This window comes from Phascolarctos cinereus, unplaced genomic scaffold (genome assembly GCF_003287225.1).
Source record: "Phascolarctos cinereus isolate Bilbo 61053 unplaced genomic scaffold, phaCin_HiC Scaffold_1;HRSCAF=81, whole genome shotgun sequence".
Classification (NCBI taxonomy): domain Eukaryota; kingdom Metazoa; phylum Chordata; class Mammalia; order Diprotodontia; family Phascolarctidae; genus Phascolarctos; species Phascolarctos cinereus.
The window spans coordinates 229,061,840-229,171,176 of NW_027555514.1; the positions used below are offsets into that span (position 1 = coordinate 229,061,840).

At 38.4% G+C, this 109,337-nt stretch overlaps 2 protein-coding genes across 3 annotated transcripts; both read left to right on the forward strand.

Annotated features, from left to right (window-relative positions):
* Positions 1-1,014: 1,014 nt before the first annotated feature.
* Positions 1,015-53,319, forward strand: XPOT (exportin for tRNA). Of its 2 annotated transcripts, none has more exons than XM_078146127.1 (25): positions 1,015-1,106; positions 5,114-5,247; positions 9,017-9,099; positions 10,773-10,829; positions 14,061-14,130; positions 15,446-15,664; positions 17,765-17,949; positions 18,044-18,212; positions 20,215-20,451; positions 22,126-22,164; positions 22,316-22,378; positions 24,703-24,827; positions 26,024-26,168; positions 26,273-26,392; positions 26,714-26,808; positions 27,466-27,535; positions 29,520-29,758; positions 31,032-31,317; positions 33,132-33,321; positions 36,199-36,315; positions 36,500-36,615; positions 38,237-38,284; positions 39,216-39,287; positions 40,553-40,609; positions 53,049-53,319. In XM_078146127.1, the coding sequence occupies exons 2-25, from the start codon at positions 5,188-5,190 to the stop codon at positions 53,064-53,066; spliced, it is 2,880 nt and encodes a 959-aa protein (XP_078002253.1). In that variant the 5' UTR covers positions 1,015-1,106; positions 5,114-5,187; the 3' UTR covers positions 53,067-53,319. The 2 variants fall into 2 exon arrangements, with proteins under 2 accessions (XP_078002253.1, XP_020845844.1); XM_020990185.2 differs by lacking the exon at positions 53,049-53,319 and adding an exon at positions 43,016-43,661.
* Positions 53,320-55,707: 2,388 nt separating this feature from the next.
* On the forward strand, positions 55,708-108,103 carry TBK1 (TANK binding kinase 1). The gene is made up of 23 exons (XM_078146131.1): positions 55,708-55,854; positions 56,253-56,388; positions 58,909-59,026; positions 69,738-69,878; positions 75,529-75,658; positions 76,904-77,085; positions 79,196-79,356; positions 82,741-82,851; positions 86,189-86,368; positions 87,187-87,382; position 87,811; positions 88,159-88,217; positions 89,146-89,237; positions 92,589-92,690; positions 93,736-93,814; positions 94,827-94,948; positions 95,044-95,120; positions 95,366-95,405; positions 96,941-97,042; positions 97,134-97,230; positions 98,768-98,874; positions 99,073-99,144; positions 106,401-108,103. The coding sequence occupies exons 3-23, from the start codon at positions 58,940-58,942 to the stop codon at positions 106,450-106,452; spliced, it is 2,190 nt and encodes a 729-aa protein (XP_078002257.1). The 5' UTR covers positions 55,708-55,854; positions 56,253-56,388; positions 58,909-58,939; the 3' UTR covers positions 106,453-108,103.
* The last annotated feature ends 1,234 nt before the right edge of the window (positions 108,104-109,337 follow it).

Here is a 109,337-nt window from a genome sequence, read left to right on the forward strand (position 1 = left end):
AGTAGGCGTTATTTTAATGCTTATTGACTTGACTTGCAAATCAATCACACAGATTGCTTAATATATGTTTCAGCAAATGTCTAATGCATGTGCATCTAATTGAATTTCCAGGATATTTGTCCCTTCTGTATCCATCTCTGTGAATTTCCATGAAATCTTCATGGAGCCCAACAGTGCATCAGTGGCCACGGAACAGAAAGACGTGCGCTCAAACCAGTTACCGCGGCTTCATTATGAGTTTGTAAAAGTCAGCCAACTGTACGCAGGCATGCGCTCAGCAGAGCTTGGGGGGGGGGGGAGTACCACATTTCCCAGAAGGCACGGCAGGCATGCGTTTACGAACCCGGGAGATCTGGGGGCTTGGGGAGGGGGGCGGCGGGGGGAAAAATACTACATTTCCCAGAAGGTGCACTGCTAGCATGAGCTTATGAACTCAGGCGGTCCGGGTCCTGGGGGAAGGCGGTGGAGGAGAATACTACATTTCCCAGAAGGCATAGCTGGCATTCGCTCATAAACTCGGGCGGTCCGGGGCCTGCGGGGAGGCAAGGGAAAATACTGTATTTCCAGAAGGTGCATTGCTGGCGTGGGCTTATGAACGCAGGCGGTCTGAGGACTGGGAGAAGCGGTAGAGGCGAATACTACATTTCCCAGAAGGCATCGCTGCCACGTAGTCAGCCACAGAGGACAGACTGGTGCACTTTCCTTTCTCCGCCCTGCACCCGCCTTCCCGGGACAACCGTAGTCCTTCGCTGCGTGGCATGCTGGGAGTCGTAGGCTTCCTCCGCCCCGCGGGCCACGATCGGGCCGCCCATGAGGTTGCCAGCGTTTGCCCGACCTGGGTTTCCGCGAGAAGAGCTCCTCGGAGCGGGAGCTGAGGAGGAGGCGGCGGCGTGGGGGGCGGCGGCGGCGGCGTGGGTGCTCCGAGGCTCGCGCGGCGCGCTCTCTCACCTTCCTGCCGCGGCGGTGACCCCGCCCGCTCGTCGGGCGCCACGCAGTAGGAGACTCGGAGGAGCTGCGCCGCCTCCCTTCCTCCGCTGCTCCATGGTGGCGACCAGCTCCCGGGGCTGACCAAGGCGCGGAGGGGATGGAGTGACCGGCCGGGGAAGGTGGGCTCGCCTCGCGGGAGCGGTCGGGGAGGGCCGGGGCAGGGGGTTCCCCTCCCCCGCCGCCCCGGGGGTCGGGGCTGTCACCCCCGGCCCATTTCATCCAGGCAGTGGGGCCGGGGGCTACCTGGTGGGTGTCGGTGGGTCGCCTCCCCCTCCCACGCGAGCAGCACGTGGAGCTCCCTCTGCCCCACCCGAGACTTGGGGGACTGAATTCCTCCGCTCTTGGAAGGGATCCCCCGAGGACTGGAGGGAGGGCGCCCTGTAAACATTCCACGCAGGGTCCTGGCTCTCTCTTAATGCTTTTTTCTCTCCTTTTTCTAATTTTTTTTGGCGTTAAGTAAGATGCTCTCGTAACCAGAAAAACGAGTACTGGGCCTCCGAAAGTGCTCATTAGTCGCCTGGGGTGGGGGAGGGAGGGGGGGCAGGGAAGACAGGAACACGCGGTTTGTGGTAGTCGCATCCAGGCAATTATAAACTTATCATTCTCATAATGATGGGATGTTTAAAAAAAAAAACAGTCCAAGATGACTTTAAGAACCTTCACCGCAGTATTGAAGGATTTCTATTTTTTTCTTCCCAAGGGATTTGGTTATTGATTAATGGATGAGATGCCAGTGAGTTTTTTAAAAGTGTCAGGGCTTTGTGGGTTAAATCTTGTTCAATATTAGCAGACAACAGTTTATACTTTATTATTATCACCTGCAACTTGGAAGTGATGTAGTATTTTACTGTAGTAACCACGAGGATTTTCTTCACCTTCCCTTCTTTTACCGGCCCCTCCAAAAAAATCGAGGGGGCGTTGAGTTTACACTTCCTAAATTTTATACATTTTTGGTGTATTTTGAGCTCTTGATTAGCCTTGTCGGTGAATTATTTTCATCGTTTAGGCAGCCAGATGTTCCTTGGAGTCAGAAAGACCTGAATTCAGTTCCAGCCTCAGAACACTAGCTGTGTGTGACCCTGGACTAGTCACCTAATAAATGATGAATGTTGGTTGGCTGAGGGACTTGAGCTCACTTAAGTTTCATTCTGTGTACAATGGGGATCATAATAGCACCTAACTTGATAAGGTTGCTGTGAAGATCAGTCAGAATAAACAGGCAAAGGGCATTGCAGCCCTTAAAGCCTATGTAAATGTTAGCAATTATTGCCTTTCAGGTAAGCACTGGCACTTGGGTCAAGCTGTTTCTTCCCCCTTTTTTAGGGGTTTCTCTGTGCCTTTTATAAAAGGCTAAGTGTACATCATTCTACTCTTGCTGCCGAATTTCTGGGGCTGTGGAAAGAATACTGAACTTAGTCATGGAATTCCCTGGATCTTCCACTTGTTGCCTGTGTGAGTTTTGGCAAGTCACTTTTCTCCTCTCTGGGCCTCAGTTTTCTCAAAAATCTGTAAAATGACAGGATTATACCAAATGATCTCCAAAGCTCCTTCCAGCTCTAAATCTAGAACTGACATCCTGTAATCCTATAAATAGATTACAAGTCATTTTCCCAAGATCACAAAATAAATGCAGCAGAAATGAAATGAGAATTTCAGTTTGCAAGCATTTTGCTGGCTTTTTCTTCTCATGATCCCATCTTAGCTTTAGATATAGAAGGACCTTGGAAGGTCATCCGGTCCACTCCTATCATTTTTCAGACAAGGAAACTGAGGCCTAGACAAGTTAGGTGATTTACCCAAAATAAACACAGATTAATCAGAGCTGGGATCCAAAGCTTGGTTATCTGACTCCAAATCCAGCACTCTTAACACTGTGCCTATATGCTTTCATGAGGGATCTATATTTCCTTCCCCCATTTTAAAGATAGACTGAAACTTAGATTTGCAGCAAAACGGCTTGGCCAGCAGGGTGTTGTGGAGCTAAGGCTCCCTTCTTCCCGATAGATAGAAGCCAATGATTTTAGCTTCACATTGCTTATGCATATCTGGCCTATTGTGATAAAGACCTCTACATCCTTTATAGTTCAGTTAAAGACTCATGGAAGTGGCTAACATAGGAAAATTATCAAAGTAATGGAAGGAAATCGAACCTTAGAGGTCATTTGAAGCCTAAATTCCCTTTCCAGTGTTCCCAACGAGTGATAGAATAGCCTCTGCCTGACCCACCTCCAGTTAATAGATAATCTTTTAGTGAACTGAAAGGAGATTTGGTTACTTGAGACAAAACTTAAGGCACATGATCCCTATCTATCCATTGATTCCTTTTTTTAAGTTAATGAAATAGATGAATTGAAGATATTTCAGTTATTTAAAGTGAATTTGGACTTCAAAAATGGAAATACTAGGTTGTCTGTGGGGACTGCATTTTTGAGCTTTGCTACTACAGAGTAAATTCAGAGTGCTTCTCGGCTTTTAGCTGCAGACAGTTGATACTTTGCCAAAAACTGGCTGCAAAGAGTTGATAGGCTTTTCAACACATGCCTAGTTCTGTAGTCTGTTCACGTGTTAATAATCGAGAAGTGGAGAGAAGCCCTCACCCAAGGTTTGTCTTCTCCTTTGATTCTTGTCCAAATAGCTCATCAACTTTGTTTCTCTACATTATTGAAGTGCTAGTAAGTGTATTTTCTTAACATTGACGTTGCCCTTTAGCCTTGTCCTGTTCCTGTGCTAGAGGAAGATCTCATTTCTGTAACTGAGAAGTGTGTCAGTCTTCGTAATTGTGAAAAAAGAAGTGATTCAGTATTCAAACCTTTTGGATCTTCAAATTAGAGGCGCCATCTTAGTGACATAATTATTTTAATGTTGCACTTTTTTTTTTTGCTTTACCTCTAGATTACTGACTAGCCTTTCTAGTCACTCACTAAACTATTAAAATTGATGGTTAGAATTACCTAAGTGGTATTTTAATAAGGAACTAAAAGATATGCTAACTGTAAGTTTTAAGAATTCAGATTCTGTGTGTTTTGTAAGTTTTTGTAAGACTTATATGACCACACTGAATTGCATTTATAGTATTATCTGATGGAGGAAAAACCATGAACAATTTCCAGTAGAGTTTTCTAAGTAGAATTAATTCCCCATTATCCAGGGGTTCTCCTATTTCTTTTTGTTTGACTGCTCGTGAACATCTCTACCAGGAAATGAAATGCAACAGATCATGCTCACTCTTTGTCAACCACTCTGATTAAAAGGTTTGGGATTTGAGTGTCTGGTAGAGAAATATGTGGTTTTAACTCTTGAATTGCTCACAGGTTTAGAGCTGGGAGTCATCCAGCCCAGCCTCCCTCATTTTGCAAGGGAGGAAGCTGTGTTTTGGAGAGGTTAATTGTTGTCCTGCCCTCAGGTCAGACAGGTAGTGAGAAACCCTGGGACTCTCCAGCCAAGCCCTCTGCCTCCATATTCCTAGTTCAGGGATAGTGGGTGGCAGGGTTGTGTAATGATAGACACTTGATAGAGCCAGTTAGGGTTTACACAATTTAACATTTAATCCTTCCAATAACCAGATGAGGTGGTATAGGATATTGTCTCCATTTACAGGTGAAAAAGCTAAATCTCAGATTTAAATGACTTTCCCCAGCCATGCTGCTAATGTGTGGCAGGTCCAGGATTCAAATCTTCTGATTTGGAACCCTGAATTTTTTTCACTGTACTATAGTTTTTGTGAAAATATCAAGAATAAACTACCAGGTTACTGTAGTTATTGGGTGGAGTTATAGGAAATACCAGAGAGCTGCCATCTATAATGTGTTTACATTTCCTTATAACCTATCTTGGAAAAACAAAGCGATTTAGAATTATCTGTTGATTTTTATAAATTAAACCAAGAATTAGGGACTTCCTCTTAAAATTTGATTATTCTAGTTTAATGTAAACCTGCATCTTTGTTCGTAGAAACAAAGGACTCTTAATAAAAATTCCATGTATACGCTTTCATTTTCAAAGATTTTTTTGCACAATTTTTGACCACTATAAGTTACATTTAATTAATTTATAAAGCATTTAATTCCTTTGACGAGCATCTTTTTTGCATATAAATATTGTTTCAATTTTTTTTTATTGTCTGCAGATGTTTGTGAATTCTACTGTTCCACCAGAGGGCAAGCCTAATAAGATTTGGAAACTCGGAGTATAGCAGCAGGCATGGATGAACAGGCCCTCTTAGGGCTAAATCCCAATGCTGATTCAGATTACAGACAAAGGGTATGTTAAATTTGTCTGATTTTTTTCTTAACTAAGTGTTACAGTACAACATAATTGTGGATGCTGTTAGATAATTGAAGATTAGACTAATCTTTTATTATATAGTACTGTCTTATTCATGTAAATAATAATGAATATTTGTGCAGAAAACTCTTAATACTGACCAAGATGCTTTGACATCTGCTTCATTGGGAGTGCTGAAGTAAAACCATGACTTGTCCTTTTAAATGAATGCATAAAGATTTACATGAAGGTGTAGGAATTTAAACTTTACTGGAAGACAGGGCATTAATGATATTGCATCCTTTATTTTTTTCTGTTTAAGATTGCAACCTGTTAAATTGTTAAAGGTAGAAAGGGACCCTTCCATAGCTGAAGCGCTTTCTCTTCCATGTTTAACCAGGTCTATAGAATCACTTAATTGCTGCATATCTAATACATCTAATATTTTTGGTAAAGTTTATCTCATTAGTGTCCTTCAAATACAATCGATAAGATGATTTAAAATAAATACGTATCTTGGTATATCAGTATTCAACAGAAAGTAGAATTTGACATAAAGTAGTTTTGTCTTGGACTCTATCCTAAGAAACTTAGTTATTGAAGCACCTCAAAGGTGGTGTCAGCTGTAAAATGGTTCTTTGATGTGACTCCAAAGGGTAATATAATAATGAGGTGGTATTGTGTTAGGAAACTTAATCATCTAATAGAGTTGTTTTAAGTAATCCAAACTATAAGTTAATTGTGAATGCAAACATGATACAAAAAAGCCTTAAGAACAACTGTAATTAATTTTTTAAAGCCTTCAGGCCTTTTGAAGCTTAGGCTACGTGGGAGAAAAGAGGGACTTCTTTCCCACTCCTCCTCTCTTTTTCTTCTTTCTGTTTCCAGTTGGTATGGGTGGCACCATAAGCACAGGGTATTTAATAACTACAGCCAGCTAAGTAACACTAATTAATCTTATTCTGGTCACATTTTGGTCCTCTTCTTGAACAGATGTCTCTTTTTCCTTACTTTTTAAAATACAGCAGAGCTTGCATGTAAGCTGCCCAGTGAAATTTTCAATAGGCTAATTGGGGATTCCTCCACTGATGTCCTCGTTAAAGGCTCAAGTGGCCCTGGGTTTCTTAGTGGCTGTCCCAGCGAGTACAGGCTGTGGCAGTTCTTAACTAAGCTCGAGATGCTTGAGGCACAGACTAGCTAAATTGAGAGAGTTTCCTTATCAGAAGTTGATCACTGTTTTGTTTGGCCATAGCAGTGCTTGGAATCGGCGGGGTAGAAGAGTTGTGGTTTGCTTTAGAGAGAGTACCTACATTGGGGAAAGTGCAGATCATTTGAAAAGAAAGGAGATAGCAATTACTTTCCTGATCAGTGCTTCACAGGACTAGTTATCACTTAAGAATCACAGGAGATTAATAGAAATCCAAATTTAAAATGTCTTCTGGATCCCAGATTACACACTGTATGAAAACTCTTATTAAGAAATTGCATACAATTCTGTATTCTAGAATTAAATGGAAAAAGATGGAGAAGTAAAAGAGAGTTTCTGGTTGAAAATGATTACAAGATACTTGCAGTCTAGACCACAAAAGTCAGTGAAAGGAATTATAGAAACTCATTTCTTTACTTCAGTCTCATTGCAGTAATTTGTCATGTTCAACTTTTAGACCCTATTTAGGGTTTGGTTTTCTTTTTTTTTTCCCACTTAAGATTTATTTAATCTGCTTAATTAGATTTTTTTTTTATCATTGCATCAGTCAACTTATACCCACCCCCTGTCTATGTATGCCCCTTTAAAATGGTATAATAACAATATAGTTCTCAAGAGTTACAAATGTCATCTTCCCTTGTAGGGATGTGTAATATTTAGGGTTTCTTGGCAGAGATACTGGAGTGGTTTGTCATTTCCTTCTCCAGCTCATCTTGCATATGAGAAAACTGAGGCAAACAGGATTAAGTGATTTGCCCAGGGTCACACAGCTAGTAAATCTCTAAGGCCAGATTTGAACTCGGGAAGGTATCTTCATGACTCCAGTCTTAGTGCTCTGTGCACTTCAGCACCTAGCTGCCCAAGCCATCTCATTGTCTATTTCAGCATTTTTGAAGGGGAGAGGAGGAGGCAAGGGGTTACATACAGTAAATCATAGGGTTGTGAACTTAGAACTGAAAGAGAAGAAGGCCATTGAGTCCAAACTCCTCATTTTACAGATGAGTTGCTGGGGCCCACAGATTAAGTGACAACCTAAGGTGACAGGCCTGGAGTCAGAACAAGATCTTCTAACTACAGCGTGGTCCGCATTCCATACCTTGTCTGTCCAGATGACTTGAGTTTTCTCAAGAATGATAGTAATTGACCTGATTGAGCTGCCATGTAGGGAGAGTGAAGCAGTAAGGTATGGCTAGAAGAGAGCTCTGTGGGAAGTTTGTGACTTCACTGTGCCTCTCAAAAAAAAAAAAAAGAACATAAAGATAGGATTGGATGGTAAGAGCAAAGAAAAAGTCATAAGTTAAACAAGGAAATATTTTGTCAGATCACTTTAAGAAATTCTAGAATACCTTTTTGTGTTGCCTGTCTTATACATCATCATCTGGAAAGATGGCTGACAACTTCAGCTGTTTGAATTTTATGGCTCCAGAACAGCCAGATGATCGGAGTTTGCTAAGGTCTCTGCCTGTAATGAGTTAAAGGGTCATTTTATCAAGTAGCATTCATTGAGTCTCTTGCTTTCACATGATGCTTTGTGCTATAAATTGAATTGATGGTGGTGCTCTTTGAAAACAACAATATCACACAGTATATAAAATGATACCAACTCACATTTGTACAAGACAAAGATATTAGTGGCAAATCTTTGTTATGGTATTTTATTTTAATTATTCCAGAATTTCTTTCCCACAATCAGATTTTAAAATCATGTTTCTAGTCCCCTTTCCCAGCTGCTCTTTGGAGCAAGTGTCACAAAGTGTGAAACTTGTTGCCATGCACTCTGTCCATATGTTTGTGTGAAATGTGGTTGATTTAAAGCTCTGGCTTAGAGCATCCCAAGTTTTGCTCCTGAGTTATCAGAGGAGAAGGAATTCCTTTCTTGCAGCTTGAGAGTGGGAAAACAGACTTGGTTCTGGTGATCCATAGAGCTGGCATCAACAACATACCCAAGACCAGGCCCTGAACAACACTTCCATGTCCCAAGTCAGTGCCTGAAAGGACAGACTTTGCTCTTTAAAGATATTCTAAACTAAAGCTTTGATCATTGAAAGATAGTTGGCACTCAGTAGGAACACCTCCCAGATTCTGTATTTTCTAGAGTTTTAATTTTTTTTCTAGAGAGTTAACATGTTTTATTGACAAAATACATTTCCTCTTCTATCCTATGATAGCTCAGATGATACACTATAAGATATTTTATTCTCTCTTTAGTACTGATATCTTATTAACTTGATGTATTCTGTTCAAAACTCTTAGGTCACAAAAAGGGCTAAGATTTCAAACTGAAGCTTATTAGTGGTAAAGTTTAGGAGAGATATGACTGTTATTATTCTGAACACATCCATTTTTATTTTAAACTTGTGAATTATAAAATTAGGTATTTAGATTTTGATAAAATTGGGTAGCAAATTGGTGCCTGGGAAATTGTAATGAATGCTAATTCATTATTAATTAGGTAATGTTTGCTGAATTTTTGTTTTGAAACTAGTGGGACACTAATCTTGTTTAATTCTAAGTGAATTTTTCTTTTCTTTTCTTTTCTTTTTTTTTTTTTGGTTGTAGGCACTGGCCTATTTTGAACAGTTAAAGATTTCCCCAGATGGCTGGCAGGTGTGTGCAGAAGCTCTGGCCCAAAGGACATACAGGTAATTAAAACATAATAATTCTCAGAAGAATTTGAACTTTAACCTAACTAAATTTAAGAAGGTAATCAAATGACTTCATATGTAACCATTAAATAGGAACACTGAAGAACAAGTTAACAATCTGAAGACTCTTCCATATATAATTCCAAATTCTAGGGTGTGTTTTTTTTTTTACATGGAATAGACTGTAGGCATAGGTGGTGTTGCTCTTCAATTAAAAATCCTACGTTATTTCAGTTTTTGAGTTAGAAATATTGTAGGTCTTGCAGCAACTCATGGAAAAGGTTTAATTGATTCAGTTAAGGAGGGAAACACTAATATCTGATATTGGGAACAAATATTGGTTAACATTTTAAAATGTAATTAAAGTAGAATAATAGATTTAGAACTGTAGAGGATCTTATATTTCATCTAGTCAACTTCCCCCCCATTTTACAGGTGAGAGAAAATGAGTCATATAGATAGTAAATGTCAGAGCTGGGGTTTGAGACCTCTTCAGATCCAACACATATTTTCTACCATGTAGTGTATGTTTTTTGAAGAAGCATTTAAATAGTGATTTAGGGCACAACCACCTGGCATAAGGCTAGCTCCTGTGGTCACAAGAGAGCAGATGCTACTAAAAGAATCCTGCTGGAGCCAGATTACAGAGTAATTTGGGAACGCTTAACAAATTAAATACAGATACAATACAACCTAGATAATGTTAGTTTGTGGTTTTCTGCGTAGGTATGAATATAGCTGCTGCTGTGGAGCAAGGATTCTTAACTTTTGTCTGATGAAAACTGTCAACCCTATCTTAGGTTAATGTTTTTAAATGCATAAAGGAAACCAATCATATTGAAATATAGTTATCAGACTATTAAAACATTCATGCACACTGTCTTTAATATCAAATGCTCTTGTGCTAAAGGGAGGTCTCACATTTGACTCAGCTTTGGAGATTAAAATGTTCACGCCTACCTATATCCATAAACCCACCTGTCCTAGAAGTGCAAGCTGTCGGGAGAGGGCAGGAGCAGTCCTGACAGGAGGATGTGGTTGTCTCATCAGCTTATACCACTGCATTCTTTTGTTCCAGTTTTGTCACTTGACTTTATAAACGCAGCAATGTTTTGGGGACCATCACCCTCCTTGATTTTATTAGCAGCAGAATTTCATTTACTTAGTGAGGGCAGGGATGTGAGTAGGGAGGCTAGAGCTGCCACCAAGTGACTTAGCCTACCATCTCCAGGTTTCCCAGCGTAGAGCGCTCTACTTCTAGAGACCTAGTGGTTTTAGTATTTTAAGATAGTTCTTACTTGTCAAGGCCTTTTTGCTTATCAAATATAAGCTGAAACATGTTTTGATTGTTCCATGTTTATTAAACTAATAGGAGAAATTTTTTTGGGGGGGAGGGGTATGAGTAGTATTTTAGAATTCTGGTTAGCTTGTGTGATAAAATAAGTTAAATGTAAAACTAAAAGAATATTTTTAAAAGCCCAGTGTTTTTAACTGGTTAGTTGGTGATATTGGTGCCTCGTATTTTCTATTAATCCTTCTATTTACCAAATTCATTAATATCGTGAGAGTCAAGGGTAGGTTTTACTGTTAAATGTGGTGAGAATTTTGTTATTTTTTTTGTTTTGGTCCTTATTCTAATTCTTTTTTCTTTTTTCTTTTTTTTTTTCCAGTGATGATCACGTCAAGTTTTTCTGCTTTCAGGTTCTAGAACATCAAATAAAATTCAAGTGAGAAATTTTTCCTTCCTCCATCCCCCTTTAACATTAAGATCTACATGGGAAAATAGGTTTTATTTTTTATGTACCTTGTGATAAAATTTATCATTTGTTAGGTGTTCTTCAGAGAATTAGAACACAAATTGGCATAATTAGTGCAGTGACAAATTAGTTTTCTTTATTTTTAGTTTTCACCATTCACTTCCATAAGATTTTGAGTTTTAAATGTTCTCCTCCTTTCTCTTCCTCTCCCCCTCCCCAAGATGGTGTGCAGTCTGATATAGATTCTACTTATACATTCATATTAAGCATATTTTCACTTTAGTCGTGGTCCAAAGAAGAATTAGAGCTAATGGATCGAGGAATCATGAGAAAGAAGAAACAAAACAACAAAAGAAAAGGAGAACAAATAGTATGCTTTTATCTGCATTCAGACTCCGTAATTCTTTCTCTGGATATGGATAGCATTTTCCATCATGAGTCTTTTGGAGTTGTCTTAGATCCTTGTATTGCTGAAAAGAGCTAAGTCCATCAAAGTTAGTCATCTAGCACCGTGGCTGTTACTGTGTAAAATGTTCTCCTGATTCTGCTCATTTCACTCAGCATCAGTTCATAAAAGTCTTTTCAGTTTTTTCTAAATTCAGCCTGCTCATCATGTCTTATAGCACAACAGTATTCCATTACATTCGTATACCACAACTTGTTCAGCCATTCCTCAATTGATGGGCATACCCTCAATTTCCAATTCTTGGCCACCACAAAAAGAGCTGCTATAAATATTTTTGTATATGTGGGTCCTTTTCCCATTTGTATGATCTCTTTAGGTTATCTAAAAGACCTAGAAGTGGTATTGCTGGGTCAAAGGGTGTGCACAATTTTATAGCCCTTTGGACATAGTTCCAAATTGCTCTCCAGAATGGTTGGATCGGTTCACTACTCCACCAACAATGCATTAGTGTTCCAATTTTCCCACATCTCGAACGTTTGTCATTTTCCTGTTTGTTGTGTTAACCAATCTGATAGGTGTGATGTGCTATCAGAGTTGTTTTGATTTGCATTTCTCTAATCAATAGTGATTTAGAGTCTTTTTTCATGTGACTATAGATAGCTTTAATTTTTTTCCTCTGAAAACTGCCTGTTCCTATCCTTTGACCATTTATCAGTTGGGGAATGACTTGTATTCTTTTAAATTTGACTCAGTTCTCTAAATATTTTAAAAATGAGTCCTTTCTTTCAGAGACACTGGCTGTAAAAATAGTTTCCCAGCTTTGTGTTTCCCTTCTAATCTTGGTTGCATTGGCTTTGTTTGTACAAAAATTTTGATTTAATGTAATCAAAATCACATTAGTTTTCCTAGGGCCATGGCTTCTGATTTTGCTTCTGCCATGACTCCTCAGTTTTGAAGATGGTTCACCTAGTCTTTTAGTGAACTATAGATCTCCACGCAATCACATATATCTGATTTCTAGTTGCATAATAAGTTTAAAGGGACTCCTTAAAAGTTGCAAGAGGTGCCAATTTGAACTGTTATATCAGACATAAAATATCTTATGAGAGTCTTTAGTGTATTAAATTTGGTCAAAATCCATCAACTTCATATTCACAGGATCTAGATCTAGAAACCATTGTCCAACTCCCTAATTGAACAGAGGAGGAAATAGAAGCTTATAAAGGCACTTTGCTTATTTCTCTCACAGTGAAAGAGTCGGGATTCAAACCCAAGTCTTCTGACTCCCAGTCCAAGGCCATTTCGGAAATATGAGGATCCTCTTCCTACCCAGTCTTGGGAGTGGTGAAGAGAGCACTTTTGTAAACCTGTAGAACTGTGAACTGTGACTACCACTGAGTTAGGGAGCAAAATACCTTTTTAGTCAACTATAGACAAACCTCTCAAAGCAAAATATCTATTTCAGTGAGAAACAGGAGAAGGTGAATTCAAGAGTATCTTCAAAATATATTTTTAGAAACTAGAACAAGATATTGCCAATTTCCTGTTACAGAAACTAAATATACAGAGATAGTAAAGAGGATACATAGCAGTGCACGCACACGAAAGGGAAATGATGTCTGTGAATTACCATTGTTCATATTCAGTTCTTGCCTGCTTATCTCCCCTTTATATAAAGCATTTTAGACAACTTAGTGCTTTAGAACTATGTCACAAATTGAGCCTAAAGTCAAAGGCTTAAGGTCAAGTTAGATAATAATCAAATCCCATTAATTTATTTGATCACTGTCAGTTGCCTATTCGTGTTTACTTTGTAATTTAGCAAGGAGAGAAAGAATAGAAATTTTGGATTAAGAAAATATGTACTGGTCTATGCTTTTAAAACATTTAAGACTTCAGATAAATTAACAGAAGAGTTTTTAATGTTTTATACAGTTGACTAAATAGCTTAAGGTAAAGTTTTTCTTAAAATTTCTGGTTCCTTGAGTCTTGAGACATTTCATTGTTCTGGGGTTATTGCATATCTACTTAGATATGTAGTATCTAAGATATTTATGTATCTAGGATAAAGGGGATTCAAGAAATTAGCCTGAAAGAGAGAGGTGAGGAAAGATGATGATACACGTGCACTCCTGCCAAGGTGGTGGGGGGGGGTGGCGGCAGCAGGGGGATGGTGTGAAAGTTATTCTGGTATGACAGAAGTGAGAGGTGAAGGGTGATGGATGAGAAGGGCTAATAGGACAGAGTTGGGAGAAAGCCTGTGTGTATGTGTGAGAGAACAGGGACCAATGGGGGGGGGAGAAGGGATGGCATTTTGTTGTAAGGTAGATGCTAGAAGAAGGATTTTTTGTGACTAGGACAAAGGGAGAGGAGTCCAGGCCCACTGCTTTCACTGCACTGTGGCAGACCTGTGATCTGTTCAGATCTGAAGACACAGGGCTCCGCATAACATGTTGGCTTTATGAATTGTGAACTTTATATTGAATGACAAGCATTTTCTTGGAAATGAATTGCTTCACCAGTTATGGTAGAATAGCCCATTGAGCCTTTGAAGACTTGTTTAATAATGACTGATGTTTATAGAGAGCTTGCTTTATATTATTGGCTTTGATCTTCCCAACCACTCTAGTTATTTCCGTTGATAAATGAGAAAGGCCCAGAAGTTGCATGACTTGCCCATGGTCCTTAGCTACTAAGTGTCCGGGGCAGAATTCCAGGCCAGATCTCTTCTGGCTCCAAGATCCAGTGCTCTTTCTACTCCATCAGGTGCCTCACTTTTTATTCTTATGTTTCAGGTATTCAGAACTCACTGCAGCTCAACAACAGCTCATTAGGGAGACTCTTATAACTTGGCTACAAGCTCAGGTAAGGTAGTAACAGCAACAAGGGTTTCCCACCTTCATTCACAGCACAAACCACTAAATCTTTAGGCAGTTATGTGTTCTTGGAGTTGCATATTTTTCCATTGAGGACTGTTGGTAAAAGAACTGACTTTGATCTAAATGAATGTTCAGAAATGTTCAGTTCTTTTGAAAGAAGAGGGAAGATGGAAGAAAAAACCTCTATAACTACTTTTGAAATTTTATGGAAGATAAGATTTTCTACATTTTAATTTCAAATTAGACTCCTAGCCCATGTCCTCTAAATATCGTATGTCCCAACAATTCTTGCTTTTTCAACTGAAGCAGCCAGATGAGTGTCAGTGCTTGGAAGTTTCTACTTAAAGCGGTCCAGCTGTCCCCCAGGTTCCATGGGGCTTTGACGTACACGTTTTACTGCTTAAGTCCACAAAGACATTTACTAAAATTTTGTAGCATAGTTGAGATGTTGACAGCATGGTATGGGAAGACCTGAGCCAATGCTTATATTGATTGAAACTCAAGTGTGTTTTCAGGTTGGCAGTTTGAAGAGAAAGGGGAAAGAAATGAGGGGCTTTTTCACTGTAGTTTCTAGGTGGTTAAATGAATTTAAATAAACCATATTACACGATGTGAATGTGATCTAGCATTGGTCACATGCCAAGCTAAATGAGTAATTTGTAGTTTAGGTAAATTTAGAGGAGTTTTTGATAAGTTCATAAAAGTTGAGGCATCAGTATTTCTTTCCTAAAGTGTCTTATTCAGAGGACCTGAGAAGTAAAGCAAAAAAGGATCTCATATACATGGAGAGTTCTTTTTTGGCCTGTTTTAGGTAATCTCATATATTCAAAGCAGTTGTGTAAAGGGAAGACTTTGAGATGCTTATTTCAATTACCTAGTAATTAAGGAAAATTTTGAATATTTTCATAGGATAAAACCATAGAAACTATTTAGAATTCCTTTTGTGGCCCTTGCATAGCTGGAGGCAAGGCAGATAATAACTTCTTGCCCTGTTATTTCTACTTTCCCTTTGCCGTGCCCCCAAGTTTTGTTTTTTGACTAGCCCTTTAAACATCAGTACTAATTGTTAAGCACATTTCAACCTAGCAGCATGTTGATCTGGCCTATGTTTTGGGGATGATGCATGATTTTTTGTTGAATAAATTAATGTTCTCAGAGCGATTTACACATCAGATCCAGTGAAGAGTTAGATGAAGATGAAACAAGTTTTACATTCTTAAACTAGATAAATTATGGAAGCAGCTTATGCTGCAAACATTACTGAACTTGTATCATGCTCAGAATGTTTCTGCTTCTTTTAGATGCTAAATCCCCAGCCGGAGAAGACTTTCATTCGAAACAAAGCAGCACAAGTCTTCGCATTACTTTTTGTTACAGAGTATCTCACTAAATGGCCCAAGTATTTTTTTGATATTCTGTCAGTAGTGGACCTTAACCCAAGAGGAGTAGATTTATACCTCAGAATCCTCATGGCTATTGATGCAGAATTGGTGGATCGGGATGTAGTGCATACATCGGAGGCAAGTAACTTAACAACATTGATTTTTAGCTTTATATGGATTTTGTTTATAGTGAAATGGGCATAGCTTTATCTTGTTTACAGTGGAAGATAAGAAAAGATACAAAATTGCTGTTAAGTGTAGTCCATTTTTGACAAAGTAACATTTTAAAGTGTAGTCCTAAGTTTACTATATGCTTTTCTTTGTAAAGTGGTTTTTTAAAAAATCAGATAGTATGTAACTTGATGCTTTGAATGTTAACAGTCTAGATTATGAAATATATTGTGTTAGTTCAAATACAGAATCTGACTTTTTCTCCAAATATGTCTTGTACAAAACTTAATATGTGGCTTGTAGTCATGGTGTCAGTACTGAAGAGTCAGCTGTAGTAGCAGTAATGGCAACAGTTTCTCTCCCAGCATACACATATGCTGGAGAAATCTGTGTTTTGTACTCTTTCTGCTGATGTATCAAGGTAAGGTTGGAAGTTTCCTCTGGTTTGCATGTTTGGTGAGTGTCTGTTTCAACCCCAAGTTTCTTGAAGACATGGATCTCATGGCAAACTCTACTCCCTGTGCCTGTGTCATTCATTTAATATTTGAATATGTACACTATATTATGATAAGGCCTGTAACGCATACATAGAAGGATGAAATGACACCTGACCTCGTGAAATTTAAAATCTCAGCATAAATAAGGTATAAATATAATGTAAGATTGAATTGAATGGTTTCATAGAAGTGTGCTGGTAAGGTATAACATGAAATTAGATTTGAAATGGCATCCATCGTTGGGAAAGAAGTGTTTGTAGAGTATCTGCTGTGTGCCAGGTGCCATGCTTTACCATTATTCTCATTTGATCCTCAACAACCCTGTGAAGTAGGTTCTGGTATTATTCCCATTTTATAGATGAGGAAACTAGGGCACACAGATGAAGGGACTTGTCCAGGGTCACACAGCAAGTTAGTGCCAGAAACCACATTTAAACTGAAGACTTTGTGGGTTCAGGCCCTGAGCTCTTCTCTTAGCCTGGTCTTCCCACCTGTGGGCCAAGCACTTTGGGGTATACCAGACATTGTCATTGTAACCTTTATTCCCATCAAAGTATACAGCAACTATCGTCATGTGGGATATTTAGAAAAGGATCCTCCTCAAGGGGTTTGGGAAGCAGTGGTCACTGTTCTCCATTGAAATGGAAGGCGTGCTGGATTTTGATTTAGAGAATGTGAGTTTGTCACTTGTGTGGCCGAGGACAAGTCACTTAGGGACTCTGAACCGTGATTTGTTCAGTGTGGCGGTTGGCCCAGAGCAGAGGTATCACAGTCCTGAGTGCAGCCTGAACCTATAAATAAACAGACATTCAAACATAGATAATGTGAATGTGCACCCACGGGGATCCTGATGTATGGTGTAGTGATGCCTTCCCTCCTCCCCAATTCGTATTTGAATTTGACAGTGCTGGACTAGAGGACCTACAAGGTCCCTCCTAGCTCCAAGTCTAGGATCTCATGATTTCATAGGCTTTCCCCCCCTTTATTGTAAGTGCTATTATACAACAGAAAACCTTAGCCCAAATGTACAGGGTTAAAGTAATTTTAACTTGGTTTATTTACAGCTTTTCTGCTCTACAATCACACTTTGAGTTCTGAATGATGTATATTTATGGTTTATAGAGTCTGGCACTGAGAAATAGAAAGAAAGAGAATTAGAGCACCTGTGGCTAAACAGCTGATAAATAAGAAAAACAGTGCTGGGGAGTCTGTCAAAATAACTTCAAAGCCTTTTTTAAAAAAAATTTTTAACAGGGATTTTCGAAGCCTATTTTTCAAGAAATATATTTGTATTTTGTTAAATATTTCTCAATTACTTTTGAAAAGTTTAACATTTATTTTTTAAAAATTTTGTGGTCCAGATTCCCTCCCTCCCTCCCCCTTGTGATATCAGTTGTACATGAGAAGTTATGCAGAGCATATTTTCACATTAGCCATATTCAAAGCTTCATCTCAAAAGATAGAAAATTAACCAGAAAATATACGATGTAAATTTGAAATTTTATCGTATGAAGACATGAATAGATGTAGACAGTTTTATAACTTGATGGCTGAAATGTTTTTGTTCCAGGAGGCTCGTAGGAATACGTTAATAAAAGATACCATGAGGGAACAGTGCATTCCAAATCTGGTGGAATCATGGTACCAAATCTTACAAAATTATCAGTATACTAATTCAGAGGTAACATGCCAGTGCCTTGAAGTAGTTGGGGCCTATGTCTCGTGGATAGACTTGACCCTGATAGCCAATGATAGGTAAGTCATTTATTCTTTTTTTATATGCATGGTTTAAAAAATGGTTTTTGAGTCCTGAATTTGTGTGTGTCCTAACCATGTTATACTTCTTCAGGTTTATAAATATGCTGCTAGGTCATATGTCAGTGGAAGTTCTCCGTGAGGAAGCGTGTGACTGTTTGTTTGAAATTGTAAATAAGGGAATGGACCCAATTGATAAAATGAAGCTAGTGGAATCCTTATGTCAAGTGTTACAGTCTGCTGGGTTTTTCAGCATTGAACAGGTCAGTAAGATGACTTGAAACTTAATTGTAATGGGTGGGCCTGCTTGGGACAGGAATGAAATCTAGTGTTTGTAGCTGTAAAGAAATGCTGTGTCCAAAGGGTCCCAGTGACAGCTGCAGGCTCACCCTTGAGCCGTACCATCAATCCAACATGCATTTGACTTCCATACAGCCATAATTATAACTAGGAAACAAACTTACACGGATGTTGACAAAACAAATGCGCGGAACATCTAGAAACTCCATTTAATTGGAGCTATTTAGTCTCAGTCCTAACAAAGCAAGTGCTTTCTAAACAATTCCATTTTCCGAGGAAGTCTGTCTGTTCTTAAGCAGGTGCTTAAAAATCATCAAGAAACCTTGCCGATCTCTGTCATAGAAATAGAGGCTAGATGATTTTATTGGTGATAGGGAACTTCCAGGTGAGGAAACTCCCTCTGCCAGTGCATGTCAGCATCTCCTCGGCAACTCAAGGCCTGAGATCCCGAGAGAAGTGAAGTGTGACTGAAACCTGTTGTCCATTGTGTCATGCTGCCTTTCATGCTAGATGGTGTCAGGGTTATTGGAGGAGATGCTAGATTTTAAAATGTTCTTTTTTTTAAACATAAAATTTATATAAATTATAAAATATTTTATAAAATTTATGTAAAATTTTTTTATAAAATTATAATTTTATTTCATTTGTATATTTATTTCAGTATATAAATACCAGCTATTGTTATTGCTTTATCTGCTAATCCTATTCATTTTGTTTTATAAATTTAGAAACTTTTTGTTTTATACATTTAGAAACTTCTTTTTCTTTTTTTGGTTGGGGTTGGGGTTAAGTGACTTCCCCAGGGTCACACAGCTAGTAAGTGGCAAATGTCTGAGGTTGAATTTGAATTTGGGTCCTTCTCACTCCAAGGCCAGCGCACTCTATTGCACCACCTAGCTGCCCCTAAAACATTCTTTAATGCTTTAGATTTGACAAGCTGGAAAAACTTTTAATTCTGTGCTTATTGATAGATGCCTTGCTAAATGTAAAGAAGCCTTGGTTGCCAGATTGGCCACAAGGTCTTCTGACTATCTATCTGTTTGTTTATTTATGGCCACAGCAGCTAATAAACAGTTTTAGGTCGAGGGCTGTAATCCTCATTACTTGAGGGAGATTGTTGAATAACTGAAATACCAATTTTGTAAATCATAATTGTTAAGCTATTTTAATTTAGTTTTAAAGAGGTGGTGAAAAAATAACATTGTTTTTGGTGCTAAAAACAGTGGGCCTATTTCAAAGGGTATTTCTAAATCAAAAAATTTTTCAGCTCTATAATTTTACCTTTCCTTTCAGGCCTTCCTATTGTACTTGGAAAAGTGGTCTTAATTCACCTTTGGTGAATTGGTGGTTTGGTGTCATTTGTGTTGAAGGGATGAGTCTTTTCATTGCTTATAAGAAGTTGTAGAATTCTTATGCAAGTTTTCTAAATTGAAAATACTCATTAATGACAAAATATTAACTTTTTTAACTTTTAAAAGTTTTTCCCAGAGACATTAAGTTTTGTATATTAAGAGGCTTATAGGAGGTAAATAATGTTTAACAACATTTATAAAACATCCTAAATACTATAATAATGCTACAAAGTTATTTCTCATCCTTCTCATATTCATTGTTCCTCCTGGCACTTACTACTTCTGTTTTTACTAGTAACTGAATAGTTATTCTCTGATCATTAAAATGACCTAAAATGATGAAAATAGAACACTAATGGATAGAGAAAAATGTTTATAAGATAGCAGTTTTCCCAGAACATTTAGATTCATTTTTAATAAGATACAGAAACCAGAAACTTTAACTTATTAGTGATGCTTATGCTCTGAAAGAAATTTGTAGTTATTTTTTAAAGCAGTATGTTGCTGATGCTTTAGTTTTTAAAAATTGGTACTGTGTTTAGGATAACTTTTTTATTGGTGCTTTGAATTATATGTAATAAATTATGTTAATGATCTCATTAATTGCTTTCAGGAAGAAGATGTGGACTTCTTAGCCAGATTTTCTAAGCTAGTAAATGGAATGGGGCAGTCACTGATCGTCAGCTGGACTAAACTGGTTAAGAATGGGGACATGAAGAACGCTCAAGAGGCACTACAGGCTATTGAAACAAAAGTGGCTCTAATGTTACAGCTCCTAATTCATGAGGATGATGATATTTCTTCGAACATTATTGGATTTTGTTATGATTACCTTCACATTTTGAAACAAGTAAGATGATGCTGTTTCAAAAATAGTTCTGTGCCAACGTAATTATCACGTTTTAATTTTAGACTTTGAAATATTAGTGTCTCTTGTGATAGAGTCCTATCAAACATGGCTTATTTGGGGCAGCTAGGTGGTGCAATGGATAGACCACTGGTCTTGGAGTCTGGAGGACCTGAGTTCAAATCCAGCCTCATACACAACACTCACTAGCTGTGTGACTATGGGCAAGTCACTTAACTGCAATTGCCCCCCCCCCAAAACCAAACATGGCTTGTTTGAATGCCAATGAACAATAGGTTAGTTCTTCAATCTGTCTGTGATCTGATTGATGTGGTTTCTCACTCTAACAGTACAAATCTTAATGCATCTATTCCTTTCATTCTCTTTAACTTGTCTTTGTCCTCCCATAAATCATACGCATTGGGTCAGTTCCATATGCCCTGAAAAATAATTACTTTATGTAGCCTGAGGTTGCATGGTCTGTGAGGAATATTGTTAGTCCTAACATTCTAAAGTTTTGTAGGTCAAGTCAGTGAGCATTTATCAAGTGCTTACTATGTGCCAGGCATGGCACTAAGCACTGGGAACACAAAAACAGACAGTCCCTGCCCTGAAGAAGCTTACATTCTAAGGAGGAGGACAGCACATAGGGGAAGGAAAAGAGAATAACCTCAAGGGAGCATAGTAGTGAAGACACAGCACGGAGAGGAATGAAGACTTGTCTCGCTTGGGCATCCTCCTTGAAATGGAGATTCCTGGGATCAGTCAGCCAATCAGAGGAAGAGGTTCCTGGGTGGAGGGTTCTTCCAAGGGAAAGAGCTCCATTCATGGTAGAGAAAGTCCAGTAATCAGAGGAAGAGCTACTGGGGTAGACAGTTCTTCCAGTAGGAGAAGTCCAGGGTGAAGAGGTTTCAGTGGCATGTATGGTAGAGAAAGTCATAGAGAAAGGGTTCAGGATAGAGAGGAATGTAAACTTGGGTGTCTTGGGCATCTTCAGAGTGGACATTTTAGGAGAACCCAGACGATCAGAAACAGGCCTCAGGGTCTACAGGTACTTTCATTGTGAAAAGTCCAAGGTGAAGACATTTCCATGAGATGGGTGGTGGAGAAAGTCTGGAGAGACTTGAAGGCCGTTGTGTATTTTGATACAGTCATGGTGTTGAGAATCTTCCGGCCAAATGTTAGGTTATGTAACACTGTCTTGTTTAATGTAGTATTTATGCACATTAGACTTATTTCAAACTCTTTAACTAGTAGTACCTCGCTGAGGTGCATGGCCTAATCCTTTCTTAAAAGAGAAGCTGTTATAACTTAAGAGCTAGTAGGTTGTACCAAACTAGAAAGACTTCCAGTATGGCCTGGCAGTTGACTTGCCTATGTCAATGTTTTGAGGACCGGCCTTGCTAAATGTTAAGAAGCTCCTCACAGGAAGGGAAGAGCCACCATGTGAATTTAAGCCACAGAAATTCATAAAGATTGCTTACTAAGGTAGGAAGTGTTCAGTACCTTACTAAGGTAGGAAGGACTGTTTCATTGGAGGAAAATTCACCACATGAAGTCAGATGAAAGTGGAGTGAAAAATAAAAAACTAAAATTAGTAGCCAAATAAATTTCCTAAAAAAGTAGTATAACTGTCATAAATACAAGTTGGATTTACTACTTTTTTTTTTTTAATAGCTCACAGTGCTCTCTGATCAACAAAAAGCTAATGTAGAGGTAAGGCTGAGAACTTTCCTTTTTGTTGAGTATTTTTGTAAACTGATAATGGAGTGTTAATTATATAAAAGTCGGGAATCATGAAACATTTAATTTTAAATGTGTAAGTAATTGAACATGAGGCTTAAAGAAATTTCGTTTTTTATTATAGGCAATCATGTTGGCCGTTATGAAAAAATTGACCTATGATGAAGAATATAATTTTGAAAATGAGGTAAGTTTTTAAATATCTTTGGGGGAATAATTTGTGTAGGAACTTAGTTAACAATTTTATTTGCTTCATAATACCATAGATTAAGTTTTGTTAGTGTTTGAATTCTTAAAAAGGCATGTGAGAAATTTCAGTTTCACCTCTATTAACTTCAAGAAATTTAGGTAAAATTTAATATGAAACTTCTTAGTCATCAGATTTCATTTTCAGTATTTTTTAATGCATTAACATTTTGCATTGATGGTGATTAAAAAAAAACCTTGTTTTTAAACTTGGTGAAGCACTAAATTGATACCCTTCTGGGAGCTTAAATAATGTAATGTTTTGGCTGTCATATGTGCCAGAATAATGTCCTCAGCCTTGAGCAATTGCAGTGCAACTCCTAGCTGGCTCAGAAACTGATGGGCTGAGGGTCTGGATCCAAGAGGGAGGGGTGTGTCCATTGTAGTTTTCAGTCGTGTCGAATGTTCCACTCATAGGTCGTCCTAAGCAGGGTGAAGATCCCTTAAGTTTTTTCATCTTTGGAGTATTGTTCCTCTGATGAGATGATCTACTCATCAGACATTTGCTCCCCAGTAAGGTTCCCTGGTTGGTGGTTGCCCCTAGATGAACACTGGAATTCTGAATAAAGGGCAGAATTGATGTGCTTGACCAAGTTCCTTAGGTCCTGTAGTCATTTTAAATAAATTGAGATTTTTAGGACTTGTTGGGCCAGTAAGAGGAGGTAGTAGATATTTCTAACAAATAAAATTTTATGTAATTTTTAACCTCAGAGTAGTAGTTTCATAACCTTGAATTCATTCTTAACTTTTCATTCTTCCTCACTATATCTAACCAATTGTCAACTCCTGCCTCCATAATCTTTCATATTGATCCCCTTACCTCCCTTCAAATAGCCACCGACTTAGTTCAGGCTCTCATCACCTCTTGTCTGGAATACTGCAATGTTATTGGGCATAATTGGTTTACCTACTTCTCCTTTCTCCCATCTGTCCTCCAGTCAGCCACCAAAAGAATTCTTGTTAGGTACAGATCTGACCGTGCCATTTCTCCCTAAGTATTACTGGCTCTTTATTTCTTCTAGAGTAAAATACAAATAGCTTGACATTTAAGGACCACCGCAGTCTGGCTCCAGTCAACCTTTCCAGACTTCTTAGGGTTATTCCTTTCGCCCACTCTATATTCCATAGAAACTGGTCTGTTAGCTCTTTCTTAGGCTCAGGACTCCATCTGTCTCTCTGTACTCCACTGAACTGCCTCCCCTTCATAGTCATTGTCTCTTAAGGTGGCCCCCTAGCCAAGTCTTCTCTCATAGCAGTTTGGAACTATGCTCAAAGGGCTATAAAACTGTGCGTACCCTTTGATCCAGCAATACCACTACTGGGTCTGTATCCCAAAGAAATCATAAAAACAGGAAAAGGACCCACATGTACAAAAATATTTATAGCAGCTCTTTGTGGTGGGAAAGAATTGGAAATCCCATTAGTTGAGGAATGGCTGACCAAGGCGTGATGTATGAATGTAATGGAATACTATTGTGCTGTAAGAAATGATGAGCAAGCAGACTTGAGAAAAAACCTGGAAAGACTTACAGGAACTAATGCTGAGTGAAATGAGCAGAACTCAGGAGAACATGGTGCATTGTAAGAGCAACATTGTGCGATGATCAACTATGATAGACTTAGCTCTTCTCAACAATACAGTGATCCAAGACAGTTCCAAAAGACACATGATGGCAAATGGTATCCACATCCAGAGTCTGAATGCAGATGGTAGTATACTATTTTCACTTTTTTTTTTGTTCTTTTTCTTTCTCATGGTTTTTCTCTTAACATGGTTGTATGGGTATCGGATTGTTTGCTGTCTTAGGGAGGGTGAAAAATTGGGAGCTCAAAATTTAAAAAAAAAAAGAATGTGAAAACTATCTTCACATGTAATTAGGAAAAAAAATGGTATTAAATGTTTGTGGAGGGGGGCAGGTCTTCCCTCATTATTCAAACTCCCTGGCCACCTAAATTGTTAGTTTTTCCTACTGTAATTCGTCTTGCATTATACTTATTCATGTATCCATTCCCACTCACCCTTCCTGTAGAATGTAAGTTGCTTGGGAGCAAAATCTTTTTGTTTTTTCCCCTAGCACCTAGTATAATGCCATAGATGTGGTTATATATGGGGGGGTAGCCATATGTTTTGTGTATCTAGTAGTATATACTGGCAGCTCACGACTAGGACTTGTGCAGGACAATGTTTATTTTGTATGACTATGTTTTAGGATGTGTACCGTATTTTAGAAATCTACAGGTGTATAATTTTTAAAATTATTTCAGGGTGAAGATGAAGCCATGTTTGTGGAGTATAGAAAACAACTAAAGTTATTGCTGGATCGGCTTGCTCAGGTCTCACCAGAGTTGTTGCTGGCTTCTGTTCGTCGAGTTTTTAGCACTACACTACAGTAAGTGTCTTTTGTGACTTTAGCTTGAAAGCTTATGTGTGTTTAAACAGAAACAAGATTTGAAGTAGTAATTTTACTTACAGGCTAGGTTTGGGATTGACATATCAATTTAAGAACAGGAGGTAGAGGAAGTAGAGCCTGAGACACGAATAAGGAGGTGGTGGAAAGGGTCCTGCGTTTAGAGCCAGGTTTTGAGTTCCAGTTCCGCTGCCCGCTAGCTGACTACAAGCAAGTTAATGCATTACTATGGGCCTTCCTTCTCTCATCTGCTTTGAGTTCTGTTCCAGGATGTGAATTCTCCCAACCCTGACTGTCTATGCCAGTGTCCTGTGTTCTGTGCCAAACCCCTCACCACAGGGCTTACATCTCTTTCCTTGACTCTCCTAGTATTTTACTTTAGTGTGTTCCTTATTTCAAATGCTTATTACAACCTTCGTTGTTAACCCTGGAGGGGACTTTGTTCCTTGGAGGCCTCTATTTGGATGTGTAAAAGAGACAAACATTTCAAATGCTTTATATGTGTTGTAAGTGATGTAAATGATCAATTGGGAGAAATAAAATAGATAATTTAAAAATGCATATCAAATAGTCAGCATATAAGGGTATTATTTGATAAAGGAAGTAGCAGTGAATATTTTACCTGATTTTTACCTCAAATAAAAATTCTTCTCAAAAAAGCATTTCAAATTAAGGAGAGACATAATTGTGCATTGAATTATGATTTAGGTACTTAGCATTGTTCCTTTTAAACATGAACTTGAATACTTGGGTCAGGTTTTTTTGTTTGCTTCTTTCTTTATTCCAGATAAGTTGTTTTATTTTCCTGCTACTTGTTTAAAATAAATGGTCTCACTGTATATAGGATGCTTGTCAAAATTTCAAGATTAAATGTCTGGACAATAGAAATGAACATTTCTGTTCATTTATTTGACCCATCTGCCCACCACTCCCTCCATCTTGACATTTTTCTATGCACACAGTAAAATCAATAAAAATCTTTTAGATGAATGCATTTGCCTAGTATAACTTAATACTTTTCCTAGGTAAAACATTGAAGCTTCAAAGATTGCTTTAAATAGTCAGAAATGTATTTTATTACTACCTTATTATATTTATTAAGACATTGAGTATCTACAACTGTGAAACTCTAACTTGAGTATTTATGCAGATCACATTGACACCTTATCTTTTTTCAGGAATTGGCAAGCTACTAGGTTTATGGAAGTCGAAGTAGCAATAAGATTGCTGTATATGTTGGCAGAAGCTCTTCCAGTGTCTCATGGTGCCCACTTCTCAGGTGATGTTTCAAAAGCTACTGCTTTGCAGGATATGATACGGACTGTGAGTATTTGACTGAAGATGATAGAATTTCATTTTCTTAAAAAGTTATTTCCCTATGAACTAATGGAACTCTAACTCATTTCTCATTTTTTTCCCCACTGCAGTTGGTAACATCTGGTGTCAGTGCCTATCAGCATACATCAGTGACATTAGAGTTCTTTGAAACTGTAGTTCGATATGAAAAGTTTTTTGCCGTTGAACCTCAACACATTCCTTGTGTTCTAGTAAGTGCCATTAATTCTGTATTTGTTAGTTTTGTGTGTTGTGCTTTCTAGCTTCTCGCAGAGCTTTTTTCAGCTATTTTCAACTGTTTTGCACAGAGCTGATTTTTTCTTTGTAAGCTTTGAGTAAATTGTATTCTAATGACTAAGTCTACAAGTGCCTCCTTGTGTTTGGCTAGCTTTTGTATAAAAGAATTTGGGTAGACTTGGGCCCTAGTCTTCTAGGAACTTAAGATATTGTAATAAATCATAAGGACACAGATAACAGAATACATGTTGTGCAAAGGCATGGAAAGTATAAAAAGCACTGTTTTTCCCCTCTAGATGGCATTCTTAGACCAGAGAGGCCTGCGCCACTCTAGTCCAAAAGTACGGAGCAGAACAGCTTATCTCTTCTCCAGATTTGTAAAATCCCTCAAGTAAGTGGAAACTGTTTTCAACTGCTGCTGGTTTGGTTTTTTATTTTTTTTTTAACAGCACTTATTTGGAAGATTTTAATCAATGTAATAGAAGTTTGTCTGAAATAACTGCTTAAATTTTTTCCCAAGATTATAGGTTGGATCTTAGTTTTACCTGAACTTTTTCCATGAAACAAATATTTGCTGTTTATTGAATGAGATATCTCTTGTCATATCATTCTTCGTTTTATGTTCTTTCTTTTCTGCACAGTGGCTACTATAGTTTGTTTCCCTTTTTTAAATATCTTTTTGCGCATAGCTTCTGTTCCCATATCAACTGCTAGCCATTACTTAAATCAGCAGTCTCATTTACTGCTTTGGATCACGTGAGGTGTTTGTCCTGGGAGTCTAGTCTAGAGAAAGAACCGGTTTATTCAGCGTTCTGGGTGTTCTTGCTATTGGCTTCATATGATTATAGGTCCTATTTTGACAAAAGATTTTTAAGTGTAGCAAATAAAAATTGAAATTGAAGGTTTTTCCGCCCGTAAATCAGAACCATTTGTGAGTATGTATATTGTAGGAACTATGTTGTTCTGCTTCCAAAATTTATTTTCCTGGGCTTTTAAGCATTTTATTTAAAACCTTTATTTTCTTCTTCTTTTTTGACATTTTTTTCAGTAAACAAATGAATGCTTTCATTGAGGACATTTTGAACAGAATTCAAGACCTGTTGGAGCTTTCTCCACCTGTAAGTATCAGTTCTTTTGCTGACAAGGTTTTCACCATTACTTAATACTGAGGCTGCCCTTTAGGAGCACAGAAATGGCAAATAGAGAGACCCTAAAGCCTGTTGATACTGGTAGTTGCTGATTACTTTTCATCTCAATCCTTTCGTTGTTTGAAATATTAATGAGAGCAAGTAGTTTGGGAACCGCTGCTTTGTGCAGGGATCCCTAGCAGTCAATTTTTAGGGGGGCAGTCAAGGTTAAGTGACCTGCCCAAGGTCACACAGCTAGTAAGTATCAAGTGTTTGGTCTGAGGCCGGGTTTGAACTCAGGTCCTGCTGATTCTAGTGCTGGTGTTCTATCCACTGTGCCACCTAGCTGCCCCCCGCTGGCAGTCATTCTTAAGCGAGTACTGTGCTTGGCTCAAGATTAGGGTAGCTTCAGGGTGGGAAATTCAAGAACCATTCAATGCAGATTTTTTATAAGACTTGTTATAATTAATGACAATTTTAGGAGTCTTGGTTAACTGAAATCTTTTCCAGATGTATTCAGTCTTGCTGTGTACATTATTTCTTTTCTTGAACAATATCTGCCTTTCCTAGTTTATAAGTCAATTCCAGTCTTCTCCGGTGTAATAAAAATTGCAGTTTACAGCAAAGGCTCATTAGACACATATGAGCATCTTCTTGGCTCTCCCACTCAACCTCTTCAAGAAAAAACTAGTCAGCTGACAAATCCACCTGTTCTTTTTTCTACATTTGTCTCCTGTGATACACTGCACAATTTATTTCTGTTTCTTTGAAAAGTTCCTTGGCAGCTCTCACTGATTGCTCAGGGCTTTTGTGTGAAAGTAGATATACTGATAAGAGCTTTCCAGTAGAAAAGCTATTTATTTGATATGCATTTTTAGACAGATTTTAGATAAGTATAAATAATGATTTGTGTTTAGTTAAATAAGTCCTGACTCACAATTTCGTTTGTCTCAAGTTTGTTGATAGATTTTCCCAAATAATTTGTCATTTCATTTTATACAATAGGTATATTTCTGAAACTGACATATAAAATAGGGGTAGCTAAGTGGCACAGTGTAGATAGAGCACTGGCCCTGGAGTCAGGAGGACCAGAGTTCAAATCTGGCCTCTGACACTTGACGCTTACTAGCTGTGTGACCCTGGGCAAGTCACTTAACCCTGATTGCCTTGCAAAAAAATAAAATAGGTATATTTCATCATTTCAGGGTAGGCAAAGTAATTCTTTTTAAATATAAATAAATTATGCCTTTATCTCTTAGAGGACTGGACCTTCTAAGTGTTATCTTTTCTTAAAGTCTAGTGGTACTTGAAGATTTTTTTCGTATAGCTTCTGTGAAAAATGGCAATGCAAATCCAAAATAAATATAAATCAGCTAGTTAAAGTATCTATAAGTGAATATGTGTTAAAGTGATCTTGTGGAAAAACTTGCTCACAATTTAATTTACTTGATTTTGTTTGCAGTCTTTCAGAAATGCTTGTAACATAACTTTTCTGTTTTAATACTTTCAAACTAGTTCTGAAGACTAATTTTTAGTATTAGAGTAAGATTTTTTCCCCATGTACACTGAATTTGTGTTTTGCTTTTTCTGAGTACGCTAATATCCTATTTTTATCTTAACCTTATCAACCCTTTATAACATAGCTACAAAAATTTTTTTACAAATAAGAAACTGACACATATAAGTAATCTGGTCCAGGTTCCTGCTGCCATCCCACCCCAACTCCCTGCCTCTGCCTAAAAAAGTTTAGAATCAAGGATTTTTGATTTACAAGAGTTCATTTATACTTTGTATAATACAGCTGTTTAGAATGGCTATGCTTAAATGCACTTTAAATGTTTTCTGAATGAGTTATTTAGATCAGTTTTTTAAATAAATTGTTCTTTTGACTCATTCTGTGATTGTTGCTTATTTTATTTTTATGAGCAAATGGAATGAACTAGGACATCATTAAAGGACATAAATCTTGTTTTAGGAAAATGGTTACCAGTCTTTGCTGAGCAGTGATGATCAGCTTTTTATTTATGAGACCGCAGGAGTACTAATTGTTAACAGTGACTATCCAGCAGAAAGGAAGCAGGCTTTAATGAGGAATCTGTTGACTCCATTAATGGAAAAGTTTAAAATCTTGTTAGAAAAATTGATGCTGGCACAAGATGAAGAAAGGCAGGCAGCCCTAGCAGATTGTCTCAACCATGCTGTTGGGTTTGCCAGGTGAGTATAAATTTATAAATTTTTTTTAAATGAAGAGCTGCATCCATAAAACTTTCTTAAGAAATAAGCAGCCATTTGATCGTGTGAGAGTAGGTATAGCGAATAACAAAACTTTTAGTGGGATCCAAAAATGTGCTGATTATGTGAAGTGAATCCCATTTTATTCACAGTCCTTAAACTTTCTGATTGGGCTCTTAATATGTTAATCCTTTGGAGGTCACTAGAACCTGCAGGTTTGGAGACTTAAGAAAGTGTGTACTTCTGTGTAAATGCTGAATTTGGAACCTTATGCCTTTGCCTTAACACTTACAGATAGGGGGGTCCTGAGATTCTTACTTAAATACTTCAGCATGTTAAGTCATTCGGATTCTGGATCATTACTCAACCAAAAGCCTTTCACATCAGAACCTCTCTTCTTTTGCAAAAGATCAGTGCCCGCTACTAATTCAAGAAGCTATAAATACATACAAGTAACAGAATCGAAAAATGTGAGCAGCAAAAGAAACCTCTGTGACTATTCCATACCTGGTAGGAATCCCCATGATAACATACCTGCTAAGTGGATATGTGTCTGAGATTTGTTATCATGGATTTAATCTTCTTGATAAAAACCAGAGATCTAGATAGAAGCCACATATTAATGAAGCCGTATTGCAATTACATCTTTCGAGTAAAAAACCATACCATGTTGACCAGAAGGTTGCATTGGCACTTAAGCTCATCATTTCCAGGGAAATTGAGTGAGTTAGGTATTGAGCTACCTAGTACCTGTTAATCCATAGTTGTATTTTTTTTCTCTTTGGTCTGTAAACTCTGTTACCAATACTTTTAACATTTTTGCATCAAAAAGGACTATTTTGGAATATTATTATCATTTATTTATTACATTTCACATTTTCAGGTGTATTGCTAAAGAATGCAGCAAATCAATAGTGTCAAATTCAGATGGGAACAGGGACCTCTCTAAAGTACATGAGGATCCCTGCAGGCACATACTGACTTAGAGAACCATTGTCTACATTAATTTATGTTAATTCTAACAATTTTTAGTTTGTTGAATATTTGTCAGTTATATTTTCATCTAGTTGGTTGGGTAGTGTTCTTGTGTTTTGACACCTGCTAGAAATCACTGTGCTACCAAAATAGCCCATGTTTTTCTTGGTTTTAGTAGAGCAAATTATATTGACAACCTTTTCCATTTTCTAATCTGTGGATGCTAAGTAACATTACTAAAGAAGTTTCAATTAAGCTTTCAATTTTATTATTTACACAGCCGAACAAGTAAAGCTTTCAGCAACAAACAGACTGTGAAACAGTGTGGCTGTTCTGAGGTTTATTTGGACTGTTTACAGACATTTCTGCCAGCCCTCAGCTGTCCTTTACAGAAGGAGATTCTCAGAAGCGGTGTCCGTACTTTCCTTCATCGAATGATCATTTGTCTGGAGGAAGAAGTTCTTCCCTTCATCCCTTCAGCCTCAGAACACATGCTCAAAGACTGTGAAGCCAAGGACCTTCAGGAATTCATTCCTCTCATCAATCAGATTACGGCCAAGTTCAAGGTATGGATTCATCCAAGATCCTCTGGTCCAGGTGGGTGGGATGAGGTTATCTTTAGGCATGTTCTGGCTTGTGCTTTGTTTTGCTCAGTTTAAAAAAATGCCCCACACCCTTTTCTGCATTCTACCCTCCCTTCAGTATTGCAGCCAAGGAGAATTCTCTTATTGAAGAAGACTGGATGCCTCATATATGTTTAAATAGGGAACTTGGAGTAAAGTGGTATCCAGGTGGGCACAGATCCTGCTCTCTCCATGGTTTCTCCATAGGTGCACCCAGTTAGTGAAGCATGAGCTCTAGCAGTTCCTAGTAAGTTTGAAAGTCTTCATACATCCTTGGGGTGAATTGTGTCATTTGAAAACCAGCCTGTCACCTCCAGGGTGAACAGCCTATCATGCTGCTTGAGGCATCGAGAGGTTGCTGTCCCCTTTGGTGCAGGAGAAGTATCTACACCAATTACACCATATGTTCACCACAATTAATAGTATAACAAAAATACCAACCTCAAAGCATCAGTCTGTTCATGTAATATTATTAATAAATTGCCAGTAGAACCAGGTATTTAAAATTATTCTTAGATGTTATGATGAGACTTTGATTAGTTTGCCCAAAATAATAAATTTTGTTCGATAAATACTTTTCATAAGAATTCTAAAGTTTGTTTTCATTAGTCATTGTTATTCACAAAGATAAATTGCATCTTCGTAAAGGGTTGTTGCCGCATCTTTAATCCCTTCGTTTTATGTCTAGAAGCTGGATGCTGTTTCATAATCTAATATTTTGAATGTCATTTTTTGGCAAGCAAATGTATAACTGGACAGTGGAATTCCCTTAGCTGATTAAAAGGCCTAAATGCTTACTCAGCAAACCACGGAGAAATTGGTCGCTGTCAGCTAGCTGGCTCCGATAATTCAGCATGATTTTAGGTTCTGTTAAGTGGAGTGGAATTTGTTATTTTAAGATGGAAGTAAAGCTTTAGGGCATGCTTAGTGTGTGAAGTTGCATACAAACATTGCCTTTGACTGCCTGGTTCAGGGGTACTGTAGATCACTAGTTCCCCTGCAGAGATGAGTACCTTCCCTGGGGCCCTGTTTTATACTACTTGTGGGCCTAGCTCTTCTCATCAGCCCCTCTTCCCATCCCAGCAGGCTCCTTCTGGATTCATGAGGCCCTCTTCTTTCCAGCAGCCTTGCCATCAGGACCCTTTCACCCAATGCTATGTTGGAGCCAGCTCATAGGGGCTTAAGCTGATTGTTAAATTTTCCATGTGAGCATTTACATTTCAGAAATGAGTCAGTCCTACAAAACAGGGCTTGATTTTATTGTAATGTTGATTTTCTACTTCACTTTTTAAGTTTAGACAATATTAATAATGCAGATTAAACTTGAAAGTGTGTTATGTTTATACTTCCTCCTCCCCACCCAGAATCTTCCTTGGGGGCCCAGGCTGTTCTGAGGAGGGGCTGCTTTGTGTGACCCACTGGACCTGGCTTCTGGCCAGCCATTCCTCCAACTCTCTTGCCCCTCTCCCCTTCATACACCTCAATGTGCCAGCTCTGGATCACTGTTCCTAGAAGAGGAAATGTCCAAGTACCACCGCAATCCCCATATGGTGCCATCACTAGCCACACCTCCCCCCGAGAGTCCAGAACCTCCCACTTTGTTCTCCGTGTCCCTAGAGCTTTTCACATCACCTTGTCAGGTCCTTGTGTAATGAAGTCTGTTTCTTTTCATTCATTTGAGATTGTTAAGGTGAGGATCAGTCTTCCTGTTCATCGTTTGCTGTTTCAGAAACATGGATCTTTTTTTCTCTTCCCAGACGCAGGTGTCACCATTTTTACAGCAGATGTTCATGCCCTTACTTCATGCCATTTTTGAAGCATTGCTTCGCCCTGCGGAAGAAAATGACCAATCTGCCGCTTTGGAAAAGCAGATGTTGAGGAGGAGCTACTTTGCTTTCCTGCAGACAGTCACGGGAAGTGGCATGAGTGAAGTCATAGCCAATCAAGGTGAGAAAGCGCACACTGGCTTCCTTTTATTAACTACGTATAGTAAATTATCTTCTCAGCTTAGCACATTGCCATAGATATGTTTTTAATGGAGGAACTGGGTGTCTTAAATAGACACTGTTGGGATTAATATCGCCCAGCCTTATAAGAAAAACCACTGAGGCAGAGTTCTGAGCCAGCGGCACTTTACTAAAGGGTCCATGGTCCCGTCTAATGAAGTGGACCTCAGATCTTCCCTCACGATCTGAGATGGTCTCCTCCTTCCAGGGCCTTATTTTTATAAGGTTTGATACCTGAACATTCTGAAGAGGCTGTTCAAAGTACAGAATCCCATTGGTACTTTTCAGGCCGAAAAATGATGCATCAGCTAGAAATGGTATGTCAGTAGGGGGTTCTCAGGTTGGGCCAAGCATGAGGCATCTCCACTGACTAAAAGGTCATAAGATGGTCACCTGCTCATGTTGGACAGGAGAGAATGGTCTGGAGGCACAAAAATAAGTTGGGGGACTTTCCGTGTTGTTGAGTCACCTCCGCCACACTGGGCTTGGTCACCATAACAAGGAAAAACAAGGTTTGAGGGCCTTTAGTTGGCTTCCTCTGATTAAGCAAGTCAAGTGAATTTACAATCTGCAGCTCAGCTCTAGGGCCTAATATACAGAACTTATCATTACTGCCCCATGGAATCATAGCAAACCAATTAATACTGATTGGAATAGAGTAGAGGTCCAAATGAATTATTTCTCACAACTGTTTAATTTAGTTGATCAACAAATTCAATTCCATAAACATTTTTTAAGGACCTAATATGTGACAGACACTGTGTGCTAAGTCCTGGGGTTACAAAAAAGAGGCAAAAGATAGGCCTTGCCCTCAAGGAGCTTACAGTCTCACGGGGGAGACAATATGCAAACAAATATATACAAAGCAAGCTCTATACAGGATAAATAGGGAACGAGGGAAGGCCCTGGAATTAAGAGGGGTTGGGAAGGCTTCCTGTAGAAGAGAGATTTTAGTTCTGACTCAAAGGCAGCCAAGGAGGTCAGAGTAAGGAGAAGAGAGTGTTCTAGGCATGGGGGACAGCCAGAGAGAATGCCTGGAGCTGAGAGAAAGTCTCGTTTGTAGAACGGGCAGGAGGTCTGTGTCATTGGATCAAAGATGGATGTGTTAGGGAGTAGGAAGACTGGAGAGGGAGGAGGGGGCTGGTTAGGAAGGGTTTTGAATGCCAAACAGCATTTTGTATTTGATCTTAGAGGCAATAGGAAGTCACTGGAGTCTGTTAGGGGATGGGGGGTGGGGAGTGTTATGTGGTCAGACCTGCACTTCAGGAAAAATCACTTTGGTGGCTGAATGGAGGGTGGACTGAAGTGGGGGAGAGAGTGGAGGTTGGCTGACCCACTGGGAAGAAATTACAGTAATCCAGGTGGGAGGTGATGAGGGTCTGCACTAGACTGCTGAGAGGAGGGTATATTCAGCAGATGTTTCAAAAGTGAAATTGACAGGCTTTGTCAACAGCTTTGATATGGAAAAGGTGAGAGGTAGTGAGTCCATGATGACTTCTGGTTTATGAGCCTGGGGGACTGGAAGGGTGGTAGTTACCTACAGTAATAAGAAATGTAGGGGGGAGGAGTTCAGGGGGAAAGATAATGAGTTCTATTTTGGACATACTGAGTGTAAGTTGTCTACTGGACTTAAATTCAGGATGTCTAAAAGGCTGCTGGAGATGCAAGATTGGAGGTCAGCTGAGAGATTGGGGTAGGGATATTGGGGAGATGTTGTGAAGACTATCGATTAGCTACCACACACATGTCCTGGTGTGGGTGTACATAAAGAACAGCCATGATAAATTTGAGAGCACCTTTGTAGAATTCTTTGAACACTTTTTAGAGAATTAGAAATCTCCACTTTAGAGTCCCAGAGGGGTAATACTTACTTCCCCCCCCCCCCCCGCTTTGGTCCCATCATGGTTCTCTCAAAGTAGATTTTCTCTCTTCTTGCTAACAGAATTTCCTAAGATTGATATTATTACCTCTTTGCCCATCCTGAAAGCAGAATCTCACCTCCTCAGGCAGTGTTTTAAATAGGAAACCAATAAGGAAACTTAATTTTTTGAATTTAGCTTTGAAGGGAAAGAATATTAAGAAGTAACTAAATCTGGAAATTATGATGGTTGATGATTTTCATACTTTTACAGAAATCCAGCTGGGACAATGGATAGAGTACAGAGCCTGGAATCAGGAAGACCCAAGTATAAATCCAGCCTCAGTTACCAACTAGTTGTTTGACTCTGGGCGAGTTACTTCATATCTGTTTGCTTTAGTTTCTGCAGCTGTAAAATGGAGATCATAATAGCACCTGCCTCCCAAGTGGTTGTGATGCTCAAATGAGATAGTTGTGAAGCGCTTAGCACAGTGCCTGCAGGGCCTGTAGTAATCCCTGTATAAATGTTAGCTATTTTTAAATCCAGCCAATCAAATTATGATGATAATAAATTGAAGGGCACATGTATGTCTGTCTGTCTCTGTGTATATGGTGTCCCCAAAGTGTTAGTAGAGTTTAAAACTAAAACTTTGGAGATAACTTGTATAACTAAAAGGAAGGCCCTTCTGTGTAGGGGTGGTTGGGGGTATATGATGGTTAATACTCATGTGCCCATCTTATCGTGACTTCATATTTTTGGGTTAAAACCTTTTCAAAGCATGAACATCATATTACATAGTATTAATTTTTTTATCTTGAAGTAGGAGTTAAAAGTGTTTTCAACTTTGAGACTGGAATTTTTGAGGGGGTTTTGAGTCATGTCTGAAATAGGAGCTTTAAAACATCTTGGGTTGTAATTCTGTTGGAAGCACATTGAAGCATTTGTTTCTACCTGTTTAGGTGCAGAGAATGTTGAGAGAGTATTGGTGACTATCATTCAAGGAGCAGTAGAATATCCAGATCCTATTGCCCAGAAAACATGCTTTATCATCCTCTCAAAGCTTGTGGACCTCTGGGGTGAGTGAGCTGCTTCATTATCATCTAGTTTTTGTCTCCTGGTGTGAACTTCCCTCTCTTCCAACTTTTGGGGGTAAGAACCCTTTAGTCCTGGCATATACCATAAGTTGGCACTTAATTACCATTTTGATACATTCATAATTAATTTCTTTACACAAAATAAAAGTCAGTATTCTCTTCACAGGAGGCAAAGATGGACCAGTGGGATTTGCTGATTTTGTCTACAAACATATTGTTCCTGCATGTTTCTTAGCACCTTTAAAACAAACTTTTGACCTGGCAGATGCACAAACAGTTTTGGTAAGGACCTAGAAATTTTTGTTTAAATCATGTAAGTTGTTGTCTTTTACAAAGGCCAAGTTGGCTCTTAGAATTTTTTAATTCAATTTAGGTTCATTTTAAAAACATGTTAATTCACATTGACTCTAACTTTTGTGTTACTAAAAAAATTTCAGCAACTCATATGACTGGTTTTTGTGCTAATAAAAAGACCAATATAGTGTCCCTGAAACACCACCTCAAAACATTTAAACATTGACTGTAAACCTATTCACTTCTTCCAGTTACAGTTGTATACTTCTTTCTCAGCATCCCCTCACTGCAGTTTAACTTGTCTTCTTCATAAAGTCCTGTTTTCTTCATTTGCAGTTGTTTTTAAAATCCATTCTCTATAGAGAGGAGTTGGAGGTACAGTGGATAGGCCACTGGCCCTGGAGTCAGGAAGACCTGAGTTCAGGTCCAGCCTCACCTACTTCCTGGCTCTCTGGCCCAGGGCAAGTGACTTAATCTAAGGCAGTAACTCTGCCTCAGCTTCCTCAGCTATACAATGGGGATCATAATAGCAGCTCTACCTACTCGCAGGGTAGTTGTGAGGATCAGAGGATATATCTGGTAAAGTGATTCGCACTGTACCTGGTACGGAGTAAATGCTATCCGTAGATTCTTCCTCCCTTCCTAATGCTTGTCCACATAGCCCAAGTAACTCCAAATATTTTTCAGGCAATGTCCCTTTTCTCTGAAGACTGTATTTCTCATACATATCAGTATTTTGTGTATGAATTTATTTCCTGTATGTCTTTGATATCAATCCCTTAGAGATTTTTGGTGCACAGATTTTCCTAATTTGCAGCTCTTAATCTCATTGGGAAAGCTTTTCAATTTCACATAATCAAAATTGCTGCTTTTATCTTTTGCAATTGCCTCTCTTCCTGGTTTAGTTAAGTACTGTACACCCTAGTCATATCTAAGAGAGGTACCTGCTGACTTTTTAGGGTGTGACTCTTAATAATGAGGTCCCCCTGTAGTGTGTGGTATAATAGTAAGCCCAGTTCTTCCAAACGGCTTTCTCCCTTTCCTAGCAGCTTTTAACAAAAAGAGAATTTTTCTTAATAATTTATTGTCTCAGAGTCAGCAGTCGAACCCAGGTTTTGCTGGCTTCAAGGCCAGCTCTCTCTTCACTATGCAATGCTGTCTCTGTTGATCACAGTAACAGCCAAAAATCACAAAGATACATTCTCCTGATAATTGAAATTGGTGAATTTTCTGACAGGTACATTATTTCAGAAATCTCGGGATACCTTTTTTGTTTTGTATCAAGACTAGCAGCATGGATGTAGTTTAAAAAAAAACCAACTTCCTTACAATTTCTCTGCACATTTTTCCTTATTATAACATTGACTAGAGAGTTGTGAAAGGATGAACTTGCACTAGGAATAGACCATTCAAGTCTACCTCCTATCCTTGGACTACCATCCTTCTACTTCTGGCCTGTTACCTTTTTCATACTAAATTCATTTTGATCCATGTGAGAACAGTAAGAAAGACACAGAAAAGGGGAAGTATCTACAGATATTTGTCAGCCATTTGTCCAGTTTGAAAAGAAATAAGCATTAATTGACTATTAAGCTTTGTTTTTCCATAGGCTTTATCTGAGTGTGCAGTGACTCTAAAAACAATTCATCTCAAAAGGGTAAGTTTTGCATATGTTTTCTTGGGTATCATATTTAGATATTTGTCTGTATAAAGATAAGAACTTTAATCATATTGAATCTAATTTTTTTCTGTCCCAAATCCTTTTAAAGTGGTAATTGAGCAACTTCATGTTGCTCATTTCTAGGGAAAATGAAAGTAGCTGCAGATGAATGTGGCCCTCTTGTTATAAAACATAACCCAAAAAAGTAGGATGCTCCCTCATTATCTTGAGGAGGGATGCAGAAATCTCAACCAGCAGTCAACCACTTGGAATTTACTATTATCTTACTTTAGTGAACAGCAAGAGTGATCAGCAATGAGTTGAGAAAGTCAAATATTTTCATGAAGTGTGAGCAGGCCAAGTAGCTCATTGTCTTCATTTGTGAGTTGCTACTACATAGTTCAGGTATATGTGGGAGAAAAAAGTGCTTTGTAAATAACTAATTACATGTAAGTCCTCACTCTAGAACCAGCTAGTTGATTAACCATGGACAAAGTTACTTAATTTCTTTGGGCTTCAGTTTCTTTGGCTTTAACATGAAGATTTGGACTCAATGAGGTTCCATTTAGGTTTAAGATTCCATTTTTTCGTGATCACTCACTGATAGAGATGATAACGTGAAGAAGATGCCACTCTGGATGCTGGTGATGGTGTATTATTATTGTTGGCTTTCCTAGGAGTCTAGTCACTGCTGCTACCACTGATTAGCACAATAGCAGAGGCAGAATTAGTAAGATTTCAACAGCTTCTGCTTAGACATAAATCTTTTTTAAGAATTATTCTAGAGCAGTAAACTTGGGTTTTTCCCCCTAATTTGTAAAGGGGGAGTATGGGTTTTTTTCGTTTGTTTTTATTTTTTAAAATTCAAACTGCTATCTAAACAACAAAGTTGTAGTTTGGTTGTATTTACATTTGATTAAATTTTCAGGGCCCAGAATGTGTTCAGTATCTTCAGCGAGAATACCTCCCTTCTCTACAGGTAGCTCCTGAAATAATACAGGTGAAAATCTTATTTTTTAATTTAACTGTGGAAACAAAAATATTTGTATCAGTTAAGCCTTTGATTTAGAAAAGTGAAAATTAATATAAGCGTTTCACATTAGATTTCTAAAGGGTATGGCCTGGCTAGTTAGAGCAGTTAATTGAATGCCTAAGATGTAAAATTAAAAAACCATTTGTCAAGAAAAGTAGTCAAGATAACTCAGTTAGTCAACAGGAATTTATTAAGTGCCTGCTCATGCCATGCACTGGCAGAAAGACAAGAGACAAAAGTCTGTAGTATCTGTGAGCTTCTGTTTGTCTGAGGAGCCAAGAAATACCTAGAAGCATATATGTGATGTGTGGCAAGTCCATGCAAAATAAATACAAGCGGGGCAGCTAGGTGGCGCAGTGGATAGAGCACTGGCCCTGGAGTCAGGAGAGCCTGAGTTCAAATCCAGCCTCAGACACTAGCTGGATTAACCCCATTGCCTAGCAAAATACAAAAAAAAAAAAAAAACAAAGTAGGGAGGTTGAGTAATGTCATGTTTGTGATAACACTCAGTAAATACAGTATTTGATCTGTTGGTTTGCAGTTATCCAAATAAGTTGAATTTTTTTAATGTATCCATTTAAGTAAAAGTTGTGTGTATATCTACATTCTGCCATTTTTGAAATGGGTTTGGGGTTGGGCTTTTTTTGGTTTGTTTTTTAAATAGTAGTGAAACTATGATCTCATGCTTAGGACTACTTGTCATTGCAGAGAAGTGTGGACACATGTTATGGTATATCTGGAATTTGCCATTACTTTTTCATTCAGCCTTGACTTTTATACTCAAGCTTAATTTCCTTAGCCAAGTGTAAGTTTGACTAAGAAACAAAGTAGAGTCACAGTGACCCTTCTTTTATGCGTGCCAGAATATCCAGGTCAGGCTCCCCACCCTTTCCTACTCATTGTTCCTTTTTCCTGTCCTTTCTTGATGAGTCCCAGCAGGACTTGTCCTTGGAGTTGAATTGCTGCTTGTTTCTTGTCCCTGAGGGATAAGAGAAAAAAGCTTCAACAGTGCTTCCCTGCCCCCACCTCAAGTCAGTGAGGGGCACATCTTAACCATAAGAACTGTACTTTTAAGAATTTGTGAATGAATAAATTCAAGTGTTGCATAACATTTGGCACAGGTAACTGCTAGATTTCACTACATTTAGAGGTGAACTTGATCCTGGATGCAGTTCCTACAAATGACCTTGAATTTTATGATGATATTCACAGAGGTTCCATTTTCTCCTTAGGAGTTTTGTCAAGCCCTTCAGCAGCCCGATGCTAAAGTGTTTAAAAATTACTTAAAGGTAAGTTTTAAAAGCAGTTAACACTTTTATGTAACCTCATAATGAAACCATGTTTAAGAGTAAAAAGAAAAACAGTTTTAGGAGATAAAACTTTATTGTCGAAATGACCAGCCATCACTGAAATACTGACAGATAGGTTTTGAAGAACCTTGTTTTGTGATTCTTGTGGTAGGATGTCTTATACAGCTTTTGTTAAATGCTGTTTGCTTCCAATTTTAGCAGATATGGCAGAGGAAAGAAAGAAGACAAGTAGAATTTGTTTGTATATAAGAATAGTTTTTTCAAAAGATAATTCTGTTAAAGTGTAGTTTGGGTTAGCAGCTTTGTATTGACTGCCTTACTACATGCACTCAACCGTATGTGGAGGAAAAGGGCCTAGCAAAAAGCTTCCAGTAAGGATAGAGACCTAACCTAGACCTTGCCTGATAGATTATTGAGAGGAAAGGATTAGGAAGAATGTAAGAAGGCAAGTAAAAGGGAATAAAGTTTTGTGTTTATCCTATATAGAAAACATTTTTCTTGTGATGTGGGACAAAGTTGTACACATATACCTATATATGTTTTGGTTGAGATCTGCCATTCATGCAAATACTAAAATTACGTAGAATGGTAGGGTCCTAAAAACTGACTACAGTATGTTTTGGGTTCTTTTGGTGATTTGTTTATAAACTTAATTGGAATGTTAATCTCAACATGGAAGTAAAGCAGTATTTTTCATTTTAAATGGTGTTCTTCTACCTCCACTAAAATATTATTAGTCCAGTATTTTACCATGGAGGTGACTGTTCCTGAAGGGTAGGCCAGCAGAAGTCTCATAAACTCTGGTAGGTTGGGCAAAGCCGGAACAGCTCTGTGCACAGAAACAGTGAGGGGGGGAAAGGGAGGAGGTCTGTCCTGTTCAAGGACACCTGCCCTGCTCCCATCTCCACAAGTGAGAAGGTTGATTGGCCACGACCACTCAGGAAGGCAGGGAGGCAGCCAAGTTCTGGTTTGCACAACTTTGCAATCGTGCACCTTGTGAAGATTTCACAGACATCATTCTAGTCATCGAATGGTACCTGGTGCTTTAGTTTCAGACAGCCTTTCTCTTTCTTGTTCTTTTATTTTTTCTAGCTGCATGGGAAAGTTAAGGAAATGGACAGAGGACTCTTGTTGAGTAAATAAGTAACATGTGCAGTCTTTTATGCATGGAAGATGGCCCTCAATTTGGAGTCATTCTTATAGAGCTGATGGGGCATTTGCTCAGCTCCCCAGACCTGTGGTCCCCTTTGTGAGCACCAGCACAGTTTATGAGCTAGGTCATTTGGGTTAGAGGTGCAATCTGAGCCAACCCAGCTTTGTTTGCTTTGTGTGAAGCTAGAGGCATGTTGGAGAGTCACACAACTTAGCACCATGTAGTTGCCCCCACCCATTGGAGGAATGTGCTTTAAAAACATTCAGGTACAACCTAAGTGTGTTCTTCCCTGAGACAATCCTTTTCCAACAGGACGCTTTTCTTCACTGTTTCCAGAGCACAACTGGAGTGTTTGTGGCATTGTGTCTTGTATACTGTTCCCTCCCCCAAATCTGCTCCTGTCTATGCTTGAGAATTCAGCCAGAGTAACCACCTTCTGTGAGGCTTTGCCAGACTACCCTGGTCCCAAATCATCTGTTCTGCCGCTGAGCTCTGAGTCACAGTTAATGGGCATCATCACTCATTTGGCACTTCACCAGTGCTTCAGGGTAGTAAATACAGCCAGACTAAACTCCACACATCTTGCCTTAGGCTCTTTTGCATTCAGTAGCTAGCAGAGTGCCTTTTTTATGCTATGCATTCAGAATATTTGTTGAGTGATGATTATGCCATCAATTGTTGGGGTATTTTGCCCTAAGATAAGCAGCACAGCCCTGTTGGGAGAGTGCTGGCCAGGCCTGTCTCTGGCACATGTTGGTGCTTTGACCTTATTCATTTGATTTTGCTGCTTAGCACCCACAGGAGCTCTACAAAAAGATAAGTGACAGATAAGCTGCTGGTCTGCATTAGGAGAGGGAGCAAAAGATAGCTATCAGATGAGACCTTCTGTGTCACTTTTAACTTCTTCAGCAAAAGGAATACTCTTTATGTATTCCAAACCCTATTCACATGATCTGTGGTCTCAGGTAATCAGCAATATGGAAAGTTCTTGTTTTGTCTTAATTTACCTGTGAGATTATGGATTATGTGAAGTATTGATTTTAGACAACCACCATCTTTCACCATAGAGGAATGTCTGCATTCCAGTGGTGAATCAAGTCCTAAGCAATGAGTTTTTGGGGGAGAAAGCTCATTTGTTTCTCTTTGAAGTAAATGTGTCAGATACCAGTACCAGGGAACCATCCCTTCACCATGTAAGGAATTATACTGATACTTTCTTTTTTTTTAAACAGGTATTCTTTCAGAGAGCAAAGCCCTAAGGATCACACTGGAAATCCCTGTACCAATTTCTGTGATCAGGAACTCCAGTTAATAATTTATACAGATGGTATTTTTTTTTGGGTACCATTCATACTGGTGATCTTTTTAAAGTTGCTCTGTGCTTACTGCAATATGTATTTTGGCATTTTTCTGTAAAAATGGAGTATGACTGAGTTGGCTTAAATACAGGTATGTAACAACATGAAAAGTTGACCTGCATGCCTACTCAAAGATTATTGTATAGAAAAAAAAATTTGCTGTAAAAAAAAAAAATACAGCAAAGCTGTCATGGTATCTTTCATTTTTTTTATTTGAAACTTAATTGAAGTCTTTAAAGACCATAGCAGTGATTAAGCAATGTATATTCTAAAAAAATTATCGACTATAACATGTTCAACATAAGAATTTAATTTTCCCTCATGTATGCCAATATTAAAATATGGAAGAAAAAAAAGAATCAAAACTGATTTTTTTGTAGATAGCCATGACATTTCTTTAAGCTGTTTTAATGCTAACATGTGTTTCCTACAGAACACAGTGGTTTCATAAATTAATTGATTTAAAAGTAGGTGCTGGTTATACATTTTTATATAAAAAAAATAAATTTTATGTAGTGAATTCTGCCAAGTTTTTTTTAAGTCATTGTTCATACTTTATATTAGCTAAATCTTCTTGTGTGTCTAGCTCTCCTGTATTTCCCAGAATATTCATAGTGGAGGGTGGAGGGGTAGGGAGGGGAATGGAGATTGATGGGGAAAGGCTCCAGTCTCAGAGTCCACAGGTATGGGTTCAGATCCTGACCCTGTCACTTACTGCCATCTGCAGTAAGTGTATCTTAACCTGTAGTGTTAATGCATACCTGTAGTACGCAGTGGTGTATCTTAACCTGTAAAATTAGGCTCATGACATTTACTATGAACTCCAAAAGGTAGGGTTGTTCTGAGGAAAGCAGTGAAGTATAGAGTGCTTCTGTAGGGCAGCTAGGTGGTGCAGGAGGTGGAGCCACTAATCCTGGAGTCAGGAGGATGACCTGAGTTCAAACCTGGCCCCAGACACTAGCTGTGTGACTCTAGGCCAAGTCACTTAACTCCAATTGCCTTGCCAGAAATAAATAAAGTGCTTCTGTAGATGCGAACTCTTGGAATTGGTGTCCTTCACATATTCAGGAGCTGTTTTCCCAAAAACTCGTGTATGAATCTAATTTGGCAAAATTTTAATTTTATTTACAAGGCAGTCGGGGTTAAGTGACTTGCCCAAGGTCACGTAGCTAGTGTGTATCATGTGTCTGAGGCCAAATTTGAACTCAGGTCCTTCTGACTCTGAGGCCAGTGCTCTATCCACTACACCACCTAGCTGCCCCTGTTTTAGGAAATCTTACATGACCGTTTGTAAAGCCAACCCTACTTTAACTTAGCTCCATCTTTTTCGGCATAGTACTTTAGTCAAGGCAGGCTGTGCCAGTGTTTGTGGGCCTTTTCAAGTAGCAATGATCCAAGAACTACAAGAAGCACTATTTCTTCCACACATGGCCATCATTTCCACCAAACCTTCCGTTGAGCTGAAACAACCACCACAGTCATCTGAGATTCAACTCTCAGCCTTTGTGTTTTTGTTTCCTCTCTCTCCCGTCTTTTTCACTAGCACTTTCAGCCCCTTGTATCAGACTTGTGGAGTTTTGTATAAGGGGATCGGTGATAGTGATGGCAGAAGCACCTGGAATGAAGCCAAGGAAGGGAAAGAAGCAGTTGTGTTCTGAATTGTAGGTTCTCTCACACCCCCAGCCAGGTTACCAGTCAAGGAACCTTGCCAAAATGGACTTAAGTCTACTTATCCTCTTGGCATTCTGAAGAGGGAAAGGAAACCAGAGCAGAATCTCAGGATTTGGGGCCAGGATCACTAAATTTAAATCATATCACTCTACCAAAACAAATACATGGCAGGGTGCTGAAAGAAAGCAAGCCCGGATGCAGTTGTTGAACTGATATTGGTAATCTTGGAGGAATTATGGGTATAGATGAAGGTCCAGATCATCGCCAAGTATGTTCTGTGCCAGGCTCTGTACCTGGCACTGGGCATGGGACAAAAGCAGTCCCTGCCCTTGTGTATGTAATAGGTAGAGACACAGTAGAAGTAGGGTAAAGATGGGGGAGGTAGGGAAGGGGCACATCTGGAAAGGCATCATAGAAGGTGACAAAAGCTGAACCTTGAAGAAAACTAGGGATTTTTTTTTTAAGGCAACTGGGGTTAAGTGACTTGCCCAGGGTCGCACAGCTAGTAAGTATCAAGTGTTTGGTCTGAGGCCTGATTTGAACTAAGAAAACTAGGGATTTTGAGAAATGCAGGCAAGTAGGGCATATATTCCAGGTGTGAGGGACACCCGGGGGAAGGCACATAGGCTGAAAGTGGATGACCTTGTTTGGGCAACTGAGCTAAGTGTGGTGTGCATGGAAGGAGGTTGGACCCATGTTGTAAGAGGCTTCAGAAGTTGCAGGGTGTCATTGGAGTTTATTGTTGGGGCTGGGTAACATAGACTTGCACTTCAGGAAAGTCATTAGCAACTTCTTGGAGTTTGACTTAGAATAGGGAGAAAAACTAGAGGCAGAAAGATAATCACAAAGCTATTATAATAGTGCATATATAATCTGGGTAGCTAAGTGGTGCCATAGTGCACAGACTGCTGGGCCTGGAGTCAGGCTCCAGGAATTAACTGGATTAACTCATCTTCCTGACCTCAGATCTGCCCCAGACACTTCCTAACTGTGTGACCCTAGGGAAGTCTCTTAATTCAGTTTGCCTCAGTTCCTCATCTGTAAAATGAACTGGAGAGGGAAATGGCAAACCCCCAAATTGGGTCATGAAGAGGCAGACAAAACTGAAAAATGACCAAATAACAATCGTAATGGTACAGGTGAGAGATAAGAAAGGCCTGAAAGTGGGTAGTGGTGCAGTAAGTACAGAGAACAGAGAAGGGGATAGATTCCAAAGACGTTGGCATGGAAATTGTGGTACTTGGCAACCAAGTACATACAGAAGTTGGGGATGACACCAAGTTTGTGAATTTGGGTAATTGAAAGGATAGTGGTAACCTTGCCACAGATAGGGAAATTTGGAAGCTGGATGAGTTTGGGGAGAAAGATAATGAGCTCAGTTTTGGACATGCTGAATTCGAAAAGCCTTAACAAGCTATCCAGTTAAGTTGATGATGTGAGACTGAGCTTGGGAAAGAAACTAGGGCTGTGTAATAGAGATGTGTGAGTCACCAGCATAAAGATAATAAGTAGACTCATTGGAACCAATGAGGTCACTGAGTGTGTGTAGGGACAGTGAAGAAAGGGCCCAGGACGGCTAGGAAGTATAACATGAATTCAGGAGAGAAGACTGAGGTAGAAGTAGAACTAAGAGAGGGCAGTATCACAAAAACATGGAAAAGATTATCCAAAAGGAGAATACTGAACGTCCAAAAGGTCGAATCGATCTGGTCATGAAAGGTGAGCATTGAGGAGAGGCCATCAGATTTGGAAACTGAGGCACAAAGATGTTATGTGATCGAACAAATAATGATTTGTAGGTAGGTAGGTCTTCTGTTTTTCCTACCGTGCTGACCTCTGAACATCATTTTCCTGTAGGTAAACACCCGTTTTACAGTGTTACAAGGGTCAAATGAAACAATGAAAACAAAAGTGCTTAGTACTCATAAGATGCAATTTAAGTAATCATTTGGGAGACTTACTCTCCTTTGGAAAACTGAATAATTCTACCTCTGCTCAGAATTGAGGTGGAGAAGGGTGAGAACTTAGACCCAGCTTTGTAGATTCCTGGCAGCCTCCAAGTCAGGCCCAACAAGTGGGATCCACTAGAAGGAGTTCTGAGTTTCTATCTGCTTTCATTCCTCCCTAAGCTGTGGACAAGTCACACTTTACAAGTCTCGGTTTCCTCTGTGAAAGGAGGGGGTTGGGCTATACAACCTCTAAGGTCCCTTCCAAATCTAAGTCAATGTTTTGATGTCACCGTGGTCCCTAGGATGCTGATCTCTGGTAACGTTTTAGAATGAATTCTCAAATGGCTATTATCTGCAAGGACTTCCAGCAAAGCTGTTATCATTGGGAACTAGCCTGGATTTACCATTGATGAGTAATAGTGTTTCCTAGTGATTTAGGGTTGCTGGGAACCAGGGAAAATGTCAGGGTACAAGGTGGAGTTGCCTGGAGCAAATTCACACACTCAAACCGTTTTCCAGTCAAGTGGCAAAGTTTATTGTAATGTCAAAAGGAGTGGGCAAAATTCTTGGTGAATTTGCAAATCAATGAGGATGAGACTGATGCTTATATGCCAAAGGGATAGTGAAGCTATCAGGGTAGGATTAAGGAGTGGTAAGTAGTCCGGGGTGGGCCAGGTGCCACAGTGAAAGGAATGTCAAGTAGGCCAATTAGGTGGGCCAGGAGCCTTGGGCAAGTGATCTGGGCTGAGTAAATGTTAGGGAAAATTCAGGGACTGAGTTGCTTTCAAAGACATGGTCTTTTCCTTTTAGGGGTACAGGTGCCACACCCCATCACTAGTATATATAATGGAGAGTAGCACAGGACTGGAGGAGTCAGCCTTGAGTTCTAGTCTTCACACTGCCACTTTCCTTGGTTTTGTGACTTGAGACATGGCACTTGCTACCTACCTTGTTTCCTCATCTGTCAAGAGGGTTTGATCTTCCAGTTCTAACCTCCTGGGAACTAATGAAAAGCTAGCCTTATTTTCTTCTTAGCTAGGTACAAGACTAGCAGATCAAGGAAACGCTACAGTTTATTTAGACTCATACAAGCCATTGGACAAACTCAGAGTATTTGTATGGACTTTTTACAAGTTGCAGATGAGTTGCTCGTCCTCATAGGTGGAAGGAATTTTCGGAGGAGTGTTCACTCCAGTGAAAGATCTGCATTAAAAGAAATGATGGGTAAGATCAAGGGAGAGGAGCTAGATGGAAGTACGGTTCAGTGGATTCCTAATCGATTGAAAGATCATGACCAAAGGCAATGAACTCAAGCATCAGTGTCAACCTGTTACAGTTTATAATGGTGAGCCCTGAGTCTTTATCTTGGTCCCTTTTATGCCCAACATTTTTTTAATTAAATGATTAGGATGGAGACTGGTGAATAATGTGAAGCCTAGAAGGATAGCTAATAGGTTAGAGGGCACAATAGCAGCTTGCAATTTTATAGTTTTTAAGTCCTTTCCCAATATTAACAGATAATTTAATAACAGAGTTGGGATGCAAAAAGACAAGCTGGCTGGGCACGGTGGGCTAGATTGAGGAAAATTAAATTTTACAGGGATAAATATACTGAAGGAGAAGTACAAGGTAGAAGAGGCACATGGCTAGATAAGCAGTTTACGTGGAAAGGATTTATGGTCTGGGTTTGTTAGCAGTGTGATGTGGCTACCATAAAAGTGATTTGGGGCTGTGCAGTGTGATGTGGCTACCGTAAAAGTGGTGATTCGGGGCTGTATCAACAATCTCCAAGACAAAGGAGGTTTCCAATCTACCTGTGCTGGCCAGATCACAACTGTAGTATTATGAGCAGCACTGGGTTGGTTTAACCAGAATGTTCACAAACGAGTGTTTCTGGAGGATGAGGGAGATCCCAAACTAAATACCAAATTATGAAGTGTGATTTAAAAGACCTGGAAAGGAGAAGGCTTGGAGGGCAAGAGGGAAATGATGGGGAGGAAAGGGACGTCAGTACACCTACTATTTTCAAATATTTGGCAATCATGTTAAAATACATGACTTCATACATCTTGAAATAGGAACAAAGGGTGGCAGAGGAAGTGCCTGTTTAATATAAAACCTAACAGTTAAAGGTGTTTGAAAGATGAAAAACAAATTGAACTGCTCAAGGTAATAGCAACTTACCTATCACTGGGAGATTTTTAAGCTGAGTCTGGATGACTGCTTTTAAGATTTGTTATAAAGGAGGTTCATTCAAGTATTAAGTTGAGCTAGGTAACTTGTCAAATTTCTTCCAACTCTAAAATTCTTTGAGGGGCAGCTAGGTAGCACAGTGGATAGAGCTCCGGCCTTGAAGTCAGGAGGGCCTGAGTTCAAATCTAGTCTCAGACACACAACACATACTAGCTCTGTGACCCTGGGCAAGTCACTTAACCCCAATTGCCAAGCAAAATAAAATAAAATAAAATTCTTTGAAAACTATGACTGAAATGACAAAGTACTGCTTTGTTGGGAAATAGATTGAACACATCTTAAAACCCAACAAGTCAACCAGCATTTATTACGCATACAGTATATTATGTACCAGGCACTGTACATTGGAGGTATGGAGAAAAGGAAAAAATTAAAAAATTTTAATGGTCCCTGCCCTCATGAAGTGTACATTCTAATGAGAGATGATTTACAAATAACCTTATACATATAAAATGTATACAGAGTAAATTGAGAGTTAAACTCAGAAAAGGCACTGGCTTAGGAATGTCAGGAGGGGTGGTGTGAAACCCAGAAAGACTTCTGCAGAATGTGGGATTTGAGCTGTGTCTTGAAGAAAACCAGGGAAGCCTTGAGATGGCAATGAAGAAGAAGACCATTTCAGGCATAATGAAAATGTAGTCAACACATTGAGTGTCTTTTGCTAGGAACAGTAAGAAGGCTGGTGCCACTCTCTTGTAGAGTACATAAACAACTGTAAGTATAAAAAGTCTGGAAAGGCTGTAAATGGTTATAAAAATCAAAAAGGAGTTTATGTTTGTTCCTGGAGGTAATAGGGACCTGCTCGAATTTATTGAGTGGAGTGGTGACGTGGTCAGACTTGCTCTTTAGTAAGATCACTTTGGTAACTGAGTAAAGGATGAACTGGAATAGGGAGACCAACTGGCAGACTATTGCAGTGGTCTGAGAGTGAGGTACCTGATAGAGTATCTGCACCAGGCTGGTATCTGTGTTAGGAGAGAAGGGACATAAAGAGAGATGTTGCAAAGATAGAAACAACAGGAATATCCTACTCACAGTATTAATTGTTACTGTTAAGGCTTCTCAATTTTACTTTGACGTCACATCTCACGTCTATGCTGTTCTCTCTGGTCATGGCAGCCACTACTCTACTGTTGTTCAGTCATATCTGTCACTTTATGACCCCATGGACCACAGCACACCAGGCCCTTCTATCTTTTGTCTCCTGAAGTCTGTCCACATTCATGTTTTTTGTTTCCATGAGATTCTATTCATCTCATCCTCTGCTGTCTGCTTTTTCTTTTGCCTTCAGTCTTTCTCAACATCAGGGTTTTTGGGGTTTTTTTTCCCCAATGACTCCCATCTTCTCATTATGTGGCCAAAGTATTCAGCCGTCAGCTTCAGTATTTGACCTGCCAGAGAATACCCTGAATTAATTTGGTTAAGTATTAACTGGTTTGATCTCCCTGCTGTCCCAGGGACTCTCAAAAGTCTTCTCCAGCAACACCTTTCCTTATAACAGCTGTACATTGCTACTAGAAAAACCATAGCTTTGACTATACAGACCTTTGTCAGCAAGGTGATATCTCTGCTTTTTTAGTATGCTGTCCAGATTTGCCAGTTTTCCTTCCAAGGATGAAGCACCTTTTCATTTCAAGGTTGCAGTTGCTATTTGTGGTGCTCTTTCAGGCCGTCAATTATCTCTTGCCTGGACTATTGCGTTTGTCTCCTAATTGCTGTTCCCTAGGGACAGCTAGGTGCAGAAGTGAATAGAGCACTGGGCCTGGAGTCAAGAAGACCTGAGTTCAAATCCATTCTCAGATGCTTATACTAGCTGTATAACACTGAACAAGTCACTTAACCTCAGTTTCCTCAATTGTAAAATAGGGGTAATAATAGCATCTACCTCACAATGTGTTGTATGTAATTGTCGAATATAAGAAGATAATATATAAAACTTAGCACAGTAGCTGTGATGCAATTTGGGGTGATGAGAATCCTGAAATGTAAAGGTACAACGTGAGTTTGCCTGGAAAGGTTTTGAGTACCCAAAGGTTCATTCAGTCAAAGTAGTGAGGTTTATTATAACACCTATAGAAGCAGGTGAGATTGAGTGGATCTGTGCCTTGATGGGGTAAAATTGATACTTATATACAAAAAGAAGGTGAGAAGATTTGGATGGGATTAAAAAATGGTAAATAGCCTGGGGTGGCCCAAGTATGGCAGTGAAAGGAGTTAAGTGGTCTGGGTTGGGTTGGAGAGCACACAGTGAAAGGATTATTGAGTATCTAAGTGGGCTGGGCTGGGCCAGATGCCTTGGGCAGAGATGCCAGTTGGGCTGCTGAAATGTATGAGGAAATTCAGGGACTGGGCTGCTTTCAAAGACATGGTCTTTTCTGTTTAGGGGTCTAGTTCCCATCACCCCATCAACTGGAATGTGGTCGGTGCTTAATAAATGCTTGCTTCCTTGCCTGCCTTCCTAATTGGTCTCCCTGCCTCATCTTTTATTTTAATCACTGAATGGGCGCTGCCTCAGTCAAACTGAATCCCTTTACAGACCTTAGTTTGAAAAGGCCATGGTCCCCTACTGCATTGTAGGCCATCTCCATTTGTCCTGATCCATATCTGGCCGCTGGACACAGATAGCTCCAGGGAGAAAATGAGGCTGGTGACTTTGCACAGCCCTCTCTCACTTAAATCCAATTCATGGCATGTCATAGTATCACCTCCCTGATATCATGGTCTTCTTTGAGAACGAAGGACAAACAGCAGCCTCGGTCTCCAGACTCTCCCTTTTCCAATCTAGCCACCTTGCTGTTAAAGGGATCTTTCTAAAGTGCAGGTCAGACCATGTCATTTTCCTGCCCAAGAAACTCCAATGGTTTGCTTTCCTTTTAGGATGAAAGACAGACTCCAGTATTCGGCTTTTCGAGCCCTTTATAATCTTCCCTTAATCTACCTTTCTAGGGTAACTGCATATTTTTCTCCTAATTTGCACTCTACATTCCACCCAACATTACATTCCCCTTCTTGGTGCCTCTGCACAAACTATTCTCTTTGCTTGGCATGCCCTCCCTCCTCAGCTTCACTTTGTAGAATCTCTTCCTTCCCTTAGAGCTCAGCTCAAGATCATCCCTCTTCAGGAAGCCTCTTCTGATCTTCCTAGTTGCTAGTGCCCTCCTCTTTCTCCTCAGAAGTCACATTGTTTATTTTCGAATTTAATGTTCTATGTACGAGTTCCCCCCCCCCCAAGTAGAATAAAGTCTTTTGAAGGCACTGACTGGTTCATTTTGCCTTTATATCCCCAGTACCTAGAGTCAAGGTTCTAGACTGTGTCAGGCACATAATTGGCACTTAAGAAAAATTTTACAAATGCCTGTTGAATGTGGAGCAGATAGAATGCTTTGCTTGGAGTCTAGTAAGACCTGCTTTCAAATCCTGCCCTTGAGACTTGGTAGCTCTGGGCAAGTCACAGCCTCTCTGAGCTTCAGTTTTCTCATCTGTAAAATGAGGGAGTTGGATTAGATGGTCTCTAAGGTTCCTTTCAGCTCTTAAGTCCTGTGAGTAGGGTAGCAACTGGCAAAATCACTTGGATTTTCCATATTTTCCATATCTCCTCCTAGACTCCCCTCAACATTTGACTTATCCATATTACATGTGAAAAAACCTATGTTCCCATAGGCACATATGGAAAGAAAAAAATAAGGGACTGTAGTCATAGAAACTAGATTCAATAAATTGTTTGATTTAAAATTCAGATAAGTGCCCTTTTTTGGCTAACACGAAATTCATACTTGGAGGGCATTTGGAGCTGGCACTATCCGATTTCCTAGTAAATAGCATTGCTCTGGATAACAAATTCATCTAGAAGTTGATTTGATGAGAGAATTTAGTCACAATTTTTTGTTGAATAGACCTGTATAAATACAAATATATATATATATATATATATATATATGGAAGTGAAAGCATAATAGATTAGCTGGTGGGTAGTTTACTTTGATACCTGTAAGAAACTTTTGATGTCTGTCATCTAATCAATGTCTTTCATACAGGTTCCATCGATTGGTTAAATGTCAGGCAACAACTTTTTTTCCATACCACTTTGGAATGTTATGTTACAGAATGTATTCATTACCGGGACTTTGATGATGTTTTCAACACATAGCTTCATTGAAAGAAAACCTTTCTTCACCCTTTTAAGGACCTTCCTTAACCTTTTTTCAGTGTGTCCTGGACCCCTTTAGCAGTCTGGAGAAGCCCATGGACTACTCAGAATCATGTTCTCAAATGCATAAAATAAAATATATTGGGATAACAAAGGAAGCCAATTGTGTTGAAATTCATTTAATAAGATATAATTTAAAAAAGTTTTAGATGCCAAGCTTAAGAGCCCCTGGAAAGGACCTGGACTGTTTTTAGTCAAGAGATTTTGTTATCACCATTCAGTTTCTTGTCTGTATGATGATGGTAATGATTCTTATACTGTCAGTCCCATAGGCATATTTTGGGGACTGTGCTTTTGTAAGATTTATACAAATATAAAATTTTCATGCATTTTCATAATTTGTAGAATTAATTACTAATAAAAAGGTTTTCATTATATTTAGGTGAAAAAGTGAAATCGTAAAATTAACAGATTAAAGTTTTTCTATAGTAGAGTATGGGTACTGGAATTATGCATGATGTGTTATTACTAGAACCTAAAAAAATTTTGTTACAGTGTGCTTTGCCAGATGGTAGGAATTCAACAGATACTCAACAAAGGAAGGAATGAACTGTGTCAGCTGTGTTGAAAGTAGATTAATTATAGAAAACATCTGGGTACTTAGGCCTTCCTTCTATAGATCAGCGTCCCAAATCAGGGTGGGCGTGGATAAGTTATTGTTGATAGCATTTTCTCTTTCCCCGTATAATAATAACAGATAGCATTTATGTAGTGCTTTAATGTTTGTGAAATGCATTATAAATAGATCATTTTATCCTCACAACAACCCTGGGAGATAGATGCTATCATTATTCCCATTTTACCGATGGATAAACTGAAGCACACCTCAGTTAAGTGATATGCCCAGAGTCACACAGCTAGGTAATATCTGAGGCTTCTTCCTGACCTGCCTGCTACCTTGGTTTGAAACTCTAGGTCTTCCTGACCTTAGCTCCAGGACTCTATCCACTGCACTGACCCAGATATTACCTGTGATAGTAGGAGGATGCACACAAATGCCTTATCCCTTCAGGGCCTTATGAAGTGTAATATACAGACACTATCCTTTGGTGACAGTCGAGAAACAGGTATGGCTCAACATCCAGGAACCTAGAGCCCTTAATTCTGGATTTTAACCGGGCTAAATAACAGTATTTGACATTGCCTAGGGCTGATGCAGTGGCTCTCAGACTGTGCATCCTGGTGGATGAATTTAACTAGTTTATGAATTAATTTGTTAAAATGAGTTTAATAAGTCTACTTCATTAGAATTTAAACTATTTAATTAATTGAGTTTAGTCTGTCCACCTGATGAGAGTTTAAGGAACTAGTCTAGCCATCTGATTAAAATCCGAGAGGAAGACCATAGAAAGAATTTCCCAGATGCTGCCCAGGACAATGTGCTAACACTGAACCCCACCAGACTTAGGCATGGGTAAAATAGGTTTTAAATTTTAAAAAGCAGGGGTGGGGGGGTTGTTGAATTGTAGGCTTTACAACCCAAAGGAACCTTAGAGATCTAGCCCAACTTCCTCAGAGTCTCAGCTCTCAGTCGTCACTAATGATCTTACTATTCAGTGACAAAGGATCCATTCATAGAAATTACAATGGTTCTAGGAGGCTCCGGAGTTTTCGAAATTGGAGGAGATTACTTGCCACTATACCCTAAGGAGTGGATGCTGGGATGGGAGTCGGGGGAGGGTTTTCCCAGCATCCATTCAGCAGCCAACTCTCATTAAGCACCTGGCAGAGAAGGATGAAGACCGCACCTCCCCGGCGTCTAAGCGAGGTTGCTAAATGCGGGGAAGGGAAGGGGTAGGGAGGAAGGAGAAGAGGGGCTTCTTTTGCTCTGGAAATCCCTGCCTTGTTCTTGCTAACTTCGGTGTACACTCAGTTATCACCGTTTCAAAATGGGACTGGACCCCAAGCTCCCCAGGAGCACACTGTCGGGGTGGGGTGGAGGGGACGGGGAGGTTCTGCCCTCTACCCCCGCCTCTTTTTTTTTTTGCGGATTGGCGCCGTCTGTCTACATTTGCTGCCGATGCCTGGCGCTTTGCTCTGCCAGTCCAAGGAGAGAGGCAGGTCACTTTGCCACTGGCATGGTGGGTGGGGCAGCATCTTGGCCAGCCACACCCTCCCCAACTCAGCCTGCACAGTCCATCCAGGCAAGGCCCTTTCTCGGAGCATGCCCCACCCCGGGAAGCTGGAGGATCGGACTCTCCCCATTCTGGAAAGGGGCGACAGGTGAGGAGGGGTGACAGGTGAGGACGAGGAGGGAGCGTAGCGGGAGCGGAAGGAGGAGCTGCGGAGGAGCAGAGGGGAAGAGGACGAGAAGAGGAGGAGCAGAAGGGGATGAGGGCCAGGAAGGAGGAGCAGCGGGGGAGGAGCAGACGGGAGGGGAGGAGGTGGCGGGAGGAGGAGCAGAGGGGGAGGGGCGGGCGGGAGGAGGAGCAGCGGGAGAGGAAAGGGAGGGGGAGGGGAGGAGCCGGGCTGCGCTACGTCGGGCGGCCACCCGGAGGGAGGGCGCGCGCACACACACGCGCACGCTCGGGCCGGTCACGTGGCTGCCCGGGCCGCCCTCGCCTAACAGGAAGTGTCCCGGGGTGTGAGGAGCAGGCCCGCGGAAGCCGAGCCGCGCCTGGGACCCTCACCAGGTGAGTGAGGCCGCGGGGGCGGCGGGGCAGCCTCAGGCCGGGCCCCGGAGGGCTTCCAGGACCGAGGCCCCGGACAGGGGCCTAGGAGGGAATGCTGAGTCAGAGCGGGGCAGAAGCGAAGCGGGGGGCGGGGCTGGGCGGCCGGAGCCTCCATCCTCGACGGCCCCACCCACTCCATTAGTGCGGCCCGGCCCTGGCCCCGGGGAAGACAGGAGGAAGTGCAAACTTCCTCCTAGACTTAAAGCCGACGTGGTTCTGGAAAGGGGGTTAAGAGGGGGTCCTCCGTGGGACGTGTTGTGAACTTGACCGACCCCGGAAGCTGCTGCGGTTTCCACCCGCGCGTGGGATCTCGCGTTCCCTTCGGGTCCTTCCCTAATTAGTCTCCTTGGCCCTTTCAGCTCGCCTCTGCCCCGGTGCGCCCTGCGTGCGTCCGGCGCCCTCAGGAACATGGGCGTCTTTCTCCCGGAGCCCTCCGCCTAACAACCCCCTACCTGTGGAGCTTTGGCGAGCTGCCCGAGCCGGCCCACCTGGCAGGTACGTTCCGCCCCATCCCCCCACGCGTGGAGGGGGGTGCTTAACATCCTGCCCCCCGTGTCTGTGCCGCTCTTAAGTACCCGAGCCCTGGGGCTGGGACACAGGGGTGCTGAATCATGTTTGGCTTTGCTGGTGTGTAGAGGGGGTGTTTGAGCTCTGTATCAGAGGAGATTGTGAAACCGGGTCAGATTGTATCTCGTCAACTTGTTTCCTATAATGTCTGCGTTTTATATGTAGCCTCCTGTCACTGTATTACAGTGTAGTGCCTAATAGTATAGCTATATACTACACACTATGTTAATAGTGCCTAATAGTATATTATATAGTATAGTCATGCACTATATAGTATACTACAACATAGTGCTTAATAGTATAGGTAGTATAATTATACACTATATAGTATATTATAGCATAGTGTCTAATAATGAATCTGATATAGTTATACACTATATAGTATACTATTGCATACTGCCTAATATATATAGTATAATTATACACTACATAGTATGCTATAGCATATATTTCATATAGTTATAGGCTATAGTGCCTAATAATATATATCATGTAATTGTACACTGTGTAGTATACGATGACATCGTGTCTAATAATATATGTAGTATACACATATATTAGAGTATATACATATATTAGAGGCCTAATAATTATACTTGGTGATAGTATTGAATAAGGAATAAGCAGAGTTTAATGAGAGATGTCACCAGATTTTGAGCACCTTTTTTTTTTCCCTTAGAGAACTTGTGGGAAAAAATTGGTCATTAGTCATAGGGAAATTTGATCCCCCTCCTCCACCCCTTCCAACAAAACTCTTTCACTTTGTATTAGATATGTAGAAAGTGGTAGAAGGAAGCTTCATACCTACTATTGGCAGAATTCCATGCATGGGAAGAATGCAGTGCCTTCATGATTTTGCATATAGTGTTCCTAAGGGCACATTTTTGTAGGGGTTTGATTCATATTTATGTCTAGTTCACTAAGTTCCCAAGTTCTGAAAGCAACAAGCTAACAGGGCTCCTCTGTTGGTAGACCTGAGGTACTTTAGTCTCTATGGTTTGACCCCTCTCTTGCCCCCAGAGTCACCCATTGAAATTTTTTTTACTCATTCTTTAAAACCCAACTCAAATACCACCTACTCCATGGAACTTTCAAGAAAGACTCAGAAATAATATTTCTTCAGACTTCGTAGTTCTTTGTTCCTACACTTAGATTTATCATGTTATATTTTGTATTATGTTCCTAAGACCTTAGTTTTAGGAGTGGAAGGGACCTTAGAGGCCATCAGCACCAACCTCCTCACACAGAGAAGTTAGGTGATTTTGCTCAGGGTCTTAGAACTAGAAAGTATCTAAGGCAGGATGGAACACAGGTGGTTCTTATTCCAAACTCAGTGCCTTAGCTTCCAAGCTATACTGTCTCCACTTCTTTGTGTATGTGTCACTTTCTTCTACCAGATTTTGAGAATTGTGGCTGTAGATGTGCATCTTAATTAAATTGTTTTTCACAGTTCCTGTCATGGTATACACAAGTAGTAGAAGTTTCATAAATGTATATTTGAATTAAATTGGAGCTACCATAGTAGTGGCACCCCAATTTTCCCTTAGTCCAGCATGAGTTTAAATATTTCACTGCCCATACTAATTTATTCTGAGAAGCAGACTGCATTTATGAATAGAGGCCCAGTCTTAGAGGAAGGAAGATCTGAATCAAGTCCTGCCTGTGACACATACTGGCTTTGTGACCATGGAGATATCATTTGACCTCTCAGGGACCCCAGGGCATTAAGTATGTAAGTTATAGTGCATGACTTCTCTCCGAATGGAAAGTTCCCTAAATGTAGGCATTATATTTAATTTTGAAGGGTTGCATTTAGTAAATTGAGGAAGCAGACTTCAGGTTACTCCAAAAAAAAAAAGCCAAGAATCTTTGAAGGATGACATTTTTCACTTTTCAGTAGTGGTTATATTTTTAATACACATACATGGTTGCAACTAAGAAATTTAAATTGATATTTTGCTCTTTGAAACACTTTGCATTTGCTTGGCCTAGAAGGAAACAGTAATCTCTTTAAAAATCCTTTTCTGAAAATTTACACAATTTTCTTTTATCTTCTGTTCTTTGAGGATTCTGCAAGTAAATAATTTTTTCATTGTTCTTTACAAAAATCTTGGCAAAGAAAGTTGGGAAGTAATATGCCTTTAACCTGTTTTATAGAAAGAAAATCTAAGAGTAATTGTAGTTTTCTCTGGAATTTCCACGTAATATTAGAGCTCATAGATTAGTGCCTTTGATAGATCACTTTGAGTCTGTACAGGTTGTTAAGACATCATCATTTAATGTTTCTTCGTAGTTCATTCAGCATTTTAGTTTATAAGGTAGTTGTTGAAAACTCATTTGAAATTGAACTGTATACTTTGAAGAAATAATAATTTAATAAACTTAAATATATGTATATGTTTTATAGATATCTCTAAATACATATGTCCTAAATCTTTTTCCCCTCAGTATTTGAAGAGGATCCCATAATCAAGCAGAAATGCAGAGTACTTCTAATCATCTGTGGCTCCTATCTGATATCCTAGGGCAAGGAGCCACTGCAAATGTCTTTCGTGGAAGACATAAGGTTAGTGTGGAGAAGAATTTTAGAATTTGAGAGCTTATAAAGCTCTCAATAGTATTCTCAATAATGTATAATTTGTTTTTGTATAAATACTCTTACAAGGAGCCTACTCATTCAAAAATATGTTTCGTTATTTTATTTAAAGTTATGTTAAACAATAAAGAGATGTCTTACACAGTACTTGTTTTCTGAATGAGAATGAGGAAAAAAGTCTGTCTTAGAGGGGAGGGTTAGTATTGAGGATTATTGGAACATAAGAGTGGATAGGTAGAGAATCTTTAAAATCTGGGTAGAAGTTTGGATTTTATATCAGGCAGTAGAGGGCCTTTCATAGGTTGTTGAACGGGGTGGAGGGGGGGTGAAATGATGAAACTGGAATTAGAAAGATTAGCGGGCAACAATATACAGGATAGATTGGAGGTAGAAAGAAGTAAGGAAACCAACTGGGAAGATTCATGAAGTAATCTGGAAGAATTTGGAACATGGTGGGATTACAAAAGAAGATAGTGTAGGTCAGAGATTTCAGGGGATGAAATGTTAGGACTTGGCAGCATGAGATAAAAGAGAGAGAAGAATTAAAGACAATTCCCATGTTCCTAACTCTGAAAATAGGTGAGAGAAAGAGTGTGTGTGTTAGTAGTAATAGTAGTAGCAGTATATGTAAACTGGAATCATTCATTTTGTAAATCAAATCATTTTATAATGCTAAAATGAACCCAGGTTGTCAGTTTTGAGTGTTTGGAATTTTGTACATAGGGCTTTTTAAAAGTGTAACAGAACTGTCATAAGGACTTCTGGTGTGCTGATTTGTATTTAGAACCTTTAAATCATCCCTTAAATTTGGAATCTCTAACCTTTCTTGTAGGGGAGGAATTTCCTGATCTGCTAAATGAAGGGGTTGGACTGGGTGGTTTCTGAAGTCAGGCACAGTGTGAGGGCTGGTGATGTAAGTACAAAGGATGAACAGAGGAGACAGTGTATACACATATAAGCATATGTAGAATAAACATAAAAAGAATAAATATAAATAGGTACAAGGTAGTCTGGTAGGAATGGCACGAGGAATTGGAATCAGGAAAATATTCATGTAAAAGGTATTGTTTGAGCTATGTCTTAAAGGATAAAAGGGGTTTGAGGAGGAAAGTGGTACATTCCAGGCAAAGGGTATTGGCAGTCAAAAGGCAAAGGGTTGAAATACGCTGTACCATATGTGAAGAACAGAGAGAAGGGCATTTTGAGCTATAGTATTATGAACTACTCTTTATTTGTCATAAACTTTGAGAAATAGGGAGTTGGCTTACAAACTGGACATTTCCCCAGGGAGGGTTGAAACTGGAAGTCACTGTTGTGGTTTGTGGGTACTTTAAAGCTGAGAAGAAGATATGATGGTGGCTTACAGATTTCCAGCATGGAAAGAAGTGGTACCACAGTATAAGAATGTAGGAAATTAACTTTTAGCTTTTTTTAAATCAAAGAGTCATTTTATAACGTGAATATAAACTGGGCGACAAATTGTTTCTGTTCCAAAACTGACTGTGTGTATGTGCTTGAGCTCTTACGTGTCAAGGGACACGTGACAGTGTCACAGAATTTGGCACTTAAAGAGTACACCGCTACATTCCTGCTAGTCAGCTAGAAATGGTATCAAGAAAGAGATGGATAGTTGAAAACTCGTAGAATCTCAGGGTTGGTTGGAAAGACTCTTGGAAGTCATCCTAATTAGATTCATGCCAGAATAAGGATCCTCTCTATAATATCTGTAATTAGTGTCGTCTTCTGCTTGAGGGCCTCCAGTACTATAGAATCACACTTCCTACAGCAGCTCATTGCATTTTTGGACAGTTCTAATTGTTCACATCTTGAACCAAAATCTCATTCTATAACTCTTGTTTAACATCTCCACAGTTTCTGCCTTTTCTTCCTACTGTCTGTTGAGACCAAAAAAAACCAAATCTGATATCTGAACCCTGTGGCAGGTTTTCAAATACTTTGAAATTATATTTTCTTCCCATAAGTCTTTTTTTTTTTTTGAGGAATCAGGCAGTTTATTATAGCACTTGGCTGAAAGAGTTTCCAGTTAGAGTCACAGGGGACTGAGGGTCTCCATTTCCGTGGATGTGGAAGATGAAAGAAACCTTTTCTCAACTTGCACAGATTTTACGTGTTCCTTCCAAAGCCAGTTAATGGCTCCATGTGTAGAAAATGCAGGTTGCTGTCCTTTTGGGAAGGTGGAATGGCTGGAGAAACACCTTTCTCTTCTCTTAATTACCAGGGAGGATGAAGTGTTCCCTAAAGAATGGAAAAAGTACTTTAAGAAGAAAACAAAGAAGACTGAGAGGTCTGAACCACTGTCAGGATGTTAGAGAATAAAAGGATGTTACCCGAAAAAAAGAAGAAAACAAGGAACACTGAACTGGTACAGTTACATAATAGTTTTGATCCTCTCCCCATTGAAGGTAGACTTGGATGCTTTGAAGAGAAAGCAGAAGAATTATGAGGGTATTTATAGATGTCACCAGGAAGAAGGACATCTTGTGCTGGCCACAAGGAAAAAATAAATGTGATTGTCAACTGTCTGCTGAGGGCCTTTTGTCAGCTTAATGTGAATAAACAAGTGGTATACTCTCTTACGCAGGTGCTTATCTGGGATGTGACTAGGTCCTTAATAAAATTTGTTAAATCTGACATCCAGTATTGACTACCATTTGACTGACATCCAATGACCACCATTCCTGGTGATTGATGAAGGAACATGTGATTCTGCCAGAAGAAAACTATTAAGCATCTCTAGGGATCATAATGTCCTTAGGCAGTGAATTTTGAAGACCTTAGAGGCAGTATTTTCATCACTACTGTTGGTTGAAGGCATAGACTTTAAAGAGGACAAAAAAATATGGAAATAGCAGCTGGTGTTAAAATAAGACTTGAATTGTGGGCTGAGGCTTAAGATAAGGGCTAGGGATGGAGCGCATCTGAGAGACGAAAGAAAATTTGGAAATTTGTGGATCTGATCAAAAGGGCTTTGAAATGAATATGAAAGAGAAGAGAGAAATCTGTACCTGTGAACTTCCAAGGCAAATGTCACAGAGAGTAATATGTGATATAGAAAGAATAATGATGGAGGTGCTGGTGATTCAAAGAAAATGATATCCAAAAATTGGGAAAGTATTGATGCCTCCTAAAGGCTGAGTCCTGGGTCGTTTTCTGTACTTAGTACTCTTTATTGATAACTTCGTCTGCCTCCCATAGTTGTCATCTCTAAGCAAATAATGCCTGGATCCATATAATCACACTAGACTTTTTCCTGAGCTCCAGTCTCACATCACCAGCTGCTTATTAAACTAAAGATCTCCTAGGCACCTCAAACTAAGCAAGTCCAAAACAGAACTCACTATCTTGCCCACCAAATTCATCCCTCTTATGACCTTTCCTCCTTCTGTTTAAGATTCCACAACCCTTTCTGGCCCACCAGGTTTACAACCTTAGAGTTAACCTCATTTCACAACTTGACTTATATGGCCGCTAATCTGTTGTATTAGCCTCCTAATTAGTCTCTTTGTCTCAAGCCTTTCACTTCTTCAGTTTATCTTCCATATAACTGCCTGAGTGATTTTCCTAAAGCATAGGTCTGACCTTGTGATCCTCTAGCCATTAAATTCCAATGGCTCTTACTTTCTCTAGCATCATAGCTAGAATTTATATAGCATCTACTGTGTGCTAGGCTAAACACTATAAATATTTTGTTTGATCCCTACGACAACCCTGGGAGGTAGGTGCAATTATTATCTCCATTTTACAGTTGAGAAAATTGAAGCAAACAGATTAAGTGACTTGCCCAAAGTCACACAGCTGCTAAGTCTGTGAGGCTGGATTTGAACTCAAGTCTTCCTTATTCTGGGCCCAGCCTTCTATCCACTGTGCCACCTTGTTTGTTATTTAAAGCGCGTCATCTGCTTTCCCAACCTTATTGTGTGTTACTATCTGTCACACAATCTGTGAGTCCAGCCAAACTGACCTTATCACCATTCCTCACACAGAACCCCCCCCCCATCTCCAATCTCTGTGCCTTTACGTGGTCTTATGACCATGCTTGGAATGCATTCCTCCTCACATCTACATAATCATGTAACTTAGGGGGACCTACTTTCAAGAATTAATGGCCAGGGACAGTGTGGTGCAGTGGATAGGGTGCTGGATTTGGAGTCAGATAACTTTGGATTGAATTCCAGCTGAATCACTGACTTTGGTCATCACCACCTCCCTGCTGTTTCCTTCTTCAGACCTCCCAGCTTTACCATCTATTCTACAGAAGCATATAAAGGAGCCCTGGAATCCATCCTGCTACCATGCCTTAAGAATCCCCTCGGCTTTTCCACTAGCCCTGCAGCTGGACCCTCCAATTGTGTTGCCGCCTCCTTCTCCTTACAATGTGATCTCCTTTGAGAGCAGGAACTGCTTTTCTGTTTGTATTCCCCACATCTTGGTACAGTGCTAAGCACTTAATTATTTTTCTTTTTTTAAAATAAATTTCTATTTGTATCTTTTGTTTTATGTCATCTACATTTCCCATTGCATCACTCTTCCAAAGAGAGTGTTCAGCAAAACTATCCAAAAAAGTTTTAACATTATATGAAGTATTCCATACCTATAGGTAAATGCTTTTTCATTTATTTGTTAGAATCCCTAATTTCCTTCCAAACTCAGCTTGAGTTCATCTTGTACATGAAGCCTTTTCTGATTTCTGTAGCTGCTAATGTCTTTTCTCCCCCCAAACTAATTTGTATTGATTTGTAGTTGTATGTATTGTATCCTCATGGAAAATACAAACTTTTTGAAGCCCAATACTGTTTCATTTTGATCTTTGTGCTCCTGGTGCAGTGCCAAGAACGTAAGAGGTCTTTAATAAGTGCTTGTTGATTGATTGGTCTCAGCTTTACACCAGTGTGTGGAACGTGAAAGTGAACTAGAGTTCTTAACCCAAGGAGGTAGATGTAACTTCATATTGAAGCTTGGTTAAATTGTGACTTACTCTGTAGAAGAGTATACTTTATTTAAAAGGAAAAGCTTATATAATAGGGGCAGTGGAGCAACTCTTAATTGTGATTGTATATCAAGAAGTTATTCTGTGTGGAGATACATCAGCTTGAGGGGAAAGTGTGGCACAGAATATTTGGATAAGGATCAGTGGCAGGTGAGAATAGATTACAGGAGAAAGAAAGGGATGGTGGGTTACTACAGTAGAAGGTAAAAAGGGCTTGAGGCCCTGATGCATTCATGAGGATGGACTCCATCTCCTTTACTTCTGCTAAAGGTTTCACTTCAGTAGAGCTGAGCAGGGAGACATTCCATGCAGAAATTCCTTCAGAAGATGGAAAAACCAACAAGAGAAACTTCTATTTTGGACCTGATTTAGACCAGTAAGGAAGAGCTGGGTACAGAAGTAGAATTGAAGGAAACCCTAGAAGAATTGTGATTTACCATTCTGGATCTAGTTAAGGCCAGTCTAGTCAGTCAAGTACAGGATTAGAATATAATGCAACCCATGAAGTCAACAAATCACTTATTAAGCCCCTAACTATCAGGCTAAGTTGTGCTTAAGTTCTAGGGATACAAAGAAAGGCAGAAAGCAATTCTTGCTCTCAAGGATCTTACAGTATAATGGAGGAGAGTTATATATGCAAACAACAGGTACGGGCAAAATATATACAGGATAAATTAGAGATAATTCAGAGGGTGGCACTAAGACTGGGAGAGGCTTCTTGCAGAAGGTGGAGCTGTAGCTGAGACTTGAGGTTAATTAATAAAACACTACTCCTTCCACATTTCCCCATTGATCATGACAACTACAGTGTTAGGTCAGAAAGGCATCCCTGCAGGGCAGTAGAATTTCTGCCGAACCTGAATGAACACCAAGTTCACAGTGGCTAGGCCTTTTATGCTTTAGGTTGCAAGTTAGTCAACTCAATGAGAAGGAATCGAAACCAAAGATTAGTGAGGCAGTAGGTAACTAGCTGCTCTCAGTAAATTTGTCACTAGGCTTTGATAACTGAAAACTGAATATACTTAATGAATGTGCAATGATGTGATCCTACAACAAGTATTCTTAAGCTTTTTTGTATCATGGACTTCTTTGGCAATCTGATAAAAAATTATAACATGAACCCCTCTGAATAATGACTTCAAATGCATAAATAAAATAGACAAAGGAACGCAATTATGTTGAAATATAGTTATCAATTTTTTTAAGTCCATGGCTACCAAGTGAAGAACTTCTGACCTCAAGGGTTGAGAGCCTAAAATGGAGATATTGAGGAGCAAAGTTGTAAAAAATTGATTGCTTTTTGAGCAAAGAATCTAATTTGAAACTAGAGCAGCCTTGTCCAAACTATGGAAGAAACACATGAGTGAACGAACACCATGGGGATAATTTCAGTCCTACTGGTAAAATTCAGTGTTTTTGCACCAAACCCTGCTTTATCTCAAGTGCTTTTCTGGGGCTCCAAACTCCAGCCCTACCCCCAAACTAGCTTCAACAAATTTTACCATTTTGTTTAAGAGACAGGATGGAATTATAGAGAGCGAGCTGGCCTCAGTCAAGAATAACTTCATTCAGGTCTGGGGAGTGGACTAGGTATGGAAGTTCTGTGGGCTGTCCAAGGAATGATGACATTTTGGGGTGTTGAGATTACTATAAAGAGGATGATTTTTTCCTTTGAAGGTAAGAGATACATCCAAGACTGGTCTCATGATCAGAGAATTCAAGAAAGAGACTTTGGACTTGGGACTAGTGGTACAAATCATAGGCATAGAAGATATCTAAGCCTCTGGATAAGGAGAGTCAGCTAACTTGAAATAGATCGAAAATGAGAATAGGTGTGAAGCAGGAAGAGATTGATCGAGACTTTGTCAAATCAAGATAAATGAATAAAAGGAAATGTATATAATGCATAAGCAAAAAATCCCTTAGACCTTTTACTATGCATTATCAATTAACAAGCACCTATGTACTATATACTTGGGATACAGGTACAAGGAAATAAATAATCCCCATTCACCACAGCTTACATTCTAATGGAGGAGATAAGTATGTATGAAAATATGTATTATATATATGTAAATTATATATAAACATAAATTATATATGCAGCAGTTAAAATTACAAAGTAATTTGGATAAGAACATGCTAGCAGTTGGGAATCTGGAAAAGCGTCATGCAGAAGATGGTAATTGAGCTGAATATTAAAGGAAATGAGACATAATGAGACAGGGATAAGGAGTAAATAAACCTCAGGCCTATGGAAAAGCACAAAGTTGGGAGCCAATTTCTTAGAGTATCTGTCTTGTGTGAGGAACAAAGGGAAGGCCAGTTTGACTGGATTGCTGAGGGTAAAAGGAAGCCCTAGAATTGATTGAGTGAGCGAGTGGATTTCCTTTTCTTAAGAAAATTTACTTTGATAGCTATAAGTAGGAAGCACTGGAGTGGTCTGGGACCTGAAACAAAGAGTCCAATTAGGAGGAAAGCTGGTTAAATAATCTAGGTGAGTGGTGATGAGGGCCTAAACTAAGGTAGTAACTGTGTGAGTCAAGAGAAAGGGTCAAATGTGAGAGACTGGGAAGATTGAAATGGCAAGATTTGGATAAAATCAGGAGTGAAGGATAATTCCAAAGTTTTGGACCTGTGAGACTAGAAAGATGGTGGTGCCATCAGCAGAAATAAGGAGTTTTGGAGGGTGGGAGGATTTAGGGGAAAAGATGGGTTCAGTTTGGAACATGCCTTAAGATGCCTTTGACGTATCCAGTTTGAAATGTCCAGTAGTGATTGATGATGCAGTCCTTATCCTTGAGGAGCCACTGGGGCTTTCAAGGAATAATCATCTGTATAGAGATGACACTTAAACTCAGGTGCTGATGATATTACCAAGATTGTGTAGATGGAGAAGAGACCCAAGAACAAAACCTAGAGGAACACTCACAGTTAGAAGGCATAATATGGATGACGACCCCCAAAGAACGTGAGAAGGAACAGTCAAACAGGTAGCAGGAGATCCGGGAGAGAAGAGTGTCATGAAAACCCAGAATGGAGAGAGTGTGGAAGGAGAGGGTGGTTATCAGTGTCAAATACAGCAGAGAGATCAAGAGATATTAGGATTGAGAAAGGACTAGCAGATTTGGCAATTGAGATCCTTGGTAAATTCAGAGAAAGCCTCTTCAGCTCAGTGATGAGATCAGAGGCCAGAATGCAAATACCAACCACATGGAGGAGTGGAAGTAAAGTCAGGGTATAATATAGACAGCTTTTTGAAGGAGTTTGAGAAAAGGAGGAGAGACATTGTATGATAACTGACTTTCTGTAGATACATATGTACACACATACATACAGAGAAACATGTTGAAATTTTTTTAAAGTAACTGTGTATGTTTATGTACAGATACACCCACATACATGTATACATACAAGGAAACTGTTGGCCCGAGTTACACTCTGAAATCTCATTTGAGTCTGACAGTAGTTCTGTGAAGTAAATATTATAGGTGTTACCCCATTTTACAAATGAGGAAACTGAGGCTCACTTTAGTGATCATACCCCGTTGTATCTCAGAGGTGCAATTTGTCCCCAGGTCTCTCAACTCCACATTCAGTTCCTCTGAAGGCACTTTGTATTTGCTATTTTGCAATGAGACTATGTGGGAGTGAACTGCAGAGTAAAAAGGGGAGAGGTGGTAAATCCAAGGAGGAACCACCTTCACAGATCCAGGATGACAGCAGAAAAGTGACTTAAGCAAGTGGCAATTAAACTGTACTCCAAAATATACTGTTTAAGGCTATTATGAAGGCTGTTTTTGGTCATTGATTTGGAAGGTTTCTTCTTAGTTGACTGAATTGTCTCTGTTTAAGATGAATGTTTTTGGGTCCTCCACCCCCATTTGGAATGTATTTTTAAATCTGTTGTATGAGTTCTTAACTTTTGTGTGTGTAAGGGACCCCTTTGGCTGTCAGTCTGGTTTAGCCAATGGACCCCTTTCTCCGAAGGAAGTAAATGCATAAAATGAAATACATGGGATTACAAAGGAAACCAATTAAATTGCAACCATTGCTATTTGCAGTTAAGGTTTCCTTTGGGCCTGAGAGTGAAATAGTTAAGTTTCACTTTCCATTTCCTTGTGAATTCGTGTTTATTTAGAGTAGGAACTCTTATCTTATCTGCCACCTGCCAGGAGCATATGTTAATATAATGTTTTCTTTGAAATTTAGGAGAAAAAAATAAGTACTCTAAACTTTAAGCTTACATGATCAAACTTGAGTAGCTATTGAATAGAAAAGAAACTCTGATTCACTATAGCCTTAAAAAAAGTCCTGTGGAAGTGGCTTAATCTGAAAATTGAGACTTTCTCCACAATGAAGATATGAATTAATATTAGTAGTAGTTGTATATCCTGGAAAAGAGAAGACTTGGTAGGGGAGACATGTAATGACTGTCTTAGTGTATTTGAATAAATGTCTATCATGTGGAAAAGAGATGAGATTTGTTTTAGTTTGCTCCTAAAGGCAGAGCTAGGAAATGCAAATTAGAGAAGCAAATTATGGTGCAGTATGAGGAAGAATACATATTGTCACCATGAAATAGCTGCTACCAAGTGAAATGGGTTTCTTGATATGTAATGGGTTCCCCACTGCTGAAAGGTATTCAAGTAGAGAGAACCTCAGTGACCACCTGGAAATTACTGTTCAGTAGTGGGTTGGGACTATTTGGTTTCCAAGGGCCCTTACAACTCCGAAATTTTTTGATTCTTATATTGTTGTATTGGCTTTATAGATCTGCTGCTTTTTGAAGAGCTCGTGATCTTTGGTTTTTTAAACAAAAATAAATTTTTAGTGATATCTTTTGCTTTTACATCACCTGCATTTTCTAGAATAGCCCCTTTTCAGAAAGCCATCCCTTACAACAAAGAATAAAGGCGGCCGGGGGGGGGGGGCAGACAATTTAGCCAAACTAACCAACATTGAAGAAGTCTGACATTATAGCCGTTCTTCCTCAGTGATAGTCTCCTAACTCTGCAAAAAAGGTGATCAGGGAAGGTACCTTCTCATATCTCTTCTTGAGGGCCAGGTTGATCATCATAATCATATGACATTCTGTTTCAGTTATTTTGTCATTAATTTTTCCATTTACATTTTTGTAGTTATTGTGTTTGTTGTTTTGCTGATTTTTGTTATGCTACTCTATATCAATTCATATAAATTTTCCTGTGCTTCTCTGTATTCATTATAATCATTGTTTCTTACTATACAGTAGTAGTCCATTACCATCATTTTTTATATTGATTGAGTTTTATGTGCAAAGTTTCATTGTGTATTAATTTAAATATTTAGGTACTCAAAATAGTATCTGTTGTTTCTGAAGTCATAGCATGAAGTTTCTACTGGTACAAAAGCTATTAGTAACCCACTTTAGCTACATGGTGTTCTTAATTATATTAAGCATATGTCACATTTAAAAGTAGATTTTGTTCAGTCTTTCTTGTGTGTAGATTAAGTACTTTCTAAGCTATGATAGTTATAATGGAAACTGAAAATGTTTATGTGACATAGTTGTTATACTTTTGTTTAAATGTAAGTAGCCTTTGTACCAGATTGTACCAAATAATTTATAAAGACGTATTTGTAATTTTAATTTTCTGTATAATATATTTAATTAGATATTTTTCTCTTTAGAAAACTGGTGATTTATTTGCGGTCAAGGTATTTAATAGCATAAGTTTCCTTCGTCCTGTGGATGTTCAGATGAGAGAATTTGAAGTCTTAAAAAAATTAAACCACAAGAATATTGTCAAATTGTTTGCTATTGAAGAGGAGGTAAGTATTTGTTGTATTTTAATCAACCATATCTTATGTTTGTCGTAGTTATGTAGGTTCTAGGTATTATTAGGTATAGATGTAATTTTTTTTGGAATTTAGTACTATTTTATATTTCTGGAGTGTTTTACGGTTCACATAGTGATTTCATTTGATCCTCACAGCAGTCTTTGGAGGCAGGTATTGTTATCCCCAATTGACAGATGAAGAGCCCAAGTTTCAGAAAGGGTAGATGACTGCCCAAGGTCACAGAGCTTATAAGGGGCAGAATCTAGTCTTCTGCCTTCTAACCCAAAGCTCTTTCCACTGTACCACATTGCTAACAGGAGTTTAAATGAATAAAGGACCCTTATAGAAAGGCAATCAGGAAAAAAATCTCCTAAAAATAGACAGTAAGTGACAGAAGTTAGAATTCTAGATATATGGTATAGTACTGGGAGGAACATAGCTAAATACACATATAAATAAAGTATAGAGGAAAGTCAGTCAAGTACAAGAAGCCAGTGGAGAGGAAAAGAGAAGGACAAAATTTGGAGGTGAGACAAGAGGAATGGGACTTATTAAAAGGAAACAGTAACAGAAATGAAGAAAATTTTAAAAACATTTTTTATTATTATGAACTTGTCAGACATCAACAAACATGACCAGTTCTTTATACAAAGAACAGAAAAAGGATTGTATAGGAAAGCATGGCTCTGTTTTAAAGTATCTTTAGGGGTGTGTGTGGGGTGGATATGTGTATGTGTGTGTGTGAAACACAATTAAATCTAATCTGATTTAGGTACCTGAAGACTTAGAAGACATTAGAGGAATAATAGGGAAGGTACATAGTTTCGAAATCTATACTTAGCCTTTTTCTTCTTGTTGCTTCTATGTGCTTATAAAGTCAGATATTGCAATAGAGTAACATTATTTATTCATTCAAAGACTCTTTGGAATAGAGAAGATGCATGATAATGTTGTTAAAATGATTTTTTCCAAGTAACAGGGTAGAAAAACCTCTCTGCCCCCTCAAAGAGAAACATCTCACAAAGAATTGGGCAAAACCAAAATGGAGTGATACCCAGTTGCTGAGCTTCCCTGCTGAATTGCTTTATGCTTTCCCATTTCAGTTAAGCAGTAAATACAACATTGACCTGCCTGTCTAGATCCCCTTCAAAACTTCTGTCTGCTCTCCTCTGTGTATTTTTTATTGTTGCTTTGTTTTTGTTTTTCATGTTTGATTAATACTCTTTTCTTATCTTCTCTCTTTGGGGATATCATTACTCTCCTTTAATATATTCTTTCTTCTCCTCTAACCCTAAATAAAAGTCCTCTTTGTAACAATTGCAGTTTGAAAAAAAAATCCAATCATTGGCTGTGTCTGAAAATATATGTCTCATGCTGTGCCTCTCGTCCTTCACCTTTTGTGCAAGAAGTGGAAAACTTCATCAGTCTTGTGGAGTCGTGGCCATTTTATTGATCTTGGTTCTTAAGTATTTCACAGCTTGCTTGAAAACATATACCTCATTGTGCATCTGTAGTGTGTCACCCCTCTGCCAAGAAGTGCGTCCTCATCAGTCTTCTGGAATCAAAAGTGGTCATTGTCTTGATCATAATTGTTCAGTTTTTCAGTGTTTTCTTTTACAGTATTGTAATCAATGTATGGATTCTTCTGTTTCTGTTCAATTTACACTAATCGGAGTTCTCTTGAGTCTGCCTTCATCATTTTGTGCAATACAGTAATATTCCATTCTGGTCATATGTCACAGTTTATTCAGCTACTCCTCAGTTGTCTGAGAGGCAGTCTAAGGCATTCCCTTAGATTCTGTTTCTTTTCCTTTCTCTTTCTTTTTGCTCTTTTACTACCCTTTGAAGATTAAGAACTTTGTTTTGTTTATAACCATTCCCTCTCCCTAGCCTCCTAACTCCTCCCCATCTCTTGTTTGCTTATTGAGTTTGATGGATTCTTTCACCAAACTCTGTGTCTGTTCAACCCTCCTTTATCCATTTCAGATAATAGTGAAGTTCATCTGATGCCCACCCCTCCGTCCCTTCCTCCCTTCTCACGGCCCTCAATTATGAGAAGTCATTCCATTACCTTTCCTCCTTTCTACAATCTTGCTCTTCCTTCTCTTTCCTCTCAGGATTTCTGTTTTTCTTATTTCATTCCCTCAGTACCTTTGAAGACATTAAGGTTCTGAAGGGACACTTGTTTCTTTTTCTTTACTAAAATGTTAGCACTATACATTCTACAGCTTATTCCAGTTTCTCAAATCCATTTACCTTACTAGTTTTCTTTGGGCTTTTGTGTTTGCATGTGAGAATTCTGAATCAGCTCTGGTCTTTTCATCAGAAATAATGAGAAGTTCTCTTTTCCATTAAAAGTCCATATTTAAGATTATACTCAGCCTTGGTTGTAAGCCTTTTTTTCTTCCTTTGCCTTTTGGTATAATTTTCTAAGTTCTTCCCTTGTTTGTAGTAGAAGCTACTAGATCTTGTGTGATCCTGACCATAGTTCATTGGTACTTAATATATTTCTTTCTGGCTACTTGCAATATTTTTTGTTTGATATGGAAGCTCAGGATTTGAGTTATGATCTTCCTGGGACTTTTTCAGTTGGGGATCCTTTCAGAAGGTAATGACGGATTCTTTCTGTCTTTGCTTTGTTCTGTGGACAGATTTGAGCAGTTTTCATTTATGATTTCTTAAAGTAGAGTATATCCAGGCTTTTTAAAGTCATGGTTTTGGGGGAGTTGAATGGTTCTTAAATTTTCTATCCTTGAACTGTTTTTCCACATCAGCCATTTTTTACATCAGTTCACTGGTAAATCCATCTTGTGCTAGAGATGTTTTATATGGAAATTCCTTTATACCTTATTTAGTTTCTTTTTCTGAAATTGGGTTAAGGTCTCTTTGTTCTGTTAGTCTGTTTTTTATATTTTTGTGGATATTCATTTAAGTTGTTTTCTGAGTTTATAATAATTTCCTTTGCTCTTCATCTGTTGTGAATTTTCCTTTTTCATTTTTGATATTGCAATTTGATTTTCCTCTTTTTTAATCAAACTTGATTAATTTATTAATTTTCTTTAAAAACATTTTTTTCAGTTCTCTGTACCTCATATTTGAATTTCAGAATATCTATTCTTGTGTTTAGTTTTTGTTGTTATTGTTGCTTTTCCAATTTTGTTTTGTTTGATTTTTAGTTTCATGCCTGATTTATTGATCTTTTCTTTCCTTCTTGATGAAAGCGCGTAAAGATTTAAATTTTCCCATACATATGGCTCTGGCTGCATCTCAGTAGTTTGGTATGTTGTCTCATCTTTGGCAGAGTTATGTCTTGTTTCTCTTTGTTCTCAGACCCACCAGTTCCTTAGGATTAAATTATTTTGTGTACATATAAGTGTGAATCCTTTCTTCAAATTTCCTTTCTTGGTTATACTTTTTACTGCATTGTGGTCAGTAAAGATTATTTTAATATTTCTGCATTTCTGCATTTGTTTATGATGATTTTATGCTTTAGCACAAGATTAATTTTTGTAAAGATACCCTGCACAGATGATGTGTCTGTGTTCCTTTCTTTTCCCATTGGTAATCACCGAACATCTGTCGTATCCAACTTAGATTCTGAGTGTGCTTGTACTTGTTGTGTAGTTACTTTCTTCTTCTGGATTTTGCTCTTGGGTTTCTCTTAACACAGAGCATTTCTTCATTGTGTTTGGTTTATTCATGTTTCCAACCTTAGTTGATATGTAGGAGCTTTGTGCCAGGACCAGGGTCTACCCATTCTGATATTCTTAGGTGGATTAAATAGACACTCTTTGGACCTGTCCCCCTTTGTAGTCTGTAATTCACTGCCACTGTCTTTCTGGATGGGACGGCTGGTAGTAGAACCCACTCTTTGCCTTAATCCCTGGCTTCTACTGGGGGTCAGCTTTGGCTGTTAAGTTTGACCTAACTTTGTCTCCTGTTTTTTACACACTTCTTAATCAGAGGTTGATTCTACCCCCTCTAATAGTCCCGACAGCCCACATCCTAATGTTGGAAATTGTGTGGAATTTAGGCCCACTCCTTCGCAGCTCACTGGCACAGATGTCCAGAGTCTGATTTGACCCTGCTTTGACTTGCAGTGCTCTGATTGTCCAGGTGGGTTCTGCCTTACCTATGGGGGAAGGCTCTGTCCACAGGTTCTGTTCTAACAAGACTGGGATCTGTCTTCAAGCCCATATTATCAGAGTTAATACTTCTGAATCCTCCTGGGGCATCCTCATTTGGAATATCTGCTTGCTTCAGACTTGCTACACACCTATTTTAATGCTTCACTGGCATAAGCCCACTCTCACAAAGCTGTACCTGCATGTGTGTTTGTGTGTGCACTTGAAGGTCTAAATGGGATGGGGAACTTGGATTACTTTTTATTGTTCTGTAAGGGAGATGGGGGGAGAGAGAGATAGATATCGTCTGTGCCTTTTCACATCTCCAACTTAACCAGAAATCAGGACATGCCTTTAGATAGAATTAAAAGTTTTAGAAATGGCAGCAATCTTAGTGCAGCCTTGTAAATAGCATGACAGAGAAAACAGATGTATAGTACAGAGCAGTGGTTTCATTTATTGTATTTATTATGTTAATGAGTAAAACCTTATGTGAGTAAGAACAGCATTGCATGCTGGTAAAGTGTTTGTAATTTCTTGCAGAGACAAGATTAATTTTTGTTCACAAACTTTTACCTACCCTAAATTTTCTGCATTTATTTATTTTTTAGGCAATTGGGGTTAAGTGACTTGCCCAGGGTCACACAGCTAGTAAGTGTCAAGTGTTTAGTCTGAGGCTGGGTTTGAACTCAGATCCTCCTAACTTCAAGGCCGGTGCTCTATCCACTGCACCACCTAGCTGCCCAATTCTGCATGCATTTATACAAGTGCTAGCAGCACCTTACAGTTCAAAGAGCACTGGATTTGGAGTCAGAGGCCTGGATTCAGGTCTCAGCTCTGCCACTTGCTAACTATGTGACGTTAGGCAAGTCACTGAAACTTTATGGACCTCAGTTATTCCATCTGTAAAATGATATCTCTAAGGTAGCTTTAAGTTAAAAATCTCTGATTCTGTGACAGGTATTTTATGGCTATATTCTATACTGTGTGCTTTTAGGAGCAATGAAAATTTTAAAAATGTTAGAAGACAAGAAAGCAAAATTCCCTTTTAACATTGATCATCACTGTAGCAGCACTGGGCAGGCTAGACTCTGGCCAAACAGATGGGGGCTCTTCAGCACTTGTACTGGCCAGTCAGTTTCAGGGTATGGTTCCATCCTTGGAGCAGGTGTATTTGTAAATAAGAGTATTTAAACTTAAATGTTTTCTGTTAAAAATTGTTTTCTTTGTAATAATATACCATTTTAGGTACTATTTATTAAGAGTTATAATATGGGGAAACCATTTATGAAATTTTAAAAGTGATGATTATCCCTGAATTTAGTCCTTGTTTTTAGCAGTTCAGCTTCCCTGTTCAGTAGAATTTTAGAAGATCTTAAGTAGAAGTAAGTGCCAGAGTTACTATAGGAAAGTCCCTTCTTACAAATTATTGCAATGAGTCCTGGGAATGTGAATAAAGTTACTGTGTTTTATGCTCTTGTACTGTGTCTCACCCGTTGGTTATTTGTTTTTCTTAGACAACCACAAGACATAAAGTACTCGTTATGGAATTTTGCCCATGTGGTAGTTTATATACTGTCTTAGAAGAACCATCTAATGCCTATGGACTACCAGAATCGGAGTTTTTAATTGTGTTGAGAGATGTGGGTATGTTGAATCAGTTTTTAAAATTTAATCTTAATTCCTTTCAGATTTGGATATTCTTCTATCTCTTCCATTCATAATCTTAGATCATTTTTAGAGTAGTGCTGGGCACAGAATTACTTATTATTCCTGATCCTGTCCACCTGCTGGCATCTTCCTGTCCTAAATATCTTGTATTTTTAAAATTTATTTTGTACGTACACAGACACACAGACACACAGACACACACACACACACACACACACACACACACACACACACATATATAATGTTGCCTTTTCTGATCAAATGTAAGTTCCTTGAGAGTAGGAATTGTTCCACTTTTTTGTATTTGTATCCCCAGCAAAGTACCTGGGATATAATTGGTGCTTAATAAATGTTTTTTGATTGATTGATTGTAGGGCAAATAGGTTCCCAGTGATAGTATGTTATCCCTTCCACATTGTGACTTTCTCCATCACAATTTCGATATATAGCAGATTAGCATAAGAAATTAAATGGTAAATTTTGGGGAGTTTTGCAGAAGCCACAGATGCCATGCGAAGGCCAGCAGACAACACAGAAAAAGTTTAGAAACTCAGAAATGCATAAAATATATGTATATTATTGTATATCAACCCAAATTTTACAATAAAATACTGTAAACACCCCACAAGGGAGAAAGAAAAAACTCAGACTTCTTCTCTGATATATATCAGAAGGGAGGGCCAAAAAATTTTACACAAATTTCCTAGATCATGGGGGCATTGTACCCTTAACCTCTGTGATGTAGAAGGGATAATTTGGTTCTGATATTCTACTGTCTTAACAGTTTCATGTCATTTATAGAGAGCTTTTGAACACTTAAGAGATATGTAAGACTAGGGTTAGAAATTGTAACCCTAGGAAGGAGACCTCCAGTTCTTAGGTTTAGGCATATTTTTTATCACATATTTCCCTGGAATAATGCTATGCTATTAAAATATGCTTTATTCTGCTCTGCTGTTTTTTCTTCCCATACTCAAGACAGTTGAATCACACCCAGAGTTAATTGGTCAAGATCATATTATAACCCTCAGGAAAGCACAAGATGTTATTAAAAAAAAAAATAGCACTCATTATCTTTGTCCTGGCTTGAAATACTGGGAAAACTTTGGTTTTAATGGATTTTAATATTGAATGATCATGTATAAATTAAATATACCCACACACAGAATTTACAGATTGTTATACAATCGTCTTTGTTTTGTTTTACATTTGGTGCTGAAGTGGGTGGAATGAATCACCTCCGAGAAAATGGAATAGTGCACCGTGACATCAAGCCGGGCAATATCATGCGTGTTATAGGGGAAGATGGACAGTCTGTTTACAAACTGACAGATTTTGGTGCTGCTAGAGTATTAGAAGATGATGAGCAATTTGTTTCTTTGTATGGCACAGAAGAATATTTGGTAAGCTATTCATCATAATTGTAGTTGGCTGAAGAAATTGATCTAAAACATAATTCATCAACTGGGAGAATGAATCCGCAGTGGATTGGTGGGGAAAGGAGGTTCGTTATCCATAAATTGTCTTCTACTGTGGTTACAGTAGATGTGTGTGTGGGGTCTTATCTCTTATGAGTGCATAGTCATTTGAAAGATAAAAAGTTAAATCTAGGTTTGTAAGAGTCCTCTGATTTTTAGCACTATTGATGCCCTTGTTAGCTATATAGAACTTATATTTTTGCTGTTTAAAAAAACCCAGCTATCATTAGATGTTTAGTCTCTGTCCTCAATTACCTTAACTATCTTAATAAAGTATTCAGTTTGTGATAAGAGCTGTTTATGCACCGGCACACCCTACCTAAAACATTTGCTATGGAGAAGAATTCATTATAAAGTAAGTTAGTCTTGGTCCTCATCCGGGGGAATTTACCAAGAAATTTACCAAGGTGATCTTTACCTTTCAGATGATCCTTAGCATAGACCCTGAAAACACTGTCAAACCAAAATTTTTATTCATTTCAGACTAATATTTGAATATGAGAGGATATTTTCTGGAAACATAGTAAATAAGCAAAGCCACACCGAAAAGACCTTGATCAGTACTGAATAGCTGAAAACCCCAAATTTTTTCTTTATGAAGTTAGAAACTATTTAACTTCACTTGACCTCTGCCTGGTTCCGCTCACGTGGGTATTTCTTCCATTGACTCAGATTATAAATGTGGCCATAATTTGGTTGAGAACCTTCTCAGTTTAACTGAAAAGTGTATCATCCTGTGCCTAACCTAGTGATGCTGAACTTCTCCAAACTTAGCTAGTCATTGGCTCATAAAGATTGATAGGTTTAGGGCTGGAAGGGACCTTAGTAGTTATCTAATCATACTCCTTCATTTTGCAGTTGAAGACACTGAGGGCCAGAGAGGTTAAGTGTTTTGCCCAGTTACATAGGTAGTAAATGAAAGGCTAAATTTGAACCCAGGTCCTCTGACTCCAGCACCAGTGCTTTTGCCACTGTACCACATTGCCTCTCAGCACGGTCCTTGGATGATATCCTGGAACATGTACTTGAACTTGCCCACTTTGTAGGACCTAGTCAAGCTTATACTCTTCCTCCAGGATCATAATGAGGATGTTGTAGAGGAAAACACAAGTCAGATTATCAAAATTGAGAGTAAATAGGTTTAATAAATGATAAAAAAATTTGGGTAGGTTGTTAGTTTCCCATGTGCCTCCAAAGAATTAATTTTTTTTAATTGTTCACCTTGCTGCATCTGATAACTATAGCTTGAAACATAAAAGGGCAGATTTCTTTTATGTACATTTTATCATTTAGCTATTATCTAAATAGCCTTTTTTAGATTTGTTAATTCTGTTTTACCTTAACATGTCACAGTGTGTCTGACCAGGCCTGACCTCGACTCAAAAAGCTGGTTCTCTCTTAAGATAAAATACAAATGATCAGGCATGTTTTTAAGTCTTTCTAAAGTCCAGCTCCTACTTTCTTTTGCAGCTTATTTTAAAAACTCACTTTCATACTCCAGATTTCAGCACTGCTAGATGACCAGTTATTCTCCAGACTCGGTATTCCATCTTCTTTATCTATGCTTTTGATCAAGGTAGTCCTCACATCCAAAATGTTCTACTCTCTTGTCATCTGTTTCAGTGTTCTTATTTTCAGCTGAGGTGCCACCTTCATGAAACCATCCTGAATCTCCCGTTAGTGTTCTCTGCCCCCTCAGATTACCTTGGGGTTATTTAACCTGTGTACATGCTGTATTCCCAAGGGGATTGTAAACCTATTTGAGATCAAGGACTATTTTTATCTTGGTATTCTTAGTGCCTCGAACAGACTAGCTGTCTGGTTTTTGATTCCCTTTGTACATAGTATGTCTAGGAATACCAACAGTGTATAGTATGTATTTGTCATATACCTGTAGCATATTATATGTATGTGGATACCTGTAACTAACTTGTGAATATATTTGATGATCCTTTGTATGAGTCCACAGAAAATTTTTGTCTGTGAGATACAGATTGCCATGTGTCTCACCTGTATTTTCACATTTTTCTCTCAGCATCCTGATATGTATGAACGAGCAGTGCTAAGGAAAGATCATCAGAAGAAATATGGTGCAACAGTTGATCTTTGGAGCATTGGAGTAACATTTTACCATGCTGCAACAGGGTCACTACCCTTCCGCCCTTTTGAAGGACCTAGACGAAACAAAGAAGTAATGTAGGTAGTTGTTTCATGTAGAATTCTAAAAAGTAGGTTAGTTGTTTCTAATTTTTAAGCCATTTTTTATCAAGGAATATCTTAACTGATATACACACATACACATAAAATTTAATGCATATAATATACTATATATAGTATAATTATTATGTGTAAATATGCGTTATACAAACATCATGTTTCAAAATTGTTAATATACTTAAATTTCTTTGTACACTAATTTTAAATGGCAGATGGTTTCATTGGGATTGTTTTTCTACCTTTTTAGCTATTTTACTTACTTGAGTATCTTAAGTTCTTTGCGCTACTGTTAAACATATACAGTTTTCGTGAACTTAATATAACTTTAATGCACCTTGCCCCTTTCATATTATTTGGAGGGGGGTTTTAATTGGGGTGAGGTTTATCCAGCACTAAAAAAATTACTGTAGCTGCTTTGCAGTGCTAGTACATGTAATCATTTGAACAAAAATGTCATGTCAGGAACTGATTTGTTTCATATTTCCCAAAAGAATATTTTGTCAGATGTAATACTAAACATTTGGTTCCTGTACTAAACAGGTTGCTTCAGACTAGTTGCAATTTACCAGTAAAGCATAGCCTTATATGGAACCGTTGTTTATATTGTTAGAAAGTAACATCTTTTTTTAAGAGAAGAAATCTAAATGATAAAATGCTCCAAATCACTAATGAATAGAGAAATTAAAGTTAAAGGCACTCATAGGTTCCGTCCTGCACCTATCCTGTTGGCATAGATAAATGTTAGAGAGGCTTCAGAAAAGCAGGTACATTATTGCACTGTTGATGGAGTTGTAAATTGATTCAGCCATTTTGGAAAGCAATTTGGAACCATACCCAGAAAGTTACCAAACTCTGTATATATTCTGTCACCCAGCAATACTACCACTAGGCCCAAAAGAAATCAAAGAAAGAGATCCCATATGTACAAGAATGTTTAAAGTAGCTCTTTTTGTGTTGGCAAAAAACTGAAAGCTAAGGGAGAGTCCATCACGTGGGAATGGCTAAGCAAATGGTAGCTTAAATGTAATGAAATATGATTGTGATGTAAGAAACACTGAGGAAAGCATGGTTCTAGAGAAACCTGGTGAGACGTGGACACAGAGTGAAATAAGTAGAACCAGGAGAACAGCGTACACTGTTACAACAATACTCTAAAAGCAAACTGTTCTGAACGATCTAACAGCGCTGATCAACATGGTGGTGAATCCTGGCTCTGGAGGAGAGACAGTGAAACCTGGTTCCCACTTCCTGAGAGAGAGACAATGAGCAGCAGAGGCAGGAGAGAGAAACGTGTTTGGATGTGGCCAAGGAGGGAAGCCGTTCTGTTCACCTGTGCATGTTTGTTACAAGGGCTTTTTTTTCTTTTTTTTTTCCCCAGTAGGGAAGGAAGAGAAAAATGAATGCTTGTTAATTGAACACCAGAAAGGGAAAATTTAATTTTTAAAAATAGCATGCTTAATATAAGCCACACAGTGAATGGGAATAAAAGGATTATGTTTCCAGCTGTATACAAAGACCCAGGTTTGGATTCTACCCCTGACATGTAGTGGCTCTGTGACCCTTAGGTTCTCTAGGCAGTGTTATAATTGTAGAGAAGGTGCCAACCTGCTTTGGTAAAGGAAGCTTCTTTACCCAGGAGTTCCCTGCACCAAAGAAATCAGAGGTTCAGTCCCTGTCCCTGTGTATTTTCCACAGAACTATTACTTTGATTTCTCATTATGGCCTAATGCTTACCCTGGGTTTTTAAAGGCTTTTTATACAGGTGGAAAACAAGCACTGGCAGGTTTTACCTGCCTGGAGAATTTTTAAGTCTGGGCTAGTGACAGATTGTGTCTGAAATCCACATATAAGCTTAACTAAGTTCAGAGTGTGTCTTTGCCCAAAAGCGGGAGACTTGGTGAAGAGGTTTTGATCATGGGGACCCATGAAACATGAAAATCTGAGGACCTTCAGTCCTTTGCAGCCCTCTTCTGTTTCCACAGTATTTGGAGCACAGAATGCTAAGAAATACAGAGATCTTAGCCCATCCACAAACATTAATAATATAACCATTGGCACTCAGTGTATTATCTGTATTCTGTGAACAGCTAGGGTGACTCACTTACTGAACTGATCATGTCAGTATTGACAGTCATCATAAATGAAACAAGAAGTTGCAACTGCTTGTAAAAGGACAGCCCGTAGGTTCACTTCATAAAGGCAAATCAACAAGTTGATCATTGCTTTTATTGAGAATTAAAGATAAGAAATAATATTTAATGAACATGGTCATCTGACCTTTCAGTGCTCACTATTAGCAAATGAACAAAAAGACCATGAAGAAAATTGCAGTGCATGAATCAGCATCTGGCAGCTGGGTGACAGAGTGGATGGAGCACCAGATCTGAAGTCAGGAAGACCTGAATTCAAATCTGTCCCCAGACATTTACTAGCTGTATGACCCTAGGCAAGTCACTTAACCCGGTTTGCCTCAGTTCTTCATGTATAAAATGAGTGGGAGAAGGAAAAGGCAAACCCCACTCCACTGTCTCTGCCAAGAAGACCCCAAATGGGGTCAGGACCAGTCAGGCACAGCAGAAACAACTCCGCAGCAACACAAACCAACAGCTGCTGCAAAGGATGAAGAGCTAAAGAAGGTGCGTGAACACTAGGGCAGGATTCTCCCCAAGTGATTCATTGTGCCTTAAAATACTGAGAAGGCTTATGCCTGTGTATCAGGAATATTTCAAGAAGAAAGTTGGAAGGCATTGGATATGGCAAATGCCAACACATAGAGTAGAAAATGCATTGAACTTCCATTTAGAGGACCTGGGTTCATATCTGCCTGTACGGCTTTAAGTAATGTAACTTCTCTGAGCCCAAGAGTCCTCATCTGAAAAGTGAAAGGGATTGGATGACTCGTAAGTTCCCTTCTAGAACTAAATCTAAAATTACCTGACCATCACCGAAAGTGAAGTTGGTGTTAATGGACAATAAAGCATTATTTACCACAGATCATGGAGGACAAAATCAAAACTAAATCAGAGGAAAGGATTAAGAGGAGAGAAAGACATTGGATGTGTCTCAGAGGAGGCAACATGGCCCAGGAAAAGAGTGCAGGACCACTTGCTAGAGGCTTCTTCTCTCCCTCTGAAGGTTGTAGCGGAGTTAAGATTTGCTTGGATAACATTAATGGAAACATTACTATAGCTTCTCTGCACTTCAGGCGTAGTCAGCGTATTTTGACCCCTTTGTGATGTCTGTGCATATTACAAAGTGTCAGGAAATTATTAGAGGTGCACATATGAAAAAGACTTTTATAAACTGATTAATTGCCACGACTTAATGAATAGTTTGTTTTTGTCTGCTCTTACTGTTTCAAAGGTATAAAATAATTACTGGAAAACCTTCTGGTGCAATATCAGGAGTACAAAAAGCAGAAAATGGGCCAATTGACTGGAGTGCAGACATGCCTGTTTCTTGTAGCCTTTCTAGGTAAGTGTACTGTCCTTACCTGATCTCTTAGTATCATGACCATAGTTGGTTAACACCATAATTTTTCCAGCTGTCTTAACACTAGAAATATTTTCCAGTGAACAGTATTTCCCATACAGAGATATAGCTGCTGACCCACCATTCATAAGGTATTTGCTTTGAATGGTTCTTTTTTTTCTATTTATAGTAGATTTTCAGTGATCCTGCACATTATTACTTAGTCTAATGACTAATGGCATAAACTTCTGAGTCAGGGGTTGAAGTACAGTTTCTGACCTTAAAATAGTATGGAAATGTGCCCAGAATGTTGGTCTTGGTAAAACCGTGCTTCACCTGACTGAGGTGAGTGGTTATGGATAAAATTATTCAATTCAGTTCTACAGCTATTCATCTTCAAAGCCTAGCTCAAGTGCTATGTCATACATAAGCCTTCTGTGATCAGTTGTTAGTGTTTTCTCTTCCTCACCCCCCAAAAAACTGTCAAATTACTTTGTATTTGCCTATCCTCATGTTCTTTCCTCGTGAAGGAAGCTATTCTTGCCTGAGGCAGCATGGCATAGTGAATGGAGAGCTAGCCTCAAAGTCAGAAAAACCTGGGTTCGAGGCTGACCTCTGCCACCTACTGATCATGTGACCCTAGAAAGTCACTTACTTCTCAGTGACCCCAGACAGCTTTCTAACTCTGTAAGTGTCACAGAAAGAGTAAGTCTGTGTTGGTAGAGGAATTCCTTTGTAAGAGCATCCTACACCAGTGAAATCCAGAGTCCAGTAAAAATAGGGAGCCCCCAGTATAGTGCCTGCCATGAACAGACACGTGCTGAATGGACTGAGATACAGGGCCCTTGCCCTTGTATTCAAAGACAGAAATAAAACAGTCTCCCAAAGGACAGGAATTGAAGGACTATGATAACTGCTTTTATTTTTGTGAAATATTTGTCCAAAACTCTATATAAGGTCTCATGAAGGCTAAGAAATTATAAAGCATTTATTATTTCTATTTTTCCTCCAACAGTTCAGATATTCTAGTGAACATTGGTTCATTGAGCTTCCATAGCCAGAAAAATTTTGTGAGATGAAAATCTTACTAAACAAAACACTAGATTAAAGGAAACTTACAAATGATAAAGAATTCCATATTCTCCTCAGTTGTTAGAGCCAAGATAATGTTTTAATTATTTGGCATTTGTGGTTTAACTACTTTTTTCAGCACAATAAGATTCCAGCACATTGTAGGATATGCAGAGCTCTTCTTTCTCAGGTATTCTTCCAGGATTTCCCTTCAGTGTTTAAAATTGTTCATTAAGAACATCATTCCTTTTTTAAAAAATGGAGTGGAGTAGGGGACTTAAAAACAGGAAATACTGACCTGGAATTGGTCCGGAAGAAGGGATATCACCATACCTACTACCTGGTGGGATCATGAATTTGTAACAGGATTCTCTTAAGAATTAGGTTCAATATGGGGCAGGTAGGTGGCACAGTGGATAGAGCTCCGGCCCTGAAGTCAGGAGGACCTGAGTTCAAATCTGCCCTCAGACCAAACACTTGACACTAACTAGCTGTGTGACCCTGGGCAAGTCACTTAACCCCAATTGCCTAAAAGCAAAAAAAAAAGAATTAGGTTCAAGAGTTAAGTAGTTCTTGGGCAGAAGTTAGACTGAATCCCCTGAGCCCAACTTCATTCCTTTCCAATGAAGGCAGCCCAGTACAGTAGAAGAAGCAATGATGCTAGAACCAGAGGACCTGGCTTCCTCCACTGCCCCTAGTGCCTTCTGTGGCCTTGGGTAGGTTTTCTTACCCTTATCTGGGCTTCACTTTCCCCTGGATACAATGATGAGGATTGGACACATTCTGTCAGCTTTACACCAGTGATCCAAGAGCAGCAGGAACCTTCTTTGATGTAATCTTTAGTTGTCTGCCTTTCTGTCTGCTAAATCAGTGGCTTCTGTGCTGTATGATCTTGAGTAGTACTTGGCTCTCTGAACCTCCTTTCTCCATCTCTAGAATGGAGAGTGATAATCCCTGTTCTCCCTCACAAGATTTTTTGTGGGGACTAAATGAGATGTCCCTGTAAAACAATATAAAAATGTAATCTATTATATCTAGCTCCCTTTAATAATTTAAATAAATATCAGACAGTCTTTTCCAGAACATCTCAGAGAATTTGTATTCCAGTTTATAAAATTTACCAGTTAAAAACCAGCAACTTAAAAAGTCAGTTTTCTCAGCTATCCCCTTTACTCCAGACCAAGGACTCCTAATATTTTTTTGAGTCATGGGCCCCCTTGTAAGTCTGGTAAAGTCTATAGACACCTCAGAATAATGTTTTGAAATGCAGGGGTTTTTTTGTTTTTGTGTTTTGGTACACTGGATATTTAGTAAGTATCCTGTGATAAGAATTGGAACATCTCAGCTACCAAGGAGCATACAGAATGAATTTAATACTGGGGTCTTACAGTTCAAATGAACTGTGCAGATATGTTCCAAAAAATATAATAGGCCACAAAAACTTATCTTGATCTACCTTCTTGAATCTGATTGTTCCATGGCTAATCGCTAAAGTAAACATCATTGATCACGAACATGTTGTAAGTTAATACTGGGCCTCAGTAAAGCACGTTTCTTGGTCGAAGATTATTAAATAGCTTTGGTACATGGTGAATGCTAAATGTCAGGGTAACTTCATGAGAGATTATCAGTAGCCTCATTTATAAAAGAATAAATTTAACATTTTAAATGATCTGTTCTTTTTTGGTATACATAAAATAGTAATGACCTTGTGAGCATAGAAATCAATACTTTACTTTAGATTCATGACCATCATTCTAACCAACCCTGCCTTGTGTATGTAGTATTATAATGTGTTTGGGGAGGTACGAAAACATGGGGGGAGAGGGAAATCACCTGAAGGGTTGTATAATGAATTCACCATGGAATACTGTAATGCCCCACTTATTTTTTTTTAATCTCATTTGTTTGTTTGTTTTTTGGGTGAGGCGATCAGGGTTGAGTGTCTTCACCAGGGTCACACAGCTAGTAAGTGTTAAGTCTCTGAGGCCAGCTTTGAACTCAGGTCCTTCTGACTCCAAGGCTGGTGCTCTATCCTCTGCGTCACCTACCTGCCCCCCATCCCACTTATTAGTAGTGAATTGCATTAGACAAAAGCTCTTTTTTTCCCCTGAAAAATGTCAAATTTTATAAATATCGAGCAAATTAAGTAACCATTAATTAACTATAAAATGTTGAAAATAAGCTTTTTTTTTCTTCCATAGGTGTGTTATAGTATTATTATTGCCAAACTATGAAACACTGATCTTATAATTAAATGTTATTTTAGGGGTCTGCAAGTACTACTAACCCCTGTTCTTGCAAACATTCTTGAAGCTGACCAGGAAAAATGCTGGGGTTTTGACCAGTTTTTTGCTGAAACTAGCGATATACTTCACCGAATGATAGTGCATGTTTTTTCTTTACAACAAATGACAGCCCACAAGATTTATATTCATAGTTGTAATACGTAAGTACTTACTTTGTATTCTTTTATGTTGTTATGTATGTGGCATATTCTTTAGGCCAAATAAGCAGGCTGATAGAAAAGTTATTTTTCTTGATGAATGAGGAGAATGGAGAACAATCATAAACACTTAATGATTTAAAAATAGACAAGCTATATTTGAATTTTTAGCAAGCTTTACTTCATTTCTATTTTGTCAGTTAGTCAACAAGCCTTTATTAAGTGCTTGCCATTTATTAAGTGATACCAAGCACTGTGCTAAGCACTAGAGATGCAAAGAAAGGCAAAAAACACTCTTCCTGCCCTTATGGGGACCTCATATGCTAATAGGAGTTTTTTCTCAAATGTTAACTGAAATTGGCTATTTCTTAAACTTTTCCATTATTGTCATTGTTTATATTATTTCCTGGTTTTGCTTACTTCATTCTGTATCAGTTCATAATAGTTTTCCTATGCTTCTCTGTATTCTTCATATTTGTGATTTCTTACAGTGCAATAATGTTCCATTTCATTAGCCACCCCCTAATTGATGGGCATGTGCTTTATGACAAATTTTATTAAGGTTATTTTATATTATGTCAGTGTTCAAGCATCTTACAGAATTGACTGTTGAATAAATGAATGGAATCTTGTGACTTTATCTGGGAGAATTTTTTGTTTATAGAATTTGTTCTGTTCACATCAGAATAGCATTAGTATGTATTTATCAGTGCATGAAAATAGCCTCATTATATAAAGCCAGATATTATATTATTATTGCTAAAATATTACTAGTTATCATTTGCTTAACCATGTTATTCTTTGTGGGTTCTTCCACACAGTGCTACTGTATTCCATGATTTGGTTTATAAACAGACCAAAATTGTTTCTTCAAATCAAGAATTGATCTATGAAGGACGACGATTAGTGCTTGAACCTGGAAGACTGGCACAGCATTTCCCTAAAACTACTGAAGAAAATCCCATCATTGTAGTAAGCCGGGAACCTATGAGCACTGTAGGATTAATGTATGAAAAAGTATGCTGATTTCTTATTTTATATTGGGGGGAATTCATTTTTAACATTATTGCATGTGCTTTGTAAAGGTTAATAACAATAGAAAGGTAGAACTTCGAGTAAATAATTTGTTTATGATTATGTAAAATTTCTGATAAAAACTAGTGTTAAGCTAAAACCTTTTTACATCATATAGTTTAAAGTGTGTACTACAACATAATACAATTTGTAAATGTAACTCTCATCATTGTATTTTTTTTTCATGAAAAATTGGGCAAAATGTTTGTCAGCGTCATCTTTGTACAGAACTTTTTTTTTAAAGCAGAGAACTCCTAGTCACTGAATGCATTCAATAAATTTTTTCTTTTTTTTTTTCTTTTTCACAGTAGCATCCTCATGGCATAAAAGTATTGAAGCACTTCAAAAATTATTTAAACTTTCAACAGTAGAGTTGAGTTCATTATCTTGAGAGATTTATGAAGTTACAAAGTAATTTTGGAGAAAGTAAATTTGAAAATATATCGAAGAGGATGTTATCTTTGAATGGGCAGCCTACCACAGTGCCTTGCACATAGTAGGCACCTATTAAATGTTTAAATAAGTAGCAAGATTTATATTCATTTAATAACATATGAGACATTGGTTAAGTGATTGTTTTTCCTGAGGAAATTAGCTTGAGTGTAGTTAACATCCGTTAGATTAAAAGTTTTTACTTTGCAGAGAGTAAAATAATTTTTGGAAGTTATGTTTACTACTAATTTTTTAGTATCTGAATAATTATTTATTTCCTGTTTTAGTTTCACTACCTAAAATACATCCACGTTATGATTTGGATAATGATGCTGGTGTGGCTAAGGTTAGTATTTAATCAGAATATTTCATATTCCTAAAGACATTAATTTAAAATCAGAGATGACCTGTGGAAGTGAGAAATAACGTTACTGGTGTTAAAATAACCTTTGGCCCCTGTATTTACTCAAGCCAAGGTATAATTCTTCAAATATTATTGACCTACCTGAAGTACGATTATGCAAAAATAAATGTTCTAAACAGAGGAGTTCATTTTTTAAAAAAGATGGACCACTCCAAAAATACAGGCAATTTACTAACCCCTGCACAGAAGATAAATGAAAAAAGAGACCAAAACCAAAGTTTAGGAAAAGAGGAATAAATTAAATGGACTCCTGATACAAGGGAAATCCTCCTTTGCTACACTTTGGCTTTTCTCTTTCTTTTTTCCTTTTTCTTTTTATGCTTTTTGGTGAGGCAATCGAGGGTAAGTGACTTGCCCAGGGTCACACAGCTAGTAAGTGTCAAGTGTCTGAGGCCAGATTTGCACTCAGGTTTTCCTGAAATTAGGGCCGGTGCTTTATCCACTGCGCCACCTAGCTGCCCCTCTTTCTTTTTTCTTGCTTAGCTATATGCATACTTGGCTTGCCAGAGTGAATCAGAGTTTATTAAGTTGCCAATACCTTATCCTATATTTTATTATGAACTCCTTGGTTTAGAACATTCATTTTCAAACACTCAAAAAGCTGTATGTATTTTCTTTTGATATGTGTCACATTTATTTCTCTTCCTTACTAACCGATGTGTGGTTATACACTTTTTTTTAAAGTATCCAGTGTTATGCTTTTAAGTTTCTTGTACATTTAGTAAACTCATTATTGAGCTTGAAGTTCATCACTAACACTCATATCAAACTTGAAGATTTTTGCGTAAGTGTCCATTTTTTATGACTTATTATCATTAGCCTAGTTATCACTAACTTTTTTTCCCATTAGGTAATAACAGGTGTCGTCTGTTATGCCTGTAGAGTTGCCAGTACCTTGCTCCTTTATCAGGAATTGATGCGAAAAGGAATACGATGGTTGATGTAAGTAATACATTAAGTTTTGAAAATGGTCATTATATGAGGAGACAGATTATCATTTCAGATAACATGGTGTGGTCATCGCCCCCAAAGAGATGAAATTGGCATGGCTTTATCACTCTGCCTGCACAGATAGGCACATGCTTGCATTTTTCTAGGTATACGGTTGCCATTCATTACTACTGGGGAATGATTTTGTATTACAATTCAGTATCTACTCAGTGCTGCCTTCTAATATGATTTTAATTCCTCAAAATATTCCCCCTGCCCTTTGTACTTAACTCTGATCCACTCTAGCAAACCCGAGTATGCATATAGCTAAGCAAGTATTTAGACAAACAACTTGATTAAATTAATTTCTTAAGAACATAATCAGATCTATTCATTCAGCATTCAACAAGCATTTAAGGACCTTGTATTAATATGCCAATAGGAGCCCTTGTTAGAAGTAGAGATGACAACCTCAGAAGGTTAGACTTTCATCCTAAAGTATCCCTTTTATTAAGTCACTGTGACCATATCCTTCCAGTCTTATGTTAGTTCTCAAAGAGTCTTTGTTAGTGGTTCAATGTCAGAGTGACATGTTGTATGTAGTAGAATATCCCAAGGACCTGTTCATGCTCTTCTAATCTGCAAATGACAAATTTGAGACAGATAGCTTATGAGGGCTAAAACACTGCCATCTAGAGGGTCTCTAACCCCTTTAGATTGATGCATGGCAAGAACATTCCCTCCAAAGATCATGACATGAAAGAATTCCTCTTATGGAGGATTGAATCTTACAAAAGATACAGTGGTTCAGTAGTTGAGTCTTCCTTTGAAGGGCAAAGAGATGTGATTGGGTGGGTGAATGTTCATGCTGGGTGGAGGAAGAGACTATAAATCTGACTAAGAGACCATAAAAGACCAATGCCTTGTCCCATGTTTTATTATTGCTTGCTGTCTTGGGGAGAGAGAAAAATTTGGAACTCAAAATCTTATAAAAATGAATGTTGAAAACTGTCTTTACATGTAATTGGAAAAAAATAAAATACTATAAAGTGGGGGAAGGGGGAAAGTGACAGGATGCAAAAGGCAAGATAGGATGAAATTTAGTAGGAATAAACGTGAAGTCTTATTGGGTGCAAAAACTTAGCTTCGTAAGTATGATACGAAGATTAGACAGCAGTTATTTTGAACAAAATCTCTGGGTTTTAGTTGTCTGCAAGCTAGATACGAGTCAGCATTATGATATGGCAAGCAAAAAAAAAAGTTAATGAAATGTTGGACTGCATTAAGAGAGGCAGAGCTTCTAGGACTAGGGAGGTGACAGTCTCATCACACTTGGCCCTTATCAGATCTCCTCTGGAGGGCTGTGTTAAGTTCTGGGTGTCATGGTTCAAGAAGGATGTTGAGTTGGGGAATGTCCAGCTGGAGGCAGCCAAGATAGTGAAGGCACTGCGTCTGTGTCACATGAGGGTCACTTAAAAGAATTGAGAATGTTTGGCCCGGAGAAGAGATTAGTTGGGGGAATGACTGCCCCCTCAAGTATTTGAAGGGCTGTCATGTGGAAGAGGGATGATTAGGCTTGTTCTGTTTTTTCTTAGAAGCAATGGGTGGAAGGTGCAAAGAAGCTGATTTAGGCCTGATTTCAGGAAAGACTTCTAAGGATTAGAACTTTCCCAAAGTGGAATAGACTGCCTAAAGAGTTAAGGGCTGGTGCCTCCTTAGCTGTCGTCAAGCAGAGGCTGGGTGACCATTTGTCAGGTATGTTACTGTAGGAATTCCTTTCATATAGACGGTGAATTAGGGGTTGCTGAGGTCCCTTTCCAGACCTCAAATTCTTTTAGTATGGCAGCAGTGTGAAGGTTGTTGGAGAGGAGCACAAGGAAGTGGGCAAGGGAACCTTGTTAGGAAACTTGTAGTAACCCAGCCAGCAGAAATTGGGACCTGGGCTATGATGATGGCAGTGGGAGGGATAGAGGTGAAAAATATTGTAAAGCTGTGATAACTGGATATGAAAGGTGAAGGGGAGGGAAAGGTCAAAGATAAAACCAAAGTTTTACAGTGGGAGACTGGCTGAATGGTGGTGCCACTGACAGAGATAGTGAATCAGAAAGGTATAGATTTGGGGACAAATATAAAAGTTTCGATTTTGAAAGCTTTGAGTTTGAAGTTGGTCAGATGGGAGTATTCTGTAGCCAATTAAGAGATACAGACCTGAAATTCAGAAGTTGGAGACCTGAAATTCAGAAGTTGGAGGGAGAGATCTAGGAGCCACCTGCATAGATGGGATCACTGAAGCTGTGGGAGTTGATGAGATTGCAAAGGGAGCCTGGAGGCTGAGGTGGTGGGGGAGGGGGGGAAGTGTGAGTGTTGAGGACCGTTTAGATGTTCAGGAACCAGTGGAAACAAATGAAGAGCACTTAGAAATAGGAAGGGAGTCTGGAGAGTGTAGTGTTTCTGGCTAAGGAAAGAAGCCGAATTCAGAGGGGAAGGATGGTGGTCAGTATTGTCAAAGGCTAGGGAAGGATAGAGCAAGGACAAAGGCTGAAAAAAGGCCATTGTAGCCTTTGAGAGAATATGTTCAGTGGAGTTGTGGAAACAGAAACTAGATCACAAGGGGTAAGGAGAGAGGGTGAGTGATGAAGAAGCAGAAGTTTTGGGAGTTAATGTCACTAGTTTTTTAATAACTAATTCCTGTATTTTAAGGGGGGGGAAACTTCTTAGGAGGTTCTGTTACATTTATTTAAGTAGTACTACTAATAAAAACTTTCAGTTTCATTTGTTACCTGTTCCATTCAAGTGGATTTTCCAGTGACCCATGAAATTGTTGTTTCTTTTCTTTATTAGCTTAATGAGTCATAGGAGTATTAAGATTTTATGATTTTTCAAAAAAATTTGTGGAAAAGAAGAAAATTTAACTATATGTTACATAAGTGGTATCACAATTTTAGAGAGCATATTAATGGTTTAATTTTAAAGAAATGTATGTTACTATATCAGGTGTTTCCAATGGGGAAAAATTAACCGTAGTAGCTTGTAAATTGAATGCCAAATAAATTCATTAGTGTACTTTGCATTCATAGAATTATAAAACTCCCAAATTCCAAATCATTAAACCAACCAACAGTAAAGCTTGCAAAATTAAGTGCTATAATAGTGCTTAGAAATAAAATTTTTAGCAGTATCCTCCTCAAAATCTGAATCAAATTTCATGTATGTTAAGAATGTTGTTGTAAAGTATGCATATAGTATTTCATATGATCTGTAAGAATAGTACTTCTCTTAACAGCTGCTGTTACTATAAGTGGTAGAAAAGAGAAAATCCAATGACTCTTTAGGTAGACTGACATGGTTAGTATTATTTTACAGTGAACTGATTAAAGAAGATTATAATGAAACCATACACAAAAAGACAGAAGTTGTGATTGCTCTGGATTTCTGTATCAGCAACATTGAAAAAACTGTGAAAATGTAAGTAAAATTACTTTTTTGCTTCTAGTTGTTAAAATGTTAGATTCAGTTGCATTTCTTAGGTATCCTTGTCATAATATGATAAAATTTCTCAAGTTCATTTTAATTCTGTTTTAAAAAGAACTTATTGGGTCAGCTAGGTGGTGTGGATAGAGCACCAGCCCTGAAGTCAGGAGGACCTGAGTTCAGATTTGGCCTCAGACCAAAAACTTGACACTTACTAGCTGTGTGACCCTGGGCAAGTCACTTAACCCCAGTTGCCTAAAAAAAGTAAAAATAAAAATAACTTATTTTATTATGACATTAAGAATAAAGTTCCTGGTGGTTGGATGGCTATGATATGAAAACAAAATACCAGTACTGTTTAGGAAGAATTAAATGCTAATTCAATAGTGGGTTTGTTTTTTTTCTAAGAAGGAAAAAAAATTGAAAATAAAGACATCTAATTCCTACCTTGTAAGCCAAAAACCCTATACACTGAAAATAAAATTTTAGTCTTCAGTAAAGAGTAGTTACCCTAAAATCTTATTTCAGTACCTTTTTCAGAGCTATGGGATAAACCTGATTTTTCATTTCTTGTTCATCTCAACCCTATCTTAGACTACCGTGATTTCATATTCTTAAACGTAGTCTAGTTATATGTATGGCAGAGTCAATAGTAAAATAAATTTATTTTATGTTTTTAGGTGTTTACCCTTCATTTCCATTAAATAGTTACTGAAATTAAATATCTGAGTGAATATGTAGCCTCAACTGTTTATTATTAAATTTAACATGCCCACTTTCCTTCTTAACTGATAAGATTACATTAGAATAATGTGAAATTTTCTTTCTCTTAGAAAGCTACCATTCTCTTTTGGGAGTTTGGTGGCAGCTGCGTGTATCACCTTTTCTTGATTCTTAAATAGGATAGTAAGTGGATCTGATGTTGTTAATTAACTTTTAAGTGTAACTTTTCTAAATGTCTTTTTAAAAATACATATATATGTATGCATTGTATTACTGTTCAGTCTTTTTCCTGATGACTTATTTTTATTGTAAATAGATATGAAAAACTGATGCAGATTGATTTGGAAGCAGCTGAGCTGGGTGAAATTTCAGACATACACACTAAATTGTTGCGAGTAAGTAATTACTGGATCTTAAGCCATAAATCCGTAGTCCATCTTTTGCTTATCAGAGATAGAAATGGAACTCAGGTTGATAACTTCTCAGTCTACCTGTGTCAAAGACTTGGAAAAAGAGTCTTCCGTATCCTCCCAGAGCACACAAAAATTTCAGTGATAGGTTCTATCCTACCCAAATTCCTCCTGCTGTAATTTAAGCCTTTTCTTTGAATTGTAACATTTTAGGGCAGAAGGCAGCATCGTAGATCATCTAGTCCAACTCCCTCATTTTATCAAAAAAGAAGGGAAACTGAGTCTCAGAGGGACAGTGAATTGCCAAGTATCAAATCACTAGTCCATTTGTGCTCTCCATAATGTTCCCTTGTTTTGCCCTTTGCGATAATAAAAAACATCCAACTTACAAATGCAAATTAACATACTCCTTGAAATTATCCAGAAATGAATAACAAGGTAGGTAATAAAATGAGCAGTTAATCCAAGGTTCTCATCAAGTACCTCATCATGGTGCAGAGACAAGCCTGTTCTCTATGGCTGTTAGCGGAGCACAGACCGGAAAAGCTTTCAGTGCAGGCCTGCTGGCGGACTGATGGGTCACAGAATTAGAGTCAGCAGTAACCTTAGAGGGTGTGTGGCCCACTTTGTAGTCGAGGAAACCGAGAGACAGAGGAAAAGTAACTTGCTCCATGTCACAGAACCTGCCTTCTGACTCCCGCTTTAGCCTACTTACTGCTCATTCTATAGTGTGTGTATAACAACTAGCTTGACTCCATCCCTTCTTCTCTTAACTTCCTCAGTCTCCTCATCTATAAAAGTTTAAGCTAAAGCAGTGAAGAAATCTTAAGAAAACAAATGCTGATTGTGTCCTTGCCATCCCTGTGCTTACAGATGGAAGTGACTGCTTTGAAGTCTACTAAGCAAGAGCAGACTAATACACAGATGTTGTCCCCAGTAGCATCATCATCCTTGTGATGTTTGGCACTCTAATCCCAAACCTGTTACTCTCCTCTAGCTCTCCAGTTCACAGGGAACAATAGAAACCAGTCTTCAGGATACCAAGAGCAGACTGTCTCCTGGGGGCCTGTTGGCAGATGCCTGGGCAAACCAAGAAGGGACACACCCAGAAGACCGAAAGTAAGTGCGAGCTGTGTTTGCTCAGCTCTTCATTGCTGCCGGCCTTTTGCCATACTGGCTACAGTTGAGCTCTTGATCTCTTTTTCTCTGAATAGTGTAGAAAAACTGCAAGTCCTGCTGAATTGCATTACAGAGATTTACTGTCAGTTCAAAAAAGACAAAGCGGAACGTAGTAAGTAAATTTTAACTCATTTTATTTGGTGAGTCAAATTGAATGGATTGTATGTAATAGTGATTGTTATTTTAAAAGATGTGGTTCTCAACAGTAAGGGATGCTTAAGGGAAATAGTTTATTCTTAAGGTATCTTGAAAATTTAAATTCTTAGGCTTTTTGAACTATATGATCTCAGAAAAAGAAATTCTGCAACATTTTGGGATTTAATTAACAAAATTAATATGATCAACTCATATTTCTAGGACTAGCTTACAATGAAGAACAGATTCACAAATTTGACAAGTAAGTGTCTACATAACATTTGTAGTCATCAGATTGCTTCTTGTTGCTATTTTGCTTATTCTGCTACTGTGATATTTCATAGAAACAATTGTCCTTTAACTTTGACTTAATAAGACTGCTTACCATGTGTATGTTGGACATTAAGGCCCATGACATTCCTGGAACACAGTGATGAAGTGGTAGGGAAAACACTTTCACTACTGAACAATGGCAGAAAGAGAAGGGCTTCGTGCCTCTACTCCCCATTCTTCTTTTTTATGACTTCTCTTATTGCCGTTTGCCACGTCATAGTGAACAGTGCTGCCCTCACCCACCACCTCCCAGTAGCTTCAAGTGTTATTAACATGTACTTTTGCTTTCTAGTATAGCTAGTGTAAAATCTCATGTCAAACCACATTCCTTTTATTTTGGCTGAGTCACACTTTTTGTTTTTGTTTTTGTTAGGCAGTTGGGGGTTAAGTGACTTGCCCAGGGTCACACAGCAGTAAGTGTCAAGTGTCTGGTCTGAGGCCAGATTTGAACTCAGGTCCTTCTGACTCCAGGGCCAGTACTCTATTCACTACGCCACCTAGCTGCCCCCTTCACACATATTTTTTAAAAAGAATGTCACTGCCAGAGAGTGAACGACTCGGAAAGAGAATATTTGCTCTCTGGATCTTTGTCCAAGCCAAGGCAGGTAGCCTACATTTATCTCTTATTCATATGAATTGATTGGTATCCCAGCTTCCATCCTTTCCCCTCTCCAATCCATCATCCACACAGCTGCCAAATTGATATTTCAAACCAAATGAGCTAACCACTTCACTTTGGTACTCAAGAATCTTCAGTGGCTCCCTCTTATCCCAATAAGATACTGAATCCTTAGCCCGACATTGAAAGCCTTCCCACGGTATGACTGCCACCTACCTCTCCAGTATTCTTCTTCTTCACACACTTTGTGTTCAGATTGGCCTGTGTACTCTGATTGTCAGTCTGTTATTTCTCCCATTCATTACATGACTTTCTTGCCTTTTCTAATTATACATGCCTTTTATGGTTGGTTTGTTTTTTTATCATTTCTTGTATTCTGATCAGCATTGGTAAGATGCTGCACCCAGTTTGTGCCCACCACACATTTTGTCAGTGCCCTTCGTGTCCCTTGGAATTTGTTTTTGAAGTTGTGGAGTTATAACATGATTGGCAGCCACATCCTCACCAGGGGAATATCAGCGTTAAAAAAGATTGACTCAGGCTGAGATCACTGAAGGCCCTTCTATAATTGACTAAATATGATCCAGTCTTCTTCCTCCCATTAAATTCCAGTCATTACCATGGTAGCTTTCAAAAACAGAAATCATGCTGAAAGGTTGGAATGTGTAGATATATAAGGTTTGCTGATGGAAAGATATTCTTCATTTTAAGAGTGATGAAAAGATTCCGTTTCCCCTTTGGTAATTTTACTCTTTTGCATTACATATTTAATAAATTTTTAATGTATGAGATAAGAATTAAGAAATTTGTGGGGGAAGATTCCATTGATTATTTTTAAATTACAGGCAGAAACTGTGCTTTTATGCAACAAAAGCTATGAGCCACTTTGCTGATGAGTGTGTTGAAAAATATGAAACATTTTTGGATAAGGCAGAAGAGTGGATGAGGTAAAAAAAAAACCAACCTTTTTTGATTTTTACAGTTTTGGCATCTATTTTTGTAACTTGCTTATTTTAAGTGAATTCATTTTACTTTCAGAAAGATGCTTCACCTAAGGAAACAGTTGTCATCTCTAACTAATCAGTGTTTTGATATGGAGGAAGAGGTATCAAAGTACCAGGACTATATTAATGAGGTACTGGATCCTTTCTGATTGCAGAAAAAAGCCTTTTCCTCCCTTGAAGACCGCTGATATTAAATTAAGATAAACAATATTTGAGAATACTCATTTTAGTAATTAATAGGAGAAACAGCACAGACTGTGCTAACTCTTAATCTAATTTCTCAGGCAGTCAGTAAATATTTATTAAGCACCTACCACGTGCCAGGCACTGGGATCCACAAAGAGACAAAAGACAGTCCCTGCCCTCAGGCAGCTCACAATCTAATGAGGGAAAACAACACATAAAAAAGAAGTTGGAAAAGAGGATTGGGAAGGGAGGGGAGGGAGAATGCCTGGTGTGGAGGCATGTTGGAGTCCTGCAGCCAGGTGGTAAATACATTTCTCATTGATTACCACAAACACTTAAGTATACACAGGGCATCCCAGAAGTCTTGGTGTGGTTTTAAGCTTGCCCCGTGTTTATTGCTGTCAGTTAGAATATAGGATGAATAAAGATTCAAGCTGACATCTTTTAAGTGAAATGAGCTGCCTCTCGGTGTGAGTTCCAGTCTTTCACAGAGACTAGATGACTACTTATTGAAAGTGTTACAGAAGGAGAAGAGTCGGACTAGATTACCTTGAAGGTTACTGTCCAACTCTGCAGTTTGGTGGTTCTCTTCTAAAATCAGTGCCTTGGCTATCGCAGTAACCTCCAGATAAATCTTCCTGCCACCATTGTCTCCTTCTTGCAGCCCACCCTTCTTGCTCTGCCAGATCAGCCTTCTTGATGACTGTCATGATCATGTCAAACCTGTGCCTAGAAAGCATTACTGACTCCTTTATGCCTATAGAGAGAAGTTCCTGTTTCTTTTATTAGTATTAGAAACTCTCCGTAGTTTGTTACCTCCTCACCTTTCCAGCTGCAGCTTCTATTATTTCTCTCCTTGCACTGCATGTTCCAGCCAAACTACATAAGTCTTTGTTCCTTGCACATATCCTCGTTGTTCCTGCTTTTTCCGACTCTTCCTACTGCCCAAAATGTCCTCCCTCCCTCTAGACATAGTGATCTGAGTATGCACCTTCCTATAACCTGGTGAGTTCCATCCTGGCAGAGACAGTTAATGTAATTGTTATGTCGTTTCCAGCCTTGAGCACAGTGCTTTGTGAAAATAGGCATTTAATGATGCTCAGTGGATTGAATAGCACTCTAGGAATTAAAAAGTGGAACATTGAGATATACAACATGTGTTTCAAAATATCCAGGTATTTGTTTAATCCCATTTAAAAGTAATTAACTATTTACTATGTTTAAGGAACTGGGATTGCAAAGAAGAAAAACATTTGTATAATTAAGATCTCTTAGTTAGAAACATGTTTACATTTTTTTCCATATAGCTACCATCTTAAAATTATTTTGAGATTTATGTATGGGGCATAAATGTTGTCCCACTAGCAGTTTTGATTCCAGATGTTAATGAATAATTTTACTAAAAGATGTAGCATGAGTTCTTTAGTAGAAAATTTGTTGCTCTTTGTTTTATGATTCATATATACCTTTTCTGTGTTTCAGTTACAGGAAACTTTACCTCAGAAATTGTTTGCAGCTTCCAGTGCAGTAAAACATAGCATGGCTCCCATTTATCCAAGCTCCAACACACTGGTGGAGATGACTCTTGGGTAAGAAGTTCACAACTAAGTGATTAATTTTCAGTTTGTCACCATTTTTAGCTCTGACTATTTGATATTAGTAAATAATTCTAGGATAAAGTTCAGAATTGCTTGAGAATTGCTAACATTACTTGCAAATAAATTAAATCTGCAGGTGGAAATTTCATGTTATAAAGTGATGACAACTCATTGGTTTTTGTTTTATAGCATGAAGAAATTGAAGGAAGAGATGGAAGGTGTTGTTAAAGAACTTGCTGAAAATAATCATATTTTAGAGAGGTGAGGTTTTTCTCTACCCCCACTCCCCATTAAATATCTACTAAATTGAAAATAGGCACAGACTTTCATATGCCTGGATCATTGGCTAAGCAATAATGGAGGATATGTGGGCACAAGCCTACTTCAGATTTTTCTCCAGCTTGGTCTAACTGGTAACTGGTTTGACCCTTCTTGCTACTTGTTATTCATCTTAAGAGATTGTAATACCTGTCTGCTTCTCAGAGTTGCTGTGGGGAGAAAATCATATAAATAATTTCACAGTGGGTTCCATATTATATAATTATTTCTTGATAATATTAGCTCTTTGAATCAGTAGCTGTTTGGTTCAAAACCATCTTTATATTGTTTGTAAAAATTGCTCATTTCAACAATCGTTTTGCATTTTCTGAACTAAAGCTACTTGTTAGGTACTGTTCTGGAATCCTTTGGTTTATTATTGGTTCTGGAGTATTGTGTAAGTACAGTTACTTAGTAAGCCAGCTGCATGTGCACCTTCAAGTATCAGAGATGCCAGCAGCTGAGTATAGTGCAGAGCCAGTGAGCCCGTTCTCATCTGGCTGGAGCCATGCTCCCTTCACGAGGTGACAAAGGGCTTGCCAGACCTTTACAGGGTTCATAAATGGGAGTTGTTTTGATCATGCCTGGCCCCTGTTGAGTTCATTTCTGCAAGTATTTATTGAGTACCTATTACTGCCAGTCAGTATTCTACTAGTAGTTGTCCTTATAATAATAACAAATGAGGAAACTTGGTTGTGGAGCTCATAGGTCACTTAGTTGGAATTCACGTTCATGTCTTCTGAGTCCAAGACTATTATACCACATTTAATTCCTGTACCAGAGTAATCCCCCTGCAGCTTTGGCACACGCTTTTGTTGGTGCTTCAAGCACCGTATTTAACCAGTTATTAAAGACCAGTAGAGGACCTTATAAGATTTGAGTTCCAAAGATTCCAACTTGGTGTTTAAAAAAAAAAAACTTTTAGCTTTATGTAGACATTATCAAAGACCTCTGTAAACATAAGGCTTACCTTTTAGTTAGACCCTGAGCTTGTAGGTCCAAACTTCAGACTCTAGTTTGTGGAAAGACACTTAAACTGAGAAGACTTGAGTTCTGGTTCTGGCTGTTATCTAATGAACTGTGTGACCTTGGACAAATCATTTAACGTCTCAAGGTCTCAGCTTCCTCATTTATAAGATTAAACAGTTGAACAAGATAATTTCTAAAGTTCTCTTCCAGGTCTATACTCTGGTAAATCTTTCTGGATTTCCTGCAAGTGAAATGGGCACAATAATATTCTTCACTTGGTCATTGTGAAGACAGAATTAAATAATGTATGTCAGGGGCAGTTAGGTGGGGATAGAGCGCCAACTCTGGAGTCAGGAGGACCTGAATTCAAATGTGTCCTCAGACATTTACTAGCTGTGTGACCCTGGTCAAGTCACTTAACTGTGATGGCCTTCCCCCCAAAATAATAAAATGTTTTGAAAAATTTTAAGGAAATGACTCCTGGTTGATAGTAACATGAGAGGTTGTAGAGAAGTCCAGTTCTCCCACATAAACCCAGGCAACTATCTTAAAAGGACCCCAGACAGACTAATAATAAAGAAAATGAGAAACAGAAGTAAGCTTCTCCATTTAGTCCAGAATTCCCCAAGAAGTTGTCTAGAAATCTGGCAGTTGTAGGTAGAGGGGTCTCATTAGGGATACCAGATGACAAAAATAAAAAAACCTGGATGCCGTATTTCAAAAAACTCATAAAAGAAAACTGCCCAGATCTATTAGAACCAGAGGACAAGTGAAAATAGAAAGAATTCACTTCCTGAAAAGAAATCCCAAACTGAAAATAACCAGAAATATCATAGGCAAAATCCAGAGCCCCCAAGTCAAAGAAAAAATACTTGAAAGCATCCAGAAAGAAAGATAAGGGGGCAGCTAGGTGGCACAGTGGATAGAGCACTGAACCACAGAATATGTGGAGTTGGAGTAAGATGTAAGAAGACTAGAGAAAAATAGTAAGGGGCCAGATTGTGAAGGACTTTAAAAGTCAAATAGAAGATTTATTTTTTATCTTGGAAGTAATACGAAGCATGTATTGAATGAGAGGGAGGGAGGGGTAATATGGCCAGACCTCTACATTAGGATAATCCCCTTTGATAATAAGTAGAAGATATACTGGAGTGGGGAGCGAGTTGGGGCAAGGAGATCAACCAGCAAGCTATTGCAGTAGTCCAGGAATGAGGTGATAAGAGGCTGCACCATGGTGGTAGTGGTGTCAGAAGAGAGAGGGGGGGGGTTTACCCAAGAGATATTTCAAAGGTAAAATTGAGCCCGAGTGACTAGGAGGATGGTGGAGCCCTCAACAGCAGTTAGGAAATTGAGAAGGGTTTAATAAAGAGGAAGCTTCAAAGGGTTGATCATAAAGGATGACTAAGAAGAACATGTCAGAATTAGAGAGTTGAGGTCTGGCCTTAGCAAGAGAGGAGAGGGAACAGCTCTCTTCACTTAGGGATTTCTAGTGTTGATCATTTGTTCTGTTTCTGCATTCTCTACTTTATATAGAGGGTAAATAGAGGGGAAAAGTATAAGAGATTATGATGGAGAGAAATAACACAACTGAGTCATAACCAAAAATGTGATGAGTGTAATGAACTTATCCATGAAGTAGAGGATGGTGGAATGTATTAGAAAGCAAAAGCCAGCCAAATGTTTATAAGAAGCATGCTTGAAACATAAAAATCCACAGTTAAAATAAGGGATTGGAATAGAATTTATTATACTTAAGGTGAATTTTTTTAAAAAACAAAGCTAGCAATCTTAATCTCAGACAAGATAAAGAGTTAATAAGCAAGGAAACTGTGTTATGTTTAAAGGCACCAAAGATGGTGAAATACAAAGTATCCCCAAAGGCTTAGTGCAATTTTCCATTGCTTAAAAATTATGTATACACAAAATGTCATTGCATCTAAGTACTGAGTTCTTCATATTATCATAATTTTTCTGGCTATTTCTCCCAGTAATTCAATTAACTTTTCCTTCAGGTACTTAGATGCAATGACATTTTGTGTAATAAATTCTCTCCATCAAGCAAAAAAAAATTGAATTGATAAAACTAAGGTGGTTATTTGAAGAAAAAAGCTAATCTGATCCAGAAAATAGAGGAAAGCCAAATTATCAGCATCAAAAGTGAAAAAAGGGGGGCAGCTAGGTGGTGCAGTGGATAGAGTACTGGCTCTGGATTCAGGAGGACCTGTGTTCAAATCCAGCCTCAGAAACATAACACTCTCTGTGTGACCTTGGGCAAGTCACTTAACCCCATTGCCTAGCCCTCCCCCCCAAAAAGAGGAAAGAAACAAAAGTGAAAAAAAGATAATTCACAATAAATGAAGTGAGAATTATTAGAAATTGTTTTGCCTAGTTATATTTGGAAAACTAATTAAATGGATGAATGTTTACAAAAATATTAAGTGCCCAGATTAAGGAAATAAGAAGAGAATATTAATAACCCAGTCTTAGCAATTGAACATGTTATAGAAAGAACTCTCAAAGAAAGCAACCCCAAGAGCCGACTTACAAGTTAGTTCTGTCAGATATTCAAAGATTAATAAATACCAGCATTATATCAATTGATTACAAAAGTAGAGAAAAATAAGATCCTGCTAAATTCCTTTTATAAGAAAAATATGGCCCTGATGCTTAAACTAGAGAGCAGTGAAGCATAGAAAGAAAAATGTAAGTCAAAATCTCTAATGAATATCTATGCAAAAGAATCAAAATATTGGCAAAGAAGATGACATTAGATATGAAAACTTTAGGAATCCAGCTTCTAAGACACAGGAATTAATGCAAATACAACTACAAAACAGTCTTTATGGAAACAAAGACAGGCAAATAATTGGAGAAATATGAAGTAAATGATCATGGTTGGGCCATGTCAGCATTATAAAAATGACAATACCATCTTAATTATAGATGCAGTATAATGCCCATAAAAATGAAGGATTGCTTTGTAGAAGTAGAAAAAAAAATTCACCTGGAATAATTAAAGGTCAAGAAGTCTAAGAACATTCTGGAAAAAAGTGGGCAAGGAGTGGCCTAGCAATGCTAAATCTCAAAGTGTATTGCAAAGCAATAATCATCAAACAACTTTGATGCTTTATAAAAACTAGAAAAGTTGGTCAGTGGCTACCACAGAGTTGCATAGTGTTTGGTAAAATGCAAGGACTCTAGCTCCTCATACAAGGACTCACTGATTAAACAGAAACTGCTGGAAAAGCTAGAAAGCTGTCTGGCAGAAATTGGATTGAGGCTAGCGGTTCACACCATATATCACAAAAAGATTAAAATGGCTACATGACCTAAGTATAAAAAGTCATATCGTAAACAAGTTAGAGGATCAGTAAAGGGCATACCTTTTATAGCTATAGAATTCTTGAGCAAACAAGGGCTAGAAAGGATTACAGGAGATAACACGGACAGTTTTGATTACATAAAACTGAAATATTTTTCCATAGATAAAACCAATGTAGTTAGAATTAGAAAAGAAGTAACTAGGGAAAATAATCTTTGCAGCAAATTGCTTTAATAACAGTTTGCTATCCAAGATATTTGGGGGATTGATATAAATATATAAGGTCAAAAGCTTTCCCTTATCTCCCCCACCCCCCAGACCCCAAGAGAAGTTCTCAAAGGATATGAAAAGGTACTTTTCAAGGGGAGAAATTCATACTGTCAACCACTATATGGAAAAACACTCCAAATCAGTAATGATAAGAAAAGTGCAGATGAAAACAACTCTGAAGTGTTGCCTCCGACATATCAGATTGGCAAACGTGACCGAAAATGAAGATTATAGTCGTTGGAGAGGCATTTTTCACTGTTGGGGAAACTGATGTGGTCAGGCCATTTTGGAAAACAGTTTAGAACTATACCCCCCAAAAACACTACCCATCATACTTTTTGACCCAGTGATTACCACTACTACTAGGCTTATATTGCACAGAAATCAAAGAAAGAACTCATGTACAGACATTTGTAACAGCACTTTTCATTGTGGCAAAGAACTGTGAACAAAGGGAATGCCCATCATTTGGGGGAAATGGACGAACAAGTTATGCCATATGGTATACATACAGTATATATTAATGGAATATTATCATGCCATAAGAAAATGGCAAAAGGGACAGTTTCAAAGATCCCTAGAAACTTGTGTGAATTGATGGAGTGAAGTGAGTGAAACCAGGAGATCAATTTAGACAATAAGTCACACCGTAAGACTTAACTCTAATCAGGTTAATGACCAGTATATATTCCATAGGCCCAATGAGTTAGTGTGCTGCCCAGCCCCTGATAAAGGGGGCTCAAGATGCAGAATGAGATCGCTATTTTTGGACAAGACCAATGCAAGCATCTGTTTTGCCTGACTGCATATTTTTTAAAAAGAGCTTGGTCGTTTTTGTTTTCAGGGGTTGGGGGAGTAGATAGGAAGGAGAGGAAAAAAGCATACTTGTTCACTGAAGAAATCTAATAAAAGTTTTTGCTAATATTTTATTTAAAATTTTTGTGCCTATATTCATTAGTGAAATTGGTCTATAATTTTCTTTCTCTGTTTTGATTTTTCCCAGTTTAGGTATTAGTACCATATTTGTATCATAAAAAGAATTTGTAGGACTCCTCCTTTGCCTGTTTTCCCAAATAGTCTGTATAATATTGGAATTAATTGTTCTTTAAATGTTTGAAAGAATTCACTTGTAAATCCATCTGGCCCTGGAGATTTTTTCCTACGGAGTTCATTGATGGCTTGTTCAATTTCTTTTTCTGAAATGGGGTTGAGTATTTTATCTCTTCTTCTGTTAATCTGGGCAATTTATATTTTTGTAAATATTCATCCATTTCACAAAGGTTGTCAAACTTATTGGTATACAGTTGGGCAAAATAGCTCCTAATTATTGTTTTAATTTCCTCTTCATTGGTGGTGAATTCACCCTTTTCATTTTTGATGCTGGTAATTTGGTTTTCTTTCTTTTTTTTTTAATCAAATTAACCAAAAATTTATCTATTTTATTGGGTTGGGTTTTTTTTTATAAAACCAGCTCTTAACATTTGTTTATTAGTTCACTAGTTTTCTTAATTTCAGTTTTATTAATCTCGCTTTTGGTTTTCAGTATTTCTAATTTTAATAAAAGTTTTTAAAATAATATTATGACATCTAGAAAAAAGAGACGGATTCAATGAAATCAGAGGCTTTGTAGGGACTCATTAAGAGTGACAGTGAGCTGAATCAGAAGAACAGTTTATTCAATGGTTACAACACCATAAAGAAAAACAACTTTTATAGAGATAAGGATTATGATCAAAGCAGCGAACAATTACAACTCCTGAAAACTGACAATGAATTACTTCTTGGTACAGGAGTGATGGATTAGAGATGCAGAATGAGACTTAAATTTTCTCAGGCTATGTGTAAATGTGTTTTTAATGATTATTTGTTGCAATGGAACATTTGACTTTTGTGGTTGGAATGGGTTGGGAGGAAATAGTTATACTCCCAGAAAAGGAAGATAAAGAAAACAGTATTAATGAATCATTTTAAAACAAACAAAGGGGCAGCTAGGTGGCGCAGTGGATAGAGTGCTGGCCCTGAAATCAAGAGTACCTGTGTTCAAATCCAGCCTCAGACCAAACACTTGACACTTACTAGCTGTGTGACCCCGGGCAAGTCACTTAACCCCAGTTGCCTAAAACCAAAAAACAAACAAACAAAAAGACCAGGAGGAAATTTGAAGCTGACAAGCAGAATTGTATTGTAATTACCATGTTAAATTTGAATTACTTAAAAACCATACATAGTGAGGGGGGAAAACAAGCAGTACAGAAATTAAATTTTATTTTTAAAAAAATATGGCATTTTACAAATATGAGGTAATGGTACTTTCCTAAAATGGTTTTATAAATTTTAATTATCAGGTTAAGGGAATAAAATTACCGTTTCTCACAGTGTTTGTAAAAAGCAGAGTCTCCTATGCTTGTTTTAGCTTGCTTGTCAGAATCAGAGGACCTATTATTAAAGCCTTATTGATTTTAATCTCTTTACTGTCTGTAAAGATTCTATGATTTGGGATAAGGCATAAGAAATGAATAGCTATTTAAAGTTCATCTTTTAAAAAGACCTTTTATTCAGAAATATATGCTGTTTTCTTCTCAAATATATTTTAATTATCAGTTAAATTTTGGGAGATTTACTTTTTCTTCTGTTTCAGATTTGGCGCTTTGACTATGGATGGTGGCCTTCGGAATGTTGATTGCCTCTAATTTTCTGAGAAGGTTGAAAAAACCTCATTCAATTTGCACAAGAGAAAAATGCTTTGGGGGCATTAAATATTAGTGACTCTGCAGGTGTCCTGTTACTATATTTCAGTATTTGACACAAGCATGTAAATATGTACTATACTGTAAATACATAAAAATATATAAATTTTTGGCTGCTGCTAAAATGTACTTTTCTCTTTTAACATTTATAATCAAGTGAGGGAATTTACCTCAGTGAGCACTAGTACGTGGCCATGATGACTTAGTAGAGATACTAAGATTTCTAAGCTACTTTGACAGAAGACTAGATGAGCCGTAGCTTGCTCTAGCTTCTAAGGGAGAATTTTTAGGTGGAACCAAACCTACATTGTATATTACTGTATTGCATCCTTAAAATTCAAAAATGGAATCAGTTTTTATTGCTGATGAGACTTTTGGTTGTAATTTTGGGGGCAGGGGCAAGGATGGAAGCAGTTGTTTTTCTCGTCTTGGCTTTTGTTTTGTGGGAGTTCGGAGTTGAACTTGTGTATTTCTCAGAGATGAAATGACATTGTTTTTGTTTGGAAAATGAAATGACATTGTTTTCAGGCTACAAGTTGCCCAGGACACTGTTTACTCTGGGAAAATCATCTGATTATTTTAGGATGAAGTCTAAAGCAAGGTTTTTAGCAGTTTAATCATTAAAACTCATCCACCTCTGATAGCCATAAAACTTAGTTGTGATTTCAATACAGAACCTAAACTAGGGGCAGCTGAAATAAATTAATGTATTCATTTCTTATCATCTTTTCTAAAACTAATTTTGCTCAATTATTTTATGGAAGATAGTGAATTTACTTGTTTTTATGAGAAGAATGTATGCATATAGTTCATATGAGAAAAATTCTTATTTTTTAAAAGAAATATTATGGGTGATGATGGTAAATGACATTTTTACATCCTTCAAGTAGAAAAGCAAGGTTCTGTCTCATATCCTCAAAGGTTTTACAAACTTGGTAAAGATTCATTCATTCAACAAATATTTATTGAGCACCAGTATGTAGGGAATACAGAAAAGAATAAAATATAATCCTTGCCCTCGTGGAACTTAATAGTCTAGTAAGGGAGGTGAGACCAGGTAAGACCAGAAATACATAACAAATACAGGGTAAACAGTTATATAAAGACATATAAAGAGGAAGCAGAAGTTTCTTCTGAGGAAAATGGGAATGGGTAAATCAGGGAATGCTTCGAAGCCATGACATTTGAACTAAGCCTTGAAGAATGGGTAAGAATTAAGCACAGCTAGGGCAAGTGCATTCCAGGTAAAGGAAATAGCATGAGCCAAGGCACAAAAACAAGAGCACCTAGTAAAGGAACAAGTAGTTTGGCTAGAATGTAGGCTGCATAGATGTAGATTGGAAGCAAACTATAGGCTTTGAGAAAGTAATCCTTTTAACACAAAAAGAGTGTTCTCATTGAAAGGTATTCCAAGAATTGCAAACTGAAGAGTTGCGCTTAGCACTTCCTTTTATTATTCCACCAGTAATTTTTGTAATGATTAGTTTTGGTCTCAGACATATCAGATCTGTGAGTGTTGTTTTGATCAGTCTGTGTATCATGATTCCCTGAGAAAAAACAGCAGTGGAAAATAAACCAATTTTTAAAAAACTGATATTGTATTAAGATTTTATTTGGAAAAATGATGCATTATTGTATGGGGATGGTTTAAGATGCCCGTGTATTCATTAAATAAATGCATGAGTGAATGGCTTTATTTACTTAAATATAGTATCAACAGCCAATCAATTTTATGGTCTGAGTGTGTTTTTCTTCAAATGACATGTTTACTCTTTGTTGACTTTTTCTAAAGGTCACTTGACCATATAAATTTTACTTATGTTTTAAAATTTGATGCTCTTGAATATTGTTTTATTATGTCTTTAGATCTTATATTGCCAGCCCTAAGCAGGACTATCAAAGCAGCTTTCACTATAGACTGTCATCAGTGTCATAGATTAAGAATTTTTTCACTACAGGATTTAGTGACATATAAACAAGGCTTCATTAGTTTCCCCATTTTAACCCCACAAATATATAATCATAGTCCAAAATATTTTAAGGCAGTTAATGCATTTTGCTTCTAAAATGTAGTAATTTTATAGAGTGCAGGGAGACCAGCCAAGATAGTAGAAAAGGAGGTAGTGCAGCCAAGCTCTCCCCCACTACTATTCCCTGAAGATCTAGAAAATGCTTCAGAGTTCTTAACAGGAAATCCAAGAAAAAAGTATGTCAGTTTTTCAGCTCAGGTTGACATAGCGAGATGAGGCCTGCAGACCCCAAGTGTGGGATCTAGCCAGGTCTAGCTGCACCCAAACACAGGGACTGAAAGAGCCAAGGCTTTGAAGCAGGGAAAGAGGAGATAGTACATCCGGTGTAGAGCGAACCTCTTAATATTCAGGGAGCAGGTGATGACTGCTATCCAGTGCTGGATCACAGATCCAGTGCTGAGCAGGGGACATGCTGAAGGACGGCCTTCCAGGGCAGGGAGCAGATGTAGGCGCTTCACTGTCTACTGAGGAACAAGATCCAGAGTAGACAATAGCTGCGTAGCTCTGACCCCCAGGAGTGAAGCAGGCTCTCGGATGCAGCTGCCAGCCCAGTTTGAAACTTACAGTGGAAATACCCAGGGAAGGAAGCCCAGCCCTAAGAGAAACTCAAAGCTCTGTCATTCTGAACCAGCAGATGAAGCACATGCCCAAACTGAGGTCAGGGTCTTGCAGAGCTCAGACCTGGAGGGCAGTGCTCAAATTTAGCTCTGAATCAGGGCACGTTAGGCACACTGAAAGCTAGCAGGACTCCAGCCTGCCTGAGCATAACGCTACACTAAATCGCCTGAGAAATCAGGA

Coding starts and splice junctions, on each gene's coding strand:
- XPOT (XM_020990185.2), top strand. CDS start 5,188: ATGGATGAACAGGCCCTCTTAGGGCTAAATCCCAATGCTGATTCAGAT. Junction 26,169..26,272: donor TGCAGGATATGATACGGACT/GTGAGTATTTGA, acceptor TCCCCACTGCAG/TTGGTAACATCTGGTGTCAG. Junction 26,393..26,713: donor AACACATTCCTTGTGTTCTA/GTAAGTGCCATT, acceptor TTTCCCCTCTAG/ATGGCATTCTTAGACCAGAG.
- TBK1 (XM_078146131.1), top strand. CDS start 58,940: ATGCAGAGTACTTCTAATCATCTGTGGCTCCTATCTGATATCCTAGGG. Junction 88,218..89,145: donor ATGATGCTGGTGTGGCTAAG/GTTAGTATTTAA, acceptor TTTTCCCATTAG/GTAATAACAGGTGTCGTCTG. Junction 95,406..96,940: donor CAGATTCACAAATTTGACAA/GTAAGTGTCTAC, acceptor TTTAAATTACAG/GCAGAAACTGTGCTTTTATG.